The sequence below is a fragment of the Typha angustifolia genome, chromosome 3 (assembly GCF_048772165.1).
Source record: "Typha angustifolia cultivar Huaian chromosome 3, ASM4877216v1, whole genome shotgun sequence".
Lineage (NCBI taxonomy): Eukaryota > Viridiplantae > Streptophyta > Magnoliopsida > Poales > Typhaceae > Typha > Typha angustifolia.
The window spans coordinates 6,607,292-6,729,304 of record NC_133241.1 but is presented as its reverse complement, the minus strand read 5'-3'; the positions used below and the strand labels follow the sequence as shown (position 1 = coordinate 6,729,304).

The following is a 122,013-nucleotide window of genomic DNA, read 5'->3' as shown; positions in this document are numbered from 1 at the left end:
AAAATAAGACGCCTTCCTAAATTTCCATATATGACAGACAACCTATTTACAATTCCGAACTATCTATAATTGTGTAACCCTAGGTTTAATAAAACAGGCCAAAACCTCTTTGTTTTATAGAAGTTAATTGAAAAGATAGATTTTTTTCTTTATGAAAATATAAGGGTTTTATATTACTTCCACTCTCGAATTTCATTTTCATTTCTTAAATTTGGACTCCTAAGTAGAAATTGTTAAAGATTTAATAGTTTTTAGATAACAAAATTTAGGATAACATCATTTTTCACACTGACCTCTTAAACTTTTTTTAAGTACATAATGATCTCCTAAACTATTAGAAATACTTCATTTAATCCCTTCTATTAGGGAGTCATTATGTATAAAAGAAAAAAAGTTCAGAGAGTCATCGGTAGAAAATAATGATAGTTTAAAAAATAAAAAGAGAATTATCCTTAAAATTAATGATTACAAATAGATCATACCATCGAGAGGTTAAATGTCACATATGAAAACTCCGAGGGGTCTACTAATCGATCATATGATCTCGACCTTGCATCAATAAATAAGCTTGAAGTCTTGTAGGTGCCAATGTTAGTTTGACATGAATAATTGAATATGAGTAGTAAGAATTGAATAACCATGTATGGCCCAAAGTCAATTACACATACTATTTATCAAGTAGACAAAATGTCAAAGTGGGCCTAAGAGTTAGAACTACATTAATTTGGTAGGAGTTTTTTTTTTTCACCAAACTAGTTTGTCTTCTAAATTTTATATATCAAAATTGATGGCATTCTAAATTTAATACCAAAAGGGATACATTTCAATATAGTTATGAGTAAAATGTTGAATTATTAGCATTTTATCTAAGAAATAGAAATGTTTTCAAAGCTTCTTTCTCGTATTAAATTTTCATGTGTAGCAACTAAGAAAATTCTAAATAAATCGCTGATAAGATTAATATTTCATTTTACTTAGTTACAGATATAAATGTTGAACTTATTAAAATTTCTATTTAAAAAATAAAATACTAATTTTATCAGTATTTTATCGATAGCTACAGCGAAATAAACTCCTTTTGATATTAAATTTTGGGTTTGGTGAAAATCTTTTGAGAGGATTAGATTGATCAAAAACTCTCTAACAAGTAGGGAAAAATAGTAGTTCAATCCCCTTCCTTTTGCATATAATTTTCATGTTAATTTAAACTAGTTAATCTCTAACAACATTAGAGACACTAAATTTTATCTTTTAAAATACCAAATATATCCACATTTTGTTCAATTAATTAAACTTAAAACATTCTCATCAAAAAAGTATAATTAAACATCACTAAGTACATTTTTTTTTCAAGCATATTTTAATAGATACGATCGGTACGGTTAGAAAATTACGGTGTTACACAAAAATTATAAAATAATAATCGGTCAAATTATAAGTAGCCGAAAAATAGGATTGTCGACCGCCAAATCACTAAAATAAAATACATAGTGTTATTTAAAAAATTTCTTTAAAATGAGAAAAATAAAAAGAAAGATTGATGCTATGAAAAGATTAGGAATATTAATATGAGAAACATCAAGCATCTTATACTAAAATTAGTGACAAACTTTTTGATGCAGTAATTATCATGCCAATGCAACAAAATAGAAAGTGTGGTCCTAATGTTTTCCTCACTCTAAATTATTGATGGATTTAGACAATTAGTTGTCCCCCACTAGGAAAATGATTCTCATATCATTTTTTGAAGGAGGAGTGTTGGGTAGAATGACTTTGTGTGTTGTCACATTGAAGAAATGTAATGCTAGGTTGCTTGGCCATCACCATTAGCAATGTAATGCTATGCTTACAAGTAATAATCACTTAGTACAAATTGTTCACAAATTGGATTTGATGGCAACTTATTAAGCCTAATTTTTCGTTAGTTTTAAAAAATATCTCGATTTAGAGAGCGGATTTGGCACGGGGTAATACACGCCAAAGTATTGCTTCAGATATTTGATGATTAAAACGGGATCCGCGAATTTAGGACGATTAAGATTCTAATTATTAGATGCACGCAATCTTTATATTAACGTGGATTCTATGTTATTTTCAAACCATGCTATAAATTTTGAGAGAAAATATATTAAATATTTTACAATTTGTGCTCCGTATTTCTATCTTTATTATCTTAAAAATACTTCAAAATTAAATACATGGACTTTTATAATTTATTTTATAATTATTTTGTAATTGCCAAGATTAAGTTTTTTAAAACTGAGTGCATATATATATATAATAATCAATACATATTTTACAATAAATTGAGTGCAAATGTAAGCTAGAGGCCCTTATTATTAATTAAAATAAAATATAACTAAATTACAAAATTCCCTCCACAACATTTAATAAAAGCCCCATCTCTTTTGGAAAAAAAAAAAAATAATTAAAATTAAAATTAAAATTAAAATGTCTAAAAGTTATCCCGTTTTACTTTAAGACAATTTAGAAAATAAATACAGGGTGTAAATTGTAAAACTGTACACAAACTTAGTCCTTTGGCAGCGAATTAGAAGTATTATCTACTGCTAGAAAATATTTAATATTTTTGAGGTCGGTTTTGCATTGCCGACCTCTCCGCTTCTCTATTTTTATTTTTATCACACGTGAGAGGTCGCAGCGGGGGACCGCCGTGCATACGTGGAAAGGTTGTACGGGAGTCTGCCACGTGGTCACACGTGTGACCTGCCGGTGGCGGACAAGTGCGTAGGCCCCACGTGTCGCAAGATGGTTTATGTACGCATGGGAAGCACCAGATCTATGCATCCCTCCAAATTCAATTTTTTACGAGTTGTTTTCGGAAAGCTACATTTTAACCGACCGACTCTAGTAGAGTTGGTAGGTACCTTAGAGGTCATGAGTTCAACTCCAATCCTAAATAATATCGTGGAAAAATTGTTTGGTAGTTGGTAGCTTGGTAGCTTGGCTCGATTCGGTTGATAGTTCGGCAGTGCGATTAGCTTGGCAACGCAACAGTTTGGAGCAGATCTGTTCGGCGACGTATATGGCTTGAAGCCTAGACTAGACATCTAAAAGCTCGATGGGGCCTAAAGTGCCTCTGTATCTAGAGAGGGTTGACCATTTATCCAATCCATATCTAGCCTTCGAGCTCATGAATGATCAAAAAAAAAAAAAGCTATATTTTACCTCGTAATTTAGTTTTATTTGTGTCACCTTACGATCGAATTTAAGAATTGAATAAATTTTTAAATATATAAATAATAATCTCAGATTTTAGAAAATAAAAATATAATAAATATATCGAATATATATACTATCACTGTTATTTTAGATGTATTAAAAAATTTATTAATTATCTATTTACAACTTTATCTCTAATTAGTATCTTTAAATTCGGCATACATATTAGTCTAATAAGATAAAAAAAAAAATGAAAGACTTCGATATACCAATAAGGTAAAATGAGATATATTGAATTTAGACCTTTTTTTTTTTTTAGAAATTAGTAATTATTGGTGTCCCAATTAAAGTGATGCCACTAAGATTTGAACTCAAAAATATATATTCAATATGAGCCTATTTAATCATCTGAGCATTATTTTTTTTAATATGAATACTTGTCATTATCGTTGCAGTGTATTTCCGGTGAAGAATACTATTGGAGGATTCAGTTTGGTTTGGTTCCATTTTAACGAAATAAATCTATTCAAATAGATTTCTCTCGTCAGCAAATTTTATATTCGTAATAAGAATCTCTTTAAATATTTAAACTATAAACATCAAGAATAGAAGGGTGGTAACTAAAATAAAAATAAATGGACTGTTTTAATAAAGTAGGGTTATTTGCACCGAAAATTTATTTGGTTTTTGATTTAGTAGGCCATAGTAATTTTATGTTACTCTTGATTTTGAGGTTTTCTTCTTAATTTTCTTTCAACTTTATCTTTTCTGTCATTTAGTGTGTCATTAAATATTAATAAGACACTGCATGCGAGAGAGAAATGACCCGCACTTATCTTTGCCTTTATCTTCTTCATCTTCATCTCATCTCCGAATAAAAAAGTTTTAAATCATGATGCGATAGATTTTATTCAATTGGTTTCATAGTTTTTGGACTTTAAATGATTATCTTGTGGATTTTTTTTTTAAAACTGTGCACAACTGAAATTTCGTAGATTAAGTACAAAATTTATACTTAAAATATGAATTTCATACTTAAACTACAAAATTCTAATTCTGCATAATTTAGCAAAATATTCAAAGGATATATATTTGTCATCCAAAAAATATGAAACTAATTAAATAAAATTCGTGACCATAGATCTAGAATTTTTGTATTTAGAGCTTCTTCATATTTAAAATTTATCTACAGTGAAGAATATTTTAGCAAAATATTCAAAGGATATATATTTGTCATCCAAAAAATATGAAATTAATTGGATAAAATTCGTGACATCATGATCTAGAACTTTTGTTTTTAGAGTTTCTTTATATTTAAAATTTTTCTACAGTGAAGAATATTTTAGCAAAATATTCAAAGGATATATATTTGTCATCCAAAAAATATGAAATTAATTGGATAAAATTCGTGACATTATGACATAGAACTTTTGTATTTAGAGTTTTTTTCATATTTCAAATTTATCTATAGTGAAGAATTTGATAAGAAATTTATAGTTTAAGTATAAAATTTATAGTTTCAGTATAAATTCGTCATTTAAGTATGAAATTCTGATAATAATTCATAGTTTTTAAGTATATATTGTAATTTACTTGTAGTAGTAGATTAAGTTATATATTTGAAACATTAATTAAGGAGTTTTTATTTATTTAAATTATCTCTAATTTGTTTATATGTAAATTTCAATAGTGAAATATATAAATTCGGCAATGTAAAAAAAATGAAAGTTGTCAAAACTTAATGAAAGTTATTGTTATATTTACGAAAGTGACCAATTGAAATATTTTTTTATATAAGTCTCTCTAATTCATTCTTTAATTAATACAATAAGAGACTAATTAAATATAGTTTAAACTATAAATTTTTGTCAGAATTTCATACTTAAACTACGAATTTCGTACTTAAACTATGAACAAAAATTTCATACTTAAACTACGAATTTCGTACTTAAACTATGAATTTTTTATTCTGCTGTGGATATATTTCGATTTTGAAGAAACTCTAAAAAAAATTTAGTCTAATATTACAAGTAAGTTACAATATATACTTAAAAAACTGTGAACTATAAATATCATACTTAAACTACAAATTTCTTATCAAAATTATGAAGAAATTCAAAATATAAAAGTTCTAGACCATGATGTCACTGATTTTATTCAATTAGTTTCATATTTTTTTAGGATGTCAAATGCATATCTTCCGAATATTTTGCTAAAATTATACAGAATTAGAATTTCGTAGTTTAGGTATGAAATTCATACTTTAAATACAAATTTTGCATTAAAACTATAAAATTTCAATTGTGCACAGTTTAAAAAAAATATTCACAAAATAATTATTTGAAGTCCAGAAATTGTGAAACTAGTTGAATAAAATCTATGACATCATAATCTAAAACATTTTTAGTCTGAGTTTCGTTAGAATCGAAATATATCTATAGTGGAATGAAAATTTTATAATTTAAACTATCTTTAATTAGTATCTTATTTTATTAATTAAAAAGCAATTAGAGACTTGTATAAAAAAAAGTAATTACAAGATATAAACAAAGTGGTAGAAAAAGAATTAGTAGCAACATATGAAGTAGAAGATAAAGAAGTTGAGTACCGGTTATTTCTCTGTGATGTCTGGTCAACATTTAATGAGACACTAATGACAAAGTCAAAGTTGGAAGAAAAGCAAGAAAAAAACCTCAAGTACAAGATAAACTCAAAATGATTATAGCCCATCAAATCAAAAATCAAGTGGGTTTTCAATACAAATACCTTAATAAATTAGCATCTAAAGCTACACAAAAATAAAACAAAAAATTTGTATGTAACACCTTGCTCGATAAAGTAATATGAATTTACTATTTATAAATCAAGCCATATAATTTAAAAAATACGTGTAAAAAATAATTTGAGTTAGATTTAAAAGTGAGAATAATGCGATAAACATAAATATTTTATTTCTAAAATAACTAAAATATCCATCTTACGAGTTAGTTGAGGATATTTTTATAATTTTTTTAGAATAGTTAACTTAACTTAGAGATTGGTTAAGTTTAACTAACTAATCTAACGACCGGATACTTTCTACCTATATTCATTATAAATAGTAAAAATATAAGATATAAATTATAATTTTATTAAAAAAGAGGGTGTTATATGCAAATTTTTCAAGACAAAAACATTATAATGCAATCCTTGACTACCCAATTTGTGATGATGACTAATGAAATGAGCAATGGAAAAGTTACGTATCTATATGTGCTAATTTTTATTTTTACTTTTAACCCTGCCATATGAATAATTATTATTTGATCTTTTATAAGCTAATCAAATAGAGAAATACCTTTACGATGCGGTGTAAATGATAATAAAATTAAAAGACACGGACTTTTTGGTAAAATTCGTAAAACTTTTTATACGCAACAACTTCCAATAGCAAGAATCACGTGATCCTAAAACCATCGAGGACCCCCTTGCAATAAAGAAAAAGAAGTAGATTAATTATCTTAAGTAAACTAATGTGGATTAAATATAATTAAGTACAACGAATTAGTATGAAATGTATGATTACCTTGACTCAAATCTTTGGAATTTACTTAGTAATGACCCTCAAAAATTCTAAATGATAGTGACCAATGTGATGTGTAATGTTGTACATGGGGATATAAGTTTAACCATCCTCAACAATACATACATGCATTTGGTATTTAGTTTAAATGTTTGGATAATCAAAGACATCCTAAAAGAAAAAGGATAAACCCTGATTCAATTAGTAGATGCTTAATATGACGATCTTCTAATTTAAGTTACACACACTTCAAGATTCATTATAGAATTTTCTAATAATTTTTAACTGAATTTTAATTTTAAGTATGATGATAATAGCTACCGAACGTGCGTGGTTAATGCATCGGCGTGCGTAAAAAGGGCATGCTCGGATTGATTGATCTGTATCGTATTCATACTCTGTCGATTAATTATGACAGATTTAGTGTTTCTAAATTTAGCAAGACTAAACAAATAAAGAGGAGTAGAGATCTAGGATTGTGGTGGTGGTGGTGGTGGTGGAGGTGGTGGTGGTGGTGGATGAAAGATTGGGTCCACATGAACAATGGAGGGGGGGGGGGGGGGGGGGGAAGGAGGTATTGTAATGATTGAGGTGGGCCCTGGGGAACCTAAAGAAGGGGGTGGTCCCCACCATAGAAAATGATGTGTGTTGGGTGGTGGGATCCTGCGTTTGGTGACTCTCACTTTCATTGGGGGAGGGGGGGGTGGGGGGAGTAAAAAGAGAAAAAAGGAAAATGAGGAAAAATATTTATTTACATAATAATCACATCATATTCTTCTCCCCCTATCCCTCTATTTATAAAGTCTTCTCCTATCAATTTGCCATTGGAAGAGGGGAAAAAGAAAGAGAGGAAAAAGGAAACCACCCAAGATTTAGATACCCACTTCCCCTCTCTCCTCTCTCTCTCTCTCTCTCTCCTATCTAATTTTGCTTAGAAAGTGAAATTTATTAATAAAGAACAAAAAAAAATTGTACCATCTCATCTCTCCCCAAGAAGAAGAAGAAGAAGAGAGAGAGAGAGAGAGAGAGAGTTCCTGAGTCCATGGTTGAGAGTTTCTCTCTCTACCTCAAGGTTAGTAGTATCGCTTCCCACTTTCTACCCTTTTCCTTTTTGCTTCTCCTCTCCTTTTATTCCCCCCCAACCCACCGCTCTCCTCTGTCGATCTCCTGTTGTTTTCTGCTACAGCTTGGTAGTCCTTTCCCCTTATTTTTGTTATATAAAAATCCTTTTTTTTTAAAAAAAAAATTAATGTTGTTCCCTTTGGGCTGGTATGATCAATAATCGTGGTGCCTTCTATCATAAAAATTCCGTCTTTCCTTGTTAATTGCTATGTATGGTGGATGTTCTGAATTGGGTTTTTGTTTTGGATTGTTCTTCTTCGATTCCAGGCGTGCCCGTGGCGATTTCGCTTCGTGGGTCTGATGGGTATCTAGGGTTCCATCTTCCCTTGATGGGCGGAGCGAGAAATTTCGTGGGTCTCTTATCGTTGGGGTGCCTCTGATGGAGGTGGTTTGCAATCGGCTTTGAAGATCGAATCTTTTCGAATTTTAAGGAGGTGGGTTTTGATTTATTCTTTTTTCTTTTTCCCTTGTTCTTATCAATTGCCATTTGGGTTTGGCGAGGACAAATATTGGAGGTGAATTTTGTTTTGATTTGCCTTGTCAAAGACATAGGGTTGTTTCTTCTATTTATGGAAATTGTCGATTTGTTCATAGGAGGCTTGGTAATTTTATTTTGATTGCAGAGTTTGGTTTTTTTTTTCGTAGGGGGGAGAGGAGATGGAGGACGAGACCAAGCCCTCGGTGATCGATGAGAAGGGTTGCATGCATCTGGTGAAGGAGATGGAATCGCAAGATCCGATGTGCTCGGAGATGGATATGGATGAGATTGGAGGTATTGCAAGTGCCGATGGCAACGGCGAAGCTCTGTCACCGGAGAAGGGGGAAGGTAGCAATGTGGTGTTCACAAGGGAAGTCCCCTTGCTGACCAAGGAATCTCGAACCTCAAAGGCTCACGTCTGTGGTACCAAGAAACCTAGATCAAGAGCATCTGATTTCATGGAGGAATCGGAAGCTCAGAGGAGAGAGAAAGATAGGAACAAGCAGGAGAGGAAACTCACTAGGCAAGACCGCATTGAGTTGGGTCGGTCGTTTCAAGTGGCGGTGAGTTCTCATGATTGGGAACTCGCAGAAAGCTTGATTCTGTTGGCTGATCTGCAGACTCTTAATGACGCACTATGCATTGCAGTTGACTCAATATGGTTCTTGAGTACCCGCCAAGAGCTGCATGGAATTACAGGGTTGATAAGGAAGATCGTTGCAGGCGGTGCAAATGATTTCACGAGAGCAGCCCTTAGGACATCATTTCTTGCTTCTTGTGTTTCTGCATGCCAGAGCAAGACAATGAGTTTAGCTGATACTGTGAATGTCATGGCTCAAAGGTATATTTAGTCCAATAAGATTCCTGTTATGCTGTGTGTGGCTGCATGCATGTCCGAATTGCACTAAAATAATTTGTGCTTTCTTCTTTGTACAATTATCAATTAGGATTAAAAATGTGTAGGTTGATGTCCCATGGATGATCTGTGAGTCATTTCTTTGTTCTCTTCTTCATCAGGTTGCGTGAACGCCTCCAAGAATGTCATGGAGATGAGGTTCTTAAGGCAGAAGCTGGTGCCAAGGTCCAGAAATTTACGGAATGGGCTTTGAAGTGCATCGGTTTCCATTCTCGTTCCAAGGATAACAAGGGTAGATCACATCACGGCACGATCCTTGAGGTCCAATTCCAGTTATCAGCATTCAAGACCTTTTTGGATCTTGCGGGCAATCATCTCTCAGGGAAGGACTTCACTGAGGCTTTTGATGCAGCATGCTTCCCTCTTACTCTATTTTCTAGCTCGTTTGATCCTGGTTGGGCATCAGGGATTTCAGCAGCTGCGGTACAGGGGCTTTTGGGGATGCTGGTGGAGGGGGGTGCGGATAATGTCAACCAATGCCTTTTAGAAGCTTCACGCTTTGGAAGTACTGAACTTGTGCGCATCTTGCTGCAGGTAATTTAAATGGTATTAGTGGATATGCATTTGTTTAATAGGCAAGACCTTATAGATAAGTATAAAGTAAATGGTGAGTTTCCAGATTGCATTGTCACACAGTATTGCACATTGAAAAGTTTATGTTCTTATGAGAAGTTGTCGTCGGTGTTATATAGACACAGAAATACCAAGATCTGTTAATTTTCTTGTCATCTTCCAAGTTGTCAGCTTTTCACATGCTTAGTACTGCATATACATGTTTCATTATATCCATCTAGTAGAGGGGGTCCTTGGTTATGATTGTAAGACTAAGGCTGCCTATATCTTGCATCCGCAGACCTCATGCACAGGAATTCCCTTTTGTTGTCTCAGACTAATGTTTTTCCTTGTGTTGTGGTAGCATGAATATCCCCTTTTGTTGTACTTTCAGTATTGGATACTGCACATCTCTTTAGCTTGGACACTATTATAGAGTGATAATTAATATTTAAGGGAGGTTACATGATGTTCAAAGCAAGTAAAAAAAAGTGATTGAATGTGTTAAGGATCCTGGACGAGAGAAAGAGGCTATGGAGTGTAACTTATATGTTATATATTACCTTTTTTTCTGTTTTACTTTTAACTGCTGAGTAATTTTCTTGGTGTAATGCATCTCTCTGACATTGATATATGATAATGTTCCATCATTAACAAGGATAAATGTGTCTATTTACAGTTGTGATGTGTCCTCTAGAGGTTATCTGCATCTACTGACTGGTTGCCTTTTTGGATCTTTCTTTATTATCCTTTTAAGAGATTGATGTGCTGGCGCCTTTGATGATATTATATATGCTATTCTTGTGCGATTTTTGTGTGTAACCATTTAATTGGAAGATATGTTTATTGTTCACAAAAGCACAGTTGTCTTGATGTTTTGTGTAGATATAATTATTTCTAGACCAGGTTATTTCTGTGCTGGATGAAACATAAATCTGCTTATCATTTATAAACTGTTTGAATATATGTAGACATGCACTCGATTTTCAGTGTGAGCTGCATTTATCGGTTGCATCATAGAGTTAGCTTCAGCCATATTAAATCCATATTTTCAATTCACAATTTTTAGTTAAACAACTTAGTCTATTTTGTTAATTGATCTCTTAGAATGCCCTTCTCCATATCTTTAAGTCCATTTGTGCTCGCTATACTATTAATTTTAATAAAAGGTAGCCAGACATTACTATTCTATTACATTAATTGATTGTTTTGAGAATGTCCTCCATATATTTGTAGTCCAATTTGTGCTTGCTATGTTTTTAACTTTCCATCCATTTAATAAGAAGTGACAGACATTTTTGTTTTCTCCTACTCTCCCTTCTACCTTCTGCTTTTCCAATCCATTGTTGTTTCCATTTACAGTTGATTTTCTTTTATTTTTCAAGAGAATTTGAAATGATTTGGATGAAATATCTTTTGTCTGGTGTCAATGACAATTGGATACATGCAACATGCAAGAGATAGTTTGAGTTTTTTTTATTTTATTTAAAAAAGCATGTTGGCTGACGGTGTTGTCCTGGGTTCATGGAGGAACCCAGAGTTTGGTATGGAATGATAGCATGAATGAAGGTTTGTGTGAGCATCACTTCTGAAAAGGGGTAGTTTAAGTTGGATGATTATTGTGCAAAGTGATGCACGGATTAGTATAACATGTAACAAATGGAAGTTGCATCCTCCTCTTAGGCTTGTCAAACTTCATTTGAGAAACTTGCTAGCAATGTTAGGAAGAGATGAGACAGCATTGGATGCACAGTTCAACCTATTTCATATGCCGTGGTGGAAATGGTGATCTTTTTGGGCCTCACCAGTGCCTACTTACACTTTTGAGGTATCTAATCTTGATTGCTGACAACTGACAACGTCTTGCTCGGTACGATGCATGGGTGGTGCTGAGAGGGGAGAGATAAGAGAGTGTATGGTTTCTTAGGTTGTGAGTCAATTCCCAAGATTTCCCTCATAAGATTCTTTTTCCAGCTAACTATGTTGTTGAGTCTCATTGTATGACAACTAATCATAGATTACTCAATCATTAATTAGTGTATACCCTATAAATGAACCATATGCTGGTACAGTCTTAAATGTTGACTTCCAACAACATAAGAAGACAGATATCCATTTTTAATATGTATTTATCCGAAGCAATTTTTCTTTCCTTTTGTAAGAAGAATTTGGTAGTCACCATGAAATTGATCAAGAAGTCATTCTGAAATAAATGCCTAAAAAGAGTAGTACCCCATAAGAGTCACTACGGGATTGTATGGTTTCTTGTTAAAAATACATGTGAATTAAGAGATATATGTTTCTCTAGAGAAACAAATGGCTTGTTTGGTTGATTGCATTTAATAACACTGTATTTGTGAAATTTATCTTTGGTTAGTTATATTTTATAATAACGTATCTAGTAAACAAGTGTTTAGTTAAAGGAGAATAGAAGAGGAGAGGAAATACGTTAGGATTGAGGATAGAAATAAGAGGAGAGGAGAGAGATGGGTTGAGAATTTGGTATCAAAATGAGTAGAGGAAGATGGGTTGGAATCGAAATGAGATAAGAAAGATAGGTCAAATTGGGATAGTTAAATGTAGTCTTTTAGCATCCATTTGATCTAAGTGGAGTCTAAAAGACTGCATCTAAGTTTAATTACATTTTTAAAATACTATTTTTCATATTTGATGTACCAAATCAAATAATGATTGTTGGATTAGATACTTTGTCTATTAATGCAGCATCTAGAAAAGCTCTTAACTAAACAGCCCCTACATGAGAAGAAAAAGTGAAGGTAGTCCTAGTTTAATACGAGAATTAGCATTATGTAATGTAACAATTCCTGATAGGCCAAGTAGACAAAATCCAGTTTATCTTTTAATTTATTGTAAAACCTTTGGTTAAAATTTAGGGAACAGAAGTTTTTCAGGGAAAACAAGTTGGAGTTTTAGCATCATTCAAGAAGTATTAGATTAAGTAATCGAAAGTCCTCTATTGAGTTAAAAACTTGAAAGATTTTCAGAATGCCATTTATGGGTCAGAGGAAGCAGCATCTTGGTAAAGTAATCAGGAGGATACGTGAGAATGATCAACATGTTTGATGTAGTAGCTGCCATGTAGCAGCAACTTATTATCATTTTGACTTATCCACTTTACTCAGGTTTACTGTGAACTTACAATTTAAATGCATATTTTTTTATTAATCTTTTGTGGCTAAGTACTGTCCTGAACACTTGAATTTGCTTCTGAACTCAGGAGTGCTAGTTTGCCTTCGATCATAAAGTAGGAGAAGCTTATTCATATTTGGATTGTGTAATATTGCTTTAATTGACTTTGTGACAAGACTTCCTGCATCAACTGATGATTCTTCACATTGGTATTGAGAAGCTTCTGTGCAAGTTATATCTGTATCTCTGTAGCATAAACTATATGATTTTGAAGCTTGTTTCCTCTGCAAATTTAACTTCTCAGTTGTCATGGTATCAGCTGCTACCTAATACAAAATAATTAGTTGTTAAAGAGAGAAACTATGACTTGTTTGGACACCTTCTTCTTCTTTAGGATAATACAGACATAAGTATATAATATAAAAGCCAAATTTTTTTACATCAATGATTCTTATGACCTCATTGCTTTTACTCAGATTGCTCAGAGGAATAGCTTGGATGTGGATGTTGATCTTGCTCTTGGCTTTGCTTCTCACTACTGTAAGATTGGAACGATGGAATGCTTGGTTGAAGAGGGAAATGCTGGTGCTTTTCTGGGCCCTCTGATGCGAGCGGCTGAGCGTGGTTGCATTCAAGTAGTCCAGTGGTTTGTCAACCGGGGATGCAGGGACATGGAGCTCTGTCTTGCCCTCACTGCAGCCACCTCCAGCAGCCAGGTTGGCATTGCTGCCTACTTGCTTCCCCATGTCCCCCAGCATGTTCTTGCAGCCCTCAGCATTGAAATCCTCAAAGCTGCTGGGGAGAGGAGCAGTGGATCCCTTGATGGTGTTGCTTTTCTCCTTCGGTCTGACTTCCTCGGTGACCCAGCTGCGACATACTCCGTGGCTGATAGCATTGCGAGATCTGATGATGACGCTGTTGCTCCAGAGCTTAGGGCTTTCCTAAAGGAGCACTGGTCGGAGGCGGCATTTGCTGAGGGAGTGAGATCTGGGCAGGACCACTTTGTTAACTTCATGAGAATCCTCGAAAGGGGTGGTTCGCCCATCTGGCTTAGGGACCTTCCTTCGCCTCTAGTGATCGCAATGGCCTACCTGTCACTGTATAGGGAGTGTTTAGAGGCAGGTGGGCCATTGTTGCCGCAGAGGCTGAGAGGGCAGCTTGTGGAGGCAGTGAGTAGGCTTGGAAACCGGCCAGTGGACATGAGTAGCCAGGGTAAAGAGCTCCTGGCAATTTTGGAGCATCACCTGCCATCCTTCTTGATCTAATCTTTGAGCACTGCCCGTGACCCTATGAAGGTATCAGCAGCGAAAGGAAAGTGACAGAAATGTGCCTGTATTGGAGAGTAGTAGGGCTTCTTTAACTTGAGGGTGCCTGTGACATTTGAATGGTAGTAACTTGAGGGTTTAATCTTGATCACCTCCTTGTGAAGTGGTGACTGGTGATGAGAGTATAGTTTTGCGTTATGTTTTACCGCATATGTCTCCTATATGTCACAAATCATAGCCCTCTTTCATGGTTGATATAAGTGCAGTTCCTTCTCAGAATTTTACTATTAAATGGAGATATATGCTTACATAGCAGCTTGAAATGAAGCCCCAGTAAAACTTAATACTCTGTCTTCTTCTTGTTGCCTTTCCTATGATCAGGTCTGAGAATTTCAAGAGTCAATATTAATATTATTATCTGCTGTTCTGATGATAAGATGTAATAAACTACAATGTGATCATCTTCCCTTTCTTGCTAAATTTCCTCTTAATATTTTGGTTGGATTTATGCTTGTAAGACCTTTTGGAAAGTCAAAAATAGATATGAATATTGCATGAATGCACTATACTTGTCTTAATATGAAGTTTGTAGTCACTCTGGCAATAACAAACAAATACTTATCAACTCCTTTCTGGGCTTGGGCTAATGACTATTGTAACTCTTTTATCAGAACAACTATAAATATTTGAATTGTTGATCAGCTTCTACACCTTTTTTCATAAAGGAAATTCATTAAACAAGAGGCAAGAAGCCCAACAAAATTACAACCTGTTTCTACGTCGGCACAAAGTGCCAATGGTATCTTTACACAAAATTAAAGTAAACTTAGAATAATCTAAGCCCTCTACAAAAAAAATTAATAGATATTACTTGTGTATGGTTGGCAATCTAGTCGGCTGTCAGGTTAGCTGTCAGGTTAGCTTCTCTGTAGATGTTACTCACTTCTCCACCTTTAGTTGTCAGACTATTACCTAATAGTCCAAATGGTCGAGGAAAACTAAGTTTGGTAATATCCAATCTATAATAATAATATAATATAATTATTTTATTATTACTCATATTTTTAGAGAGGCTAGTATAAGCAACTTCTCTTAATCCTTCTGAATTGCTTGATATTATCGATAAAGATTAAGATGTCTCCTAACGTACTCATGTGCGGTTGATCTGAGCACGCTATTAGATGTATATCAATGCATTGATTGTGCGCATTACAGTCCCAATAAGCAACTGATTAGTCTTTCATTTTCATCATCACAACCCCAATGAGCATTTAAACACTTTAGGCAAAAGAATAGTTTTGCTTGCACAAATCCCCTTTGTAGTACTCTAGATACATCATCAACATAAATAGACATAAGAAACTTCAAATTTCTTATTGACCTCTCTTTGGAGGCAAAACATGTAATCTAAACAACTATATGCTCATATCACGCAGAAAAGGATAACAAGATGATTTAACTTCCAAGAACACATCACCTCTTGTGTGCACTGTAAACCAATACATTCTTCTCAAGTTGCAAGTCCTCACAAGATTATATATCGTGCAGCATCAACCATCAAAGGAGGCTTATATATTTACAAATAGGAGGAGGTGATGTTTCGCACGTCGGACGGCATGAATGCCAACACCATGAGCACAACCAGCATGCCTAATGGAAGGAGGAGGAGCATCGCAGGCGGCGGCGGTAATGGCGGCAGCACCAGTGGGAGTATTAGTAGTGATGCAGTGACACAGATGAGTACCACAAAGGCTTCCATGCTGAAGTAATTTGAAGACAAGGATCCCCCTTCCATTGCACCAGTCTGGTGGTCAGGTCTTGATTATATGATCAGTTTGTGCTTTTGGGTTTTGGTCTCAAGCAGTGATCAGTGGATGTCAAAGAGCTTTTGTGGTGATATTGGAGTTCTTCTTCTGCACAACATGGCTAGATTTGCAATATATATATTTAAATATATATATCAGATCAACTTCAACCTGGCAAAAAGGAAAAGAATGAATCAATTACATCAAAGTTACAACACAAAACTCTCTTTCTCTCAGTCTCTGTATATATATGAGTAAGAAGTTCCATAACTTTGAGATTCATTGAAGGATTTTAGCAGTTAAATATACTTCACACATAATACCAAGAGAAAGAAAACAAAATGATCAGGTTAGCTAATAAAGTGCATAAGATGAGAAACCTCCTAAGCAAAACAATTAACCCCCTTCGGCTGGCCTCCCAATAATACTAAGATGATCAAGAGCACACAAGAGCACACATGGGTCATATACACCTCTCTCTTAAGTTATAAAGAGGGGAAAAAACATCAAGACAAGAAGAGGAAAGGTATAGGGATTCAAATCAGTACCTTTGATGTTGAAATGGGTCACTACTGCTTCTCTCTTTTATTGTGCTGAGAGGAATGAGGTTTGGTGGATTCTGTGCATCATCTTGTGGCCGAGGTATTAAAGAAGAAGAGAAGAGGAGATGAGAGGAGATGAGAGGATGTTTCTGTGACTTAAATATGGGGGTTGGATGCAATGCATTCAATGCCAAAGTTGGTACACACACCATGCAAGTGGAATTTTTATACCTGTTTCTATGTTTTATCTTTCTTTCTTATGGAAAGGTACGTTTAGTTTGTTGTCTAAGGTTCGTCTCCCCTAGCCACCTTGGTGGGTATTTCCCCATCACCCCCCTTGGTCTCTTTTCTTGATCCTTGTCTCACTCAAAAGGGCTTTTTGCACTGTTTTTTCCTCTTCTTTTCTTATATGGAAGTACTCCATGATAAGCTATAGATTGAACAACCGAGTCACTTTTTTTTTTTTTTCAGTAATTAGATTATATAACTAGACTAATTCTAACTTCGACTAAATTGAGTTACAAGGAGCCAACTCAAATCACGGTGTATTAAGTACTATTGTCCTCGCAAATAAATTCTTTCCAACCATCTCTTGTACTCGATGCAATCTTCTTCGCAATTAGGGTTTAAAAAAGAGAATTCAACCTCGATCAAAATTATTAGCATTTTTTTTAAAAAAAATTTAATTAATCATTATTCATAGATAGAAAATTAACTACATTTTCTAATGTTAGGACTAGTGGAGCCTAATCATAATCAATAAAGCAAGAATTTGATGCATGCATTTTGTACAAGTTACCTTTTTCTCTTTGTGTTTTTTACCTTTTATTCCATTTTTTGTGTGGAATATATACATAGACTAAATATATGCCAACTTTATGTAAAGGATTAATCATCTTCCATCTCAATTCAAACTTGAGGACCAACTTGTAAGGTCAAAAGTTGGCAAATTGGAATCATTCATTTGTTTGATTATGAAATGCTTATTATCTTTTGTATATTAATTTTGCATAGATTATTGACTAACAGAGAACAAACCACCATTAATGACAAGTAGCCATTATACAACTAAAGCAAGAATCAAACTGCTTCAAAGTTCTCAGACTAAGTAACTATTTATTAATCATCCAATAACTTCCATTGGTTCTGAAGAGAATATCCAAGAGCACCCTACACCATTTGGCTCTACATTTTACTTTTAATGTCTTAAAATTTAGTCTGAAATTTGAATAAAAATATTTTATTACTTTCAAAAAGAAAAATAAAACTCCATAACTTTTTTTATTACCGTTATACATTCTTTAAACTAAGAAAAATATTCATCTATTCTCTCTCGAACTAAGGAAAAAAAAATAACTATACAGACTTCTAAATTAAAAAAAAATATATTAGATCAGCAGTATATATAAAAAATAATTGAGTGAAATAGTAGCTCCAAGTTGTAATATTACATCAAATAAGACCTATATTTCATTAATCTAAAATGAGACCTAAAATATCTAATAAAAGATCTATAACCAATCATAAACAATATGCCATCTGCAACACTTGCACTAGCAAGTGGCCAATTTACACACATGAATAATATATATATATATATATTCCCCTGAAAAGTAAAAGTTGCATTTAACACCCTATCTTTAATAAAATTATAATTTACACCACCTTATATTTTTATTATATATAAATTAAGATTTATAATTAATTTGAGAAAATATTTTTACTGTCCATATTTGCTAAATTATAGAGAGAGATGCGTAAAAATAGGATGTTATATGCAAATTTTTGGTTAAAAGAAAGAGTCTAAACATAGGGATTGGTGCAAGAAAGAGCCAAAATGGATCAAAGAGAAGAGGAGACAAAGGGGGGATGTCTTAGCTGGGATTGCAAAGCAAGTTGCAGTTTTGGACATTATTATTATTATTCATCTCCTCATTGAGATCTAAAAAGCTCTTGTTCTCTATTCCCCAAGCATCGTATCATATAATTTATATAATAATGATCTAGAAGTAAGTAATTAAGTAATTAAGTAACCCTAACCCTAACCCTAATAAATAATGAAACCCAATGTATTAGCCGGTCTTGCACACGCCTTCCTCCTTTATTAATTCAATTGACAGCCAATCTAATCCCCTTTCTCCAAAGAGTAAGCTGCTAATTCTGAATTTTAATTATTTTTCTTATTTTATAATAGTATAAAATTATATCTTATATCACGCACTAACTCTATTATCAATTTACTATTAATATTATCTATTATAATTTTATATAAATTTATATCCCTAAATTATCAAAATACCCATTGAGGTAAGAATAATTTGAAATGAATTCTTTTAAAATTAATCCAAGTGTTAAATAAATAAAATGGTAAGGCAGGGTCTCTGAACATAAAAAAATAAATTCCAATAATTATTCTTATTATTCTTCTGAACTATTAAAAATATTTTAAATAATTAATTCATTGAGTTTCTGTTACCTTTGATATATTTATCTTCCTATTTTTAATAGTTCATTGAATCTATGTCCGATATATATAAAATAAAGTAAGTATAGTTGCACGGGTCTAAGTATAATTTATTATTATTTTTTATTACAAATTTTGAGAGAAAGTAAGGGTAAAAGTATAGGTAGTTAAATGCAAAAATGACCTTATAATATATTAATGTGGCCTGGGTGGGTGTACCATGAGTTATAATGCAAAATAGTACGTGGAGGTACCATTGGTTGTGGTGTTAAATATTGGCTTTCAATATAATTTAGTACCATCAGACAACTGTTCATTGCTAGATTTTCTCTTACCTCACACCTGACATGGTTGACTATACGTTCTTTTACTTCTTTTATTTATTTATTATTATTTTCTTATTCTACTTATCTTTTCCCCGTGTCTAATGTTAGATTCGTTCATATGAATCTCAGGTTATAAGTTATTTTTGAGGAGAATTGATTTAATTGTTTAATCTATATATTACGGAGTCTAATCTTTTATTTAGCATATAGTCAACTAGCTTATGATTATTAATATTTTTTATAAAATTTTTCATAGGGTATTTTTTTATTCTTTTTATCTTATTAGATTATATAGATTATAGTAGATAAATAAATAAATACATAAAAGTTTATATCTTCTAGGAATGAGATTCAGTCCGGGTTGATCTCATACAGGTCGATAAGGGGATGTTGTTGAATGTGTGTTAATACATTGATAGCGTACCTTCAGTGAAGTCTATAATTGTTATATATATTTTTCATTGGATATTGAAGTGGTTAGCGCATGCGTAAAATGAACAAATGGGGTTTGGTGCAAGGCCATCCTGTATTGATCAGCCCGAACTTTTTCATCTGATATGTGCTAAAGTATCGATCACGCATATCTGATGACTTCGATCACACTCGCATTCATAAATTAGATATTACTAGTTTGCGTTCTTATGGGGCCTTATGGCCTTTATGGGCTGATCTAAAATTGATCTAAAATGGGCTTGTATTAATTGAAGGGATAAAAATGTAAATTAATCTCTATTGTCTTATTGGACTGGATACTAATTTGAGCTCCTGAATCCGAATTCGACCTAAACTTACTAATCCTATATGATTTGAAGCAGATCGGACTCAATTTAAGGTCAACGATAAGTCCCCATTGTGTCCCTTGGTCCTGGAAGGTTGAAGTTTGACGTTACGCTCACCTTGTAATATCATAAGCTATCTCTTACCGCGTTATGCTTGCTATCTCAACGTTCTAATTCCATTTATTATCCAACACAAACAGCGGAGGATCCGATCCTTCCCCACCCCCCACCCCCCACCCCCCAATCTCTCTCTCTCTCTCTCTCTCTCTTTCTCGCCCTTTCCTTTCTTCTCTTCCTCTCCACCTACCATTAGAAGAAGGAAGAGGAGGAGAAAGGAGAGGAAGGAGGCTTCTCTCTCTCTCTCTCTCTTCTCTCTTTCTCTTTTCTTTCTCTAGGAAGCTGAGATGATCGATAGCAACCCCGAAGGCGCTAAGCGGTACGCTCCTCCCGTACAAAGGTACGATCTTGGCCGTGGCGATGTCTTTCTTTTCTCAAGAATTGGTCGTCATTAGAAGGACATCTGAGCAATTTTGTACCTTTTTAATTTCGAAATTGTAATTTGTGATTTCCTTGGAATTTTGGGTATACTTCAGTTTTTTGATCTGTGTTATTTCTTAAATGCCTACCAGCTGTTTGTTTTATTTACATTAATCTTTTCTGTGGGTTTTGGATGATTTGGTTTGGGTATTGGTTGTCTATTTTATTAGTAGATTCTTTCGGCTATTATTTGGTTTCTTACTGCTCTGTTTACTGGTCGATGCATCAGGAATCGGGTCCTCAACCGGCGCAAATCTGGAGGTAATTCCATTTTTGGTCTTCTTTTCTTGTAACTAAGAGTGTTTTGTGTTGAGAAATCTTACTGTGGGTACATTCATTCAGTTAATTCTGTTAGCAGAGCAGATCTTTTATATTTCAAAATTAGTAAGATGTACTTAAGTTTTATTAATTATCATGCATAAAAATTTGATAGAAATTGTACTGACAGAAGCATCAGCTTTCTACAATTCTTTTCATTCTTAAGATAGAAAGAAGCTTCACCTCCATATTTTGTCAGCACAAAGTGTTCTATGCTTATCTGTTAAGCATTGGCAAACATGACCTCAATAGGAGCTTGTTGAGGCTCTTAAAGTTCAATCATCATTTTTTTATTAGTAACATTATGTGGACTCGTCATCTTCAATAGGTGTAAAAGAAGTAATTGCTTTAGGAATGGCAGTAAGGATTTAAATGACAGCAAGCAGTAGATGGGCGGACAAGGGATTGTGTAGTGCCTAAGCACTAGGCAGGTGCCTAGGCGGGCACTTGCAGTTAAAAAAAAACAAATAAAAGAAATAGTATTTAGAGAAGAAGTTAAAATTAATATCTACAATTTAAACAATATATTAATACATTCTTGTAAAGAACTATAGTAAGCTATTACAATCCACTAACTCATCAACATGTATAGTAATTTTGATTTTCAGAGTCAATCTACATACTAAAATATGATAGGAGATGCTAAGGCTGTCATTTAGGCGGAATCTAAGAGGAGCCTAGTTATATTTTATCTAAGGTGGGAGCCTAGATGTTAAGGCAGACTTTTTTAAAACAATTCATGGTAGTTTAGGGAATGAGTTGCTTATGATAAGCATAGATTTCATCAGGGTTTAAGAGCAGACTATATTAGGAAAAGTGGAAAACTATTAGTTTGGCCATCTAAAGGAAGATGCTGTCTTGGCTGCTTTAGGCTTGAGGATCACCATGTAGGGAAGTGAGAAAGAGATTAACTTACTGCTGAAGGTCAATGGGATCCGTTTGCTGGCAAGAGGCAAGTCTGTTTGTGGGTAGTTTGAAACATTAGGAGGGGAAGGTGGCACTAAAATGAAAGAGGGTTAGAAGGGGTTGAAAGCAAGGGAAGTGAGGAGTAGATAGCAGGGTTTCACATGCAATGTGGTCATTTTGTATAAATTGCTTTTTGCTAGCTGTGAAATTATTATACTTGTGTTGTGTGGATATGACTAGAGCAGTATATAGTATGGTGATGATGGGACTTTAAAGAGCAATCACACATGCTTCTGCGGTTTAATTTGTGCATTTGAGCCATCATTAGCACACAAGATGATGGTGTATCCTTCACAAACTGGTTTCTAGCTTGGGAAGGAAACGCTTCATTGGTTTCATGGTAGGGCTGAGTGCTCAACTATCTTATAACTAAGTCTATGAAGTTGGATCTCTCAGTTGAGATGAGAACTTTAGTTAAAATAAGCGCTTGAAACCACAATACCTCTTATAAGTTGATTGAAACTGATATTTCATGGTCCAAGGATATGGGGTTTATTTTGCTATTGGTAAATGATAAAATTAGTACGACGAAAAATAACATCCTATGTTTTGTATCTTAGTCGTAGATATTAAATATCGTGTGTTCTATATTTTGGTTTGGCTCATCTATTGGCCCGATCACATTTGCAAAGATTCTCTGTTGAATAAATGAATTGTCAAACGTATTCACAGACAAAATAACAATCATATAGAGGAAATCGCTACCGGGAAGCTTGCCCAATTATTTTTGTAGTTGTCATCTTTTTTCTTCATATGTTTCTGACATTAAGTACTGCATGAAATTGATATTATTTAGAAAATAAAATCACATAAATTTAAAACATTCTTTATTATAGCATAATAATATTACAGAAATATTTTGATGCCTTTGGACACAATATCTTGATTCAGTTGTTAGAACTATTTATATCTGCAATTCTATGAAGTGAATCTTCTCCTTAAAGAATGGGGAAACTATGAGTTATCTGGACTTGATCTCTTAAATAAGAAACAAAAAGATAAGGGTATGAAATAGATTATGTGAACTAAAATTTTCGAAACTAGTAATAATTTATCTGGTATGTTCCAAGTAGACAGTATACCATGCATGCAATATCTTTTGGAAATTCATAGCATAAAACCTAGATAAGAATATATTTTTATCACTATGATTCAAGTGTGACTCAGGTATCTTTATTGGGTTCTAAAGCAATTGGACTTGAGTTTGCTTCCACCTTGCTTTTTTCTTCTTCTCATTCTACTCTTTTTAGAAAACCATCTAAACTACCAATAAAATTGAAGCTCAGTGCCACTTTTTATTATAATGTAATAATGCCTCAATAAGTTCAGCTGAACATCTATAGGCAGACCATTTATAGGCAGATTATGTTTTCTCAGATCATTGGTAGATAGTCATTCTAAGTTCTCCTAACGAAAGGGTAGGCTAGTTGCTCTAAGGATGCAGTCTGCAGAGAAGAGCTTGTCAATTCAAATTCTGTTTTCTGTGTATCAGCACATGTAACTATTAGAATTATCTCATGCAGGATAAAGCTGTGGCTCATATTGTTCTAATAGATGGAGTGGATTCCAAGTTCCAATTTTTTTCAAATGTCCAAGTATTTGCATGTTGATGCAAGTACAACACAATGTTGTACAGTTATTTTTCGGAGTTCTAACTATTTGTCCATGCTAATTTTATGATATTTCTATCACTATTGCTAAGTTCAGGTTATTCTTTTGTATGTTCATGCAGTCAGACTCCCTCTGTAGTTGTTATTTTTGTAGAATGTTTTCCAACTTTTGGTGGTTAAGGATGCATGCTTCAAGACTCAAAGGAAGTAACTCTTGCTCTTAATATCTGCATTTGAGGTAGCTTTCTGAATCAATCATTCAGTGATGTTAATCTTAGTAGCCTCCCAGATGGAAATGCTTGAGCTTAGTTTTGACCTTTTGTTATCACACTTTATTCTTTTTCTATTTTTAATCTTTCCTTTCTGATCAATTAGCTTTTGTTTCAGCTGAATAATAGCTATTTTGGTTAAATGCCTCTTGCAAGTCTCATCCGTACGATTATAGACATATTTATAGTGCTTATTTATATACAATCATCAGAAATACTGCATAAGATGGCTTCTTATTATATTTTTTTGATGTCCCAATCTAATGTTCTTTTGTTGTCACCAATATCATATGGCTTATAAAATATGTCTTATGTGCAAAAATGTTGCTTTTGTTTTTTAAGCTCCAATCTACAAAGGATTACAACATTATGTACAAATTTTTTATGTTGCAATTGGAATTTCTCATGCAGATAGGTTTGAGAAAACTAGTTACTCCTATGGGGTTGATGGGGAGAAGAGTCAAGCATCTTACTCAAGGAACTTCCCTTTAGTAGATCATGGAGAGGCTGGCAGCAACATCCCAAATGGAAGTACTCGATCAAGATTGATACCTATAGAGGGGTGTTGCACAAGTGAGGCAGCACACCTTCTAACTGAGCGTATGTATTGGTATCTGTTATTGAAGCAATCCCTTTGGTTTGCATCATCTTATATTATATTATTATGCTCCTGAATTTGAGGCTTCTAGCTAAAATTGTTGACTTAGAAGTTAGAATGTTAGACTTGATACTCTTGATAGTGAATGTGAAGAAGAAGAAAGAAAGCAGATATCGACATTTAGTTTCAAGTTATCTTCATCATTGCTTATGTAGTGTATTGGCCTAACACCAACTAGCAGATGCATTCTCGTGCACCATATGTGATCCAATTTCACTAAATACCAACAGAAAATAAATTAATCATAGTAAACTCAAATATAAAGATATACGTAGAAAACTCTTTCAACAGGGAGAAACCATAGGTCAACAACAAAACCTCTATGCAAGATGCATAGTACATAGATTCTAAAGCATATCAGATAAACCTATCCAAAAAACTCAATGCATTGTACATAATTGGCTAGAACAAAACTCATACACGATAGATTATGGGAGAGAATCTCTTACATATTTTACTTTTGTTCATAAATTGGCTCTCGATGGGCCTTTTATATGACAATTCACTAGCACCCAAGACAGGCCTATATTCACCATTTGAAAGGCCCTTTATGTCTTTATATAGGCATTCAAAGTCTACGTCCTTAATCCCATTAGGAGATCTCTCACAATCTCTCAAATCTCAATTTAACCAAATAGCTCTAACCGTCTCCTATTCCATTAAGGAAATTAAAGAGAGTTTAACTAGTATTATCAGTCAGATTAGGACTCTTCATGAGGAGGCCTAATCCAGCAATTTTACTTTTATCACATCTTCCATTTTAATAGTGCAGTGAATAATTCCTTCTTTCTCACCCATAGCACACCCCATGTACTCATACTTTCAGAGAAGTAAAACTGTCCCAGCATTGCTTTTCTCTTTTAAGGACCTCTGATTTTTGGTACTAAGTAGAGGAACCTTTTAATCTTTTCACTTATTAGTGACAGTTATCTTTATAGAAAAAATGCTACTATGGAAGTTCTGAATCAAGTGAACTTTCTAGTAGCCTGAGATTTAACTTTGCTTTATTGATGTTAATGAGATATATTCTCTGACTTCTGTTTCTTTCTGTCTTTATGTAGGTTGGGCAGCTGCGATGCACTTGTACAATGACCCATCAGTTGATTCATCTGGTGAGCAGGATACATAAATGCCTATTGTGTTCTTCTATTCATAAGTATTGTAACTTGCCATGCTTGTTAAATTTCTGGTCAAAAAGTCACTTGGAGGAAGATTCAGCCAAGTTATCAATTATTTTTTCTTCTAACTTATAATTTCACTGCCTTATGCCTGAGTACCTTGTCTTCCTTTAAGTAGTCATATGAGCACAAGGAAACCAATTGAGTTGATACTGGACTTGTCTTTGTGCTTTTATTAATTGGGGTATTTACCTATTTAGGTTCTGGATTCTGACTTACAACAGGATATATATATATGTCTTTTGTCAACAACTCATCATTTCTTGAAATCTTCTGATGACATCATATAAACACATGCTACTGTTTCCTGAGTGCTCTTTTTAAATATAGACATTCTTCAGATGCTTCAGGCGTTGACATAATTAGTTTTAATGATTCTGATAGTCATCATTGAGTTTATAATTCCCTTTATATTTTGCACTGAGAGGGATCCCTTAAATAAACACTGAATTTGGTGCACACCTAACTGTATGTGGATTTGTTGTGATCAGCATTCCCAACTCTTGACATCTTTATTAGGATTTCCTACATTTATATTTCTATCCTCATCCTATTCATTTGCTTTATAATCAGAAAAGCCTGTTATGTACTCTGGAGCTAGTGGATCATCATGGGCTCACCTGAAACTTCCTCATCAAGTACGGGATTGTAAGAAGATAGTGTTAATCTGCATCCATTCCACTGCTCTCGTTTTCTTTTTATATCAGTTTTTTTAATCATCCTCTGGCATTCATTGTGGGCAGATGGACTTTCTGGGAGAATTGCGGCGCGCAATGCAAGCTGAAGCTGGCGGTGTTCCGTCTGCTAGCGACAACTAACTGATTTGTAAACGGTTCTTGTGACTCGTGTAATGAATCTTCTGAAGGGAACCCTTTTCATATATCAATCTTCGAGACTGAGGGTTATGTACTATCTACAGACAATATAAATTCCAGCATCTTCAGTATGGAGATGCTTGTTTTAATGTAGCCAGAACAAAGAGACCGTAAACCGAACCTCATGTGTTTCTCATGCTCGACTTGTGGATCGTGTGCTTTACAAATTAATGGAGTATCGCTTTCTTACGATTATCATGAGTACTGTAACCTTGAGAACTGCTTATAATATATCCATGCAGTAGAGCGGCTACTAAGGTTGGATTAAAAGTGACAGAATGTTGTTGTTCTTGCTATCTGAACAAAGTTTTGCCTGTTTAGCTCAGCCAATGTCTTTTTTCTACGCCAACAATATTGTCTTTTACCAGAGTATATGCTACAATAAACAGGTTGCTTGAACTAGAAGGCCAGACGAATTATGGCAGGCTCCCATACATTGGAGGTATTCCATTTGCATCTTATATGTGTTGTAACACTAAATTGATTCACTTGTTCAACTAGTGAGTGAGATGGTCTCTTACTACACTACATTATATTATCCTTGGTATTGTGATGGAATTGCACAGGCACAAATCCTCCTATCTTTAAATTATGGGGATTATGAACATTTCCGAGCTTTCGTCGGTAGCATTTAATCCCTTTAAATATTTACAAATATTAATATAAATTTTTTTTTTGAAAAAAAGAATCTTATGAGCTTTTAATACTTCTTTCACTCTATGTTCCTCCTCTCCTTCCTAAATTTTGGTGATTGGATTTTAGGAAGGGCAAAACAGTCAATATAAATCAATCTGCTTACAAAGGTTCAGAGGTGCACTTTAAATTTTAAGTAAACTGCGAGGGCTAAAATATAGTTTTCCCCAAAACTCGTTGATAATTACATGTATATAGTGGGGGTAAAATGTAATTTCCTCGTAGTGTTTTGATCTTCTTTATGGAACACGCCATAAATGTGTATTGAAACGGGTAGGGATATCTCCCATCCCTTTCTCCCTCTCGCTTCTGCTACGATTACTTGGTAAGCTTCTGATTACATTTAATAGTAATCTCACGAAGAGAGGAAGATCCTACACTGTTTAGTATCAATCTTTCCACTTGTTCTTTTATCGGGGGTTTTCTTTCTGCATTTCCATTTCGCTTCATGATACATGGATCTTTTCGCTGATGCCGGTTAGATCCATTTAGAGGGAAAGAAGGAAGATTGAATCATTTCTTCCTAGTTTCTTAGATCGAAAGCTTTGATTGTTTTAGCTTGTTGAGATGCTAGATTGATCCTCCTATGTTTGTTTGTTTGTTTTTTTTTTTTTCCTTTTTCTCTTCTTTTGGGTCTGTGAGACAGGTCTCTCCCCTTTCAGCAAGAGATGGAATCTTCTGTGGCACTTTACAACCAGCTCAAGGTAACTACTTTCTCGGTTACAGAACCAGCTCAAGAAATCGTAGAATTGTCGCATTTAAAGGTGCAACCTTTGCTGTTTAGACATTCTGTCGAGCACCTCTCGTGCAGCAGGATATGCACCTCTCGTGCAGCAAGATATGCACCCTAATGCTAAGATGTGCTGCCAAATTGGCTAAATATCAAACTGGAGGAAAATGTGTGATGTAGGCGTCCATTTTACATTGTATATCTTTCTCTGATTCCTGTTTAATGAGCACGTGTAAACATACTAGAACTCGATATGACTTGTATCTTGATTTATTTATTTTTCATTAAGAAAGGAAGCAAAGAAATATGACGATTCTGTCCAACATAAGGTATAGAAAATCAGTTTGGCAGTTGGTATAGTTTGCTCTAGTTTAGCAGTCATAATCCTAATAAATGACATATGAACCTTTATGTTATTCAGTTTCCTATAAATAGGACGATATGCCATGCTGATCAACTTCTGTGAGGATATGTAATTGGGTTAGGTAATTCTCAATTATACACAAAAGAGCTATTCATTTACTGCATCACGATGCACAAATGAGGTTCCCTTGCTTTAAGATGACGACATTTTCTGTGGACATTCATCCCTATTGCTTGTCTGCAATTTCCCTTTCTACTTGCTAGTAGGATGCAGCAATGATAGATGTCGCATATGAACTATTCATTAAAATGCCGCATAGAAAACTCTTTTGTACTTCCAGTTGGATTGATGTATTTCCAGGTGCAGCCAAGAACACAAGCCTGCACTTTTTTCTAGATCCATGGAGGGTGCCATGGAGCCATTTTATTATCAGTAGTTCAGTACATAGTTTTGTTGACACTGTTTTTCCATTTCTTGCGATCTCCAAACAGGCCGCGGAGCCATTTTTTCTACTAGCAGGGCCTAATGTCATTGAATCGGAAGAACATACTCTAAAGATGGCTAGACATATAAAAAATGTCACATCCAAGTAAGTAGACAGTTACTTCTGTTTAGCTGTATTAAAATAGTTGCCCTGAAAATGTCATGTTATTCACCTGTCCTTTTCCAATAACAGGCTAGGCTTGCAGCTAGTTTTCAAGTCCAGTTTTGATAAAGCAAACCGTACATCTTCAAAATCTTTTCGTGGTCCTGGTTTGGAAGAAGGGTTGAAGGTAGTAATTGCTATTACTCTTGATTATCAGAGAAATTGCGCATCCTAGATCTTGAATAATATCAATATTCTACTTCAGGAAAATATTAGCGATTGTAGCTAGCATCCTTTTCTCGTTATGTATTGTAAGCTTGATATTGAGCTAGTCATCTTTTCTCCTTCTAAATTCTCTTGATCTTTTTCTAATAGTCAAAATGTCCAATATTCTAATTTTCCCAAAAAATGTTTTCCTTGAGAAATAATTCTGTGTCAGGAGTTCTTAATTCACCTTTAATATATTCAGAGTGGAAGTGATTTGCTATTTCTTTCTATAAATGCTCCTAAACCGTACTTACTTAAGGCACTTATTTGAAGGCATATGCTGCTATTGTCAGGGTTATACTCAGCTTAATGATTTTAGCTTGTATGATTTTTCTCCAGTGTTTCACTCTATCTATGTCAGGAGACAAGCTATCAAGGACTTTCTAATTAGCCAAGCTGTTTTTTACATGGGAGGTTCTATGGGAGGTTCTATGGTAACAGTTGTAGAATTTAGCTTTTCTAATAACAATAACAAATTTGTTTCATGTTCATTACACTTTGGATCTCACTATCTCATTATTCTCTTTAGTACTTAGGAAATATTTACGATCAGAAATGGGGCTTCCCTTAGAAAATTCAATGAAATAACCATGCATAAAATCCTTTTGTATTAAGTTGAGGTAATCAATATATTTTATTATTCGTGGAGTAAAGAATCTTATAAATGAATATGCTCCTGTGTAATAATCCAGAAAACAGACGTCTAGGATTATCCTTACAAAGAAGAATCTCCGACAAATTGTCAATGACTCAGGGTACCTAATTTTCAAAATTTTGCCTCTTTCATTCTCAATTGTCAATGCATCTCAAGGTTATATTCTTTAGCTTCATGGTGATTTATCCTTCTTTAGACATTTTTTTCTGCTAACTGCAATTCTGACCATGCAATACTTAAGTTTTGACTTATGGATTGGATAACAGTTTCCCCATTTCTTCACTAATTCCTTATCATTGACTTGAAAAACTTTTCTGCGTTCAAATAGGACTGCTCAATTAGGAGGTTCTTTGATTGCGATCAATATTTGCAAGTAGAGTTGGCCCAACTTAACATATGTTTATTAAAGTGCAGGTCCTTGAAAAGGTCAAAATGACATATGACCTCCCAATAGTTACTGATGTGCATGAAAGCAGCCAGGTGATTTATTAATTCATCCACAATTTTGCAATACTTACAAGAATGTTCATATTATTCACTTGATAAGTTATTCTGATGCTCTTCTATAATTCCATATCATCATTGCCTTGAGGTGTTTCCAATTATCTCCTCAGATGTATGTAGTACTCCCTATTTGATGTTTCTATTTTTTTCAAGAAATCACATACAATGTATGAGGATTTTCTTCTCCTTCAATCCATGGTTGACTGGTAAGCAATAATGAGAGTGATGTCACCTGTTAGGCTGTTACTACTAAGAAATCAAGGGGAGAACAGCAGCAAGACAGTGATGTACAAGCAGCTACATATATTAAGTCGACTACCCCAAACTGATAAGAAAATTCTCACAATTAACTTCACTAACCAAGTGACTTTTGGTTATCAATGTTCTCTAGTCAATGGATGATATATATTTTTATTATTCTTCTATTCCAAAAGGTCCCTATAGTACTGTTCATGCCTCAAACTGAAATAGATCACCTTTGAATTTACAACTATCTTTTACAAGTCATGGTTGTTCTAAGTGAGAACCATATTACTGAAGTCATCTCTCCCAAGTGTGTTGTTTACTATACTGTAAGTTGACATCATCCATAACATAAGTCAATTTCATCTTCACCATTTCTTGGAAACATTGTGCCCCCATGAGCATGGTCACACTAAATTTTGGTGCTTGTGGATTGTTTAAAATCTAAAGACTGCAAATCTAAGTTAAACATTGTCCTCTTGTGTAGTTTGTTGTTCCTTGTATAGGCTTTTGCAACATTACCATTTTCTTTTCAACGCCATTTTTTTTCTCTTCACATGTGCCAAACCTAAATCATTTTACTTGTTCACTATGATGTTTCCGAATCTATATTACTATATATTAATAATTTAATCTATTAATTGTTTGACTTGACTAGGAAATTTCTAGAAATCATTCTATATAAATGTATGGGAGAGAAACATTAAGTTTTTCTCCATTAAATGCGACAAGTTTAATCAGAAACAAGACTTCAAAAGGTCATGGGGTTATTACTTGACAGAAGCTTCTTTGTCTGCAGAATGTGTGATCTTCTAAATTCCTTTGGCTTTTCTATTCTACTGAATGCTATTTTCTCATTTCTGGGTCTACAGCCATTTGGGCAGCATATAGTGATTTATCATAGAAGAAAGATGTATAATCATGGTTTCTACTTATTTCACTGAATCCAGTGTGAAGCTGTTGGGAGAGTTGCCGATATTATCCAAATTCCAGCTTTCCTCTGCCGCCAGGTATGGACTACAGATATCAGCATTTCCAAAGCAGACTGTTTTGGCTTAGCATTCATTGGAATTATATACATTTAAAATGTTGATTTTAGTGACAATAGAAATTCTTCTTGTCTGACATGAGACATCCTAAATTGCTGATCTATTCCAATAGACTGATCTGCTGGTTGCTGCTGCCAAGACTGGGAAAATAGTCAATATCAAGAAAGGCCAATTTTGTGCTCCTTCTGTAAGTTATCTGTGAATATTATGTGTTTTATCAGATCAATGTTCTATATCACTGAGGTCTGATATATTTGTTAGGATTATCTATTTAGTGCATAGGTATTAAATTTATCATGAAGAGATAGTTAAGTAAAGAAATTTCAAATGTGGAATGGTGTCAATATTTGTAATGCTTACTGTTAGTTGATATATGACAACATATGTATCAGGAAAATAAAAGATATAATTTTAAAATTAAAAGTTCCCATTGCTATTGTTGTAGATACTGACTTATTTGACTTATTTGATTAAATTTCTCCCTTGATCCTCAGAGTTGCATTCATTAGTTGCAAGTTGCAACAAGCAAAAGGAATTTGCGGCAGTTGGAAATTGGACATCACAGTCTGAGTTTCACTTTAGTTCATTAAACCCTATGTTAGAAGCCTCACCCACTAGAACACCCTTTCAATTCCTGTTCAAACCAATTTAATATTCGAGCTATAACATCAGAAGAACAATAGGCCTTCATTTCACCTTTAAGTTGATTATTGGAATTGGTAATCTTCCTTGCTTCCTGCAGTTTCTTACTACTGTAAACCTTATTTCACTGCATGATGTAGCAATTGTGCTGTTCCATGATTCATTTTTTCCTCTGTTTCAAGTAATTACACATTCAAAACCTTTGCTTTCATAGCAAATATTGTCCGTTAGTTAATCTTCCAAACATATTTTTCAAGTTCATGTGTTCTGAGTTAGTTTGCTCTTCTGAAGCCTCAGAAAAAGATTTAACAAAACAAACCTGAGTGCTTGTTTAAAAGGTTCGCATTCAGTTCTAGAAATACTGGACCCATATCTTCCATGCTTCTCATCTTTGTAATATCTGAATTTCTGAACTTCTCATGCATACTGGACATGTTTGCTATTGATGTCTTGGGATCTTCTCAGGTCATGGCAAATTCTGCAGAGAAAATTAGACTTGCTGGGAACCAAAATGTGATGGTTTGTGAGCGTGGCACCATGTTTGGTTACAGTAAGTTTGTATCTTTTTTCTAGGTTCCAACATCCTGACTGTCCAAAAAAGGTGAACTGCTATGCCTGTTATGATAGATAAACTAGAATTTTCCTGGCCACATGAACTTTTCTTCTTTTCGATTTTTCTTTTTTTTTTTCCCTCTTGGGAAGAAGATTTTGGGCTGGGGACGAGCCAATCGGCCCATTCTTGATAATGTTTTTTTATCATAAAAATTGCCTCATTAAGTGGAATCTATTGTGGACCAGTGTTCCTTGCTGGCATCATAAACACAAATTTATCTGTTTGTATAGAAATTTCTAGTAGAATAAGTGAAGGCTTCAATCTGAGTTGAATATTGTTTTAAGATTATTGTTTAATGAAAAAGTTCAGTTTGCATTTGTAGTTAATACCCACTGTTCACTAGTAGTTGACCATCCAGAAAAAACTTCAGTATCACTATTCCTGGAATTTTAATGACTATTCATCGTAAATATGTAGATGATTTGATTGTTGATCCAAGAAACTTCGAGTGGATGAGGGAAGCAAATTGCCCTGTTGTAAGTATCCAATTTTTGCTCATAACTGCTTGATCAACCTCCTGTTAGAAGAGTTGTATGACATCTTTATCATTTCGCTAATTATCTGCTGAGAGCAATATTTAAGTAATAAGTTCAATATGTTATGCTGCATTGACATGACATACGATGCATTGAACGATATTTTGCCAGCCTGTTTTTACAGAAATAATAGGCCAATAGATCGATTTCTTCAAATCAAGATCAGACCCATATACAAGAGTCATATCATGCTTGAATTTTCTAGTCCAAAGGCTTGCACAGAGTTGTTTCTGAAATATCACACTTTTGAAATTAGAGGGCATTACCTATCATTACATTTAGGCGATCCATGCTTCCTAGTGTCATGAGTTCAAGCCATAAGGTGGTAAGGGTGTGTGAGTCTTGCTTCTGATTGCCCTACCATAGTTACAACATCATGCATTGGAACACCCTTTACTTATTGTAAACATGGATGGCCGTGCCGCTGGCGTACCAGCACGTGGTATGAGGGGTGCCGCATGGCACCCCTCCTAATAGCTTTGCCATTCGTTGTTGAGTTTTGTTAGGTGCCCTAGTGAGAGAGAGAGAGAGAGAGGGCGGGGGGGGGGGGGGGGGGGGGGCGATTGCTACTGCAAACGCGAAGGTGAATATTCTTTTCCTTTTTCTCTCTTTCTCTTACGGCACGACCGGTGGTCGGCACGACCGGTGGTTGGCACAAATCGTGCCTGTAACACAACCATCGTTGATTACAAATAACAATATAAATTGTCGCACATATTCAAATTGTAATTGGGTTATAATCCCCATTTTCTCTCCAACAAAGAGAAAAGAAAACTTATGCCTTTTCAAATTTCATGTGGAAGGGATGAGAATTCAATGGCTTGTTAGATGGTATGGGGGCATTGTTATTCTTACTGAAACTTATCAAATGGATGTGTGGAACTTATACAGAAAAGCCTGGTCTAAAACTGAATTGTGAAAAGTAAAGGCTCCAGAAAGCCCTGTAAATTTGTTATTGTTAACTAAGTCTTGAAGTAACTGCATTTCTGTATATTTTTTTATCAGAAAATTGAACACAGCCTCCAGAAAATTTTAAGGCATCTGATTAATTTATGTCATCAAAGTTAACATTATGTTTCAACTATTATTATGTTTCAAGGCTTTTAACTAATAAATTGGTACGGATAGAACTTATAAAAGTAAAGTGATAGTCTTCAGGTTTTTCTGATGTTTGTGCTGTACTCTCTTATCCTTCATAATAATGGAAGGCAGATGATGTTTTTAAGAAGTTATTTTCGCTACTAAACTGGTGACTGATGGGCAAATTCTTTTATTACAGGTTGCAGATGTTACACATTCCCTGCAACAACCTGCTGGGAAAAAGGTGCTGAACTGCATAATTTTCATGTAGTGCATTAGGCAACATTTGTCATGTGTAATATATTTTTAGTGTGTGATTCTGGTATACATATATCCTCTAAGTTACCATTTTAGTCTGAATAATCCCTTTTTCCAACTTTAATAATATCAGTCTATGAAATTCCTAAAAGTTAGGTTGCATTCCTAAAAGGATAGCATTTGTCCTCTATATAGCTTGAAGGTGGAGGTGTTGCAAGTGGGGGTCTGCGTGAACTAATACCATGTATTGCAAGGACATCTGTTGCAGTAGGTGTTGATGGAATTTTCATGGAGGTAACATCTATGATACTTTATATCAATCCTTTTAATATTTCCATTGTTAGGCATCATCAAGGACTGAAGCTTATGCTTGAAAGATATTGAGATCAATAGAAAATGTTCCTCATTTATTTAAGATGTGGGGATTGAGCCCCAGCTAAAATCCTTGTGATGCTTCAGCTCTAGATTAGAGTTTCAAAATATAGTAACTGAGAAAATCCATCGCTTACATCAACAAATGCAGAAAAGATGATTTATCTGAAGTATTCATTTTGTGTATCCTAATTTCTAGCCTTTTTAGCACAAATATCAATCTGCTAGCATTTAATATACTTTCTATCTGCTTCATAGGTACATGATGACCCCCTAAATGCACCTGTTGATGGTCCAACACAATGGGTGAGATTTCATCACTATGATATCCTTTCAATGTACTTCGTATTCATGAAAAAACTTTGTTGATCTGGATTATGAATTATTTGATTCAGCCATTACGCAATTTAGAAGAGCTACTAGAGGAACTCATGGCCATAGCTGTAAGTTTTCTCATCCTTACTTCACTGTAGACGGATGAATCATAAGAATTCTAATAATTTACCGCTAATATCTAATATTATTTTGTGAAGCGGGTCACCAAGGGGAGAAAACCATTTAAAATTGATCTCAGTCCAGTTCGTGATTGACCTGAAATTATTAGCACTACAAGCACCAAAAGTTTGCGGTGTGGTATGCCCAATCAATTTTGGATCAGCTTGGGGTTCCTTTTATCTGAGAGAAATTCCTTTAAGGTACCCACAAGTCATGCTACAATTATTATCATCAAACATTTAAATATCAAAACTCATGCTATTATTTATCGGAGAACTGTACTCATTCTCTTAATTATAATTATTGATTGGCTGATCTAACTGGAAAGTAAACCTCAACATTAGATTGCATTCACTCAGCAAGCTTCTGGTCCCTTTGTAAATTGCTGTTTTTTTTAACAAGATGAAGCTGCTGCCTAATTTGTTCAGCTTTCAAATTTTATGTTAGCTATCAATTGATTTCAGTACGAAAAAAGGAATATGTCAATTTATATTTAGAAATTTAAAAATTGATATTCCAGTTCAACTCACGATATTTAAGTTTTTAAGTGTACTAGATTGTGTAAACAATATTTTTGGGAGGGCTAGTTTGGACAAAAACTCTCACAAGTGAGACATTGCTCATGAACATGAAAAGTAGTAAAATACTATATTGCTTTCAAAATTGATTTCACATGCTGATGATTCAAAACCAGCCTCACCCTTACCAACCATATAATTCAAACAACTTGGGCACAAAATTTATGTACTTTAAATAATTGACAAATAATTTATGGACAACCAGCTGATACTGCAAGCAAGCTTACTATCATATTGCTATGCATAAAGCCGATCCCATGTCAATTTGCTTGACTACTGTTCAGGACTTTAGCCTTTTGACCTTTTTTCTTGATGTTCTTGTTACTTGCGACGGCTGTTTCTCCTTAAAACTTTTAATCATATTGAAAACCTGCATTAAGGAAATACTTGGAAAATTTAACTCTAGAGATAACATGCAGTCCAAGAATTCAGGAACTAAAGACTCGTTGGCTCTGATTTGGCATGTATAAGATGTTACAAAGTAGATGCTGTACAGATTTTACCTTTCTTACTCCAGACGTCAACCCAATGGATGAAATGGAATTTTCATCAACATATTTCCAATGTGGAGTGCATTCCTCCTGATTGTTGCTCAATTTATCTAAATTACCTTTAAAACAGCACAAGAATGCAATGAATAATAGCATATCTAGAGAAACCAATGCTGTGATTTCAAGCAACAACACAGAAAGAAAACAAATACAAACCTTTCGTAGTCAAAATCATCAGCTCAACAAACATTCGAAGACGAATGTGAGAGAATATGTGAACATGCTCTCCAACATCTTCTCTACTGACCACATTGTAATCCCTTTTGACGTCGAGGTTAAGCAACTTGTTCAAATACTTATCCATCTCTGCTCTCCTAGTTATTACATTAGTTAACTCTTCATCCAGTAGAACTGATGGGAATTCCCATAACCCTGCAAGCAATCCTTCTTCTGGCCTCTTGACTAGAAGAAAAGCATTCCTTTTATCTGTCCCAGATGGCATCTCTTTTTCAGACACTTCTACAATTTGAACAACACAAACGGCAGAAAAATCATTCCGCGGTTTGGCCTTCAATACTTTTGTTGGAAAATCTGTAACCTTTACTTTTTCACTTCCTCTAGAGAGCGAGAATGCTCGGCACTGGTTCGAAACAGGGCATCTAGAGCAACCAGGACTGGTTTTGCTGCACAAGGTTGCCCCAAGTTCCATTAGGGCTTGATTGAAATCCCCTGGCCTGGAAGGATCAACCAACTGTCCAGCAAGCTTCCTGCAATATGAAACATCTACTTCATAAGGCAGATCTGAAAATTCAACACAACTCAAGATTGGATGAAGTGGATTAGATTACACAGGTAGCAGTGAGAATAAAACATGAATGATAATCTTAGAATTACTCATATCTTTCAATATCCTGAAAAACCTAAACCATAACAGGCGAAATCCTAATTAATAATAACCATCATATTTTCATAGTCATAATTGCCATTTAGATTGGAAAAGGAACAATGTAGATGCTCACCAGAAGCCTTTAACAGCTGCAGATCTCTTTGGGTTGGCAGAAATGGCTTTAAGCCTACTGATAACCCTCACTACATTCCCATCGACGACGGGCACCACCTGGAACAATATAATCATGAAGATAATTCGATGGTCTGCTGTTCTAAGACAGAAAATGAAAATTTCCAACATACGCACCTCATTGAAAGCTATAGAAGCAATGGCCCCTGCTGTGTAATTTCCGATCCCTGGAACCTCGTGAAGTGCCAAAGCCGTTCGAGGAAACTCTCCTACCTTGACGATGGCCTTGGCCCCCTAAATTCACAAACAATACTAATAATGATCTCAAAAGCCTCATTTTAAACTCTCCTGGGAAAAATACCAAACACAACGCGTGCAGCAACGGAAATATAACAAAATTCGCACCTCTAGTAGAAATCGAGCCCTTCTGTAGTACCCCAATCCCGCCCACATCTCATTCACCTCCTTTAGAGAAAAGAAAACGGATCAAAATAGTAACTTTCTTCTTCCTCTCTCGAAATCATGCCAAATTAATAACTTCTCTACCTCTTGGGAAGCGGAGGCGAGATGGCGAATGGTGGGCCACTTCTCCATCCACCTATTGTAATATTCAACGACAACGGAAACCCTAGTTTGCTGCAGCATCACCTCCGAGACCCAAACAGCGTATGCCCTCTCGTCGACGCCGTCCTTCTTCTTCCCACTTTGCCCCTTGCTGCTTTCTGTTCGCCATGGGAGAGCTCGGTGATGGCGGTCGTACCACTGGAGGAGGGAAGCCCTGATGCTTTCGGACTCTACCCTTGAGAAGTCTTCCATGTCTTCGGTGGCGACGGCGTTAAGCTGGGCTTGTACTGGCCGTCGTGGTGGTGGATCCGAATCATCATCCAATGAAGCTATTCCCAAGGTTTCTATGCGTCGATTTCGTCTCTTTGGTCTGTTCACGATTGAGTCCATGGATGAAACTAAGGGGAAGATGGAAGGGTTAGGGTTCGAAATTGAGACGGGGAGTTTTGCCGCCAAGAGAGGGGTTGATGGGATTGGAAGGAGATCGCCTATTTGCAAATTGACCCATCTCACCATCTCTTTAGTTTTTCTTTCTTCTTTCTTCTCAAGAAAAATTGCATATTTAACCCTACTTCTTATAAGCAAATTTGCAATTTAACCAGTACGGTTTTACTATTTACAAATCACCCCCTCCTTTTTTTTTTTTAAAGAAAAGGTTGTCAAAAGATGCTTAATAATATTATCACAGGGGGGCATTTCTCGACGATTTATTTATTTACGTATATTTTTCTTCTCTTTATGAGATAGCTATATTTTATATATGAAAAAAATACTTGGTTAAATGCCCCGAGAAAGGAGCTACCTATCTGAGTTTAGAAGCTCAGGAAGAGAGACTAAGAGACAGGATAACACAGAAGGCTTATCATCTTCCAATATATTTAAAAAATAATAATCCATTATTTCCATTATTCCTGGTTGAAGAACAATCCCTGAAATTATTAACTCACCCTTAAGAAAGTTAAACAGAAATAAATAGTAGTGACCAAACTACAGATAGGTCCTTTAACAAAGATCTCAAAAGGAGGGCGAAATCCTGAAACAACAACAGTCAACTCTGCTAGAGAAAAGGAAGGAGAAAATGAGAAGCGGCGACGGCATTCAGGCTGGATTTTCTACTCTTGGTTCGCTCAGTTGAGGTGGTGCTTAAATAGTGAAGCCATCTCAATCTACATGGAAGGAGAATAAGAGAATCTCTCATTAGATATCCTGATACAAATTCATAGAGCGTAAATTAAATGAAAAATGCGCTTACTGCCGTGAGAGCAGTTTCTGCACCCTTGTTTCCTGATTTACCACCAGCTCGGTTTAAAGCCTGTACATGTCGCCCAATTTGGCGTTAAAAACCGTTTATAAAGATTGATGCAATCATTAAATAATGAGAGGTACAATACACAGCAGGCAAACTTCGGGTATCAGGTTAATTCACAATTCACATGTAGGATGCATCACCTACTTTTATGATGGACAAAATAAACTAACCCATCTGTGTACAAGAATGAGACAGGCAGGAGAAAATACATGAAAATCCTGTCTTTACTGATGCTTGCAGTTCTTCAGTCCATATATAGAGTCAAACAAATGTAAGATGCAAAAAAGAAACAAAAGTTTTTTATTTTGCGATGGATCTGTGTATTAAGTTATTGTTGAACCAAATCAAAACTAACGGAAAATGCTGAATTACCTGATCCATATCATCACATGTGAGAACACCAAATATGCATGGAACTCCTGCAACAAAATAGAAACAGCTAAATCTTGTCCAACAAGGTGATTTAACAAATTGAAACACTTTATGAGGAAGCTCTACCAAAAAGAGAAGTGCTGGAAACAGTGAAGGTGCGAAACAACTTGACAATAATATGGGTACAAAATGATCATGATAGAAGCAAAATAAACAATTACTCAACCAAAAGACAAAAAAGATATAAATAGAAGGATAATGAAGAATGATTCGGTCAAAATCTGCATCCAGGAGAGAAGTTTGTGAGAAGTAAAATGACAAAATTCTGATTGCAACGTATGGATGAAAAAATATCACAAATGTTGTTTAAAAATTGCTAACAAGGTAATGATAATGGAATCAAACAACAGTTGGACAACTTCCCTATAAAGAAAAGCAAAGTTGAAGTTAGCCATAAATGTACTAAGAAGCCTCTTCTAAGCTATACGTGAGTGGCCACTAGAACACCAAGATAATTGTGATCAAAGTAACTCAGGAACTATAAAGGGAACATTCTAAGAGAAGGCTGATAAAAAAAACAAGAGAAAGCGATATCTCAGTAATTACAGCATAAATATTCTAGTAAACATAGAATAAAAATGGAAATATATATTAGTAATACTAACTGACATACCTCCAGAGAGTCCAGCAGAAAGTACTCCAGATGCTGCTGAATTTGCAACGGCATCATAGTGGGTTGTATCACCTCTAATCTACAGATAAAAGAAGATCAAATCATCAAATACAAAGAAAAAGGGGAACTAACATCAAGGAGTTAAAAGTTAGACACACACAATTTCTATAAGTTGTAATATGGCATAAAAGACAGAAAATTGCATCTTGTACAGAGAAGAAATGATTGAAAAGAAAAAAGTCACCTACATTCCTGAATAAAGAAAACGTAACAAATTCAGGCAACATATACAATTATGAGTGAGTTTAGAAAGAAGGGATTACCACAGCTCCAATGCACAAAATTGCATGAAACTCTCCCGACTTTGCTAGTTTTTGTGCAACCACAGGAATTTCAAAGCTACCAGGAACACTTACAACCTAGAGGACAAAAATCAATTTGTCCCATGTTAGTACAAAAGAAAATGATAACATGCTATATAATGACAATAACATCTGAAGAAAGTAGGCCTGCAACTTAATTACTTAATTTTGCTAAGTTGAATACAGAGGAAGAACATCCGTATGATTCTAATAAGAAGAATTAAAGGTCAAACTTGTTCAATTTTTATTAAGTCCACTTCTAGAACTAACTCCAAAAATTTCCCAATGAAGAATTTGCAGTAAATAGTAACATAAATTTCTAGAAGATATTACATTATCGACCAAAGAGTACTAATTCACCAAAGACAGCTGAAATATTAGTGCCAGCATACAAGTGGAAAGAAATATCAGCCAGCACACTTCTGAGGAATCTACTACAACTTGAATATGAATTGCTATCAGTTCATTATGCCTGTTATGCCAGTAATATAGAGCACCTGTAATCCATCATATGTTATGGCACATCATCTCAAAAACAATATGCAGAAATATGTATATGTTAGTTGTAGATCCATACTAGATAAAAATGAAAAAGAAAAAAGAAAGAAGTTCCATACAAATATTGGAAAGGTAAAACAAAATAGAAATACTTCCTTTTTCACTCCCTGAACTATCAGCTTTTTTTACAATGACTCCTTAAACTTTTTTTTGATATATAACGACCCTCTAAATTATTTTTTTAGTACATAATAATCTCCTAATCGAATAGGTCAAATGAGATATTCTGATAATTTTGAAGGTTATTATGTACAACAAAAAAAAAAGTTCAAGAAGTTATTGTGCAAAAGCTTAATAGTTCGGAGGATAAAAAGTAAATTATCCCAACAAAATATATAGATTAAAATTGATCGATAATCTAGTTAAAGTGTTCCTTTAGTACATCAACAGAGGATTCTAGCTGGGGTTCAAAATTACCATTTTTCTGATGGAAACATATAATTGAGACAAAAAGAAGAAGCCCTGAAATTTCATACTGTTATATCTTCTTCTCTAACGGAATATCTCCTAAAGGTCTCTAGAGCTCCCTCCAACAGCAAATTTGTCACTATCTCGTTAAACCGTGCTACAACCTGCAGAGCGAGAACCCAAATAAAGTTAAGGGTGATACGTTAGATTTTAAAATGAATACAGATATGTCACATATATAAAGATATACTTTTATACCTCATCAGATTTTAAGCTTACAACCAACACAACAATCATAAATTAGATGTAGAAATAAAGCAAATAAATCAACTGTATTCTAGGAAAATCTAATAAATTTGTATTTTCTATTAAAAAAGAAGAAACTCCAAGCCTCAAATTAACCCATCTAAGAAAATCGACAAAAGATAACATGACCAATTCATAACCTCCTGCGCGAGATTACCTACATTTGAGAAAAAAAAAACTAAAATTTCCAGTTGGACATCTAAAATTAACAGCTTGGACACTCGAAAAGGCAAATTCCCAAAGTGGCATTTCATCAAACAAGTACTACGCATTCCACTTCTGATAAAACAAAATAAGCAAAACACTAAATCTCACCACTGCAAATTTCAGTCCTTCGGTGTTCGTCAGCGAGCCTAACAAACGCTTTGGCCCCGCGGCCGCGACGACGGAGAGGTATCTCCCACTCCTTGCAGACACCAAGAATTTCGAGGAAACTACAAAGGGAAAGAGATCCAGAAATGGAGAAGGGATGAAGAAAGGGGAGTGGAGGGGAGAGGTGATTACGCACCAGAGATGGAAGAAGGGAAGGAGACTAAGGTCTTGGAAGAAGCACCGAGATGAGCACTCGGAGCAAACCGAGGAGCCTGGAGGGAGAGAGACGGGATGAGGTGGGCGAGCTTGGTCGTAGCGGCAGTCGAGGCCATCGCTATCACTGCTTGCTTTGCTGCGCTGTTAGTTCTGGTCGTCGACGAGCTAAGGTTAAAACGGAGAAAGCCGATCCGTAGCACCGATGTAGTAAATTCCTGCAGTTGGAGATGCAGAGGATCCGTTATTCCTAGTTAAGAGTTAACTACTCACGAATGCCACACGTGCCGAAAAGTTTAAATAGGTTTTTGTACGTAAACCCTTTGAAGTTTTATATTTGCGTGTATACCCTTCAAAAAAAATTCTTATTTGGTTATATACATTCTCTAAACTCTTATTCATATAAATATTTTTAAAAGTTTAGATATAAAAAAGAATAATGGCTATATTAGTTTTAAATTATTAAAACTCAACCTTATATTTAATGAAAATTAAGGAGTATTCATGGAAAAAATCATATTTTTGGGGCATACAATTATACATACAAATATCATTTCAACTTTAGATAGGTACACAAGTAAATAAAAAAAAATTTAAGGAAATATATGCAAAAAAAAAAAAAAAAATTAACTATTCTAAAGTCAGACGGAAATAAGAGGTTTTAGAAGGGTATAAATGCAAAACTTTCCAAAGACTCCGCGGCAATTTTAGGGCTCCGTCTTGTCTTTTCCTCTTCTGATTCAGTTCATCTAATCCTTTCTAAGAAAGTCTTATGCTGCAATTATTCAGGTTCCTTCTTGTTTTTTTACTCCCTATTAGATGCTGTTATGCTGTTTGATTTCGATCTTCTTTCTGCGTCTTTCTTTGTTGGTTAGGATGGAAATTCTTGGGAAAAGAAAATTCCATCTTGATGGTGATTATTGATGGTAAGTATCATATATTTGAATACCCATCTCGGTTATCCGATCGGTAGACTTGTTTGATGCTTCCAGATTTCTTCTGAGCAGCTCTCTTATTGTAATTTTTTTATGCTTGAATGAGGTTATAGCTATTGTCTAATTTGGATTCTCTTTCGGTTCCCTTATTGCGATGTGTTGAGAATTTGAGATAGGGCAGTGTTGTTATCATGATCTAATATGGCTTGATTTTATAATAATTTTTGGTTAGTTTCACTATTAGTGATGATGGGAAGCAGTTGCTCGTGGAAAGGGGCTCTCTCACCTGATGACTTCAATGCATCTGCAGTAGCTCTTGCTAAGAGGTGGAAGGAGATTGATGCAACTCTTCCTCAGTGGATATGGATGCCTTGTCGACGATTGGGTGTGTCATCTAATGTTGGTGATTGGTCTTTCTCTTTTGATCATAAATTTCTTACCATTAAGTAATCAATTCCTCAGTCTTGATTGTTTCCATGTTCATCTCAATATGCTTAGGCAGAAGGATATTTGGTGCTAGAGAAGGTGTATCGTCCCAGTAGACGCGAGGTCAGTATGTTTGCTAGTTTAGCGCTAATAAATATGCACTATTTTCTTCAAACTAATTTTGTCAATGGTGGTTTATTTTCTCAGGAACAGAATAGTGATAACAGCTGCTTTCCTAGTGAAAAGCTCGTCGATGATGCTACCTTGGTATACATTGTCACTGCAGAATTTGGCATCTTGTTAGTATTTTTCTGTGTTTAGATGAAATAATATGATCACTTACTAGCGCGCCAACGGCACCGCACCCACTCTTTTGTATCTGCAAAGGAATGGTTCTTCATTAATTTATTTGCTGGGAGTAGGGTGAGTCTTGTTTTTGACATTCTGAATGAATGTAAGTAATAGAATCATCTAAGCCTCTTAGTAGTTCTCATAGAATATAGTGTAGAAACCTAACATGTTTGGCATGTAATTAAGATTTTCGAAACTTCAGCTTCCCTTCAGTCTTCCTTGTGAATGTTTCTGTACATTTTGTTGTTCATAATCTGTCTGCTAAGACTTAGCCAGCTTTCATTCTGTTGTTAGGTCCAGAGCAACAATGAGGATATTATGCATGCCTATGATTTCCACATAGTTTACAGTTTCTCTTACAGGGTTCCTGTACTATACTTTCGTGGTTATACAAGTGGTATGTCTCTTCTGGAATAGCTGTGCACAGGCTAATTCCTTCTTTTTTCCTGTTTCTTCAAAAATTGAAGATTGGCATCTCACCTTTTTCTTTTCTGGTAGATGGTGATCCTCTGAACTTAGATGACATTGAAAAGGACCTGCCTCCATATTCATTTAAAATCCTAAGCGAATCAAAATGGACTTTCATGACTCAGGAGGTACATGCACTTTGACATTGTTTTGTTGATATAGAACGTATAAAGTTTTAAGCTGCAAAACTACTGAATTATCATCGTATAGATTATTTTCCACATAGTAGCACTTTGTGAGCATGAAGAATACAGACCGGGTAGTTCTTTATATTGGGATAGATGTGAACCATGCTGCTTGACATGTTTGGGATAGATGTGAACCATGCTAAAGTATTTATATTGATCCATTCCATCCGCTGCTTTCTTAGTCCATTCCTGGTTGCCACTTCTCCTAATTGTTGTTTTAAGATGAGAGTTTTATGGGACTAGCTCTACATTCACTTCTGGGGGGCAGCATTGACATACTACAAGTTTTCTTTTGGCTGAAAAGAACATGATTATTTTGTGATTCTTGCAGGAGCATCCCTACTTGAGCAGGCCATGGTACATGTTGCACCCCTGTGGAACTAGTGATTGGATGAAGTTGCTTGTTGGAGGTGACGAGCCAAGAGATCTCAAGACCCTGCACTATTTAACTGCATGGTTATCAGTCGTTGGCCAAGCGGTTGGAATGCAAATCCCTATTGAACTGTATCATAAGTCTTTGTGACATTGGTTGGCCACTTTGTAATGTTTGTTTAACTTGGAAATCCTGAGCCTTTAGCCATTTCTTTCAGAATTTAATGTCATAATTATTTTTTTTTCAGAAGGCATTATTTAACAACTGTGGTGATGTATCATGTACATATATATGCTTGTATTAGAAGACTGGGATGACAACCTACTCACTCATCAGAACTAAGACAACCAAAATGAAACAGATACAAAATGATTCCCTGGTTGCCTGCTTGTATTTCCTTTCCAATGAAAATATCAGCATAAGTTTTGTCAAATTCAATCAGGAATCTGCAGATGGGCACATCTCTGCATTAACTGTGATCACATAATAAATCATCAAGCATTTAAAAAGGAGAGAAGCAAAAACTGTCTTCTTTTACATGCGACATTATCGAAAGCTATTTTTCCAAATTGTGGCAATTGGTGATGATTTGCACCTGTAAATGACGGTGCTAAATGCACTTGGTTCCACAGTTCCAGCCCTTCCAGTGTAGTGGCCATCTTGCAGTCTAAAGGTTAGGTGCTGTGCCATCTTAGAGATGCACCAGCCAAAATCTACTACCAGTGCAGCATCATGTTGCCTTTGGTGTTCTCTGAAAGCAAACGAGAAATTCGGTATTTCCCTCTGCCCCCTTTATTGGTGATTCTATCCACCCTTTAGTGCAGAATCCAAATTCTTCTACACCCTTAATTATCCTTTCAAGAACCTGTAGGCAGTACCCAAATTATGTCATAAGCTACTGATAGAATGGTAAAAATTCTTTTTAACAAAACAATTGCCTTCTATAGGGTTAGCATAGCAAGAAATTACTCAAATTGCATTGCTTCAAATTGGCATCATTATACAAGAATTCCTATGCATCTATAACTTACAGCAACTTACAAGTTAAGAATGCAATCACATGAAAGAAGTTCAGAATAGAAATGTATGCCATATCAGTTAACTCTTGCAGAACCTCTACGAAAAAATGCAGTAATATAATTAAAGGTAGTATCAAATAGAAGGTGATGTGGTTTTCTGGACTGGAAAGATGCTTTGCCTAGGAAAGGTGTGGCAGCGTTCATATCACCCTTCAACCTCACAAGCTGAAATGGAGGTTCATTTAAATGCTAAAAGTTTCCCAATTCAAAAAGAACCTGATGGGTTGGGAGGCAAGCAGGTTTTTGTTGATCTGTAAATTGTAATGATTCCATCCATGTGTCAAGGACAAAAGAGGACTAACAGATTTATTAGCAATAATCCCCAGATATAACAATGGGAACTCTGAAGTAGAATTCATCACCCTATTATTCTACTAGGACAAGTCTGGTTAATTTACCAGCTACACAAATCCAGAGCTATCTAGTAAACAATCCTACCCCTGGAGTCACTTAGTTGTATTGCATAAAGTTGGCTACATCTGATGATATCAATAAAGATAGAATGACTATATAGGATCAAGTATTAATACATATTACTAAAGCCTAAAAGGTGATTAAACAGAAAAATTAAAGCAACAAGACATGGATACCAGTAAGTAACCAACATAAAATGAGGCAAACACATACTTCTTGGTGCACCTGAGGGTCTCTCACAATCCCACCACCTCCTACCTGAAAAGACAAGAAAAGATGTAATTTATCCAATGATAACCTTCATTGACAAAATCAGACAATTATATCAGAACAAACGAACATCTTCATCTCTCTACATGAAAATCCTCTAACTTCATCTTTGGTAGAACAGAACTAGAGTTCAAAAATAAGATTAGAGCAGTGGAAGGCTTTCCATAACAAGTGAATCATACATTAGCCCATAGTAGGAATTAGTTAATTTATGTTTAGCATCTTAGGCTATAAGTGAACCTTCAGTGACTTAAAGATCATCATAGTGACAAACCTGGGATTTGCGTGCCTCAAACTGAGGCTTCACCAATGTTATCAATATAGACTCCATCTTCATAACTTTCACTACAGCAGGCATCACCTACATTGTATGGATGAAAGTTGCATTCAAATAATTCTTGTACATCTCATTTTAATCATGCAGATGATAAGTCAGAAGAACCAAAAAGCACAATAAACTGATTGCACCTTAGGGAACCAAATAGCAATAAGAAATTCAGAAATGTGTCCTAATCTGAAACAGCACAGAATTTAGCTGCTGATGATTGAAAGCGTACCATAAGTATGGAAATGAATGATAAGTCTAGGGTAACTAAGTCAACTAGTTGTGGCAACTCTGAAAGATATCTTAAATTTGTCCGCTCCATTATACATACATGCTCATCTCGGCGAATTTTTTCAGCCACCTACAAAACCAATGTATGTTGGATAAGAAAGAAGTCCATGTCACAGCAATCAACCACAATTAAAGCAAATGAAATGTTAGTCGAAAGGCCATATATCAGATGTCACATACAATTTCCATTTCCAGAGAGTGGTTCTTCAAGTTTAATGAAATGCCTCACAATATTGTAGGTTAATCAAATTATCAGTCAGGGTTTCCTGGATTAAGACGTGAAACTCTAGTTTCCATAAAGGCAGAAATTATGCATCAAATTTCAAGAAACAATATTTCCTCCATTTGAGGTCCAATTATATCTTCTGTAAACAGAGTTTGGAGAATGGCCCCAAGCTCATAAGGTAAATTTATACTTTCCATTAGTATAGACGAACGTCAAAGCTGTTTTTCAGATCAAATTTAAGGGAAGTCATCCAATCAACTTTCCACAAAATGGTGGCAAAACATATTACTAATACGAATATTTCCATTTCCCAATTGGATTTGATCAATTCAATCAGATCTGATTAATTCCAACATATCAAATTCCAATAAGGATCCATTTATTGGAAAAAGAACTGGGAGAAGTACACAAACCTGTCCGTAGCCAACATCAACACCATAAACATATGATGCACCATGTTGAAGTAAACAATCAGTAAAACCACCTGTGGATAATCCTGAATCAAGTGCTACTTTTCCAACAACATCGACATCAAACTGTTTGATAGCTGCCTCTAGCTTGTTTCCTGCTCTGAATTTGACGAAAATGAATCAGATAATTATACAGCCTATAAACAGTTCTTACTGATGAATATAGGTCGTTTATAGGGAAGCATCACCTACATACATATTTTGGAACTACAGCATTTATCTCTACAATTGACTTATCAGATACAGGTGTCCCAGCTTTGCTTACTACTCTTCCATCCACAAGAACTTTGCCTACAAAGGCCATAAAACAAGGAAAATCACAATGTTCATATAGAAATATGCATAGAAACTAATATATACACAAATATCTATGCAAAAACAGCATCTAACAAAACTAACCTTGCAGAATCCATGACTGGATATAGGTTCGGCTATATTGTTGAAACCTTTCAAGGCATACCTCATCCAATCTCTTCTTTCTGAAGAAAAGATATAACCTTTGGAGTTAGATTAGCATTATAAACAACTATGGTAGACAATATAATGGCAAATAAATGGTTCTCTATTTCTTCTTGCTTAGCGTCCTACATTACAATCTCCCACATAATTCATTCTCAATCCCAAGTCAGGCCATATCAGTCCCACCTCCTGTTTGCTACTTTATAATTCCATAGTACACTAGGGTTTAGGGTTTCATTAATTCACTCATGAGAGATTTCCCAAAGTTCTGGTGAACCGAAAAGAAACATCAAGGGAAAGAGGGAAAGAGCAAAGATAGCGTACTTCTTCGGCACTTGATTTCTCTCAGATTTTGCTACCGCAAATGTTCTGATTGGATGACAATTATATTCCCTGCCGACCCATGCCACTAAATAAAAGGAAAAAAAAAGGGTGCAAAATGGTAAATGTGATAAAAGAGAACAAATCTAAGGAAATTCCGAGAAAAATCCCTCAGAAACCAAACAATAGAAGAAAGAATCAGAGGGAAGAAGGGAGATGGGTGTAATAAAAGAAAAAGGGAGGGATTCATACGCTTAAAATGGCTGGAATTGATGGAGGAGGAGAAGAAGGAAGTCGCCGAAGAGCGAGAAATCGGAAGCCTCAACGCCATCTCTACTACTACTACTACTACTTCTGCTTCGATTCGTGATGAACTGGGTATGGATATCCCTACGCCCGTCTGGGTGGGAACTGGGTATGGATCGGGTAAAGATTAATTTGGGTCGGGTCGGCAGATTTGAACCCGATAAAAGTAATTATAAATTATACACGCAGAAGTCTATTACCCAATACAACCATCTAGTAGCCGAAGGAGAAGTCAATTTATTTTTTCTTTGTTCTTTGAATTTGGTTAGAATTTCTATTTGTTTTAAACTCACAATGATGGGTATAGATAGTCTGCACTAAGATTTTTGCCATAAACTCATAATAATTGTAAGTACTAAAAATGATTTGGCAGCCAAATAGGATTTCTTGAATTAGATTCTGCAGAAGATCTACTTTCCCATATGATGATTTAATGACCCTCTTCTTCTTCTTTTTTAATCTCACAACTCCAACTGTCCAACATCTTCCACCAACCTCCAAAATAAAAAATAAAATTTCTCCCAGTTCCACCAACCACACACCAAACTTCAAAATAGTCTCTCTCTCTCTCTTTCTATGTTTCACTTTCACTCACTTTATCAAGAATAAATAAATAAATAACTCATTCACAGCTTCTCTTCACCTCTTTCCATATCTTTGGTTCCTTTGCTACATCTCCCATATTTCTCTTCCCATATTTGGCAACCAAAGATGCATGGTTCCAAGAAATACTCCCAATCTGAGGTCTCCATCCACACCTCAAAGAAAGATTGCTGGGTGGTCATCCATGGCAAGGTCTGGGAATGTTTCCCCCATTTTTTTTTTTCCTTTTTCTGAATAAGCCCTTTAAACTACATTTGTTGTTGTGTTGTTCTCCTTATGTTAAATTCAGGTTTATGATGTGACCACCTTCTTAGAAGATCATCCTGGAGGGGAGGATGCCCTCCTACAAGCTTCAGGTATCACTGTTCTTTTTCTTTAATCTTTAATCTAATATATTATTACCTTTTGTTTGGTTCTTGTTGTTATAGTTGTTACATGATTGTTAGATTAAAATGAGTTTTTTTTAGGAGATGTTATATGTGGATAACTAAACATCAAAGTTGGTATATGATTGTTAATACCACAATGCCTAAATCTTAGTTTTGCTTCATTGGATTTGGTTTGAAACTTTGAAGCTTCTGGAGATGCTACCAATTCATTTGAGGAGGTGGGTCACAGCACCTCAGCCATCAGCATGATGGAGAATTATTTAATCGGCGCAGTTGAGGGTTACACGGCGAAGAGCGAGGGAGGCCGGAAGACAGTGGATTTGGGAGAAGCAGCTAGAGCCAAGAGAATGCAAGAGAGCAATCAACCATCCTACACTTTCTTTGACTACCTCCTCCCTCTGCTTGTCCTTGGGTTGGCATTTGTGGCTTGGTATTACCTCACTTTTTACTCAGAGGCCAAAGCCTAGAGGAGCATATGAAGAGCTTAGTTTGGTAGAGTGGCTATTCCTAAGCTATTGAGAAGAATTGGAGTGTCATGTGAAATAAGTTGTTGAAAGATTAGATTTTTATGGTATGGAGTGAGGGAGAGAATAGAATGATTATGTAGTGTTTTGAGACTTATTTGACTGAATGCATGAAATACAAGTGATGCTGTGATGGAGATCATTATGAAAAACTCCTTGTGAAGTGGTCTCATTGGTACCATTTTTATTGCACAATGAGCATGTGGAATGAGTTTTTCAAAGATGAAATAATTAATGTTAGAGAGTAGGGAGAGAATTGCTGCTAGACATTGTTGGTTCACCAAACTCTTGTTGGCACATTTATTGTTTAGGAACGTATTTGATGAAATGCTTGAATGAAAAGTCTTTGGGATCACTAAGGACATTTCCTCCTTAAATGGTTTCACTGGTCCATCATCCTTATTACATAATGAGCATTTGTAAAATGCAATATCTTAGCTGCTTTATTATGTCTCAATTTCCTAACTTTGAATCATCATTGGCAATATTATTGAATGATGAAATGATCATTCATTGTGGAGGCCACAGCAGCAGAAGGCCTTATGGTAGTGAAATCTGAAAGCAGAGAGCTGAAACGGATTTGATCCATTGAGCTGGCATTCGGCTATGCCAACAGATCGCTTCTCCTTCATCCCCTTGAGCACAGTCAAGCATTTGCCAGTGCTCCCATTGAGCCAGAAGCAGAAGCTTCGATGGTTGAACTGTGGCGGTGGGTTGATCAACTTCCAGTCAGCCTGGGCCAGGCTGTTTAGCGAATGCAGTGCTCGAAGGCCAACTAAACCATTGTTGTCCACTGATAGATAGCTCTGTCCTTCAGAGCATTTGTCCATATAGTTGCTAAACCTATGCATGAGAGTAATAGTCATAAGATCTATGCTCTGTATCTTGGTCATAAGCATGATACAATTACCTATGGAAGCCAGAGGTGGATCCTGAGGTAGATTGCCAACCGAAATATGCATTGTAATCCTCTGATTCACCTCCTACTATGTTTGGAACAGCATAAACTCCACGATCATCGATAGGAACATAGTCTGATTGCAGTGCACCAGCAACCAAAGTATCATCTGACGCTGTCATGTGAGGATAGGCTTCGCTAGGCGGGCATTGCCTTGCAGCACAAGCAGAGCACTGGTAGCATAGCCTCTTGCTTGTCAAGTTCTCTGCAGTGGCAAGAAGGCAACCCAGCAAGATCATCAACTGAAAGTACAGTAATGGTTGCCATTGCAAAACAACTGTTTTTGGCCTCTTTACTCTCTTAAGAAATGTTCACTTTAAAGATGTCATTCAGAATTCAAATGTGGTTTTATATGGCCACACACTTCCTTTGCTGTTATCGCTTAATTTCTTTCCACTCCTGATCTGGATTGTAGTCTTTGTGCCTTAATTATGTCATCTTAGATAAGTACTTGTCTATATCTTTGTATGTTGTGATTTTTTTTTTGGTGTTCATCATTTTCAAAGCTGCATTGAGATAAACACTATGTGTTAAGCTCTTCCTTTGGTGTGTCTTGGTGGATTTAGCAAACTTTGTAATCCATGTACATCCTAATTGTCTTTTGTCAGTTCTTATGTGGAATCAATTCACAAAATTGACCTGGTGTCATATAAATAAAAATTTAGTATACTGAAAGGATCTGACTTTAATTACTTTCCTAATCACTACAAGGATCTGACTTTCCAAGAACAATGTCCTAAGGGAAATTCCACCATAAGAATCAGAAAATTTAGTATACTGAAACAGCTTTAGATGTCATGAGGTAGAACAAGCTATATTACTTTCACAAGGGAGGGCATAAACCTAGTGCAGGCCTTCCTTAATGTTATTTTTCTGAACAAAGCCATGTTTCATACATTGCAATAATTATTTTTGCATAACAAACAATCTCAAGTATAAAAATCAAGAGATCCTTGTGAACTTCACACTAGATATGAGCATCTTATTTTAAATTTATGTATGCATAAGACCATGACATGTTCTTTTTTTCAATAAAAACTCCCAAAGCTGCACAATTGATAATCTTTTGTTGAAATTTGAATCTTGGACCATGCTACTTATTAAAAGTAGTACAAGGATCTATCTAGATCTCACAAATTATATGTTAAACTCATCTCTTTTGCCAGTGTTTATGAGAAGAAAAAAGGCGATGCTCAACATCTTTACATCTCAAGTTAGACACAAGAGTGGAAATTTTGAATACAAATATTTCCTTCCAAATGACCTTGAGAATAACTCGGTTTCGGTCGCAGTTTGAAATTTGAGAAATGCATAATTGATACCATCCAAATAAAAAAGAATTGCTTTCGCTGTAATGGTAAAAGCATTCAGATGACAATAAAATACAAGCTGGATTAATGATGATTCTTGACTCTTTGTACAAAAAATGCATTATATTCATATTGGTAGAGTTTGTGGAGTTGAAATAGTAAAACATTTGGATCATGGAGGCATATTAAAAGAGCTCAGTTTGAGGAACAAGGAGAAGGCATGCAAGTGTAGGTGTTACCATCTGATATGCACATACAAATTCTTTTATAGCTGACCAAGTAAGCATTATCTAGAAACCCACTGAACCAAATCTATTTGACAAGGTATTCATCACACCCCCATCATTTCAACAGTTTAGATGGTGGATAGTGATAGACTTTGAATGCAACTTCTCAGTTGTATAAGGTTAAGATACTTTGAAAAAGGAAGCTTGCTTGAAAACAGAAGCATCACTTGAATTCTTGAAACCATTCATAACAAATCTCTCTGGATTTATTCAAGTGGTTGGACTAATCATCTGCAATGGTACTTTTCCTTGCCATCATTGCCTTAGATAAGTAAGTTAAATGGATTTATCTTCTCAGCTGTTGTTATTTTCTATGTGATTTAAAGTCAGCTAGAAAGAAAAACCAATTGTCTAACTTCAAGAGATTCAACATAACGTGTAGTTGTTTATTGAAAAAAAAAATACCAAATTATCTTCCAGACATGTAGTCCATATGAATTCTCTGTTCATTTTATGCATGTTTATGAACTAAATAGGCAACAATATTTTCCGACGTTAGTAGAAGTCGACAAATTTCAAATGTACTAATAGGATAGTTTAGAGTATTATAAGTATCAATAGACATCAAATTTCCATAGTTCCTTTTCATATCTTTTACAATCAAATCTAGTAAAGCCACAGCTGACGTAGATGCTGATGGCTAAAATAAAGAGATCATTTCAAACTTCTATGATGCCGTGATATTACCTTCTCCTCAAACAACCTAATCTAACAAAATTCAACAATTATAAAGGAATAAGAAGACTAGTAAGCTTTGGATGTAAGCTGAACTGACCAATTCAAGTCAACCTACAAAGTCTGAAAGTTTCATCTAATTAATAAGAACATGGCAAAGTTTTGTCATAACTAATCCAAAACACAACCTTTCATCCCTTCCAAGTACTTCTATCCTCATAATTTCTTCATGAAAGGATGGAGGGACTAGTCTCTTTGATCTATAAAGCCATTAAGAGAAAGAAGACCACACAGCTCTACAGATCTCTCTCATCAGATTCAGTTCCACTCCATGAGTCTGAGCTCGATATCGACAACCGCTTGCTCATGATGCCTTCGAAAGAGAAACAGAAGACAGTAATTGCTGTTAGTGGATATCGTGCCAATTCACGCATGTTCATGACTTCGCAACGGGACTTTTCAGGCCATAATTTGCACAGTAGAAGTGAAAAAATGCTTGGAGTGATGCAGGCATTACCCCACAAGTCCATGTCCAAGAAGCGCGTAAATTGAGCTATTGGCATGAATCAGTAGTCAGTATAGCTTGGAATTAGTTATGAGGAGATTGATGACAGAAGAAGATGGTAGCTCTTGTCTGTAATTTGTCTAGTCTGAAGGATATCACACATTGTATGTGCGTATAAGCAAAGATATTTGTCTGTTTTGAATGCAAAGGTAAAACGTTCATTGTGAGGTAAACTGATGATATATTGTCTGTACTTTTGTTTTGTGCATTATCTGTGTACAATTTGGTTCCTAATAATGGGGGTTTTATCCTTATACAAAAAATTTCATATGGTTAAATGAGGATCAAATAGGGTTGAAATCGAATTCCATTAATCCTGGTCCAATAGGGATTACCGACATTTTCTTTATCGATAAACCAAAGGTCCAAAATGTCCTTTTTCTTCCCTTTTTTTTCCTTTTTTTTTTTCCTCTTGAAGCCTTCTTCATATATATATTCATATATAAGAGCTGGATGCTGCTGTAGATGTGGATCATGTGGTATACACAATTAATAGAAGAATAATATGACTACTTAATGAGTTTTTTTGTTTTGTTTTTGAGAGAGATATGGCCAATTAATGTTGAGCAATTGCTTAGGGACATCTTATGAAAGTCAAATTAGCCTGCCCATATGATGAGGGAACTGTATTTCCTAGCCATACTGACTCAATTTTCAAAAGAAGAAGAGGAAAACATAAATTTATTATATATATATATTAAAAAAAACTAGCCAAAAGCTATGGTATCTTCAGAATTGAATCTCTTATCAGAAGTTTAGGATGACAGTTACAATCAAAAACCAACCAAAGAACCAATTGGACGGCAAGTAGAAGTGATAGATAACAATAAACATTGTGGGGATTGTTGAATGCAAACCTCTATGAAATTCAAGAGTCCAATTTCAACCACATTCATACCAATCACAAGAAAAATAAAATATACAGGTTACAATGAAAGATTAGAAAAAAAGAACTGCTAAAGAGAAAGAAGGATAGTAGCATATTCCTTCAAATAGAAAAGATAAAATGAGAATTTTCTTGTATATATTAGTATTTTCTTTGCAGCTATATAATGCTCTCTACAGGTTACAAAATCCTGCTTTGTTGCAGAGTCGTTTCTCATCGCCCTAGAAACTATTCAAACCAAGTTTGAGATGTTAAGAGGAAAATTTTCACATCTTCCTCCTTTGTATATGGCTGACAGAAGGCCTATATCCTTTAAGCCGAAGGTTACCTTCTCAACACCAAAAGATGACTTCTTTGTTCTTTTATACTTTGTCACAAGTAAAATGTTGTAGGGGATAGAATGCTAAGAGATTGGATGATATGGTGTATCAAAAGTTGAATGTTGGATTAGGACAGACGGAGTGCTATCTGCTCGAGAAGCAATCTTTTTTGACCAGCATTAATGACGCCATCGCACTCTGCATTCAAAAGAACTTCAGTCATTATTGCAGCAGCATGCCCAGTGGGCTCCTCGGATGCCTTTCTCAGCATGAACACCTGCACCCAGGCAAAGCATCATTTTATATTCACATCTATCTTGCATAAAAAGTGTACTATAACTTAGTCAAAGTAACAAAATAAAATTAGACGGAAAGCATTAGCCATATCCATTACATTTTCGGAGCATTTAACAGAACAACTTTCATTCTTATCCTTCATTAGGAATAGAAAAGCAAAAAGATAGTTAGTACTTGCAAGAATCGCATTGATTTTAACATCTGATATAGGAGACTCCAATGTCAGATTCATATATAAAAACTAAGGGAACTGAAAGTAGAATGCTTATTCATCCAACCACAGGAAGGAGAATAATACCTAGCCTATCCTTTCATCATGCGAACTAACATCTTCGCTAAGATAGAATATAAACAGACACATGTAGATCCTAAGAAAGTGGACTACCTGACCATGATGCGTTATTTCCAGACAGCCAGGTTGCTGGATCCATGGTTCACCGTCGATCTGAACAGGAAATGGGCAGCGGATGTGTAATCTTATAACTTTGCCTTGGGCCAACCTTTGAGCCTGTGAAAGTCCTACCTGTCAACCACAGAGTAAAGTTGTCATTCCTCTCGTGACAAGAGACAAATAAATATTCCTGACAACCACAAATGATATGTCAAAGTCGAAGATCAACTCATGATTGCAAATTAACATTTGTAACTTCACCTCCAGATATTTACAATTTCATGGAGTGAGGAGAATAAAAGAAAGAAGAGCAACTAGACCTGAAGTTTTCCAAGATGCCATGTTCCAGATATGCATACAACTTCAAGTGTTTTATCATGCATTGATTGCAGATGAAAGTCATCATCATGATCGTAGTCATTTTGCCAAAGATCAACACCTCCCATGTAACTACCAATATTTAGAACAAGTATGCCTTCGGCATTCTGATAAAGATGTGACAGAGTAAGACAAGACCTCAAAAAGGAGCCAAAATTTGGGATAATGACTATTGAAGAGGAGAGTGCAAATTTACCTCTGGTATCTTGATGTTATTACCATCAACTTCAAGGCTCACATGCCATGGTAAGTCGGCACAAGTTCGGTCAACAATATCCTTGGCACCTTCTTTAGCATATAGCAATTTGTTGACAAACTGTAGATCAGAGCATTCCTAATTATAAAATTATACATTGTTCGTGTGTGGATAATGACATGTAGACTAGGTGTTGTTTATATATTGAAACCTACCAGGAAATACCTTTACTGTGATAAATGCTTCCTTCAAATGTTATAAGATAATTCTTTACACTTGATATTTTTGTGCATAATGCAGGTATGATCTAAGGACCAAAATAAGTGGCAAATGAGAGCATCTTTTTCAATGAAACAATTGTCTAAATAAAATCTGCAAGGTCATTTTAGTATTTTCAAAACCACGATGAAGTTGAAAGAAAATTTTAGTAGTAAATTAAAAGCAACATAAAAATCAAAATTACCAGAACAAATTGTCAGATAATAAGTGATCTATGGTACATCAACTATAAGAAGGTGCATAGTGAAGGAAAAAGGAAATAAACAATACCTGGCTGTAGAACTTATCAGGCCTTTCTTCCCGAGTCATATGAAAATCGTAAGCAACCTTTGCATCACATCCAACACCTAATAAAGAATAGGTTGGGTAGACCAAAGCCATAAGAACTCCAGAGAATCTTATGTGATCTAAGGACTGTGTAAATAATGACTCAGAAAGTGGGCAGTAGAGAACAAAGCATACCTAGATAATTGGTCATGAACTTCACTTGTTTTGTTCCTTGACCTTGTTCTGCATTATTTTCTTTGATAGCAACATTCCAGCGATCAAGCATTGTGACTGCTGCATGATCAATGTCATTTAGCAGTGCACACAAACCACCTTGTCCTTCAACAGAAGACAAACCTCCTCCCCATTGCAAAACACGTGACAAGTCATTCCCTGTTCCAAGAGGAAGTATGGCTACAGGGGGAGGAGATTCGAAGTTTTGCCTTTCAATGGCATCAAGAACCCAGGCTATAGTTCCATCTCCACCACAAACAAGAACTCTGAAATATTTCACATGATGGAACATTTCCAGTCCAACTTCAGGTCCCTCAGATGCACTTATTTCAAAAACCTAAGGATAAATTTCACAAGGTCAGTTTCAAAATATGTTTTTCTAGAAAACCTATAGCATCTACTGAATTTGATTACCTCTTATCCTGCCATGATATTAAAAAAATATATATGATCTATCTATAAACAAAAATTGATATGAAGACAGCAGGCCATTTGAATTTATTTAAATGTAGGATCACTCTTGCCATTAAAGATCAGAGTGGAATCATGAGAGGATTCACTAAGTTGCAAATGCATGAAACAAAACACAAAATAATACTCTGTTTTAATCTCCTTTATGACAAAAAATAAACTTTTCTAATTACTTAAACAAACAAATTTCAAACATTAAACAAGGCTCACCATTTGAATGATAGATACGTGATCAAGGTTAGACATTCTAGCTATGTGAGTGATATCTTTTATGACCAGGTGCAAGAGAAGTTCTTAAATAAACTATGAGCTTAAACAAAATGAGCACTGACCTGCACTGGATTCAACAACATGTTCAATCTTCTTCTAAGAGAAGGTCCATATTGTGCTCCACTCTTGGCATTAATGAAAACAAGAAGTGGCCTAGCATCCTGCGGCAGATCCACCAGTCTATATTTCTTTTTCTCCTGACTGACAGTGACACATCCATTTTTCTCTTTAAAAGCATTTTCATTCAATTTAAGACTTGCTAAATGACTATCTTGCTCTTGAGAAACTCCAATGTTCTTCTCGTTAGACTTGTACAGTCCAATAAATCCTTTAAGTATAGACACAATGGTTGGTGCTTCATCTAAAGTTGGATGCACTTTACTACTGGGAACTCCATATAATGCAGAATGGTTGTTTATAAGTTTATTGCGGCTACGCCTCCTTCTAATACGGCCCCTAACTGATGAAGTAAGGATGCTTTCCTTGATAGAACTCAGCATTCCACTAGTTGCCTGTCCATCTACTTCTTTCACAGAGAGTGGAGAAAGAATGAGTCTTTGCAGTGGACCCAAGTCGCAGATATTACCTATCTCTTTCAACAGTTTGGCATGACAATCAACATGTATCAGGCGCTGGCACCATAAGCAATGCCATACAGGGGAAGCACCAAGGAAAGGTATACCACACGGTTCATCACAGTAATAGCAAAAGGAGGACATCTCAGGGTTATCATTCAGTTCAGCCCATCTTTCTGACCAATGGTGCAGCAATTGTGATGCACCAGCTTGTGCTACACACTTGCAGTCCTTTGTGGCATATTGGGAACAATGAAAATGAGCTGCAACTCCGCATACAGAGCAACGATGAAAAGGAATGGTATCCGTGCTCTTTACGCCAGGGGTTTGTGGGGTGTCAAGAGAAGATAAGCAAACACAACATGTGGAAGGCTGACCATTACGAAAATAGTCTTTTGTCCATGTATGGCGTGAAATCGGGCATTTTAACTTCTTCCATACTTTCTTCTTTTCTCTAGCCGCAGCTTTAATCCAGTTAAGGGATGCCTGTCTTTCCAATTTTGAAAAAGCATAGATAATTGCTAACAGCCCAAAAGATCCAGCTGTGAGAAGCCATCCAAAAATTCTAAGACCAGCAACATCAATCTCATTTGCGAGCTTGAAAAGCATTGAACCCAAATCCATGACAACTATGGATTACTCCTCCTTGACTTATTTGCTACTTGGAAAGCCCAACTCAGCCAACAAAAGTCAAGCAGCACTAGCTTTGAAAGGCACCTAGCAAGACCTGGAACCAGAAAGCGACAATATACAGTATCTCTTAGAAAAAGTTATATAGCACTATTCTAATTCCAGGATCACAGAAATCAACATTTTTTTTCAATGCACACGAAATGGTGCAAAAGGTCTAAGAGGAATATTGAGACGATCTCTGTACTTGAATGAACATATAATAATCAGGTCTAGCTTTTAAAAAAAAATTCCACTTGTGTTCGTATTGGTTGTTACATCTTACTTCTTTGCAATAATTTGGCATAATCTCTCTTATTAAAATGAAGGAAAAAAATAGAAGAAAGAAATCAAGAATCATGAAACCCTCACATAAGATAAAAAAAAATTGTTCCAACACGCAAAATTCCTTCCTTGCAATAGAAAACATATAGATGAGGAATGGTAGTACATAACAGATCCCAATTCCCACATATTAGCTAGGAAAATGTCTATTAAATACAAAGATTCAGATAAAAATGGAAACATAATATAAAGATCTAATCGGTGTAATTGACTCTGAGTCTATAAATCCCACACAACCGCAATTGCACCAAAAACAACCCAAATTCTTCGCCAATCCAACGACTCAACCCCTAAATCCATCAAGAAACTCAATAAACGCAAGCCGCCACCGGATAACCCAACCAAAACGATCAAGAACGCGAAAGAGATCCTACATGCGAACGAGATCCAAGAAAACGAAACGAATCCGAGACACGCACCTCCGGGATCGGATCGCCAGAGCCCCCGGCGCAGCGAGGGCCAAATTCCGCCCTCCAAATCCTTCTCCTACTCCAAATCTCGGGAAGGATCCACCCCTAAAAGCAGCGCCTTTTTCTCGTCGTCGAGGAGGACGAGGAGGAGGAGGTGACGGTGGAAAAAGGCGGACGTGGAGGGAGGGGTTTAAAAAGGCAGAGGAGAAGCGTGGATCGCTACATTATATGTGAAAATATCGAGCCCTTTTCTGCTTAAATTTACCCCTTAAAAAATTTTATCGCCACTCGGGCGGCTCTAATTGGCCTTTTTCTGCAAAGAAAAGAACGATTCCAGTCTTTATTTTCACGCGGTCTTAACTCTTAACTCTTAAGCGACTCTTTTTGGGAGGGAATTGCGAGGGCACGGGATTTTTTTGCCAAATAGTAAAGAATAATTGGCATATCAAACCTCTAGGATTTAATTCCATAATTTGCTTCTTAATTGGGTCGAGTTTGGATTGGATTAAAAAATTACTAATTAATTGGTATATATTTTGATTCGTCTCTAAGCTGATTGAAGACTTAAATTTAATTTTATAATTAAGTTAACTTGATAGTCTGGGTTTAGTAAATAATAATAAAAAATAAAATATTATTTATAATATAGTTAAAACATAGGGTGTTATTTGTTATTTTCTCGTTTAATTAGAGGATGTATTTAATTGTGAATGGACATCCTAATAGACCATTGGAGAAGAAAACAATAGCCTGGTTTAAATCAATTAGTTGTTAATTATCTTTCAGGATCTTAAATCGACCACCTCAATCAATTAAATGTAGATATAAATCTTTTTCTTCTCGGTGGTACAGCTACTATGAATCAAAGTCAAATGCTATTCTTTTCTATTCTTTTTCTTCTTCTTTTTTGGGGTCTTAAAGGCTAATATTTTATTCTTTTCCAATTTAAAATCCAAAACAATTTATAAGGTTTTTTTTTCATATATATCCCTCCAAAGTTTCTTATTTACATCTCAGCATGAGTGCAATTCAAATATTTCATAGGTTCCATTGAGGTAGATAATAAAATATCATGTTATTTCTTTCTTTTTTTGGCTTATCTTAAGGAATACCTATGCAAAAAAGAATAAGGATTTTAAGGGGTATAAATGCAAAAAAATAATTAATTAATTAATTATGTTTAACACCACAAATTAAACTAGTTTATTTCCCTAAAATAATGCATTTGTTTTGGTCCTAATTTGAATGCAATCCTGGCACGAATGGTTAAACTTGGCACATCGCCAACCCATTTGGACCTTCACTAACTACTATTATGCTATTATTTTTAATAACATATTAATTAATACTCCATGGGGTATATATATATATATATAAATAAACATATTGTTTTTAATAGATATATTTTTCACCTTGAGCAAATTATTAAATTACCAAAATACCCTCACCATCTTCCAAATATATTATATTTTTTGGGAGTAATTAAGTCTTTTTATATTCTCAATAATGACTTAGATTATCAACTTTACAACTCCAAGTCATTTTCATGTTGGGTTTTAGTTAGGCTTTAATTATACTAAACTTTTTATCTTAAATGTTTTTCAACCAACCTAGTTTAGGATCCAAAGGAAAATTAATTTTGGTTACCAGCAAAGTATGGGCAATGAGACAGTGCCCATCACAAAACATCAAGCACACTTTTTGACTACATAGCAACCTAATAATTAATATGGGAATCCATCATGCGTACTATATTATCAATTAAGCAACTTAATCTCTCTTAATTATATTAGTTATCTAATATGATATGAGATTGGAAGTCTTTGGAATTGTTTACAGTATAAAGAGGGCCTTTTGCTTTAGATCATTATATATATGCACATGGATGCCCATCTGTTATCATGTGATTCCTCACATGGGCTCATGGATGGAGTATAAGAAGGTCATCCATAGTATTCCCCTTCAATATAGAATCCAAGAAAGATTTTCTTTTTCCCTGCTTAGGAAAGAAATTGGATCCAATCACACGTGTCAGTTGCTCGAATATCGCCAAGTACCGAAATGTAGGAAATTCGTGCAACCGAGGTTGCCGGTTTTTTTTTTTTCCTTCTTAATAACATCACGATCTATGTTGATCATGTACTATCCCAAGACAGGAGGTTGTGGGGTCAAGCGGGGACTGTGTCCCGTGTGTCAATCTAAATAATAAATAATTGCAAGTGAATTGTAATGTGATGATCAATCTAGTCACTAACAAGTGTTATTAAACAGAAAACCGACTTCAATTAATGCGAAGAATAATACGGTAACCTATTAACCCTAGGTAGTTTCGCTCTTTACTGTACAATTATCACCATCGATGCATAAGATGATGCCATATCTATACTATTTTCTTGTAGAATGTTTGTCAAACGAGGAGGAGAAAGAGAAACCAGAGATACCTGAAGAAAAATTCAATGGATCGTGACCAGGACTTGCTCAAAATTGTTGAAGCTTGGTCAAGATTATCAGGTAGTTCAATGTGGTCCACTTATGTAGGCTGTGCAGTAGACAACCAGTAAGGACTGAGAATGGAAGCTTTGCTTGACTTTGTGCACTGATCTTTGACAAAATCAAAAGGAGTAAGCTTTCCAGAAATTTGTAGCTTTTGGCTCCATTCTGAGTTGTGGAAAGAAGCAAGACTGCATGAATTTCATGATATTAGATACTCTTTCTTTCTCGAATTGATGACATAGTCAAGTTTGAGCAAACTGCAAAGTATATCTCATTCCAGAAACTGGCATATATCATTTACTAATGTTTGGATGTATCCTTTGATTGTTTATGTACATTGTATAAAATGCAGATGGATAAATAATAAATTGACTATTGACTATTCAATACCAAATTGAACAAATTCATTTGTCTCTGCTGATAATAAAAATTTGAAACAGAACTTGACCATAGTTGAACTTGGAATGAGGAAGAGAAATGCCACTCTCCAGAATATTGCACCAAAAGAGAGACAATAAACTTCATTGTAATACCGACAACTTCATGTCAACCAAAAATAAATAAAAATCTAGAATGGTTACATCCACTTCTCTTTCTTGACTTGTAATATGATGATGGACTTGATAATGAAAACATTAATAGGAGTTACAAGTAATTGACATGTAAACTGTTCTGTTCGTGACTCCGTGTAACGTCCTACATGTAGAGGAGAATATGTCCACTGAGTAATAATTTTATCTGCAAATAATTAAGTTTATACTGAGCTTAATCGAAAGTTCGAGCCAAGCATTGAAATTGTTGGAATTTCCTGAACTTTAACTCCAACTATTTGATCATAATTCTCATGTAAAACTCAACTGATTCACAAAGTATAGAGAAAAGTGTTGCTCAGACTGACTTGCTCAATTGAGTGCTTTTATAATGAGAAAAGTCCATTCCTTCCTCAGTAGATCAAACATCATGGTGGCAACCAACCTTTCTGATGTTATTAGCAAGAAAAAAAGAGCTAGTACATTTAACGCATCTAATTCTTGGACGCCATTATGGATTAACATCATATCAGATGCAGATGCAGCCGCATCATGGATTCTTGTTTAGGAGAGTTTATTGTGCATTCTTTTTCACTTGTTTGACCAGATGTCGAGCTTGCATAATTTCATTAACAACATAGCGTTTAGATTATTACCTGAGCTTTCCTAGTCCCATCCAACTCTCAAATGCGGCTGAATGTAGTGCTAGAGTGCTTGTCCTAAGTAATTAAAGGAGGCAAGAAGCCTAGATCTTTGTATTGTGAATGTACTTCTCACTGCAAGCTGAAAGATAATCAGGTAGCAGAAAACAAGAAGTAATATTTAGAACCTAGAAATATACAAAATAGAGAACTAAAGATAATGAGATCTGAAATTCAAAACATCCACATGCCTTATACATAGATATCCAAATTAACGAGAATATGAAGGCTCCCTAATACTGCCTGCATTTCATCTTGGCAGTTATCATCAGAGAAAGGGAAAGATGGTTCATACTTTATAAAGAGGAACTCACCAATATTCAGTTAGGCCCAACTCTTTCTGCATGTGGAAATTACATGCATATGTTCCACAAAGTAATCAAATGATCTAAACTATGACAGCACAAAACTTTTAAGGCAAAACTTATGAAGACCAAACAAGAAATAGCAGTGAGAATGTACAACTCTGATGAAGTTCACAACCAATTCTACAGATATACAGCGGTCCATGTGTTCCTGGTCATTCAGTATAACACCAAAATATCTTTAGTTGATAATTGTGTAGTTCAGATTAATCTAGCAGACTATGTAAAGGACAATGGTATTCTTTAGGAACCAGAAAAGCTGGTATAGAACTTTACAATAAATGAGGACAGACATATTTTTCAAAGCAATATACTGGTCCTTTTACAGATGTAGTTATGCTCGGTAGCATCAAATGAGGGCAGAGTATCAAGTAAGAATGGAAAAATATTAGGGCAAGCAACACTTCCCTAACTGCAAGTACAAATTTCGGAAAGGTGATTGTTAAGTGCTCACTGAAATATTAGTCACCATCAATGCATATTTGTCTACAACAATGCACTGTGAGATACAACAACACTTAAAGTTGAGAAGGTTCCTGAATTCTAGTTATACACCTTTCAGAAGATTGCCACTATTAATGCCAGAAGTTTAGAATCAAACTCATCTCCAAGTGACTGCAGCTACAATCTTTAGTACGTAAGACACATCTAGAAGTGTTTTCCACAATTATAATGATCTCTAAAAGTTAGTAAAAACCTGAGATGACAAGTTGACTTCATACTTCAAATAGATGGTTCTTGTAGAAAAGAGTCCAATCAGAATCATCAGAAGATATCAGCTCAAGTCCTTCTGTGCTTATGGATTCTGCACAAGGAATGGGTCTGGGAGAACTCTCATTGCAAGCGAACTCAAAAGAACCAAAGGCACATGTTGCATGTTGGTCGCCTCCATCTTCCGATAAGGTGATTCTATCATTTGGTTCAAGTTTATGATCAGATTTCATCTTTCTTTTTTCTTCTAATGCATGTTCATCCTCATCATCTGACAGCAATTGGCAGCAGTCCAAATCACCCATTTCGAAAATCCTGCTAACTAGCCCTTCTCGCCAAGATATCCTTGTCTCTGAACTCGGTGAAACCTGTTTCTTATGACACACCTCTTTTTCTGCAGGGATCCGACCGGATATCGGCTTTTGAAAGAAGCTTAAGTCTATAGAATTTAAAGGCGTCGGTAGGCGCCCAAACTGGAAGCTATGCCCAAGCAATGATGAAAGGCCATTTTCATCATTCTCTTTCAACTTAGAAGATAACCTCATGGTTTCAAAACCTTCTGCCACAGAATCCAACTCAACTCCTGACAGATTGCCTAGTTTCTTCGACATCGAGAAGGACATTGGTGGTGTGGAACTCATATTGCCAATGCCATGAACCCAGGACTCCTCAGAGAGGGGCGAGCTTTCAGCATAGCGGTTGATTCGTTCCCCTTGCTGAACTATAGGGAGCTTAATTGCCGAGGATGCCGAAACCCTTTTCATTATCATTGAAAAAGGACTAATGCTACTGTTACTACTAGGAGTTTTCTCAATTCCAAAGCCAGATGAGAAACCAGATGACGGCGTTCCTAAAACTGAAGATTCAAGATTCAATAAGCCTCCAAGTTTAGCAGACTTCGTAATGTCATACTCACTAGGAGAAAACCTCCAAAATGCATCATCAGATGAATACTTCGTCCCCAAAGGAGTGCTCTTTGGTAAGACTAACTCTTCTTTAGCCACATCATCTTTATCTTCTCCATCTTCTCCATCTTCACAAGGGGATAGAAGCCAATTAACCGAAGCTTCAGCGGCACAATGCGGCGACCGAGCTCTAGAATTAGAACTGAAACTACTCCCTAGATCCCCATTTCCATTACCAGAAGGGGAAGACAACCAATGTATCGAAGCTCCAGCGAGCAAAGGCGGTAAAGAAGAACTCCAAGACTCATCACTGCGCGCATTGTGGATCTCTACCGACTCCGGCTCATCTCCGCTAATAGTTAGTATCCCTCTCGGCTTACATTTCCTCCGGTCGTGAACTCCGGTCATGACATGGCCCGTCGCGAAGCACACGGGCGTAGGAGCCACCAATGACCCACAGGCGACCTCCGGCGAGATAGAAGCTTTGATTGGAGGTGTAGTACCCGAAGTGGGAGTAACGGAGAACTTGGTCTCTCCTTCCTTCCCCTCCAATTCAACCAAAGGAGACAACCCAGGAAGAGTCCTCTCCGGAGTCGTAGCAAAACTGGGCCTTTCACCATTTGCCTCAAAACCCACCTCAAATCTGAGCTCAGGACAAGCACTCTTACCTCTGCGGGCATCCACGGCATCTGTAACCAGATTCCCGGAACTGGGTTTTCTCCGGCTCCACCTCTCGAGCAAATCTGGCGCCCTGGACTTCATCGATTTCGTCGACTCAAGCTTCTTTTGGGAGACCTTTGAAGCATTTCTTGGATTTTTGGACGGAGGAGCCCGTGGATTGGGAGGAGCCGATGTGGGCGTTCTCGCGATCGATTTGGCACGCGGAAAGGAATCCTTGGAGGAGGAGGAGTTCGACAAGAGAAAGCTAAGGCACCCACCTCTCGGGGCCTCACTGGAGCCGCCATTGTTGATCTCCGTTAACGGATTCCTCGGGCTCGGGTTCCTCTTTTTCGTTGCTGGTGTCTTCCTTTCGAGCTTGGATGGCTTGTTCATGGCTTCTTCTTCTCCTCCCCGTCCCGTGAGTACAGACAGAGAGAGATCCGTTGGGTAAAAAACAACTCTTTTTTATTTCTCGTTTGAATTGAATTGAATTGAATTGAAGAGGGGCCCCCCCGCCCCTCGAGATTCATCAAAGTTCGTGCCTTTATTGCTTTAACAGTTTAACGTTGGCAATGGCATCGCCATCGTCGATCTGATTAATGGAGATTCACGAAATGGACGGGTGAGGATCTCTTGATACGAATACTTCTTCCCTCCAAAGATGAAGAAGAAACCAAACCATCACCATTAGCGATTTGAGTCTCCTACGCTCAGCTGCGGATTGGGAGATGATTTATGGATAAACCCCAATTTTCGAATCCGACAGAATCCTACTGATGCTTGCTACTTTAGAGTATGGATGGTGTAACAAAATGGATCGGATAATCCAATTTTTAAGGTATTAGATTTGTATCCTTGTCTTCAGATCCGGAGTAGTTTTTTTTTTTTCTTTGTCAGAGAAATTTACGTACCATATTTTTTTAATTTACCCCCTATCTTTTTACTATTTATAAATTAAGTCTGAATAATTTAATAAATATATATAAAAAAACACCCTAGGAATTTGAACTAACAATTAAAATATCCATTAAGTAAAAATATTTTATTGCTAAAATGACTAAAACAACTAAACTACTCTTAATTTAACTTAGTTGAGAGTATTTTTATAATTTTGTAATATAGTTAATTTAACCTAGAGGTCTAAACAGGAAGATATTTCTGTATATATTTGTTAAATTATTAGACTCGATTTATAAATAGTATAAATGTATAGTGTATATCACAATTTCGTTAAAAGACAAAGTGTTATATATAAATTTTCCTTAAATTTATTTCACCCCATCTTATTTTATTTATGTCACTTTAAATTGAAACTATTATTTTTTATTAAACCCTAAACCCTAAACTGAAACTATTACTCTTTTCATTATATCTAATTGACCTATAAATTGAATTTGAATATACTCATTAGATATAAAGATATACATAATTAACTTTCCAGTGCATCAAAAATAATACCGATTAGATTTCAGATGATAAATATATTTGAAGATATCGATATTTTTATCCCATCTTTTTTGTCTAAAATCTTATAATTATTATTTTAGATACATTAAAATGCTTACACAATTATCTATAATTTTAATTTGAACATAATCATGTAAAGTGACACAAATAAACTTATATGGGGTGAAGTAAAGTTAGACCTTTGAAAATTTAGACCTAATGAAAAAAGAAAGATAAAATATAATTTCACCTTTTCGTTTTCCTTTTTGTGAGTGAGAAAATCCTCATATATATATATATATATGAGAAAAGATATAAAGTAACATCGTAGACATAAGTCTCACACTTGGCTGAAAATAGATTGAACAATAATAAGATAAAATATCAAGCAAATAATAATGATTACAAGCGTCCATGCATAATTAGGAGCAAAGTAGGTACAATATTGATTAAGAAAACAAACCTCTCAATTTAGCTATCATCAGCAACACCATAGCAAAAGGCTTGATAGACCCAAACACTTTAACAAAACTGGCTCTAGCAAGAACACTGAGGTAAGAGAGTGAAAGAATATTATTCAATTTGAATCCATCATCCTATGTATTTTCAAATTAAGTTAATTATATTTTGATCAGTGAACTATAGCTTTTTTTTAATCTCTCACCCCTCTAATAGAGTTAATGAAAAACAAAAATAACTATTTTGCCATAAATTTGTCTCTAAAATAAGGATAAAATGATCCCTAAATAGTCTAAAATTGATTGTGTGATATTTTTTATAAAAAAAATCAAATAAGTACTTAAAGTTTGAGACATTAGGAGATTTTACATAGTAAAAAAAAATTAATGTGCCACCAAAAATAAACGAGAAATTCTATGTGAAAATAGACAATAATATAATTAGCATTTTCAATATTATGAAATTAGTTAAATAAGTATATAATAAAATATGTTCTACAATTTTATGTAGATTTTTAATTTATTTATTGAGATAATTTTCTTTTCACTCTCTGAACTATCACCCATTTTTATACCGACCATTTAAACTTTTTTTAGTACACACTGACTTCCTAAATTATTAGAAATACCTCACCCCATTTGACAGAATTGATGAATTGATCAAATTACCCTCCACTTATAATGACGAGATAATTAAGTGGCTTAACAAATATTAAATATTTTAAAATTTTCCTTCATTACCCTCTCCCTTTGCCCTAATCCCCTTTTTAAATAAAATCCTTCCTTTCTCTCTTCTCCAACCATATCCCAACCCGATAACGGATGACGCACGACACAAGGCAGTTAGTTGTGACCTAGTGGCGGATGAGGTCAATGAAGGCTGAGGGGCGACGGTCTTAAGCTTGTGCATGAGCTTATCAAGTTCGATACTATAGGCCTCGTCGAGGCCGATAGGGAAGCTGTGGTCAGCAACCTCGGGATTGACATATGGAGGATAAGGTGACGAGGAGGATATGGAGAGATATGGAGAGTCAACCATGGTCCTCATCGTCGATTTCATCTCCGTCGTACCATCCCTCTCTCCTTCTCCCCCAACGACTCTTGCAAGCGTCCAATGATGCCAGGTTCAGAGAAGAAGGTGTGAGGCATTTGGAGAGAGGGAGAGAGAGAGAGAGAGAGAGAGAGAGAGAGAGAGAGGCTTGGAGAAGAAGGCATGACGACACTTGACATTTGGCCTCAATGTAGGCAACTCATACTAGATAGAGCTCGAGGAGGTATTCTTAAACCAGTAAAGGGTCATCTTAAGGGCTCAACATGGATAGGGAGGAGCTGTGAGTTTTTCTCTAGCTCATCAACGATGACGCACCCGCTGTAGTGGATGTAGAAGTGGTTGACGAGCAATGCGTGGATCTATCTTGCCTTGATTAACCGTAGTCACTCGAGGTGGCGGCATAGTTGTCGAAGCTATGCTGATCCAAGATCTAGCTCCAGCATAGGTCTTCGACAGAGTTGAAGTCGAAGAGAATGCGAATCTTTCTCATGATCTTGAAGCTGTAGAAGATGAGCACGTCGGATCCAAGTTCGAGCACGCCTCTCCTGACAGACGATGGGCAATAGAGGAGGTGATGGTGGTCAACATTGTGGAGACGGCTTCTATCTCAAAGGGATGTGGAAAAGGAGGCGACGATCAACGCTATGGAGGTAGTAGCTATGGTGGTGGGCTACATAAAAATAAGTGACTACAACTATGAAGGGAGAGGATGAGGGGTATTTTCATCCACCACAATTTTTCTCATGACTTGCACATGTATGAGGGCTAAAATTAGCATATATTTGTTACGTGATTATCACGTGACATCTTTTGAATAGAAGTAGGTAATGAAATCATTACAGAAGAAATTAAGTGAGATATTTCTAATAGTTCAAAAGGTCATTATGTACACAAAAAAAAAAAAGTTGAGGAGGTTGTGGCAATGAGTGATAGTTTACGGATGAAAAAAAATTATTCCTTATTTATTTTCTATATATTATAATTTTATTAATAGGAATGCATCACAGTCATGACTCGTTGGTTGTGCTGATCCCCCTAAATTATATCCATCAAATTTATTAATTTTCTTAAAATTATATCTATTTAGAAATATAATTAAATTATTTTTTTTTAACAATATTTAGTAAGCAATTGCACCAAAAGAACCGTTACGCGCACCTCGGTTAAATATTGCATGCATTCGATTATAGAAATATACTAGTCTAGTGCTCATCTTACTATTACAAAATTTTAAGAATTTTTTAGCTCAAATAGTCGAGTTTTTAATCAAACTTAGTCATGTTTCAAACTTTATTTACCAATATAAATTACCCTTCAAATTTGTTACAAAAAATGATCTATTTCACTATAGCCCAACAAAAATATTAAACTCATAAACATTTTACTTTTAAAGATAAAAACACTATTAAGACGAGCGTATTTATATAAAAGTAAAATTTTAGCTTAAGCGGCTGAAATACTAATTTAATCGAACTTATCTAAATAAAATATTAAAAATTTTAACGGTTTTAGCGTGAGATAAAAATGCTAAACTAATCAGTAATTGGGTAAAAATATAAATACTTATTAGTTTAGAGTTTTAGTTAGGACTATAAAATAGATTCATTTTGATAATAAGACTGATAGATTAATCTATTATGATAAATAAAATTTAGAATACGAATAGTTTGGTCGATCACCCCATAGTAACCGGAGTATTTAGGAAGTTTTACACGGTAGTAGAGAAAATTAAAGGTAACGTGTCAGAGATCTAGTGGTTCAGTCAACTCCATGCTTTCCTGTTTCCCACAAATGAGCTGATCAGCTCCGACGTCGTACTACATCTGAATCGGCGGAACACTCATACATGGCATTATCGTAAATAACGGCAGAAAAGGAGCCCATTTTTAGTTACCCCGCCACAAATGGCCGTAGCTCGACATCCCGCCTATAAAATAACTCTCCGCTCTCCGATCTATCTTCGAGAAAAGAAAATTTTCTCCACTCCGCTATTCTCACCCCACCTTTCGCGGGCTTTTACCAAAAGAGACCCTCAAGAAAAGCGAAATGCGACAAATGCCCCAAGAAATCTCAGGTCAAACCCTAGAAATCCCCGACGATCCGATCTCCTCGCCGCCGGATACCGCCGATCCTGCCCTCTCCCGGAGCGGATCCTCCCGCCGTCTCAACGCCGGCGCGGCGGAGTTCGTCCCCCGTTCGCCGGGGGGGTCGGCTCCGCCGACGCCGGTTGTGCATCCGGCGGTGATCCACGTGTTCCACCCCGCCGCGCCGGCTAGCCCGACGTTCTTCGCGCCGCCTCCGCCGCCGCCGCCGATCCATGCGGGGTTCGAGTACTACGGGGTGGGGGGTGGAGGGTTTGGGGAGAACGAGGTGGTCCAGGGTATGGTTGAGCCGGATCCGGCTCCGCCGGCGAGGGATGGACTCTCGGAGGAGGTTGTTCAGAAAATCACGAAGCAGGTGAGCCGCCCTCTTAAAAATTCCAACTTATTTGTTTCAAATTTTGGGTCCTTGATTCAATTCATTGTACCCTAGATTAGATGAGGGTTCATTCTACCACGGAAGCCTTTTATTAAGCATTGGCTCTAATCTTGTATTTAGTAGTTATTAGCCGTTTGCTTGAATGGAAAGACTTCAGTTTTATGTTACGTTGATAAGATTGCGTATATAATTCTTGGCTACAAATTGACATTGTCAGTGCTGTTATTAAAAGTATGCTACTTTGGATATTAATTCCACGTTTTGGCTTTTATAATCATTTATAGTGTACAAGAGTTTTCCTTTTTTCTCTTTTCTTCTTGTTAAGTTGGTTGGTTGGTTGCTTATGGCTTACTGATTTTATAATTGGTCATTACTTTTTATGTAATCTATACTTCACGAAATCATAATCCTCTAATGAGGAATGTGGTTACTTCCAGTGCATCAAATTGTGGAGGTATAAGTACTAGTGTAGTTTGAGTTACGTGTAATCATAAGCCTCTAGTATGGACTTTTGTAGATTGATATAGTTAACATAATTTAGAAACCCTCGTTGGACCTGCCCGACACCATATGCTGGTGGCCCTAAACCCATATCTATCAAATTGGTGCTTTGGTTGTTTTAGTAGCTCTGATATGTACTGGTTGTGAGAACTATTTAGCTCAACTCTCTATCTAATGCAAACTTCATTTATTAGTGGGTCAAGCATGTCCATGATCTCTTTGCTGGGTGTAGTATGTTGATAGGATCTTATCCAACAAATCTATCAAGTAATACTGCAAAAGTTTTAACGGATGAAAAGAGAACCCAACAAAACCCTAATCCCATGTCTGGACTTGAGAGAGAAGAGATAGAGAAGAAAATACTTTATTGCTTACCAAATTCAAGTAAAACAGTCTATAAAAAGTCTCCCAATCAGACAAATAACTTTTAGGAAAGAAAACAAACTCCTAAGCCAAACAAACCCTTGAAAATAAACCCCTAAAACTTAATTCTGCATCATCAAGCATTCAAACGGCTGGGAGGGTGTTTGAACGCATCGGTGAACTTTGCTCTCGGCTTGTGGCATCGTGAAGTCGTTCAAATCAAGGTTCCAAATATCGGAATCGGGATTGGAATCAATCATTTGAAAAAAAGATATATACCGGCGGTATTGGCCTATATTTTAAAATAATTTTTAAAAATACACAAAATTTTTAAATTTTTTAGAAAAAATAATAATAAGATATAAATATAAGTTAATCATATATAAAGTCTAAAAATTAAAAAATAAATATTATTTATCCTTCTCTATCTCTCATTTCTACCACACACACTCTTTCTCACACACAAATTAAAAAAAATTTTACCTTCTCTTCCACTAGTTATCTCTCTTATCAAACTTTTTCTCCCACTAATTCTCTCTCTTATCTAACTCTCTCCCACTAATACCTTTATCCCATCGCCTCAAATTCTATTGTTACACTTTCGTAGTCAAAGGTGATCGTTCCACAACTTTATAGCCACTACACTTCTAAGACATATCAGCTTTGTAATCCTAATGGATGCACATTGACGAGAAAGCAATAGTCCTGCAATTGTTTTCTTTACGCTCCAACATATTTCTGTTAGCCTTCAATATGAAAATTGGATAGCATACTCCATCTTACATCAAAACTTCTCGATAATTTACTGCTCACAAAGTTATAGGTGCACTCCAACCTATTTTCGGCAAGTCTAACATGCTTTTGTGGCTGTGTTCTGTGATAGGCGAAAAATTGCTTCTCTTTGAATATTTAACATAGAAGATCTACCCTCAAGAACTTTGAAAAATCTAGATGGGTGATTTGGGTTGAACTCCCCCAATCTAGATGTCCTCAACTGCCCTATTAGGAATGGTAGTCGGCCTTCCCTCCTGTCGAGTCAGCGTTTTTGTGATGCACAACATCTGCTCCCTCTCCTTAATGCTATTGTTCATTACCTGTATGATTTCCCTGTGTTTAGCTTGTGTCCTCACTTGTTGATGGGGACTTACTTCCATAGCATCAAGGCGGTCCCCAATTGTCATAGCTCCCCATGTCTTCGACATCCTCCACAACCTTGCAGCAAGTTGAATAGTAGATTTTAGCCAACTAGACACAAAAGCTTTGGTACCAATTGATAGACTTGACTCAACATATCTATCAAGTAATACCATGACAGTTTAATGAATAAAAAGAGAAAAACTAAACAAACCCTAGCCTCTTGGCTAGATTTGAGAGAGAAGAGGTAAATATAAAAATACTTTATTGGTTACTACACATAAGTAAAATAGCTTACAAATAGTCTCCCAATTGAACTATTTACTTATGAAAAAAACAAACTCCTAAACCAAACAAACTCTTGAAAATAAATCTTTAAGCCCTAATTCTGTGTCAGTGAGCATTTGGAGAGTGTTCGAATGCATTGACGAACTTATTGGCCTAGAGCATCATGAAGTCATTCAAACGGTTTGGGCAGAACACAGAAGGGCGTTTGAAGTTTGAATGCCTGATTGGCATTTGAACGCCCAGTTGAATCTTTGCCTGTCTCCTTCTCTAACTGCACGTTTATTCCTGTTATATTTTCCTTGCATCTAAGAATTTCATTTAGCTATATTTTGATTTTTCTTTTCTCTTCTTTTGCTTTCACTTAAAAAATTGTGTAGTGATTACTGGACATGCCACAAAATTTTATACTTCGCATATTATTAAATAACAAATTGGAGCATGATTACAACTCAAGGTACATGTGCCTCTATAGTGATTTGGTTGCATATATAATTGCTTTTGTGTGTGTTTAATATTTTCTTTCTCATATTCTTAATCTTAATTTGGCAGGTGGAGTACTATTTCAGTGATGCAAACCTGGCGACCACTGAACATTTGATGAGGTTTATTACTAAAGATCCAGAAGGATATGGTAAATTGTTTGAATCTTTAAGCACAATAATGATATAATATACCATTTTCTGTTGGTTATGCATATGTTTACTTAGTATCATTGATCTGCATGATTTTTTTTTAAGCAGTTATGTGTCAATTAATAAGTTCTGTTAACATATTATAACAGGATCAAGGATTGGCCTGACATAGAATCTTTTAGGCCAATTAGTAGATTATGGTCATTGATTTGCAACTATGGCTTTTTGTAGCTTTCATATCACCTGTTAAGACAACCCTTGTCCTAAAACAGAAATTTTGTTATTTGTTAATTGCTAATTCTCAGAATTCTAACATTTTTGCTTTTAGATGGGTGGCAAAGAGAGGGGATCGTAGAACAGTCAGACTAATTACTATAGCAGTTAAAACAGTAGTTAATAGCAGGGATAAACCCATATCTTCTCGTTGAAAGAGAAAATTTTCCATTTCAACTATATCCGCATTTTTTTTTCATTCTTGATATGCACATATGAGCAATAAATGGGCAAGAAGGCTTAGTCTCTGTTTTCTAGAATCTTTCATTTTTTATGCCATTGATCTGACTAAGCGATTAAAAGTTTAAAGTATAGCAATATTTTTATGTATATATTTGGTATACCTGATGGTCTATATAAGGATAATCTTTTACTATCAATCTTTAATTAAGGCAAACTAAGATATACTGCTCTTTCCATGTGCAGTGCCAATATCAGTTATTGCAGCTTTTAAGAAAATTAAAGCTCTCGTTCACAACAACTCACTGCTTGCTATGGCTCTCCGGACATCATCGAAACTTGTAAGTTGTTGGCATGATTAAATTAGTTTTATTTCACTTTCCACATGTATTGCCATGCGTTGAAAAACTATTTAGTATTGTACTATAGAAGTACTTAAATGCTGTGACCATATATAAGCACGTATTTTCTTCTATTATCTATAATTGCTTCAGGTTGTTAGTGAAGATGGAAAGAAAGTCAGACGTCAGCAGCCCTTTACTGAATCAGATGTAGAAGAATTGCAGGTATCACCTGATCATTTCTGCACTTGGTTACTCCATGAAGTTTTCTGCTCTGACAAAAGCACTGATTGATTTGTTTATCCCTTCTAGTCACGTATCATTGTGGCAGAAAATCTACCAGAGGATCATTGTTATCAAAACCTTATGAAAGTTTTCTCTACTGTCGGCAGGTAGGTTTCTATGCACATGTCTCCATTTGCTGTTAATTCCATTTTTATGAGAAATAATGGCTTGAGATGATGTCATACTACAGTGTAAAGACAATTCGTACCTGCTATCCTCAGACTCCCAATGGCACTGCTCCGGCAACTAATAGATCTGCGAAACTGGATATGCTTTTCGCAAACAAGGTCAGTATTCTGAAAATTGACTGCCATGCTTTTGAGGGTTGGCAACACTTTGTTTTTCTTTCTTTAATGTTTATTTTTCTCTACTTATATTAAAAGGAGATGGATTTCAGGAACAAAGACTTTTTCGTTCCTTTATCATAATAATCCTGGAAAACAGTGTGTTAAATACAAATTTCCATTGGAATGTAGATCATATCTATGCAAGTGAATGAAACTTCCATTTATTATCTCTTGGAGTTAATATTCTTTTCTCTTTCCCTTTGATAATGTTAATGGACAGTTGCATGCATTTGTGGAGTATGAAACTGTTGAGGATGCTGAGAAAGCAGTAAGTCTGAACATTAATATGAAGTTTTAGCTGTAGATAATCTCTGCTCCTAATCCTGTTATGTTGTGGCTATTGGTTCTGTGGATGCAGGTTGCTGAGCTCAATGATGAGAGGAACTGGAGAAATGGACTCAGAGTTCGTTTGCTGCATAGATGCATGGTAACTAAAGCTTTTTGCATTTTGTTCGTCTGCTTTCGTTTATACTATGATGGATAATCCACTACATGTCGTTTTGCCGCTGAATAGGTTTTTTAGTCGATTCATATTCTGACTACTGTTTGACCTGAGATGGCGCTGGGGCTAAACTGTAAAGAACCTCTATCTCAGCTTACAACGAATAGTAGAGGTCCTAATTTTTGTAATTCTCAGTTTTGCCATAATAGATATCACCTTCTAGCTTTATTGCCTCTCTTGTAAGTCATGAGGACATAAACCACTGATACACCACCAACATTTTCATTCTAGCTATTTATGTTGTCGGCATAGTGTTATTCCACTAGATCTTTAGGCGCAAGTGTTTGAATTATCATTTCATTTTGGTTTCCATGCAAGCTCATAGAGTTCCAGATATGATATTCCACACAACATTTTTGAGGCAGTTGCAACTAATGTCTACTATATAGCTGGGACAACCTAGGTTGACCAGCTATTTCTATCTACTCATTCACTGAAGTTTCTATACCTGTACTTGCAACTCAATGGTCTCCTAATTTGAATCTAGACGAAGCAAGGTGCAGCAAGAGGAAGAAAGGGAGGGCATGAAGGTGATGGGAATGGGGAGGAGGATGATGTCTCCACGTCAAACCACCCAAATGAGAAGCATCTAGAAGATACACGCCAACCATCTGAAGCATTCTATGAGAATGTGGTAAAGAATTGTCTACTTGTTTTTACGTTATTTTTTTCTTTCTATTTCATAGTATTTGATCTAGAGAAGGATCTTACCTGTCATTCTTGAACAGGCTGATGAGACTTTCACTGAGAAGGATGTAGGCGCAAGGCGAGGAAAGGGTCGGGGCCGAGGGAGGGGTCGAGGACGCGGGCACTACCACAACAATAACCGGAATGGAGGAAACCATCCTGTCGGCACTCCACCGTCAAGCCATGTGATCCATGTTGAGCAGCCGCTTGGAGCTAACAAACAACCTCCTGGGCCTCGAATGCCAGATGGGACAAGGGGATTCACAATGGGTCGGGGAAAACCAGTGACGCCTGCAAGTTCTGAGTGAAGATACCAGTCACAAATATTGTACGTCATGTTATTTAGTATGTTTGTCAATAGAATGGTCTAACGTCCTACCAGTCACGGTTGTCTGCTTGGTAAATGTTGTCTCAGATTTTGGAGGTTAAAGAGTCGTCTGTGTTTGTGTGCTAAACTTTGGGCCTCTGAGGAGTACTTGGTTTCTAGTTCTTATTTGTGGTTTTCACGAATAGAAAAATTGGTACAGGAGAACTGGCATAATGCTAAAACTAAACTTTCGTACGCTATAAAGTACACCAAAGTTTCTGGTAAATATTATGGTATTCCTGTCTCACCACTTCGAGTTGTAACCTTAAGACCACTGCGTCATTCTGTAGAAGAAGAATATTTTGAATTTGCTTTTTGTTGGGATTGGGGAATAGCATCAGTGGTCACAACATTGGCTTTTTATGTTCGGCTCTTTCCTTATATTTAGCACCTATATTGGAGGAACAGTTCGCTCCCTATTTTACCCTGTATTTGTGTAAGTGATATCCCTTGAATTTAGCTAATGAGGATAGTGCTCTGATGGCTAAAATGCTGTGTAATATATATATATATATATATATATGAATTCAAATCATAACGATATCGATTCGATTTAAATGACACCGTTGAGTTTCCACTTTTCTCAAAGAATAAAAACACCACACAAATTTAGTGCTTCTGATGAAATCCTTACCGGAATATTCCCTAATCTCAAAATAATAATAATAATACAACAAAAACAAAATTCTAGATATTGTTTCTTAGCAGACACGGAGAATTTGATTACCCTCAGAAAAATAAATTATGAATAAATGGTACAGGCACATAGTGCTTTGAAATCTAGTCAACAGAAGAGTGTAATCTCACTGGTTTAGTTGTGTAACAACAATTTCTCCAATCTACTGCTCAATAAACACGTTGCCATTCTTATCTACAAAAAAAATTTAAAAAGTCGTCATTCAACTAAATATGCTGCTGGCTCTCTATATTGGTGATAAAATTAGTCATTCTTTGGGCTTCATCCGCACGCTGTTCCTCGGACTTTCTGTATGTTTCAAGTAAGAAATAATGGCTGTATGGCTTCCATCACGAACTGTGCCATGACAAGTAGTTCGTAATACATAACAAAGCAAACACCTCGGGATCGTCCATCCAAAAGGGAAAAAAGCCCATGGACAAAGTGCCGATCATCGCCGTGGCACAATACCGGAATGTTGCCTTGAGCTTCCAATGCAATAACTTTCTTTTGATTATCTGCTAACAAGCCACCCTGGTTTAAAAATAATATTCTTCTTCAAGTTACGACCATGAGCTGATGCTGAATCACCTTGATTACGATAACACTGCCAAAAGAAAGAGTTAATTTGTTATTTGTACTAGAGGACTGTGGACAAAACTAAACTTCGTCAAAACAGAGGTCGGTAGATGCATATGCGTGTTGAGTAGCCAAAGCCACCAACTTGGACAATGAGGAGGTGAATAAATGATGTAGCCGAGTTCATTCTAACGAAGACATGCATACATTGGCAGCCTTGCCATATGTTTCATATCGTACATTAATGCATCTGCTCATGTGGATGCCATCAAGTAGATCTTGTTCAATGTTTGTAGACAAATTGTGAGGGCATTTACCAAAATATTATGATGACCATTAATTTTAGCACAATACATACCCTGTAGCAGACGACTGAGTCATCAGGATACATCACAAAAAGCTTGGTACCAAGGCGAGCACGGCAAGAATCACAGATACTTTCATCATTTAGCTGAACATGCCTTGATCTCTCCTCTAATCTTGCCAATCGTGCATCCAGGTTTATCGCATGAGAGAGATTACGAACAATCTACCAAGACGAAAAGAAAGAACATGTTATTGCTTGCTTAAGCAGAGTACAAGATGATTGCAGCTTTAAAAATAAACAAGATGAACAAAGGATGTGTTGTCCATGTGTCCTTGATTATCAAAATCCTAGCACAATGTGCTTACTGAAAAAATGAAGAATACTTGTAAGACTAGCAGCAATGAAAAACCATTTATTTTGTTCATAGGAATTTACATAATAGTGCACAGAGGATATATGATTGCACTCAGAAATAACTTACTGTTTGTATAACTGGTAACATCATACAAGTATATAATAAAAGAAACATAACTCAAATCTTACATTTAACAACATTTTAGTAAGAAAGGCACAAAATGCAATTGACATAGTGACAACACAAGTCACTACAATTTTCTTCTTGTACATTCGCTGGAATGACGCAGCAAGCCCCTCTGCGATTCTGCCACAATTTCTACAGCACATAGTGCTTGCCCACATGATTCATTTTGACTGGGAATTATACTTTAAAGTAACTCTGGATATTGAAATTGTGCACCAAACATACAAGGATATCAAATTTCTGCTGGGAAATCCATGATCTCAAAATTTCAACTAATATCCCAACTATTAAAATTAATAACGAAATCATACTCTTTATGAGATGATTCCTAATAATCAATCATTCTTAACTGTGTTTGTAATTTCATAAAAGCCTAAAAGGTATGTTGCAGGATATTTTAACTGAAAATAGCAATGGATTAGAGCCAAGTTTACATTAAAACATTAGCCCGTGTTGGTCTGAACATCTATGAGTATGATATTATTTGACTATAAAATGTTACTATATTCAAGGTAATCAATTCAAGCACCAAATGATGGAGATCAGGATGTTTGGCCAGAATATCAGAACAGTGACAATCTAGTTAACAAAAAAGCTTACCAGTCCCTGGCGATGATGATGAACTCGTGCTCTCAACATTCTTAAAATCGTATCTGATGCAAGTTGAAGAGGCATATCAGGTGACAATTTCTGCAATACAAACTTCGAGCACGTAAAAAACTATTCTGGGAGCCATGTGGTGTTGCAGAACCTTGAATCTGTGTACTCACAGATGAAGAATGCAAATGCAAGTAGTATTTCTTGACTGTACTATGATTATTAATGAATAAATTTCTTACCGACTTTTTCCTAGAAAGAACTCTGCTCACTTGACTGTAAAGCCTGTCAAATCCATTCAGTGCTTCCATATTTTGGCTGACACAAAATTACATTCTTCCAGATGATTTTTCAGGATGAAGATGTCTAGGTGCAATGTTCATTTAAATAAGGTTCATGTCATAGGCACGGCAGTTTTCCCTTTTACGAGAGATAGCAAAGAACACAGTTATCTTAAACTAGTGCTTGAAATATCAAATCTAGTGAAAAACTTCTTACAACATTCTAATTCGTACTAGTTTATTGCCCCTTGTTCTATGGCTAAGAAGGAAACATAAGAGGAATTCTAAATTGATTGCCATGAAGGTCAACGTTAGTACACTCTTCTAAGCCTTAAATTTCAAAACTTTCTAAAACTTGCTAAAAGCAGATAACAAAGCACTCAAACTCGATCTTGATCCGAAAACTAGGCATCAGACAGAAGGGTTCTCAACTGAAAGATGTCAGTTTCCACCAGACAATGAACTAACCAAAAAAAAATCATAGTCACAAATTTGCTGACGCAGGTCAATTTTTTATTGATCCATATAGGTGCCAAGATTACTTATAACTCTATGCATGCAAATGTTTTCTAATACAGAAATAATACAAAACAGTACCTCTAAGACTTGCAGAGGATCTAGTGATTCGCCATGATTATGGAGAAGACGAACTGCAGCTGTAAACATGGGTTCTTTCCCATTTTGTGGATCCAAATACAAATCCAACAGCCTGAGGCAGAAGAGAGAGGAACAGGATATATGAACTATGGCAGAGACAGTATGGTATATTATCACCTGAAAGAATTAAATCTAGAAAATAGGAAAAACCTACTGAATATAAGCATCATTTCGACCTATCTCTGCACAGTATTGTTCAGCAGCTTCGCTGTCTTCCAGCTTCCTTCAACAAAGAAATCACAAACGCAAACAGAATGTCAAGCAAAAGAACAGGTATCTGTAAGAAATCAAAAGGCATGCTACAATTTTCAGTCTCAATTGTTCTGAAATGTCAGTCTTACAAGGCCAGAATCTGAAGTACAATGTTCTCTTGCCCCATCTTCCTATATAAGATTGCCTGCCATAAAATGTAAGAACCAGGTTCAAAACTAAGTCCATAAAAGAAAATTCTATGCTAAATCACTATAGCATGAAATGATTCTTAACATCATTCAATATGATTAGAACAACATAACTGCAAAATGCAAATAACTAAATCTGGATGGGCAAAGGAAAACTGTATCTCTAATCCTTATTCTAATTACAAGCTCAACTAATTCTTGACAACTAGTTAGAATTCTGGTGAAAGTATATATGGAATCCTGCAACAAAAAAACTCTTCAAATTGCTTGTTCTCATACATATCAAGAATTAACTAGATAACACCTAGGAACAAATCAAAGTAGTCTGTCTTTCCCAATCCAATTGTAATTATGTTCATTGCTCAATACACAGATGGTCAATAGCTAATATATGATTTCAAAAAAACAATTCTTTATATATGGAGTACGATCCATGCTTGAATTTCATGGGCTTACATCAAAGGTCATCTCAAGAATAGCTAATCCAGAATTTGGCTGCAGAGTGTAGGTTAATTTTGAAAAGTAGACTTGGAGTGTTTTTAACTGCCATCAGACAAGACTTGCACCTAAAAGAATTTAAGTCATCAGCTGGGTGCGACAAATTTAATCCACCACAATTACAAGCCTAGTCATGCCTGTGCAAATAGATATGCAACATAATAATGGGCACATACAAGCATAAATAGTTCTACCAAAATGAACTAGATTACCTAGGTACTATCAAAAGAGCCATTGCAAAGAATTGCCAGGAAAATAATTGCTATAGCTTGCAGATTTACATAGTTGAGGCTACCTTATAAGAGTTCAGATTCTTCTTCATCCTGATATTTTTATGATGAAGGTAGATCAATTATAGCTATTGAAAATTGATATAGAACGAAAAGGAAAAAAAGAATCTAGCTCAGATTCCACAATATAGAATGAACTCTTCAAAGTTAAAATAAATATTCTAGCAAACAACAATTCTGTACATAAAGTAATAATAAACTAAAGTAATAAGTAGTCCCAAAAGTAAGAAAGAAGGTAGTCGTAAGGGGCAACAAAACCTTCTCCAACCATAGTTCTGATTCCTCTATCACATCAAGCACTTCTTCTGGATCATACAAGTCTGAAGCATGTAAAAACAACTGTAATCTTTCCCTAACTGAATAGCTGTAATTATTTTGAGCGTCAACATTCAAATTGTCTATCTCATTGTTTCCACTATCATCATTTTTCATGTTGCAAGAGTCCCTGTAGACATCTTCCATTGCTGACTTGGCAAGAGAGAGAGCGTAGAGTGTATGATACCGAGAATCATCGCAGTCTTGATCCTCAATTAACCATTGCAAATATCTAATGAAGAATTTATAGAAGTCCAGTTAGAATAGGCACATTGTCATACAGAGATATTAAAAAGGAAAATATCCCAAAGCTATGCTGAAGGGTAAAAGAAATGCATGATACAATCCATACAACTGTTCTTTAAAAGCACATATGTTTAAGAAGAAAACTATTAAAGAAATATGAAATAAAGTGTTTAGTTGGTAAGCAAGTAACTAACCTTGCATTTCTACAAATTAAATGCAACTAAAAGTAAAGGAAAACGTGATGAGGATTAAATCCACTTACATGTCAAAAAGACAAAATGTTCCTTAAGTTGTTCCAAAAAGAAAGTCTTGCAAGAATGAAGAACCAAACATGAAATGAAACCCTTTTCTCTCCTGAAGGTCAAGTTACCGAGGAAGAGCTGTCTGGATTTCCAAATGATATAGCCACATCTTCTTATCAATCATATTCTGGCAACAGAAAGAATGACCAGCTAGATTTTTCCTAGTGTCAGCATATATCCAAAAAGTTGGACTTGAATGGCTACAATTGTTACATCATTTTTCAAACACTTGACGTAATCTTTTTGTACTCTAGTGTGTGTGTATCTCGCATCATTATTAATATGAATTGTGTGTGTCTGTGTATATATTCATCAAGTATGACTACTATATGCATATTATGGGACAATTTTGATATGGCATTGGTGTTACCTGAAGAATTCGTCCTAGTGCACAATTCAAGCATAGTGGCTGTATACCAAAATAACATTTTTTTTATTTTTCACATGAAAAGTCATTAGCATTGAAGCATTATTTCCTGGGCATTAACTATTAAGTGGTATAAGTGTAGAGATGTCCCCATCAAGACTAATTTCGGTGCATCATAAATTTTTTGTAAAGCTATTCTTTATACTTTTTAAAGGCTTTTTCCACCTACTACATCTGCATCTACTCTACACTAAATGTAAGCTCACAAATTTACACCCAATGTAGGTTATAGCCATCAAATTGATATATATAAATAATACAACACATACATATTCTCTGGATGTATCTTTCCATGAACATTGCAAAAAAGATTTCAAGGATATACTAATTGATACCTTTGATGAATTCCAAACTTTTCAGAATCAATAGCTGCAAGTACTTTGTCTGCAAAAACCACATAATAAATCATTAGCTGGACGAGCTGCACTATTCAAGAATATTTAATTAGCACTATACAATACAAATAGTAAGGGAATATAGCAGGTTGCCACCATCTTATGAAGGCCCTAAAGAGCAAAATAAGGAGGGCTTCATGCCTGAAAGTCCAAAACATGGCAAACCTAAACATCTAAATTGGCTACAGACACTAGATACTTGTACCGAGATAACTCATTACCCCACATGTCTAATTTCAGATAATATCTAACAGCACAACAGGATCATAGAGAGTAGAGAGTAGCAGAATATGAATAATTTCTATGTAAATATCCTAATAACAAGCTCTCACATCCATGATAAAGCTCGATTACAATGATCTGGGACAAATTGTATTATCAACAAGTACAAAATTCAAGAGTGAGCCTTTAGTCCCAATTATTTGTGGTTGGTAATATTGATCATTCTTATCCATCATCTCTGTGACAAAGATATGAAGACTAAAAAAGGTCACGGTGAACAAGGCTATCCAATCTGGGGTAGGTCATGGTGAATGAGGCAACCCTGACTCGTAACCATGCCATATATCACATGAGTACAAACCACATAGTCAACACTAAGCAATGACATCATAAACATTTAAAAAAAAACTTCAATCTGTTCAGTTTTTTTTTTTTTTTTTTTTTTCTGATGAGTTGTCACTGTACAATGACATTAGATTTAACTAATTGAGTAAAAGTCTAACAGTTACCAGGTGAAAGTTGATCGACCCTTTTCTCAGATGTTAAAACTATAACAGCAAGTTCCTGATCAATATCTGCAATCTGGAGAAAAAAGGCAGTGGCATAGATTAGCCAAAAACAGAAAAGAAATAACTTCACTATATAAGATTCAACTGATTTGAGTTAGAAAAACAGACCCATCCAAGATGCTCCAGAATCAGATCTTGATCAGATGACTCTTGAAGTATCTTTGCTGCTTCGCTAGCAGCAACTTTCGTGCTGGAGATGGAACATATGGGCATACCCAGAGAATCACATTCCACAAAAGATGCAGAATCATTCCATAAACCTGAGCCATAATTTCTTGCCAAGACACGCCAAATAGCAAGAGCCTTGGAACACATCCCTTTACTGGCATACAAGAATGCAAGCGTCCGTAAATGCCCAGAATCATCTAACAGTGCTTCTAACTCCTCCTGCACTGCCCAGGCAATTTGCAGGGTCATCCTTCAACAGCTTTCTGATGATGGGCATATCTGCCTTGAATGCATAGGAACACTAGGTTCCACTGCTTAAAAAGTATAATAAATACAGCATGGTCTTGAGGCCAAATCAAGTTTGACAGTGGAACTAATAAAACCTATAAACCTCATGATGTATCTTATATAGACTTGGAAATATGTTATGCAGTAAGACATACCACAACACAGCTGTTCTGGGAGGATGCAAGCTTTTCCATATCATCAACAAGATCAAGAGCTCTATAGAGGTACATCAGAAGGGTATCAACTCCTTCCTTCACAGGGGAAGACAAACTCTTATCCCGGGAAACACATAGGTACCTAAATCATTGGATGAATTTACTTTTTAAAAGTATGTAGCACACACAAAAAAAAAAGATTTTAAAAGTAGATTCAAGTATAGGTTATCCATTGCTGATGGGTTATTATTTAGAAGGATTTAGAAAGATATCAATATTTGCCATAAATAGAACCTGATAATGTTCTTGATTGCTGACTCCAATAGGTCAGACCGACTTGGTGGATGTAAGAGGAAATCTTCTTCCAGTGCTGTATCTACACCTGCTTTTCTAAGAAACACAGCACGCTGAATGGCCATCAACCCATCATCTATAACTTCTTCAAGAGGAACTGGCGGAGGATGCAAACCCCAATAGCGATTCCTTGGTACCTATAACATGTGATTCTCTTCTTTTAATAGCAATCATAGAATTAAATATGGCATGCACAAAATGTATGCATCTAATAAATTGACAAGAACCAAGAGCTACATATGACAATCTGATAAATGTTTGTCTTGTATATATACAACTAGGAAACATTTTTCTGTGGTCATCTATAAGAGAGAATCATAAAGAGGCCAAAGCCAACAATAAAGATGTTCCCATATTTATAAGAGTACAGTGCCACATGAGCATCATAAGAACAAGAAAATAGTCTTGGTATAATTATACAATGACAAAAAGGAATTGTATAAAGGCGATGAGAACATAAAGATAAAGATATATAGAGGAAATTGAATCACATATTAGATCTAGATAATTATATAACTATGAGTTGCTGGAGGCATGCAACTACACCTGGGTGCACTTCTATATCTTATAATAGGCAATCAGAAGACTAAATAAAGAAAAGCTGCATTAAGTAGCATGACAACTTGACTAAAACTATTGTTAAGAGAACTATTAAAATGAAGCTTCATATAATTAACTACCTGAACAAATAGTAAAAATGAATGGTTTGCTTGTCATCCATATTATTTGATGATTAGAATAAAGAATTAAAAGAGCCACAAGTGGTTTCCGCATCTTTGAGAATGTAAGACATGTTTAGGAGAATAATAAGATCAACAAAAGTTAGTCACATGAATCAAAAGATTCAAAACAACTATAAAGGGCGTACTAGTGCACTAGGATTCTATCAAAGCAGGGTCTAGTCAAAGGAGTTGTATTCAACCTTATCCTCATTACCAAGAGGTTTGATTTCATGACCTGAACTCATGTCTTCTGTGGGCGCAAAGGACAAGGCTTAGCATCAACAACACCAATTGATGCCTCATATATCAAACCAGCTAAACCAACCAAACAAAACTCCCATAATAGAATTGCAATTCAAGTTTGGGCTGTTAATATGAGGAAGTTGAAAATTATAAGTACCGAGCTATATACAAGCGACACTCCTGTGTGTGTGTACACACATACTCACATAGTTGCTAGTTTAAATTAGGCTTCGCTGCATTGTTGTAGCACAAGAGATATAGGTGGAATGAGATGATCATATAGGATGCTTCCTATAGCAGATTGGTTCTTAAAGTGATGCAGCAGCATCTGAAGTAATATCCAAGATTTGAAATTATCGGCAGCCAGTCTTTCCTTTACTTTGGGTCTATGATTTGCAAGAGGCTATTCATTGTCAACAATATACAACTCATTGCCACACCCATATCCATGCCACAAAAGTAAAATTCCCTTGTGGTTGTAACAAGGATCTGATTAAGAATCTAGTACTCTCACAAGGACAGAATTAATTGGTATAAAACTGAATACCAAAATGAATTATTTATTAGGTTTTATCCATAATTTTGACTGCAATATACAGAATTCCTGATCAACAAGTAATAATTCTAACAAACTTTCTCAGGAACGAGTGTTCAAAAGCTATGTAATATGCAAAATTCAATATCTTACGTACCAGCTGTGACCAACGGTTTGGATCCCGCATAATGAACGGAAAGATTTCAGATGGCTGCATAGTTTCCGAGAGCAAAAAATGGTTTACTGCATCCTCAAAATGCAGATCAAAAAGCAACAGGAACCCAACTTGTGCATGCACAAAAGAAAGCACGTCACTGGTCATTTCACCATCTGACTCAAGCTCTTCTGCCAAAGAGATGGCTTCTTTGAAATTTTTCTTCCTCAATAAGCTCTTAATCTGTTCTTCTGGAGACACCTTACGGTAAAATATAACCTGCAAAAGTGAAAGAATATACCTATCACTGCAAAGTATATATAAAATACAGAAAACCAATTGTACATTCCATATTTGAATTCAAACTACAAGTGGGCCAATTGTAATTTTTTTCCAGCATCTGCTACTCATGGCGTTAAAGTTCCTCTGTCCTGATAGTTGCAATGCGACTCCTTTCATAATTAGGTAATACACAATGCAAACAAAATTCTATGCCGGACACAGTGAACAAAAAACCTTTACTAGTGATTGACACCAGCAATCTATACATTCTACTACTTGTTTTTTTTTCCATTATATTAACTTAAGGATGGTAGGTAGCCTACCTTCCACTGTCATTAATATGGCAAACAAACAAATTCTTCTACTTTTATGTCTGTAAACTTTACTTACTACTTATGATCCAGTCAATTAAATGCTTAGGTCAAAAGATTCACTGCTGATCATTCTCTGAATCTAAACCAAAGGACCGACGCAGATACAAAGAAAAAAAAAATTCTCATCAAAATATAAGACCATAAATCTTATTTTAATTATCGAATTCTAACAAGTGCCAACTATTTGATATCTTCTCATGTAACTCTGAAATACTCCAAGTGGTTCGAACCAATAAAGTAACCAAATACAATAATGCATTGCATAAGTTCTTTCCAAACTTCTCAAAGTCAGCATATGAATTTATTTGTTCCTCTGCAAGCCTCACTGGAGCTAGTTGATCTGGTCAACTATTACATTAAGGGACAGCATAATGGAGCATCTGTCTTTCTCTATCCTCCATATTTTCCTCAGTTTCTTAACCTTGTCCTCAAAATCCAATTGGGTAATAAATAACACAGAGCTCTATGTTCACCAATCTAAGTATTCTTGCTCCAACTGCTTTTTGCAAACAATAATCCATCATTTCCTTCCTGAAGAGTGTTTCTCAAAATAACATCTCTTCAACATCTCACATACATGAATGCTCATCTTTAATGATCAATTCATGAAAATGTTCTACGTCAGAAAGCCATAAACTGCTTCCAATTGACGGCTTCATACATTTCGATGATGCAACATTTCACAGGACAAGAAACTATTCTTGAGAATAATTCTACTTTATAAAGTAATAGCTCATTTCATTAAATATTACATCATAAGTTACAGTGAATACCCTCGCTACGGCTTTTAAGTAACATGCATTAGAAGACCAAAACCAAGGATTATCTTACATCCTAAAAACAAAAGCTCCCTCCACTCCCGAGCTGGCGCTGCTCGCACCCATCGAGTGCCTTAGCCAGAGTAGGAAGAAAGAGTTGGTGAGTCAGGTCGGGTTGAATAAAAACTTAAGTTACAAATCCGGACCCAATCCATGGACTCATCTTTCTCCTTGGGCTAGGGAACTTGCGGGGTGCGAGGGGCGCCTCAAGTTTGGGAGGTGGCGAGGGCAATGGCAAACGGCAACGACAAGCTCAACTACGAGGTTGACGGCAACAGCGAAGTTGCTAAGAGGGGTGTCATGCGACATCCCTCCTGCCACATGCCGATACAACACCGACACGCCCTATGCTGGTTAGCATAACAGATCACCAAGGATATCTGCTTCATAGCCTTCTAGTGAAAATTAGTTCCTAAAACTTATACAAGCAAATTATTAGGGGCACTTAGAAAGGGATTGATTCAAGGAGCTACGACTTAGTCATATCTTAACTAGCTCTTAAGTCCTTATAACTTTGTCTTGATAACTCCTAAAGCAGTCTCTATTTAGAGACAAAATGTCCACCACCATAAACTTCCGGTACAAAATTAGATAGGGGCCATTTGGCTTCATGTATTTGAAAAAACTATATCTACACATACAAAATGTAATATAGAAACCAGTTTTCATTTTATGGACCCAGTGAAATATCCTTTTCAAGAACTACGATTGGCTCACATACAGTATCTTGATATCCAATTCAAATAAATGGATGTCAAAACTCAAAAGACATTCTCTCAACATTTAACAAAGAGGAAAGACAGAAGATATAACACTTTTGTTTATATTGGTTTCTCATTTAACTTGTAAATGATTCTTCTTAAAATAAATGAACCAAATGGCCCCATAGTGCTTTTCAAGATGCAGCCGGATACTTCATCATCAGCACCCACGTCTAATTTGTCATGGTGCAATGCAAGCTGGCTTGAAATAACAAATGTTCTCAAGCAACCAATGTGACAACACAGACACCTTCACCTTCCACTAGAAACATAGAAGACAGAAACTTAAAAGAACTTCTATCTGACATTTGGTAAATCAATTCCAAAGCAAACAACAAGCAAGAAGATTATATAAATACATAATCTACCTACTTTATAAGGTGATGCAACCAAAACCATCTCTGCTCTTCCCTGATCATCATTAGCCACTGCAAATATACCAGAGCCACTCTTCGCATGTGAAAGTGACTGAACAAAAGAACCCGTTTTTCTTCTGTACAAATCAACCCTACCACTACTGGCAACAATGACATATGACGACATGGCTGCAATTGCTTCTGGTACAGATTGAAAAACCAGACTCCCACCTACAGGCTGGCCGTAAGAATTAACGACTACCCCTACATTGTCGACCAACAAAAGCACCTCCTTGCTCCTTGATAGAGGTTTCAATCGAGGGGGGCCCGAAGATTCTGGAAGTGCAAATACAGAATTACTTATCCCTGTCTTGCTAGAGAATAGTGTATAACCATCTATAGTGCCAACAATCACCGAATCACCAAGCCAAGCGACAGTCTTGACACCGTTGATTCCTTGGATTTCTTTCGAAACCACCGATACACCACCATTCTCTGAAGCCGTTTCGAGATTTCCAGACAAAAACAGCTCTATCAAGATCAATCTCTTATCTGCCGCAGCCACCACATAGCAATTCAGCCCGCCCTCTCTACGAGACCCAGAAACCTTTAGCCCTACACCATTTTCCCTGCTCGCTCCACCCAACTTTTGAAGTATCTTCTTCCCAGGGCTCAAAATCTCACCATTAGAGGATCCATCTCCTAAGTCATCCAAATCCGACATCTCAGGGCATGAAATCCTTTTTGCAACCGCTGACACATCTTTAGCCAAACCTATCTTTCTCACAGTCTGTAACAACAACAAGTCCACCAAGAAGAGAAGCCCATCCGAGAGCACCAAGATCCTTCCAATCTCTCCAAGAACCAAAATCGACTCGATCAAACGGTTCCCAACCGATGTCAATCTCAGAAACTCAACCTCTTTTGGTAAATCATCGCCGTGTTTGCTAGAGAACAAGATGATCTTGCCGCCACCAGTGCCGACGTAGACTAGGGTTTGTGAATCGGATGCGGAGAAGACGGCGACGGATCGAATCGTGAGGGGCGAGGACGGCGGGAAGCCGGCGGATTTGGCCGGATCGAGCTCGGCAAAGGGTTCGATGACGGACCGATCACTGGATCGGGGCGCCTCCATTGGGCAGGAAGGTGGATGCTAGGGTTTGTAGAATCCACAAAAAGGGAGAATCGCCATAGAAATGGAGAAGGATTAGGGTTTTGAGATGAGACGAGAGGAGAAGACTTGGAAGTACGAAGGGAAGACAGAAGAGGCTGTTAAAAACCTTAGGGACGAAGACAGCAGCTATTTGGACCGCAGGGGACTCCGGACTGGCAACATTTTCACTTCACACCCTAACATTAGTTTATTCTCATTTACATTCTGTCTTTTCACTATTTTTCAGGAACAGATTATATGAAAAATGCAAGGATCAAACTAGAAATAGTCAAAAGATAGAATATCATAATAAACACATAACATAGGGAGTAAAACGAAAAAAAAGAAATCTAAAGAATACACTATTTATAGATAAATTTCATCACTTTATCCCTACCATAGAACTTATCCGCAATCAAACACCGATAACATATGAGATGGATAAAAACGCAGATAAGGTTTCGAAGTAAATTCACATTTTGGCTTGATTGCGCTCCTGCTATTACCTGTGTTAGTAAAAATATAAGAATAATTATATCTAGACTTTTAAAATTAGTGCTCATTTTTATATAAATCTCTCATTATTTTTACTAAAAAACTTAAATGATCCAGTGTTATAAAATAAATAAATAAATAAATATACTATAGCTCGTAGGTACAAATATAATTAACCCCATAAGTGTGTATATTATTATATACACTGGTATTACTTGGCATTTTAGCATTAAACATATGTTTCAGGAAGTGAAATCTTATGTGATCAGTTTCAGTTGTGCTATTTTATTTAGCAGAGCATCAAACTCAATAATTAATCAATAATTAATCAATAATTATTCATCAGCAAGAGGCAAACAACAGGGATTTTGATGCAATCTATAACTTGATAAGATTAAAATCTCTCACTCAAACTGCACCCACCTGAAGGATATGAAGAAATCAGGTAAAAGCTATGTAGCAATTTTGAAGGTTTTGAAATATTCTAATATATCAGGCATATCATTCCAGAGTGCACACTTTTGAATGTACAAAGAATTCCAGTCATAAAACAAGACAATTTTGTGGGGGAGATGCATCCCCAGAGAATACAACACCTGAAGACAGAGCAACTGATTTAAAGTCTTATAGAGAACTGCAAGAACATAGAAGCAGATTCAAGATCTTCAGATGAAACCAGGAGATTTAGTTTTTGCCACAGATGATCATCCCAATAAATGAAAACAAACATCTGCTAGTCAAATACTGAAAGATCTTGTGCCATCCGAAAACCTCATTACATATCAGAAATAAAATCCGTAAACTATTCAAGAAAGCACAAGCCTCTTTCCTTGGCATTATACCAGATATTGGAGATTTAAAACCATTCTTGGTTTACTCCAGAAGCTTAATCCGATGTTGAGCAACAAAGAAACTACCAAAATATTTCAAAGTTTACAAAATAGGAACCCTAAGATCATGTAAGTCGCATCACGGCAATGGAACAAGGTGCACCATGCCATGAAAGTAGACAAGCAAAAGCAGTGAAATTATGACTAAACATTAGTAGCATATGTCATCAGTCAAGAGGATAAAATATAATAGCCTTTCGCCACTCGTCATGGGAAAAGCTTACAACACAACAAAGTGAGAAACAGATCATCTTTAAGCTAGGCAGACTAGTTACCCATAAATTACAGTACCCAGTGGGTTAAAAGCTAGCAGTTAGGAAATATCACTGCTCATCTCTCTCCATTAGTGTAAATAGGGGGCTTGGTACTGGACCTGGTACCCATTTCCATAGTATGTGGTATGAGGAGGAGAGATAGTATATGGAGCAGAGCCTATCATTGTAGGATGATGACTTTCCACAGGGTAAACATACTGCCTGTCGTAAGGATATGAATATCTTTCAGGTGTTGCTCGGTAGAAACTTTTTTCAGGAAAGTTGGTAACACGGGAAGTGTAAGTAGCCCCATTGGCTCGAGCCCTCTTTGACTGCGGTTTTGCTGCTTCAGCAGCCCTCCTTTTGTCAGCCTTGGCTTTCTCCAGCTGAAGAACTCGTTTCTGAAGTGGATCCACATGGTACTGCTCCTCAAGTTTGTGCTCCTCAATGCACTTGATAACAGCTTTAAGGGCCGACAGCTCACGTTCATTTACCTCATTCTGAAGAGAGAATTCATCAATAGAGCGATGAACAACATTTGAAATATGAAGTAAAGAACTCTATCACCTTGACAAAAGAAAACTAACATAAATATTTACATTATCCTAGGTTGACAAAATATTCTACTTATTTAGACATTGAGAGGTCATACCTCATAGCAATAAGGCTAAATGGAAACCATGAAATATCCAAAGGTACTGTTAGGTATGCAGGACTTAAAATATACATTTGATCAAACTATGGGGACCCTTTGGTTCAAGAACAGGATCCATATTTTAAATTGGAAAACAAGCATGGACACTGATATTCCAACATTTGGCAAATGCAAACTCTCCAAGTTTAATCTGATCCATAAGTCACCACTTAGTGCCAAATCTATGAGCAGAGACTAAAACCAATACTGGCTAAAATGTGGAAAAAGTACATACAACCAGATGAAAAATATAATTCCCCTGGGGACACAGGAGACATTTGCGATGATCTTGTACGAGGATTGGGATCCTCTATAATATATTCTATATGGATAGTGACAAATTAATAAGGCAATAAGTAGAACTGCTTAAGATCAAAAACCCACCTGCACCCCGGGAGACATGTTTCCAGCTTTGACCTGCGTTACTTTTCTTACCTCTTTCAGGTAAGCTTTAAGTAATGGAACAGGTGCAAATTGCTCTGTCAAACCAAACGCATATGCCAGATTAATGGCATCTATTTGCCTTCCAGTATGCAAAAGAGTTTCTATAACACCTAAAGAATTAAGAATTCAATCAGAAGAGAAGAAAAGGCAATATAAAAAGAAGCATGTTAAGCATGTCAAAAGTGCAACGATTACTTGTAAAGGAGTTAGTGAAATAAATTGAAATACTCCAGAACTTCAGGCAAACATATGGAAACTAGTCAAAAAAAAATCCAAAAAATGGACGGATATCAAGGTTTGCAATATATCCCTGAAAGGCTGAAACAAGCTTATGACATTACAAAAGATCTGACAGTCAAGCAGACGAACTGATCCAACAAAGGTGCAAAATCACAAGATTGCAATTTTACATCGACTACATCAGACCTATAAGATCAGCTGGCAAGGAGGAAGATTGAAATTACTGGCTGCAGCTTACACTTGTCTAACAAAGGTGTAACAATTCAAGCCCTAAGACAATGAAAGGACTTAAATAAAGCAAGAATATAATGTTTGTTATATGAAATCATGTTCATCTTAAATTAAAAGCAAAACAAAACACAATGACACCTATTTCCTAGCTATATTCACCTAATTTTCGAGAAATTACTATACATAAGCCTGTCTGTAGGAGTTCATGACCTTCTTCTACTTTAATACATAATTACATCAAGAACTAATGCAGAAGCTATTATATAGAACTGCAAGCCCTCCAACAGTCCACACTTTCTAATATAAATTACAATAAATGTTTTTGTAATCATCCATATATTATTCCTTAGTACAAAATTTGGAGTAAGAAATGGCATTGCAATATCAGTAAATATCTGGCAAGTCCAACAAAAAGCAAACTCCTATGGGAAATGATGCCTGCAAAGATTAATCAAAGTCAAATATGTAAGGTAAAGCAATGACTAGTCCAATAATTTCAGTACACCATTCATAGATTAAAACATCCTTTCCTGGAGAATCATCATGCTAAAACTGAAATAGTGAAAAGCTAAAAAAGAGGAGGGCACATACCACTTGGAGGATATGCATATCTATGGAAGACAACACAAACCATGTCCAAAATTACAATAATATGAAACTTGCTTGTTATGTTACTTTTAGCAACTTGATGACAAACTTCAAGAATAAGGTCAATCAAGTTAAAAAATAATTGGATATAATAGGCATATATTGCATACCTCATATCTGTCATATAAGTATAAGTAAAATCAGTGAAATATGTATGAGAAGTAGGTAAGGCAAAGGTATATCAATGCCTACCTGGCATCTTTTGTAACAACCCAAGAGATCGACATAGTTCAACTGTTTGTCGACGCCGGCTGACAGCTGGAATCAATTTGCAGATTTCATCTTCATCAAATTCAGAAGCAATATCAAAAGTAGCAAGAAGCTGGAGAAATGCATGTGCTTCCAACGAGTTCCCGCAACTGGCATCAATGTCAATTGCATCTAACTTTGGCTTCCATTCTGATGCGATCAACTTTGCTCGATCTTTTATTTTTGATGTAACCATTGAATTTTCAGAAAGGGAACAAGTAACATCTGCCAAAAGTTGTTCCAATGACTCCATTAACATAAGACAAGTCCTACGCATACCCAGAAGGCTCCCATCCTTTTTTCCAGCTAATCCTAGAATTTCTCCAGAGTAAAAGTCTTTCAAGGAATCCAGTACCAAAGAAAAAGGGTCAGGTGCACCTTTCAATGCAATTGGGATTTCCTCACGGATGACGGTCAGATTCTTGCGGTTGTCTGATATAAACTGGTGAAGCCCTTCAGCATCCATTTCTTCACATAGAGTCATCAGTTCCGATTGAGGCTTGACATCTGTATTGGCACTTTCAACAGATTCTAGATCCGACTTGGCAGCCGTAACATCTGAACTTTCCTCTGAAGTTGCATCAGTCAAGCCACTGCTTGTGCCAGAAGAGATGGGTTCTGAAAGAGATGCCTGGTACTTCCCAAATATTTCAGACAGCGCAGCATCTCTTTTCTCCTGGAGTCGCTCCAATGAAGCAAGTTCCTTAGCCACCACGACAGCCTCCTGTTTCTCCAACATCTCCTCTGTCTCTATGACCTTACTTACATATTCCTTTTCCTGATTTTCCAACTCATTGAATCTCTGCTTCAGTGAATTCTCAAGCCCATGAAAATGCTCTTCAAGTTCTTTCCATTTTACATTCAAGGATACAGCGTTGTGGCCTTCAAGTTCAGCAAATGCTTGCTGAAGTTGTTGTATCTTCCAGGTCGTAGAATCGATGAGCGTGGCAACTGACTGTGTATCAGCCATGACGAAAGTCTCTAGCAAAAAGAGGTTAAGGCTAGATCATGAATCAATTCTTTGGCTAAAAGAAAGATTGTTCATAACTGATCTCTTCAAAATACATCTCAAGATATTCCTCACATTGACAATTTAAAAATAAGACTCCAAGTTCACCAAATAACTATAACTATAATAACCATAGCTAATTGTCATAGCGCCATAACTTCAGATGCAAAGGAACTCCACTTGGTGATTAGCAGGCTTAACAAATAAGAACTGCTTGTTATACTGACAGCTTTTCTACCAGAATCAGATCATATGATCTGGATGTCTTGATTCTCTATGCCGGTCAGTATCTACAAGCAGCCTGTACTTTATGATTTTCAGAAGTGAATGTGCCAGTCAAATTCATTAAGCTTTGTTGGTATAACATATCAGTTATGAGCTTGAATTAGTGAGGGAGGAAAAGACATAAAAATTATGCTATGTTACTCAACTAAATAATAATAAAATTTGAAAAATGAAAAGATGTTTTAAAGATCTACGCTTTTAAGAATTTCTACCAGATAACAGGATAGATAAATAAAAGAACACATGAAAATATTGAAAACTCAGGTTGATATTCTGCACAATTTCCACGTAGAAACTATGTGAATGCTCATAATAAGAGTCATATGAATAATTAGTATAAGTGGACTACTCTAGATAGGAACTATTGTGAAAGTTTGCAAAACAAACGAGCTGGATAGATGCAAAGGTATGTGAGGCAAGGCATGTAGATAAGCAACCAAAATAGAAGGTGGATCACAATCATCTGATGTCCTGCAAATAAGAACCTTTTCGAAAGATCAAAACGCCCATAGATATGACAAATCATAAGGTCTATCTTTCTCATTTAAGGAATAATAAATCATTTTAGGAAATCTTGTAACATTCTAGTAGATCGCACCTCACTTTTCTATCTTCTCCCCACCCTTATTTCTCTCCAAGTTCTCTTTTTAAACCCTCTATGCAAGTTTTCAATTTCCGCAAATCTTTCTCTTAAGAAAACCAACTCAAAAACGAAGTCACAAAGACGTATCCACCGGCGTCCAGATCCGTCCTCCCGCACTCGCATCACTCCCATTTTACAGGGAAAACACTAAAAACCCTAAAAAAAAACCCCAACTATCGAAACACCAAGAACCAAACTTTATCCCCCCACCCTCACCCAAATCCGACTCACGAGACCAAAACAACAAGAGCGAATCATAAGAACCTAGACCCAACAACCAAAGCGCCCTAATTTTTTGTTCCATCATCACGAATTCAACAAATTTGGCGAGAAAAGACGGATCCAGCTCAGAAAACATCACAGAAGCACGAATCTACATAAAGGTGGAGACTTGGGCGCGAATCTTACAGGAATTGGCGAGAGGAAATCGGTGGGTTGGGGATTAGGGGAGCAGGAGAAGCGGCGGGGAGTGGGAGCGGAAGCGAGCCGACAGCATCATCGAATCGGATGAGAGAGACGGAGAGAAAAGATAGCGCGATGCAAGAAAAAAAGAGTAAAGTTTCTCTGGGGCATATAATATAAAGCGTCTACACACCGGTTTAGCGTTGTATCTACTTTGATATCTTCACTCCCTTTTCTTTAGGATCTACGGGTTATATGCAGTTGCTGTACAGGAAGAATAACAGTGGACTATATCATGGTGGTGGAGGTCTAGTAGCCTACAATTTTCTCTTTTTTGGCTATGGATTAATTCTCTTCTAATAGATTAAGAGCTCTGTTGATTTAATTTTGACAATTGAATCAATCATGTGAGAAAATAGGCTAAATAGTTTCGCTAAATTACACCCACATAGATGCATCGATGAAAATTTCATTCAATATTAACTCTAATATTTATAGGAGTGTCGACCACATAATCTTTATCGTAGATTGAAAGTTCGTAATTTAGTGAAATCAATATGTTTTATATTTTTCTCGCCTCTGAAGTTTTATCTGCCATGTAGGTCTAACCAAGAATTAAATCATCTGTTATGGTGAATATAGCTACAAAAGCTATAGTATCAATGAGCACAGCAATCATTATATGAGAAATTGATTGCATTGTTTAGGCCTAAACAGTGCAATTTCTATGAGTTTTTGACCAAACTAACACTCTCAAAAATTATATGCGCTTTGAAATTACTATCTCAATCAGTGATTTTCACGTAGGAGCAATTTTTGATTCAGCAACTTATGTGAAAATTTTAAAATCACTCAAAACTTGTTGAGTTTTAGGGGAATTTTGTTTTAATATCACCTACTCTGTTAACTGCATTGAATACTAAAGCCTGCAGTATCTGCAAGAGGAGAAGAGCACAGTAAAGCACAGCATCCCATGAATTCAGTGGATTTGATCAGCATGAAGACAGAGAATTAACACAATCCAACCAAAATGGACTAGTAAAATCATCTGAAAACCCAAAACTAAGCTTCTGTTTTCATGTTCAAGGTTTGTCAACAGTCACAGTGTTTAAGCTTTATTGGCATGGATTCATCTTCTTGTCAGAAAGGTTGTCTTCTCCTATGAGGGGGAGATATAAGCCTCAAGTTTATATGGCAGTAGGTCTCTAGGGAAAAAAGAAACTATATGAAACAACTACCAGCAAGAGTAAAAATTTGTTCTGACACTGTCGTTTACTACGACATGTTGTATGAGTGTTTTCGGGTTCGAATCTAAGCGGCACCAGGAAGTATACCATGTTGTAGAGTTAATGAGTTTGTGGTCATAGCTAGTGTAGGAGATCTTTCAACACCTCTGAAGAACACACAAGGAAGCATTAGTAAAAAGATTAAAGAATTACAAGAACTGGTTATCTCCTCTTGATATGTGAATTTAAACCATATGACAGACCCAAGGACTAATATATTGGAACTGGACTTCAGCCTAATAAGGAGGATCTAATGGTAAATAAGGCTGAGTTATAACAGTAGGTAGTGATTAGTAACTAAGCTGAAGAACTAAATGTGGAAAAGATCAGTCGTAGATATGCACAGTGAGAAGAAATTTTATTTCTTTCAAAGTTCTACTACATTTTACTCTGACTTCTATAAGCATATAATACAAAATTGTGATATCCTTTTATGAAGGAAATCAGAATCTACGAAGCACGAATACAGTTACGGGATACAAATATGATACAATACGAATATGCCGATGCAATAATTGTTTAGAAATAAGGATACGTAGCTCTTTATTACTTGATTCTTTTTTGTATGATAGTTTATACAAGAAGATAAATAGTTAATTTATTAGAAGGTAACAAAGAATTAGTATTAAGTAATATATTCTTAATTAAGATGTAAGAGAAACAAACAATCCATTCTATGAATCAATAGAAATTAGCCATTATAATTTGTAATATGATTTCCTTAGATAATAAAATAAACAAACAAACTCAATCTATTTCACAAAAAGGAACATTTAAAATCTGATAAGAAATGAAAAGTGTAATCTCTTTCCATTTGACTTAAATATCGGAAGTATCCAAAAAATATCTGAAAAATATCCAAGATATTAATTTTATCTTCAATAATTTGGATACTTTAAGGAAGTATCTGATATGTATCCAATACAAATCAGTAAGAGTACAGAAGTAACAGTGTTTTGTAGATTAGAATGCATTAGTTTTCAGTATGAAAAATTGACCAACTCTATATTGAAATCTGCCCTTATAAGCCCAAGTGTTTGGCTGCTGTCTAGATTGGAAACTAGTGTGATGAGATAAGAAATGAGAAAAATCCTTCAGCACAAGCAGAAGACTTGAAGTCAATCAGCCAAAACTGTGGAATATCTACTGCTAAAGGAGTGAAAGAAATTGTCCAACACTTTGCTGAGCCAGAAGGACTACATCATCTTCATAAAGCAAGACATGTTCATAATCATTCAGCAAAAGATTACTTCTAGAGTAGAAGACTTGAAGTCAATCAGAAATGAGAAAAATCCTTCAGCACAAGCAGAAGACTTGAAGTCAATCAGCCAAAACTGTGGAATATCTACTGCCAAAGGAGTGAAAGAAATTGTCCAAGACTTTTCTGAGCCAGAAGGACTACATCACCTTCATAAAGCAAGACATGTTCATAGTCATTCAGCAAAAGATTACTTCTAGAGTAGATTAATTATCAGCAAACTTGACCCAAGCAACAACAAACACCTGAGAAGTAAAACAAGTCACTCCTAGTCTTCTCCCCTCCCCCCCAACACATGCCCAGCAAAGAAATAAAGATTTAATGTTATAGTCACAGCTTTCCAATTCTTATTTATGCTTTAAAATATTCATTTGTTTCTTTCAATCTAAATACTCTAGATAAAAGCAATATATATATGTGTGTGTGTGTGTAATCCATCAGAATCATCCTAAAAGAGAAGTACTGACTACTCTCAGTGATCTCCTAATAAATCTAAATTGTAATGTTAACAATTAAGGTAGTTTTAATTGGTCAGCTCAGAAGATCTCTTTCTCCCAAAAGAACCAAACAATACTCAGTACTCAATACTCAGATATGAGAATAAGTATTTTTATGAAAGAAATGAAAGCCAACAAAAATCATCAAGACCCACTTCACCTATCTGCATGAACCTCAAAATCCTTTTATACCAGAAGGTAAGAGTTAAAAAGAATAAACTCTATAATAAACAATGATTAAACCACTATCTTTTAATCCCAGAAACTGGACAACATTCTTTAAGATGTGTAAAAGAACAAGTTTTGTTTACCTTTGTTTCCATTTACTAATCTTTTGTCTTCACTCTCATAATAAATATATGAACTACATGCCACTGATACCATGAGGAGAGGAAGAAATGGGGGAGTTTGTAGGATGAATAAATTCTTATCCGGGAAAGTATATTTTACACCCTACATTTTCAGGAATTACAATTCAAGCCTTTTCTTTTCAGTATTTACACCTCGAGCCTTGTATTTTATTTTATTTTCTGAACTTTATTCTTAGAAATTACATGAACAAATATATATATATATACTGCTAACGAAAAGTAATCAACAAAAAGTATGCTTTGGTTGACGAAATATTATGCTTTTGATAACTTTTTCTAGACTTTTGTTGATTATACAAGCAGCTTTTTTTTTTTCTTTTTGAATAAAGTCCAAAGCTGAGAGCTTAAAATGTAAATACTGAAAAGTTAGATGTGGTCTGTAGAAATTCATAAAAAGGTTCAGGCGTGAATCATAAATTCATGAAAATGTGGGGTGTGAAATGAAATCTTGCTCTCATAGTATCTCGGGACTACGCCGACTTCGTTAATATACGACCCACATAGAAGATTTCCTGAAGTCGGCGGCGAAGCAGCCCCTTGGTAGCAATTGAGGCACCATCTGCGCCGACTCTTGTCCTCTCTCCCGAATTCGGCAGAATATTCATAATTTTAAAACCTAGGTGTTGTTATAAACAAAAAGTAGGATTATCCAAGTAATCAATGTAGACCTAATTAAGCTCGGATTTAGGGATTCAGAATATTCATAAATATCACTAATATCTGCCATCCAATCTTAAGAGGAAATTAAGTATTATAAGTTTATTCTAAATATGTTTAGACTACCTGATAATTGAAGCTTGATTGAGATATCCAAAATTTTCATAATCAAAGTGAAAGTGGAAGTTGAGAATTATTTTCACACATCACTTTCTTGATGGTGAATAGATTGCAATAGTTGGATCACTCATACAGTGAATGAAAGATCCTTCTATATATATATATATATATTGCACTCATAATATTCTAGACAACCAAAAGACATATTGAGATCAAATCATTGCATACTTACATAGCTTAGGGAGATGCACATAAGGCTCATAGCAAGGTGAAATAGGTCTAGCATGAAAGATAAGAGTCACTTTGCATAGCCAAGAAGACTGGCCCATGAAGCGAAATCAAGCTTTCAAGCTCTGAAAACCTACAGAAGGACATAGGCAAGTCATTCTTGGCTACCAGAGATAGATTCTAATCTCCATGTAAGACCTCTCATCTTCTGGACTTCAGGTTGTGTTGCTCATGCTTAATTTGCTTCACATGTATTTATAATGTAGGCAAGGGAAGAGATCAGACAGTTCTTGCCACATAGCTAGCTCTGTACCGGTCTGCGACAGTGCTTTAAACGCGCTCCTTTAACGCCTGCGTTGGCCTTTTTCAGCCTTACTTTTCGACCGCTAGGCGAAGCGATCTTTTTCATGTAGAATATATTTCTGGAAGGTTCAGAGTGGAGAAGAATTTATGAAGGAAAGAATGATAATTACTCTGCGGTTTCGACTTCGAGTTCCTCATGTGCCAACTTGATACAGCTCCTTCCATTAATTTTAGGATGTCACTTGAATTCTACTATTTCTAAGTCAACTCAATTGGCATGAGAAAAGTTTTGATTCCTATCAACTTTCTATTATGGGGTTCAGGAATTTGACATAACCAATTAATTGGGGGGTAATCTCAGTAGAATATTTGAGATTCTTCAGGGTAATCTGAAGTGGATATCAAAGATCTTGATTGCTGCAGCTTGCAAGAATATTATGCACTTATGGCTCATTTTATTTGTCAGATCCTGAAATAGTAAATCATATCATTGTATTCTTTTTAAATCTTCAGATGAGAATTTTGGGTTGCAATAGATTTGGAAAATGATATAAAGATTATAGAAACAAGTGAACAACTGTTGTAGAATGACTTACGAAACCTATGAAGAGTTGTAGTGGAAAAGCTTAAAAGGGATATTAAAGCAAAAGGTAGACTTTGTATAGTTCACATTTAACTTTTTAAGTGACTAGTGACACTCATATTAAGAGCATAATTATCTTCTCTTTCTTTCTTCTTTTCTTCTGTGAACTTGGAGATCATTACTTGGACTAATATCAAAAGTTATCTCATTAAGATCTCTTCCCAATGCTTAAATATTCTCAATATGCGCAACTTTAAACATATGTTTAAAAAGGAAAAAAGAAAATTCACATTAAATCTTTGCTCATCGTTAAATGCACACAATCGATACCGTTAGGTCCATCAGTGAGCCCATTAATCCATAGAGATTAATAGTATTGGAAAACATACCTAAGGCTTGTCCTGTTGGCGGTAACAATCTGATTCCAAAGAGTCACAAAAAATCCGATCAAAATAAATTAAATAAACTTACAGATTACATAATATAAAATTCTGAATAGTCGAGTCTAGTGTTGGACACTATCTCCTTAAGACCAATTCGCCCTCCATCGATTGCTTTTAGAACAGTGGACGTCGGTCTCCCAGGATACAACGACTGCCTTGCACTGGAAAGGAAGCAGCTTTCTAATGCATTAATTGAACCTAAACTGTGCTGTACTCTTTCTTAAATGCAGACTCAAACTTAAAGACCCAAACCAAGTTTTTGTTTTAAATTATGCAGACTGACAACCTATTTATAGAATTAAACAGGCTCGACGAAAAGATGCAAAAGGTCACCGAATGGATGCACCATTTCGGGTCTGAAACTAATTAATAGTTATACTGTGAAGGGATGCACCAATTCGGGTCTGGTTCAACCAACTAACTGACTCTGATTAACTGTTTATCGAAGGGACACACCACTTCGACCCCGAACCAAACTAGATTTGAACCCGTCTCAAACAAAAAATTAAAATTAGACTTGACCCGTGTGTGTGAACTGAACCGAGTCGAGCCGGACAGCGCGCGCGTGTGTGAATTAAGTTGCATAGTAACATTTACCCATAAAATAGGTACCCCTTTTGGAGCCTAAAGCCCATAAAAAGTTTGTTACTTATATACCATACTAACATTTCTCAAATATCCAATATGGTACTAAACTCACTTTTCTTTATTTTTCATTGCCATGATACCCACTTTAGAGCCAATTTTTACTCACTTCTCTTTATGGATTTGACTAAGTGAATATTTGACAATAAAGTACACTTTGAGCTAAATTAATTCCATCATTAAATTATCATTAATAATGTGTGGGCCCTATTTAAAACTTAGCTCAAAGTTAATAAAAAGTTCATGTCAAATACATGAAATTACCAACAATCCCCCACATGAATGAATTGGCTAAAAATGCATATGAAATGCAGACTTGATCGAGAGTACAACGAAAAGTTACCGCATCAGGGTAGGTAGCTTTTGGTTTTGAACCTTCCATAGTGAAGTATTATCGGATTTATTCGCTAACCAATGAACATGATGTCTTGAACTGTTCAACTTTTGTATAAACCAAGACAATAATATGCACATAGCATTTTTCAACACACTCAGTTTTATATGTTGTGTCCATTTCGGCCCTGGATGCATCTGGTAATTCTTTGAGTGCTCTAGAGATTTAGCCTAATAATCTTATAGAAGCGGCCCACTTCACACTCACATAGGTGATCTCTTATTAAGAGTATCCTGCCATACTCTACTTAGATTTCCAAAGTATAAGAGTCATTAAAAGCATTGCTTACCATAACACTTAGTACAAGTTTATCACTATGTCATCATAGAAAAGGTGTAGGAAATTTAATTCCTTAGTGATTTCAGAGAACGGCCCCACAACTCGGTTGTCCCTTTGAACCTAGATCTTGGGATCTCCAATCAACTAGGTTGGGTTGCTGTTATGTCATTACTCTAAGTGATAGGCTTCAAACCCATTCCCCTCGATGAACAATATATTTGATCTCTTATTAAACCCTTAGTTAATGGATCCGCAATGTTATCCTTTGATTTCACATAATCAATGGATATTATACCATTTGAGATCAATTATCACACTGTATTATGTCTACGATGTATATGTCGTAACTTACCGTTATATATTTGACTCTGTGCCCTTCCTATAGCCGATTGACTATCGCAATGTGTGCAATTTGCGGACACAGGTTTTGGCCACATAGAAATATCTTCTAAAAAATTTCGAAGCCATTCTGCTTCTTCTCCAGCCTTATCTAATGCTATGAATTCAGATTCTATAGTAGATCTAGCTATACATATTTGTTTAGAAGATTTCCATAAAATAGATGCACCTCCAAATGTAAAGACATATCCGCTCGTGGATTCGGTATCTTTTATATCAAAAATCCAGTTTGCATCACTGTACCCTTCAAGTACTGCTGGATATTTTGAATAGTGCAATCCATAGTTAGTAGTGTATCTCAAATTTCTGAGTACCCTAACTATTGCCTTCCAATGATCACTGCTTGGATTACTTGTATATCTACTCAGTTTACTCACAGAGTACGCAATATCTGGACGAGTGCAATTCATGACGTACATCAAACTGCCTATTATCCGAGAATACTCTAACTGAGATTTACATTCACCTGTATTCTTTGTGAGATGAAGATTCACATCTACAGGTGTTCTGGCTATATTGCTATTATCTTTATCAAATTTATCGAGTAATTTCTCAATATAATGTGATTAAGATATAACATACCCTTCAGTTGCTTAGTGATCTTTATACCAAGAATCACATCTGCAACTCCCATATCTTTCATATCGAACTTGTTAGCCAATATGTTCTTGGTAGCTTTAATGACATTAATATTGCTACCAGTTATTATCATGTCATCCACATATAGACATACAATGACATAATTATCTGAAGTGCATTTTACATAAACTCATTTATCACATTCATTAATGTGAAAACCATTTGACATCATAACTAAGTCAAAATTTTCATGCCATTGTTTAGGTGCTTGTTTAATCCCATAAGGAGACTTAACTAATTTGCACACTTTTCTCTCTTGTCCTGGAGCCACAAACCCTTCGGGTTGTTCCATATATATTTCTTCATTTAATTTACCATTCAAGAATACAGTTTTCACATCCATCTGATGTATTTCCAGATTATATAATACCGCAAAAGCAATTATTAATCAGATATACGTTATTCTTGTTACAGATGAATATGTATCAAAGTAATTTATTCTCTCTGTCTGTCTATATCCTTTGACTACAAGTCTCGCCTTGTATTTGTCAATTGAACCATCTGCTTTCATATTTCTTTTGAATATCCATTTGTAACCCAAAGGTTTACACCCTGGTGGAAGATCCACCAATTCTCAGGTATGATTTTGCAAAATGGATTCAACTTCACTATCAATGGCTTCTTTCCATAAATGAGCTTTAGGAGTAGACATTGCTTCCTTATAACTCTGAGGTTCTTTTTCTAACAAATATGTTAGAAAATTAGGACCAAAAGACATAGAAGTCCTTGCCCTCTTACTTCGTCTAGGTTCATTATCATTTCCTTATTGCATGGACTCTTGGTCCTGCTTATTTCCATAAGTTCTTTTGAGAGAACTTATTTCTGATGTAGATTTATATGGAAATATATTCTCAAAGAATGATGCATTCCTAGACTCAATAATTGTATTTTCATGTACCTCAAAATTATCTGATTTGTGAACCAGGAATCGATATGCACTACTGTTATGAGCATAACCAATGAATATACAATCAATAATTTTAGGTCTAATTTTTGTTCTTTTAGGAACTGGAATTGCAACCTTTGCTAAGCACCCCCATACTCTTAAGAATTTATAGCTAGGTTCTCGACCTTTCCATAACTCATAAGGTGTTTTATCCAATTTCTTATAGGGTAACCGGTTGAGAATGTGATTTGCAAAAAGCAAAACTTTCCCCCACAAATTTTGGGGTAAACCAGAAATTATTAACATGGCATTCATCATCTCTTTCAGAGTTCTATTCTTACGTTCAGCAATACCATTTTGCTGTGGAGCGTAAGAAGCCGTTATTTGATGAATTATTCCATTTTCTGCACATATTTATGCAAATGGTGACTCATATTCACCACCTCTATCACTTCTTAGCATTTTAATATTTCTGCTAAGTTGGTTCTCAACCTCTATTTTGAAATATATAAACATTTCTAATGCCTTATCTTTGTTTCTTAGCAAATACCCATAATAGTATCTTGTGCAATCGTCAATAAAAGTAATAAAATACTTTTTTCCACCTGTAGTTTGAACAAATTTCAAATCACATACATCAGTATGTATAAGTTCTAGAAGTTCTGTACTTCGTTCGATGGAATGAAACGAAGTCTTAGCCAATTTGGCTTCAACACATATTTCACATTTTTTATTTAAATCAATTTGAAAATTAGGCAACATGTTAAGATTAATTAATCTACGCAATGTACCATAATTAACATGTCCTAATCTACCATGCCAAGTTTCACAAGACTCAAGCAAGTAAGAAGAAGATTCCCCTTTATTTATTTTTGGAGTTACAGTCATTACATTCATCTTAAAGAGGCCATTTGACAAGTAGCCCCTTCTAACATACATGTCATTTTTTATAAGTACAAACTTATCAGACTCAAACACCAACTTAAAACCTTTCTTACTCAATAATGATCCCGAAACCAGATTCTTTCGAATGTCGAGCACATGCATTACATCATTAAGAATAAGCTTTTTTTTCCTAAAATCAATTTTAACACAACCTTCCCTATTCCTTCCACTTGGAAGTTGCTGAATTGCCCATATAAAGTTTTTCATCTGTTGCAGTTTGATAGGAAGAAAACATCCACCTATTGGCACAAATGTGTCGAGTAGCTCCAGTGTTTACCCACCATTCTTTAGGATTACCACCAATCAGGTTTACTTCCGAGACAATAGCAGAGAGGTGCATGTCATCAAGATCAGAACGAAGGTGTTCCACTTCAGTTACATTGGCTTGTGGCTTCTTCTTTTCAGAGTTCTCCTTCTTTTTTCTCAAGCGGCAGTCCTGATCACGATGCCCTTGCTTGTCACAGACGTAATATTTGCCCTTGAACTTCTTTGCATTACCACTTTTAGAGCCTTCGCCGGTATACTTCCTTTTCTTATCCTTTGTGGACTTAACAACATTTGCCTTTGACATGTACTGGCTTCCAATTTTTTTTTCAGCAGTACGATTGTTTTCTTCAATCCTCAATCTGACAATAAGTTCTTCAAGTGTTATTTCCTTGCGCTTGTGTTTTAGGTAATTTTTGAAATCTCTCCAAGACGGTGGCAATTTTTCTATAATAGCCGCCACTTGGAATGATTCATTAATCACCATCCCTTCAGCATGAATCTCATGAATTATCACTTGAAAATCTTGCACCTGGTTAATCACTGGTTTAGTGTCAACCATCTTGCACTCAAGAAATTTACCGACTACAAATTTCTTTGCACCGGCATCTTCTATCTTGTACTTCTTGTCTAAAGATTCTCATAATTCCTTAGACGTTTTTACTGAACTATACACGTTATACAACAAGTTGTCCAGTCCATTGAGGATATAGTTTCGACAAAGGAAGTCAACATGCTTCCACGCATCCACTACAGCAACTACTTGTCTATTAGTTTCCTCTTTTCGGAGTTCAGGCACATCTTCATGTAAGAATTTAGCCAAGTTCAAGGTGGTCAGATAAAAGAGCATTTTCTGTTGCCATCTCTTAAATTCTGCACCACAAAACTTCTCAGACTTTTCTCCATAAACTGTAGATACTGGAGGAGCAGTGATAGGAAAAATAGTACTCTTTACTATTTTAGCCATCTAAAAGAATGAAAGAAAAATAAATTCCGATCAGAAGAAAAGAACAAGATTGGAATCAGAGTAACAAACAAAGATTGGTCTTAAGATTGTTGGCGGTAACAATCTGATTCCAAAGAGTCACAAAAAATTCGATCAAAATAAATTAAATAAACTTACAGATTATATAATATAAAATTCTGAATAGTCGAGTCTAGTGTTGGACACTATCTCCTTAAGACAAATTCGCCCTCCACCGATTGCTTCTGGAACAGTGGACGTCGGTCTCCCAGAATACAACGACTGTCTTCCACTGAAAAAAAAGCAGCTTTCTAATGCCTTAATTGAACCTGAACTATGTTGTACTCTCTCTCAAATGCAGACTGAAACTTAAAGACCTGAACCAAATTTCTGTCTTAAATTATGTAGACTGACAGCCTATTTATAGAATTAAACAGGCTCGACGAAAAGATGCAAAAGGTAACCGAATGGATGCACCATTTCGGGTCTGAAACTAATTAATAGTTATACTGTGAAGGGATGCACCAATTCGGGTCTGGTTCAACCAACTAACTGACTCTGATTAACTGTTTATTGAAGGGACACACACCACTTCGACCCCGAACCAAACTAGATTTGAACCCATATCAGGCAAGAAATTAAATTGTCACCGAATTAATATTTATAGAATTAAACAGGCTCGACGAAAAGATACAAAAGGTCACCGAATGGATGCACCATTTTGGGTCTAAAACTAATTAATAGTTATACTGTGAAGGGATGCACCAATTCGGGTCTGGTTCAACCAACTAACTGACTCTGATTAACTGTTTATCAAAGAGACACACCACTTTGACCCCGAACCAAACCAGATTTGAACCCATATCAGGCAAAAAATTAAAATTGGACTTGACCCGTGCGTGCGAACCGAACCGAGTCGAACCAGGCGGCGCACGCGTGTGTGAATTAAGTTGCATGGTAACCTTTACCCACAAAATATGTATCTCTTTTGGAGCTCAAAGCCCATAAGAAGTTTGTTACTTATATACCATACTAATATTTCTCAAATATCCAATATGGTACTAAACTCACTTTTCTTTATTTTTCATTGTCATGATACCCACTTTAGAGCTAATTTTTATTCACTTTTCTTTATGGATTTGACTAAGTGAATATTTGACAATAAAATATATTTTGAGCTAAATTAATTCCACCATTAAACCATTATTAACAATATGTGGACCCCACTTAAAACTTAGCTCAAAGTTAATAAAAAATTTATGTCAAATATATAAAATTACCAACATGTCCATCAAGAGAAAGCTAATGGACTGTGCTAGGCCAGCTCAAAAGAAGTATTAGTAAATCTTCCCACTTCAAGTAGATTTGCATGTATAGTTTGTTCATCAGAAAATCTTAATACAACAGTCTAATATCATTGACTCAAATTTCATCAGAAAAACTCATTATAGTATTTGAGAATCAAGCTTTCCACAAGTCCTAGATGCTAAGCCGCTCGAGCTTTGCTCGAAATCTGACCTGAGTTCTAAATGAGCCGAGCCAAACTTAGATATTGTTTGTTTTATAACTTACATTAATGTATTGTAGCAGAGCTTGTTACCAAGCTTCCACCTCAAACAAGATGAGCTGGCCCTTCAATCCAGAGTTTTTACAATATGAAAAGGAAGTTGAATGGCATTTAGTCCCAAAATTAAATATTATGTACATCTTTTGAAACAGAGCCTTCATTCCCACACATGGATGCTACATATCTGATCATCTTTTAAATGTGGTTATATACTTGGTGATCATTGAAGTAGGTGGGTGACCAGAAGAATCTTTCTGAGATATAATTTGAATGAAAGAAAAGCAGGATAACAAAGTGCTGATCAGATCAGACAATAAAGTATCTATCATATATTGTATTCAGAAAAAAAAAAAAAAATCCAATCACTTGTTAATTTGGTTTTTATAGGCAATTGGCATTTGGTTTATTAGCAGCTATCAGAATGACAAATTCTAAAGTTTCTTTAAACAGTCTTTTAAGGACAATATAAAGATTTATGATAATTGATTATTAACTCTGTGTTTGTGCATCCACTCTAATCTTGTATGTTTTTATATATTTAATTTTGAGAACGATAAATATAATCAAATACACACAATTGATGCATTGTTATGTACAAATGTCTTTCCTCTGTTAGCCTCACATCTCGTACGAATAAATAAAAACAATTTTTTTTAAAGAAAATGGAAGGATATTGCTCCAATATCTTATATTAATTTTAAACTTATATAGATTATAGCAAATTAAAGGAACTTGGTTAACCCCCAATTTAAAAAAGCCATTGCGCATATAACGCTATAAATTTCACTAAATAATCAAATCCATGGCCTTCATTATGAGTAGGGTTGAAAACGGGTCGAATTAACTCCGATCTGACCTGCTATCCGACCTGATTCGAATAAATTTTTTTTATCTGATTCAGATACGAATTCGAATATGGATTTGGATACGGGTCGGATATATTTTTCGGATTCGGATATGGATATCGAATATTCATTTACCGGTATATATTTTTTGAATGATTTACAGTTTTTAGTTTACTTATTTAAATAATAAATATTAATATTATTACTAATAATATGTTATATATTATTTATACAGATTAATTTTTCTAATTTTATATATTTGACATACAAAAATTTATTTGTCGTAATATTTTTATATAAATTATATCTAATTAAAATATTATAATTCTTTTAAATTCAATCAATATCCGTTTAAGATCCAATCCTCTATCCAAAAATTATTTATATCCATTTAGTTAGAATATAATTTTATATTTTGTTATCTATTGAATATCCATATTTGAATTCGTATCTTGAACTAAAAATATAAATCTAGATATAAGTTAAGCTATCAGACGAGTTCGAGTTTTGACCCCTAATTATGAGTCGATAAGATCCAATGCTACGCTAAATCTAATGTAAATGTAAGTGCCCTGGTTGCCAATGATGGACTGCCACGTACGCTGCGTACACCTCACTTGACCTTTATAAAAGTGTGTGTGAGAGAGAGAGAGAGTGTCGAAAGTTGGATTTTTTATTCCCCTCTTTGCCAATCACGAAGCTCAGGAATGGCGACGGAGATAGGAGAGATGAGCAACGTAAGGATCGTCCTGAAGGACTACGTGGTGGGTTACCCCAAGGAGGAGGACATGATCATCACCTCCTCCACCGTCCGGTTGAAGGTCCCCGAGGGGTCGACCGCCGTCCTCGTCAAGAACCTCTACCTCTCTTGCGACCCTTACATGCGAGGTCGCATGTCGAAGCCCATCACCAAGAGCTACACCGACTCCTTCACCCCCGGATCCGTGAGACCACCTTCTCTAATATCTTCTAATTTTTGGCCTTTCCTGTTAGATCTCTTGAGAGACCCTTCTTTCCTCTGACTACGTCTTGGTAATTGATGCTGCCATTTTGAGTTTTTTATTGAAAAAAGATCCCTTTCAAAAGGGTATTTTCGTCATGTTAAGAAATGTGTGGTAGGGTGTGTTCTGCTATGTGAGCATCACTATCTTGCTCTGATTAGGATGTTGTGCTAAGTTGATTAACAATTCTAAAAAGTGGGAATTTTTTAACAGCTTTATATAGTTTGAGTAATATTCTAACTTTAGAAGTTATCAAACAAATCATACTCATTGGTTGGTAGATGAAGCTGTTTAGTTTAATCTTTAGGCCGAACTAGCGTTCAAAGGATGATGTTGTTCAATGCAATGAATTGAAGCCTTTTATAAGTTATGGTGGAGTATTCTTCCCTTTTTCTATATTCCTGTTTCCAAAATCCAACATAAATTTGATCCTCTGATCAATCTGCAGGTCATCATTGGTTATGGTGTGGCCAAAGTTGTTGATTCTGGACATCCAGATTTCAGCGCCGGAGACTTAGTTTCAGGAGTAACTGGTTGGGAAGAGTACAGTCTGATAACAGCTCCTGAAGGCTTGACTAAGATCAAATATACTGATGTTCCACTTTCTTATTACACTGGAATTCTAGGTCTCTCCTGATGCATCAGCCTTATTAACAAGCTGGATAATACTGAATGACAAAAATACAATTATTTTCTGATAAATGTAATCAAGTTAAGAGAATTATTTACAGGGGTACTTCAGAAGGAAGTTAATGCATTAAGTTTATAATTTATTTGTGTTGAGACATAATTTACTAATATTGGCCAAACTCCAAAGCATTTTGGTTGCTATCATGATAGATGTAACAGGAGTAAATCATGTGTGAAGTGTGAATACAAACTCTGTAGTGTTTTCTGGTAATATGTCATTAAGTTCCTTATAACAAAAGCGTTTTTTTTTTAAAAAAATTTATGCAATGCTTTCAGGAATGCCAGGGCTCACTGCTTATGTTGGATTTCATGAAATATGTTCTCCAAAGAAAGGGGAAACAGTCTATGTATCTGCAGCATCAGGAGCAGTTGGCCAGTTAGTTGGCCAATTTGCCAAGTTGATGGGATGCTATGTTGTTGGGAGTGCTGGTAGTGAAGAGAAGGTATGCTGCACTTGAGAAGTGTATTACCCTAAAATCATGATGCTTATTTAGTTATTTAGCTTTGTCCAAAAGAATCAAAGGAAAAGAACTGAATATTTGTTTTCCTTGATGTTTTTGTTCAGGTGAATCTCTTAAAGAACAAGTTTGGTTTTGACGATGCTTTTAACTATAAGGAGGAGAAAGATCTCAATGCTGCCTTGAAAAGGTGAAGAGAAACTTTAAATTTGCACTTATCCATCTTTATTCCAACTCCTCAAATTTTCTGTTTACATTTTCGGGACTAAGTGAGTGAAGCTCACAAATTATACTGCACAGGCATCAGAAGGAACTTTGTGAGAATAAACTAGGTAGAATTATCTGAGCATGCTCATGTCCTAATATTCGGCATATCTCTTCCATATTTTAGATAGAGATAGATCATTAACCACTTCTTTGATCAACAATTAAGGCCTTCTTGTACCAACTCCATATCACCATGTACAAGAACTTTGAGGTAGGACTGTTAATTTCTGATGCTCCAACCTTTCCCAGTTTCTCCTTAAACTTCTTCTGGTGATGAGTAAATGTTCTGGTCATTGATTGTTTGATGAGTTCAGTTTGTAACTGTTAATTCAAAGGGTTGACATAATAAGGGTGGGTACGTATCAGGGCTTTAGCAAAAGTTCTCACATGATGCAAGATGAATTTTGGGGAATCATACCAAAAGTCATCTGGAAACATGTCGGAGATGGTGATTATGCCAAAAATGCCAGGAAGGTCCAGAATGCTGTGAGGTAGTACGAATAAGACCAAGTGCCTTAAATTTAACAATAGGGTTCAACACTAGCCCTCATACCCAGTCAAATGAAAGGGTTTGTTAGAGTGAGCGAAGACTAACAATTAAAGATAAATTTCTGAATGCTTCCTTAATAGATTTGCAATGAAGAGAAACACGAAACAAATAACTTCACTGTAAATCTCTCTTGGTTTCATTTGGATCATTCTATCTCCTTTGTGCATACTCGCAGTTAAGTACTTTTATCTAATTGATTGGTATATTCAATCATATTCTGTCCTTGTAGCTTTGACAATTCAGGTAACTTGAGTGTACATTTACTAGGTGCTTCCCTGATGGAATTGACATCTACTTCGAGAATGTAGGAGGTAGAATGCTTGATGCAGTACTCCTAAACATGAAAAATCACGGTCGAATTGCTGTTTGCGGATTAATATCACAATATAATCTCACCCAGCAAGAGGGTGTGCACAACTTGTTCTGCGTGGTGACAAAACGAATTCGGATGCAAGGCTTCATTGAACCTGATCACAAGCACTTATATCCTCAGTTCTTAGAGTTGGTCATTCAGTACATCAGAGAGGGGAAGATTGTCTATGTCGAAGATGTTATTGAAGGCATAGAGCATGCTCCATCTGCATTGATTGGTCTTTTTGCAGGTCGTAATGTTGGTAAACAGGTTGTCCTCATTGCTCGCGACTGATGTATTGAGTAGCTTTCATTTCTCCTTTCTGCATTAGCTTTATTGGTGTGCCAACTTTGCTTCAACCAATATCAATAAAATGATATCTGAAATAAGAATGTTGATCTTTCCAATTTGAAGATTAGTTGTTTGTGTGATTTTGAATGCAGATTTCAGATTGTCTGAGGGGTTATATTTGTTTGATAGCATTGTTTGTACAATGTTTCAGTAATTATACTTGACATATCCTAGAAAAAGTAATGCAGCATTGATATTAAGAATTTTTTACATATATCATTTTTGTTATTTTAGAAATAGAATATTCCTATGTAACAAAATATTCTCAAGATGTTTTCAAATCTAACGCAAGATATTTTCTACACAAATTTACTAATTTATAAGGCTTGATCTACAAATAATAAAAATATAGAATGTAAACTATAATTCTGTTAAAGAGCAAACTGTTATATAGAAATTTTCTTTAAATATATCTTTTAACTGCTAAGATAGTTTAAGGGTTCAAAATGAAATTATCCCTCATAACATGTACTCTCTTTTTTAGAAAGGCGTAATATGTACCTAGTGGGAATGGAGATCGATAATATTATGCTCACACAGGTCGACATTGCAGATAGTGCTGCTGATATTCAACATTGCACCTAACGCCCTCATTTCAACTTTATCATTTCGTATCACCAAAACCCTCTTACCGCTGTCACTTCCCACCGTCATCGCCACTCTTCTTCTCCTTCTTTCCCTTGCAAGATCCGAGCCTAGTCATCACTCTTTTATTAAATTTGAGCTTGTTGCATCCCTACCCATTGTCGCCTCCCTCATCAGATTCGAATCTATCCAATACCCTTTTGCTACTGCCACTCCTTACTACCGCTCTTTATCGCCACCATTGTTGCCACCCTTCTTCTCCTCCCTTCCTTACCAGTTCCGAACTTGGTCATCACCCTTTCGCTGATTCTCTGTCTGATCTGTTGTTAGTGCAGTAGCTCAACCATCAGTGATTCTCTCTCACTCTTGGTCCCCTCTATGCCTAACAGGCCTCACTACCACGCCAGGTAGATGAGGCCCTTTGGGTGGAGAGAGGCTCCTAAGCCTATTCATAGGCTGTGCATATGTGTCTATTTAGATACAAATATTTTGATTTTTGGTGGTTCTTAGCCGTATAACCTTATTTTGCTTTAGTATTATGGTGTTGTCGGTCCTTTTCTTTTAATTTATGTTTTAGGTGGGTGATTTTCAACCCTCCTGCATTTGTGGGTTCTCAGAGCCATGTCTTGGGTTACTCAATCGACAAAACATGTAGCTATTAGGCTGAACGTTGAACATGATGCGTTTTGCTCTTAGGAATCTCTTAAGCTGTTTTTCATTTTATTTTGTGCTATACTCTCGGGGTTGTTCTTTTAGATTGAATTGTGATGCTGTCTATTATAAACTAAGTATAAGACTTGTGTTAAAAAACCGTAGCTCTATCTCTCATACTCTTTATATTATTATCGTCGATAGATAATGAATTATCTTATCCACAGATTTTTCCCCTAAAAAAATTGTGTTCCAATCCTGCTTGGTAATTAATATATTCTATTATCTACGAAAGCCAAAATTAAATACGCATAATACGCAATTTTACAATTCGAACCCATACTTTTTCGCTTCAAACCCAAACTTGTTCACTATTTACAATTAAATATATCTTTCAACTGCAAGTCAATTTGGATGACCGTACATTCTTATGCTCTATAGTTAGTTTAAGGGTTTTAAATGGAATTATCCCCTATCATGTCAATTTTTATTATGCCCACACCGATCAATACTGCAGAGATACAGAACTCGTGGACTTTTCCTTTAAATATTTTTTTCGTTACGTTTATTATAATTTACACCCATATTTTTTATTATTTTAATCCAACACTTACATTTGTCAAAAGAAATGCTAACAAACACCCTGAACCACCGCAACTGAAAACGCTCAGCAAGGGTTCAAATTAGAATTAGTAGAAAAGTGAGGGAGGCATAAAGACAGCTTTCCCGGACATTGTTTTTTTTTTTATCATTTTGCTGAAAATTCCTAAAGATTAGGGTGTAAACTGAAATAAACACATACACATTACAATTTACACACACAAAATTGTTAAGCGGCGAATCAGAGGTCATTAGACACGTGGACGGTAGATAAGAGTCCACATTGCTAATTAACAAGCGTGCAACACTTGATATACTCACACTCTCTTTTCGCATAACAATCATCTTCGCGCGAACCTTCCCGATTGTCGTAAACCCATCGATTCCATTTACGAGCGTGAGGATAGTGCCGTTATCCCCGATAAAATGAGGCCCTTATTCGTCCTCACCGTGCACTACCCGACCGAGAGAGAGAGAGAGAGAGAGAGAGAGAGAGAGAGAGAGATGGAGGAGGAGGTGAAGTCGAATAAGAAGGTGGTGCTTCGGGGTTACGTGACCGGGTACCCGAAGGCGAGCGACATGGAGGTGGTGACATCCGACACCATCCGATTGAGAGTGCCCGAGGGATCGACTGCTGTGATGGTGAAGAATCTGTACCTCTCCTGTGATCCCTACATGCGAAGCCGGATGAGCAAGCACGAGGAGCCGAGCTACGTCCCCGATTTCGTGCCCGGCTCGGTACCCCATTTCCGATTTTATTCCTCTTCTCTTCTCTTCTCTTCTCTTCTCTTTGGTACTCTTTTTGTTTTACGGAGATTTACTGTTGACACCTTGCATTTTGGTGATTTTGTGATTCACGCCGCCCTGCCCTTCCTTCCACTACTTGTTCTCTAAAATGAGCATAAAATCGCCTGGCTTCTTCTGAAAACTCCTTATTAACTGTATAATCCTCAAGATTTTATATTCGCATGCATGTCCCCCCACCTCCGCCCCCACCCAAAGACCAAAGTCTAGGTTTTTGGGTGAAAAGTGGAAACCCTTCGGACAAAATCAAAATGACAAATATACCCTTAACAGAGGAACAAACAAGAACAAATTAAAGTCAAATTGATCAAATTAAAACGAGAATTTTATTGGGTATCTTTGTAAGAAAAGACGTGGTTTGACCGTGTATACAGGCAAATATCAGAAGGGTATATATATCAGGGCCTTTTTCTCCTTATTTTACGGCAAAGTAGTGTGTGATTTATAAATTATGGAAAGGTTTAAATTTTTGATGAAGATCTAACTGTAAGATCTTCAAGGTATAATAGGAATCTTAAAAATTTAAAAGATATTATCGGTTCAATAGATAATTATTCGCACGTTATTTTATGATAATTATATAACAGTTAAGATCCTCAAGGTATAAAAGGAATACTAAACATTTAAAAGATATTATCGGTTCAATAAATAATAATAATTTTTTAAATATATTATTTGGCATATTATTTTATTACAATTATAGTATCTTACTAATTTATCAAGTAAAAGACGTATATATCCTTAACTAAGTAAAAGACATATATAACCTTAACCGATAGTAATTTACATATATTAGAATAAGAGTATTGATGTTTTTTTATTAACTTGATAAAAGTTTAATTAAATTTTATCTCTTCGATTATTTTTTATTATTTACATATATCTAGCATTAGTTTAAATCGATTTAAATTAAATTTAGAAGCAGATAGAGATAAAATATCATATTTAAATTAAAGTCTATCTCCAAAAAATTAAATTAAAATTATTTAGTATTAGATGATATCTCTTATAACTAAGGCATAATCATATCTATCATGAATCATATCTAAGAGAGATAAATTTTAACTGAAAAAAAAACGTGTAATCAAATCTTCTTAACTAAGATGTATTTTTTTTACCTAATATGATTTAATCAAATCTTCTTAACTAACATATATTTTTTTTACCTAATATGGTTTTGGAAGCAGTATAGGAAAATCGGTACTGGATATGAAAACTGGTGTTAGATTAAGATTATAAATTTTAAAGAGGGTATTGAAATATTTGCCAAATATATATGATATGATGGAAGATGAAGGTGGAAGCTGGGGAGGATGAAATAATTGGTTTCTATAATGTGTTGTTGCCTTGTTGGGATACTGGATTTGATATAATACTGAGTAATTTGAGTGCTGCAATAGATGGAATAGAGAACATAACAAACAACTGCTAAGAACAAGCTTATTGACAACAATCCTATTAAAACATACACTCTCAGGATAGATCATCATATTTTTATCCATACATAGGCATAAAGAGGCATTAGTCAACTCCTTTTTCCTTTCTTTTTTGTTACATGCAATCAGGCATATCTCTACATTAGGTCAACCACAAAGTGGTCTTTGAGGCCCTGGGCAAGAAATTTCAGATGAGAAATTTTAATAGTAAAAGATATTATCATTTATTTTATAATTAGTATTTATATTTTATATTAAGTCTTCAAATATTATTTTTCTTTATTTTTGATAGCAATGATTTCTTTTTCAGTGTAACATGAGTGGGAAATGAGTAGAGGAGATTAATTCAGGGAGGGTAAATCATGGATATGATTATGGCATTATGCAAATATTTTCATTTAGGGGCTCTGGAAACTAGATAAAAGGGTGGTATAGATAGGAATTTTGGATTTAGGAGCCTTATTTATGATTGAGACTTTTATTATTATTTTTTGAGATTTTTGGATCCGGGGCCTTAGGAAGTTGTGATTGGTTTGCATGACTATGCTTTGAGACCGGTTGAAAGTTTTGGATCAGTTCTTTATTAGTTTAGTGTAGTTTGAAATGGGCCAGATTCTTATAGGGACTTATCATTCTTATTTCTTCTTCATGAAATTTTAGTCTATCTTTTGGGATAAACAGGTTATAACTGGTTATGGCGTGGGGAAAGTTATGGATTCTACGTTTCCCGATTTCAAGGCAGGTGACTTTGTGTGGGGAATAACAGGATGGGAAGAGTATAGTCTCATCACAGATCCAGAGAGTTTATTTAAGATCAACCATCCAGAAATACCACTTTCGTATTATACCGGTATTCTTGGTAAGTTGATTTATCTTCATTTTCAAGGCAAATTGCATAGAAATAGTAAATATCATAGTATTTGAAATTGTCCAGACAATGACATTTAATCACTTAACAAGCTGCTAATATTTGGTTTGCTCCTTTATTGGAAAAACCATGATTAAAAGATTACAAATCAAAACTGCCATGATAATAAGTTGTTACTACAAGTTGATCTAATACAGGGATAGGCAGGTCAAAGTTGTACATTTCTAATCTAGAAGTAACATCACATTTTATTTATTAATAGCTTTTATATCATGTGTTCTAGAGCTATCCTGTAGTATGTTAGATAACATGAAAGTATTTGTCAGTGTGTATTATGCCTTTGTTAATTAGAGTACAATTTCTCATCTATTATCATCATGTATTGCAGAAGATATACATGGGAGGTACATACCTATATAAGAACAAGAAGTAATAATTGTATCCAAATATTGTTTCTAATGTAGCCGATGTGATCTATATCTGATAGCTACTTAAGGCCTACCGGAAAGCACTGACTCCATTAAGATTAGAATCAACTTGGTAATACCTTGTTCAGAGAAAGGTTTTTTTTTTTTTTTTTTTTTTGGAGAATTTTCTTTTTAGTTTCTGACAATCTGTTAAGACTACTACATCTGCATCCAGGGATGCCAGGTGTTACTGCATATGCTGGATTTTATGAGGTGTGTTCACCTAAAAAAGGGGATTATGTTTTCGTATCGGCAGCATCTGGTGCTGTCGGCCAGCTTGTTGGGCAATTTGCTAAACTTATGGGATGCTACGTAGTTGGAAGTGCTGGTTCTGATGACAAGGTTTGCATTTTGTATAACAGAAACTTTGGTTGCAAATTCAAGCTTGCAAATTAACTAACTTTTGCTTTAGAAGGTGAAATAGATATTTGGTTGAGGATCTTTTCGAGAAAACCCATTGATGGCTTTCCCTATGCAATCTATGAGACTAGTGCTATATGTTTCA

At 35.7% G+C, this 122,013-nt stretch overlaps 15 protein-coding genes across 36 annotated transcripts in view; 8 read left to right on the top strand and 7 right to left on the bottom strand.

Moving 5' to 3' along the window:
• The first annotated feature begins 7,577 nt into the window (after positions 1–7,577).
• LOC140778868 (ankyrin repeat protein SKIP35-like) lies at positions 7,578–14,555 on the top strand. Of its 2 annotated transcripts, none has more exons than XM_073123764.1 (5): positions 7,578–7,817; positions 8,135–8,301; positions 8,513–9,186; positions 9,363–9,795; positions 13,440–14,555. In XM_073123764.1, exons 3-5 carry the CDS (start codon positions 8,525–8,527, stop codon positions 14,226–14,228), a joined length of 1,884 nt encoding a protein of 627 aa, XP_072979865.1. In that variant the 5' UTR covers positions 7,578–7,817; positions 8,135–8,301; positions 8,513–8,524; the 3' UTR covers positions 14,229–14,555. The 2 variants fall into 2 exon arrangements, with proteins under 2 accessions (XP_072979865.1, XP_072979873.1); XM_073123772.1 differs by having other exon boundaries at positions 7,578–7,935.
• Positions 14,556–20,374: 5,819 nt separating this feature from the next.
• LOC140780112 (uncharacterized) lies at positions 20,375–26,744 on the top strand. Of its 4 annotated transcripts, none has more exons than XM_073125462.1 (6): positions 20,375–20,601; positions 20,911–20,942; positions 24,256–24,417; positions 25,564–25,614; positions 26,254–26,328; positions 26,424–26,744. In XM_073125462.1, the coding sequence occupies exons 1-6, from the start codon at positions 20,549–20,551 to the stop codon at positions 26,462–26,464; spliced, it is 414 nt and encodes a 137-aa protein (XP_072981563.1). In that variant the 5' UTR covers positions 20,375–20,548; the 3' UTR covers positions 26,465–26,744. The 4 variants fall into 4 exon arrangements, with proteins under 4 accessions (XP_072981563.1, XP_072981562.1, XP_072981561.1 ...); XM_073125461.1 differs by having other exon boundaries at positions 20,379–20,601; positions 26,254–26,318; XM_073125460.1 differs by having other exon boundaries at positions 20,384–20,601; positions 24,256–24,444.
• A 729-nt stretch (positions 26,745–27,473) lies between these two features.
• LOC140758492 (2-dehydro-3-deoxyphosphooctonate aldolase) lies at positions 27,474–35,918 on the top strand. Of its 3 annotated transcripts, none has more exons than XM_073094677.1 (14): positions 27,474–27,573; positions 27,895–27,952; positions 28,834–28,931; positions 29,019–29,115; positions 30,265–30,330; positions 31,548–31,607; positions 31,759–31,833; positions 32,754–32,838; positions 33,319–33,377; positions 34,717–34,761; positions 34,971–35,069; positions 35,406–35,453; positions 35,543–35,590; positions 35,681–35,918. In XM_073094677.1, exons 1-14 carry the CDS (start codon positions 27,506–27,508, stop codon positions 35,735–35,737), a joined length of 963 nt encoding a protein of 320 aa, XP_072950778.1. In that variant the 5' UTR covers positions 27,474–27,505; the 3' UTR covers positions 35,738–35,918. The 3 variants fall into 3 exon arrangements, with proteins under 3 accessions (XP_072950778.1, XP_072950780.1, XP_072950779.1); XM_073094679.1 differs by lacking the exon at positions 27,474–27,573 and adding an exon at positions 27,590–27,629; XM_073094678.1 differs by lacking the exon at positions 27,474–27,573 and adding an exon at positions 27,640–27,725.
• Positions 35,919–36,305: 387 nt separating this feature from the next.
• Positions 36,306–38,854, bottom strand: LOC140758171 (adenine DNA glycosylase-like). Of its 2 annotated transcripts, none has more exons than XM_073094254.1 (7): positions 38,276–38,854; positions 38,135–38,194; positions 37,907–38,023; positions 37,731–37,828; positions 36,928–37,478; positions 36,724–36,830; positions 36,306–36,590 (listed from the first exon to the last, which is right to left on the bottom strand). In XM_073094254.1, exons 1-7 carry the CDS (start codon positions 38,807–38,809, stop codon positions 36,501–36,503), a joined length of 1,557 nt encoding a protein of 518 aa, XP_072950355.1. In that variant the 5' UTR covers positions 38,810–38,854; the 3' UTR covers positions 36,306–36,500. The 2 variants fall into 2 exon arrangements, with proteins under 2 accessions (XP_072950355.1, XP_072950356.1); XM_073094255.1 differs by having other exon boundaries at positions 36,724–36,821.
• Positions 38,855–39,143: 289 nt separating this feature from the next.
• On the bottom strand, positions 39,144–43,021 carry LOC140780212 (6,7-dimethyl-8-ribityllumazine synthase, chloroplastic). Its single transcript, XM_073125622.1, has 8 exons — positions 42,790–43,021; positions 42,597–42,715; positions 42,044–42,139; positions 40,971–41,066; positions 40,648–40,726; positions 39,975–40,021; positions 39,546–39,605; positions 39,144–39,459 (listed from the first exon to the last, which is right to left on the bottom strand). Exons 1-8 carry the CDS (start codon positions 42,923–42,925, stop codon positions 39,421–39,423), a joined length of 672 nt encoding a protein of 223 aa, XP_072981723.1. The 5' UTR covers positions 42,926–43,021; the 3' UTR covers positions 39,144–39,420.
• Positions 43,022–43,505: 484 nt separating this feature from the next.
• On the top strand, positions 43,506–45,879 carry LOC140758149 (ubiquitin-like-conjugating enzyme ATG10). 13 transcript variants are annotated; one of them, XM_073094211.1, is made up of 8 exons: positions 43,514–43,595; positions 43,682–43,732; positions 43,974–44,126; positions 44,244–44,290; positions 44,375–44,434; positions 44,813–44,915; positions 45,017–45,114; positions 45,506–45,879. In XM_073094211.1, exons 2-8 carry the CDS (start codon positions 43,717–43,719, stop codon positions 45,695–45,697), a joined length of 669 nt encoding a protein of 222 aa, XP_072950312.1. In that variant the 5' UTR covers positions 43,514–43,595; positions 43,682–43,716; the 3' UTR covers positions 45,698–45,879. The 13 variants fall into 13 exon arrangements, with proteins under 13 accessions (XP_072950319.1, XP_072950314.1, XP_072950312.1 ...); XM_073094207.1 differs by having other exon boundaries at positions 43,974–44,140; positions 44,240–44,290; XM_073094208.1 differs by having other exon boundaries at positions 43,974–44,144.
• A 28-nt stretch (positions 45,880–45,907) lies between these two features.
• On the bottom strand, positions 45,908–49,811 carry LOC140758148 (uncharacterized). The gene is made up of 9 exons (XM_073094206.1): positions 49,655–49,811; positions 49,406–49,490; positions 49,022–49,101; positions 48,811–48,913; positions 48,566–48,722; positions 47,868–47,996; positions 47,585–47,671; positions 47,254–47,298; positions 45,908–46,412 (listed from the first exon to the last, which is right to left on the bottom strand). Exons 1-9 carry the CDS (start codon positions 49,731–49,733, stop codon positions 46,278–46,280), a joined length of 900 nt encoding a protein of 299 aa, XP_072950307.1. The 5' UTR covers positions 49,734–49,811; the 3' UTR covers positions 45,908–46,277.
• Positions 49,812–50,240: 429 nt separating this feature from the next.
• On the top strand, positions 50,241–51,379 carry LOC140780233 (uncharacterized). The gene is made up of 3 exons (XM_073125646.1): positions 50,241–50,503; positions 50,601–50,667; positions 50,887–51,379. Exons 1-3 carry the CDS (start codon positions 50,420–50,422, stop codon positions 51,165–51,167), a joined length of 432 nt encoding a protein of 143 aa, XP_072981747.1. The 5' UTR covers positions 50,241–50,419; the 3' UTR covers positions 51,168–51,379.
• Positions 51,380–55,881: 4,502 nt separating this feature from the next.
• Positions 55,882–61,199, bottom strand: LOC140758419 (diacylglycerol kinase 2). Its single transcript, XM_073094576.1, has 8 exons — positions 61,017–61,199; positions 59,071–60,310; positions 58,229–58,604; positions 58,037–58,113; positions 57,488–57,607; positions 57,234–57,398; positions 56,908–57,045; positions 55,882–56,502 (listed from the first exon to the last, which is right to left on the bottom strand). The coding sequence occupies exons 2-8, from the start codon at positions 60,205–60,207 to the stop codon at positions 56,353–56,355; spliced, it is 2,163 nt and encodes a 720-aa protein (XP_072950677.1). The 5' UTR covers positions 60,208–60,310; positions 61,017–61,199; the 3' UTR covers positions 55,882–56,352.
• A 2,187-nt stretch (positions 61,200–63,386) lies between these two features.
• LOC140758180 (uncharacterized) lies at positions 63,387–68,008 on the bottom strand. Of its 2 annotated transcripts, none has more exons than XR_012104078.1 (3): positions 65,794–68,008; positions 64,687–64,813; positions 63,387–63,688 (listed from the first exon to the last, which is right to left on the bottom strand). XR_012104078.1 is itself a non-coding variant. In XM_073094267.1 (3 exons), exons 1-2 carry the CDS (start codon positions 67,763–67,765, stop codon positions 64,736–64,738), a joined length of 2,025 nt encoding a protein of 674 aa, XP_072950368.1. In that variant the 5' UTR covers positions 67,766–68,008; the 3' UTR covers positions 63,387–63,688; positions 64,687–64,735. The 2 variants fall into 2 exon arrangements, 1 of the variants encoding a protein (XP_072950368.1); XM_073094267.1 differs by having other exon boundaries at positions 65,819–68,008.
• Positions 68,009–72,287: 4,279 nt separating this feature from the next.
• On the top strand, positions 72,288–78,952 carry LOC140758140 (la-related protein 6B). Its single transcript, XM_073094197.1, has 10 exons — positions 72,288–72,784; positions 75,641–75,722; positions 76,423–76,517; positions 76,671–76,742; positions 76,830–76,909; positions 76,993–77,089; positions 77,370–77,417; positions 77,508–77,576; positions 78,139–78,285; positions 78,380–78,952. Exons 1-10 carry the CDS (start codon positions 72,374–72,376, stop codon positions 78,644–78,646), a joined length of 1,368 nt encoding a protein of 455 aa, XP_072950298.1. The 5' UTR covers positions 72,288–72,373; the 3' UTR covers positions 78,647–78,952.
• Positions 78,953–79,405: 453 nt separating this feature from the next.
• On the bottom strand, positions 79,406–92,508 carry LOC140758139 (vacuolar sorting protein 3). Of its 2 annotated transcripts, XM_073094195.1 has the most exons (14): positions 91,235–92,507; positions 88,631–88,906; positions 86,914–87,110; positions 86,620–86,761; positions 86,117–86,395; positions 85,949–86,021; positions 85,158–85,206; positions 83,791–84,079; positions 82,685–82,740; positions 82,498–82,566; positions 82,284–82,395; positions 81,409–81,498; positions 80,319–80,489; positions 79,406–79,988 (listed from the first exon to the last, which is right to left on the bottom strand). In XM_073094195.1, exons 1-14 carry the CDS (start codon positions 92,351–92,353, stop codon positions 79,896–79,898), a joined length of 3,015 nt encoding a protein of 1,004 aa, XP_072950296.1. In that variant the 5' UTR covers positions 92,354–92,507; the 3' UTR covers positions 79,406–79,895. The 2 variants fall into 2 exon arrangements, with proteins under 2 accessions (XP_072950296.1, XP_072950297.1); XM_073094196.1 differs by lacking the exon at positions 79,406–79,988 and having other exon boundaries at positions 80,349–80,489; positions 81,409–81,461; positions 91,235–92,508.
• Positions 92,509–93,872: 1,364 nt separating this feature from the next.
• LOC140779300 (FRIGIDA-like protein 3) lies at positions 93,873–99,022 on the bottom strand. The gene is made up of 4 exons (XM_073124321.1): positions 98,862–99,022; positions 96,460–97,497; positions 95,089–95,258; positions 93,873–94,510 (listed from the first exon to the last, which is right to left on the bottom strand). The coding sequence occupies exons 2-4, from the start codon at positions 97,484–97,486 to the stop codon at positions 94,100–94,102; spliced, it is 1,608 nt and encodes a 535-aa protein (XP_072980422.1). The 5' UTR covers positions 97,487–97,497; positions 98,862–99,022; the 3' UTR covers positions 93,873–94,099.
• Positions 99,023–113,078: 14,056 nt separating this feature from the next.
• Positions 113,079–116,159, top strand: LOC140758337 (2-alkenal reductase (NADP(+)-dependent)-like). Its single transcript, XM_073094454.1, has 5 exons — positions 113,079–113,372; positions 113,878–114,055; positions 114,396–114,562; positions 114,685–114,767; positions 115,662–116,159. Exons 1-5 carry the CDS (start codon positions 113,136–113,138, stop codon positions 116,038–116,040), a joined length of 1,044 nt encoding a protein of 347 aa, XP_072950555.1. The 5' UTR covers positions 113,079–113,135; the 3' UTR covers positions 116,041–116,159.
• A 2,227-nt stretch (positions 116,160–118,386) lies between these two features.
• Positions 118,387–122,013, top strand: part of LOC140778798 (2-alkenal reductase (NADP(+)-dependent)-like) — a 5,848-nt gene continuing 2,221 nt past the window's right edge. Inside the window, exons 1-3 of the mRNA XM_073123669.1 lie at positions 118,387–118,671; positions 120,855–121,032; positions 121,684–121,850. Of these exons, the coding sequence (XP_072979770.1) occupies positions 118,438–118,671; positions 120,855–121,032; positions 121,684–121,850 (579 nt within the window). The 5' untranslated portion in view covers positions 118,387–118,437. The remainder of the gene's footprint in view (positions 118,672–120,854; positions 121,033–121,683; positions 121,851–122,013) is intronic.

Bases quoted from the DNA above. Each gene is read 5' to 3' on its own strand.
- LOC140780212 (XM_073125622.1), bottom strand. From the start codon at position 42,925: ATGGCCTCGACTGCCGCTACGACCAAGCTCGCCCACCTCATCCCGTCT. The intron at 42,140-42,596 runs GTGAGATTTAGT...CTCGCTCTGCAG, and splicing joins AAGGACTGAAATTTGCAGTG to GTTGTAGCACGGTTTAACGA. The intron at 39,460-39,545 runs GTAAGCGCATTT...CCTTCCATGTAG, and splicing joins CAGAAACTGCTCTCACGGCA to ATTGAGATGGCTTCACTATT.
- LOC140758139 (XM_073094195.1), bottom strand. From the start codon at position 92,353: ATGGAGGCGCCCCGATCCAGTGATCGGTCCGTCATCGAACCCTTTGCC. The intron at 88,907-91,234 runs GTAGGTAGATTA...TCACTTTTGCAG, and splicing joins TGGTTGCATCACCTTATAAA to GTTATATTTTACCGTAAGGT. The intron at 82,741-83,790 runs GTTTTGTTGCCC...ATTTTATGGCAG, and splicing joins CAGAACTATGGTTGGAGAAG to GCAATCTTATATAGGAAGAT.
- LOC140780233 (XM_073125646.1), top strand. From the start codon at position 50,420: ATGCATGGTTCCAAGAAATACTCCCAATCTGAGGTCTCCATCCACACC. The intron at 50,504-50,600 runs GTCTGGGAATGT...TGTTAAATTCAG, and splicing joins GGGTGGTCATCCATGGCAAG to GTTTATGATGTGACCACCTT. The intron at 50,668-50,886 runs GTATCACTGTTC...GAAACTTTGAAG, and splicing joins TGCCCTCCTACAAGCTTCAG to CTTCTGGAGATGCTACCAAT.
- LOC140758140 (XM_073094197.1), top strand. From the start codon at position 72,374: ATGCGACAAATGCCCCAAGAAATCTCAGGTCAAACCCTAGAAATCCCC. The intron at 77,418-77,507 runs GTAAGTCTGAAC...CTGTGGATGCAG, and splicing joins TTGAGGATGCTGAGAAAGCA to GTTGCTGAGCTCAATGATGA. The intron at 77,577-78,138 runs GTAACTAAAGCT...ATTTGAATCTAG, and splicing joins GTTTGCTGCATAGATGCATG to ACGAAGCAAGGTGCAGCAAG.
- LOC140758180 (XM_073094267.1), bottom strand. From the start codon at position 67,765: ATGAACAAGCCATCCAAGCTCGAAAGGAAGACACCAGCAACGAAAAAG. The intron at 64,814-65,818 runs GTATGAAGTCAA...ATTATCTTTCAG, and splicing joins ACAAGAACCATCTATTTGAA to CTTGCAGTGAGAAGTACATT.
- LOC140758337 (XM_073094454.1), top strand. From the start codon at position 113,136: ATGGCGACGGAGATAGGAGAGATGAGCAACGTAAGGATCGTCCTGAAG. The intron at 113,373-113,877 runs GTGAGACCACCT...ATCAATCTGCAG, and splicing joins ACTCCTTCACCCCCGGATCC to GTCATCATTGGTTATGGTGT. The intron at 114,768-115,661 runs GTGAAGAGAAAC...TACATTTACTAG, and splicing joins CTCAATGCTGCCTTGAAAAG to GTGCTTCCCTGATGGAATTG.
- LOC140758492 (XM_073094677.1), top strand. From the start codon at position 27,506: ATGTGTATTGAAACGGGTAGGGATATCTCCCATCCCTTTCTCCCTCTC. The intron at 27,953-28,833 runs GTAACTACTTTC...ATCTCCAAACAG, and splicing joins CACTTTACAACCAGCTCAAG to GCCGCGGAGCCATTTTTTCT. The intron at 29,116-30,264 runs GTAGTAATTGCT...ATTAAAGTGCAG, and splicing joins GTTTGGAAGAAGGGTTGAAG to GTCCTTGAAAAGGTCAAAAT.
- LOC140779300 (XM_073124321.1), bottom strand. From the start codon at position 97,486: ATGGCTGATACACAGTCAGTTGCCACGCTCATCGATTCTACGACCTGG. The intron at 95,259-96,459 runs GTAGGCATTGAT...TTAATTCTTTAG, and splicing joins GTTGTTACAAAAGATGCCAG to GTGTTATAGAAACTCTTTTG. The intron at 94,511-95,088 runs GTGGGTTTTTGA...TTCTCTCTTCAG, and splicing joins ACATGTCTCCCGGGGTGCAG to AATGAGGTAAATGAACGTGA.
- LOC140780112 (XM_073125459.1), top strand. From the start codon at position 20,549: ATGATCGATAGCAACCCCGAAGGCGCTAAGCGGTACGCTCCTCCCGTA. The intron at 24,445-25,563 runs GTATGTATTGGT...GTCTTTATGTAG, and splicing joins AGCACACCTTCTAACTGAGC to GTTGGGCAGCTGCGATGCAC. The intron at 26,319-26,423 runs GTACGGGATTGT...CATTGTGGGCAG, and splicing joins ACCTGAAACTTCCTCATCAA to ATGGACTTTCTGGGAGAATT.
- LOC140758149 (XM_073094207.1), top strand. The intron at 44,291-44,374 runs GTCAGTATGTTT...TTATTTTCTCAG, and splicing joins ATCGTCCCAGTAGACGCGAG to GAACAGAATAGTGATAACAG. The intron at 44,435-44,812 runs GTATACATTGTC...TTCTGTTGTTAG, and splicing joins TCGTCGATGATGCTACCTTG to GTCCAGAGCAACAATGAGGA.
- LOC140758419 (XM_073094576.1), bottom strand. From the start codon at position 60,207: ATGGATTTGGGTTCAATGCTTTTCAAGCTCGCAAATGAGATTGATGTT. The intron at 57,608-58,036 runs GTATTGTTTATT...TCTGATCTACAG, and splicing joins CTGATAAGTTCTACAGCCAG to TTTGTCAACAAATTGCTATA. The intron at 57,046-57,233 runs GTCTAGTTGCTC...TGTGGTTGACAG, and splicing joins GGCATCTTGGAAAACTTCAG to GTAGGACTTTCACAGGCTCA.
- LOC140758171 (XM_073094254.1), bottom strand. From the start codon at position 38,809: ATGGTGAGATGGGTCAATTTGCAAATAGGCGATCTCCTTCCAATCCCA. The intron at 37,479-37,730 runs GTGAGCATCTAC...TTCATATTGCAG, and splicing joins GCAGCTGTTAAAGGCTTCTG to GAAGCTTGCTGGACAGTTGG. The intron at 36,831-36,927 runs GTTTGTATTTGT...GCTGTTTTAAAG, and splicing joins GATGATTTTGACTACGAAAG to GTAATTTAGATAAATTGAGC.
- LOC140778868 (XM_073123764.1), top strand. From the start codon at position 8,525: ATGGAGGACGAGACCAAGCCCTCGGTGATCGATGAGAAGGGTTGCATG. The intron at 9,187-9,362 runs GTATATTTAGTC...CTTCTTCATCAG, and splicing joins GTGAATGTCATGGCTCAAAG to GTTGCGTGAACGCCTCCAAG. The intron at 9,796-13,439 runs GTAATTTAAATG...GCTTTTACTCAG, and splicing joins TTGTGCGCATCTTGCTGCAG to ATTGCTCAGAGGAATAGCTT.
- LOC140758148 (XM_073094206.1), bottom strand. From the start codon at position 49,733: ATGGCGTTGAGGCTTCCGATTTCTCGCTCTTCGGCGACTTCCTTCTTC. The intron at 49,102-49,405 runs GTACGCTATCTT...TCTTTTCTTCAG, and splicing joins AGAAATCAAGTGCCGAAGAA to AAAGAAGAGATTGGATGAGG. The intron at 47,672-47,867 runs GTACGCTTTCAA...CATACAATGTAG, and splicing joins CATTCATTTCCATACTTATG to GTGATGCCTGCTGTAGTGAA.